The 144179-nt window shown below is 38.6% G+C and overlaps 1 protein-coding gene and 1 pseudogene across 3 annotated transcripts; one reads left to right on the top strand and one right to left on the bottom strand.

The window, feature by feature from the left end:
• The first annotated feature begins 3097 nt into the window (after nucleotides 1-3097).
• Flrt2 (fibronectin leucine rich transmembrane protein 2) lies at nucleotides 3098-101156 on the top strand. Of its 3 annotated transcripts, none has more exons than XM_004837098.3 (2): nucleotides 3098-5275; nucleotides 89185-101156. In XM_004837098.3, exon 2 carries the CDS (start codon nucleotides 89555-89557, stop codon nucleotides 91535-91537), a length of 1983 nt encoding a protein of 660 aa, XP_004837155.1. In that variant the 5' UTR covers nucleotides 3098-5275; nucleotides 89185-89554; the 3' UTR covers nucleotides 91538-101156. The 3 variants fall into 3 exon arrangements, with proteins under 3 accessions (XP_004837155.1, XP_021101118.1, XP_004837156.1); XM_021245459.2 differs by lacking the exon at nucleotides 3098-5275 and adding an exon at nucleotides 8421-8558; XM_004837099.4 differs by lacking the exon at nucleotides 3098-5275 and adding an exon at nucleotides 16164-81786.
• A 16562-nt stretch (nucleotides 101157-117718) lies between these two features.
• LOC101714093 (polyadenylate-binding protein-interacting protein 1 pseudogene) lies at nucleotides 117719-118289 on the bottom strand (annotated as a pseudogene).
• Between the last annotated feature and the right edge of the window lie 25890 nt (nucleotides 118290-144179).

Below are 144179 nucleotides of genomic sequence, written 5' to 3' on the forward strand. Positions count from 1 at the left end.
ACTAAGCCTTCTATACCTTTGAAACTTGGAGATGTTGTGTAGAAGAAAATTACCAGCAAAACAAGAAATAGCAACATAAGTAAAACCCTCCCCATGGAGAGGCTTAGGTTTACAGAGTAAAATATGTGTCACCTTCTGCAAAGCCCACTAATTGTATAAATAACAACAGTTCATTCTTATTTTGAGCCTTGAAACATCTCACTTCAGTTGATCTTTATATATCCACAATGGACAACAGCCTTAGTTTTACTTTGCTTATTGGACAGGACGAAAATGAGGCTGGGGACCATTAACCGTGGACATAAGATGATGGAAAGTTAAAGTAAGATCTTCCAAGTTCTGAGCTTTTTGTGACTGGACAAAGCTTGAGTGATGATAAAAGTCAGTCTTGAAAGCTGTCTCTGCCTTATTATGTGTGGTATAAGTTTATTTCTGGAGTATTTCAATATATGCAGGGAGATAATGCATACCATTTTTAATGCCAAAGCTTATTTACACATTCAATTAAAGTTGTTTTCTCAGACTAATATGTCACTTCTCTTCATGAGCATTAAACCTAGATACAGAAACTTGGTAACATTTTCTACAATGGCAGTATCTAAGATTGAGTAAGACCCTGGGTAGATCTTTCATCTCTTTTTACACTCTTTTTAAAAAGGCCTTTCCCTCAGTTATTCCTCCCAGTGTGGCTGGAGAATGTTTGCATCAAATTTTGCCAGCTTCCCTTTGGAACAGAGAGCAACTGCTTAACAAACGGCAGGTTTATGTAAGAGGAAATCTCCATGGTTTAAATGTGCTTTTGTTTCCTGTCAGTATGTACCTTCTGTTTTTGTTCACGCACAATCATCTTGTAACCTGTAGAAAGGCAAAGAAACCAAGGCCTGGGGAAATAGATATTCAAACAATTATGTACACACTGATTTTCCACTGATTTTCTTGGCCTAAAAGGCTTTCCATGAGACAGAAGATTCCAGGAGGTGAAGCTGCTGTATGCAGAAGACTGGATATAAAAATAATGTCACATAATATCTTGTAAAAATCAATACATTATTCAAAAAGCCTCATCGTCACTTGAATGAGGCCTTCTCACTAGAGCAAACCTGTTTCAGGCCACTGAATATTTTGCACATACAAACTGCATTTCTGTAATGAGCATATAATCATGTGTTTATGTGTCTCTGTTAGACTGTGAATTTTGAAAGAATCAAGACTAGATCTATTTATCAACAAGTGGCTATGTTTTATGTTTCTTATAGATGTTTTATGTGTTATTATAACATGATATTTCAAAATCAGAAGGGTATGCATTTCTGTCATAGGCTCACGTGGGTCAAGCTATACTCACAAAGAGAATGTCATGGATTTGGAGTATTTTCTACTCTTGAGAGAGAAAAAAAAAAAACGCCTCTCCAAAATGTACTAGCCATGGATTTCCTCACAGTGGTCCTCACCTTAGAGGAAAGCATGCATTTCTCTCAACTTGCCAGAGGAGCTTATTTGTAACAGTAACAAGTGTATTTTGAGCATCTAGCAGGTGAAAAGTTGCTGTATGGCATACTAGAAAACAGGAAAGGGAAATTTAATTAACTCTCTGAAACCCCAAGATCTTGTTGAGGCTAATAGAGAGCTAATATCACTGTAAAGGAGAATGAAATGAGCATCATACTAATGGGAAACTATGAAAAAGAGAACTAGAGAAGAAGGAACATTTCAAAAGAATTAACAGGATTTGGAGAATGATTGGGATTGGGAATCATAAAACACTGATTGGTTGAAAATGGCTGCAACATAAGTAGACAGACCACCGCTTTTCTAAGAAAATATTCCAGGCTTTTCTTCAATGCTGCATAGGAAGAATTCTCTGGGAGATTATTCCTGAGTCAATGTCATATTTGTGATGTTTCAGGTAACATTAATGTTTATTTTGCTCACTTTAAAATCCTAAATGCATGAAAGTGGACTGAGTTTAGTGACTCACTTTTAAAGAACAGAGTGTGAAAAGGGCAGATAACCTTATATGAGAGGAACCTAGTACAGAATATCTTAGGTGACGTTAACATAATCAATGTTACCTGACTGGAAATGATGAGTAAGACTTACTTTTGCTCTAAGACCCATAACTAGAGTCTGACCATGAGACAATATCAGACAAACCCAAACTGAGAGAAATGCTTCATCATTACTTTTCAAAACTTACAGTGTCATAAAAAAAATATAGGAAAATAACTGTCACAGAACACAGGAGAGGTGATGACTAAAGGCCTTATGATGGGTCCTGAAACAGGAAAGAGACATTAATGGAAAACACGATGAAATATGAAAAAGCTTATGAAAAGTTTGCAGTTAAGAGAAAGGAAGCAATGTTTGTTTCTTAATTTTGACAAACATTCCAAGCTAATACAAGATCATAATATTAGGGGAAGCTGACAAGGTTTAGATTGGTGTAATTTGCACATGTTTTGAAAGCTGAGACTATGCGATGTCATGAAAATATCATTAATAACAACAAGAAGTCAGATTTTTAAGGCACTTTCACCTATGCTGACTCACGATGGTACAATGTTATAAGGTCTGTTGCACCCGGATCTTTAAGTACGTTCATTTTGTAAATGAAGAAGCAATGGCTCTTAAGTGAACATAACCATCCTAACTATCACTGCTTTGACCTTAAACTATGGTCTTCTGAAGCAGATACTGTGTTAGTTTTACTTTCACCATGTATAGAAAGATAGGCCAATGTAGCTGTATGAGTAGATGAGGAAGGAGGGAACAATCACTAGGGAGAGGGTAAAGAAAGAGTCTGAAGGGTTTGCTTTCAGTTGAAATGAAAACTTCTCCAAGGACTGAAATCTTAAAGATAACTAAGGAGCAAACCTCCTTTTTTTCTCTTTTAATATTTCAGATTTGATTTTTGTTAATGCTCTGCCCTCTTCTTTACCCTTCTGTATTAGTGGCAGTTTCTCAATGAAAATAATCTAATTATCAATTTATGAGTGGGCAAAATTATTACACTTTGGAGTCCCTGAACAACGTTTCCTGCTCTTTTTTTCCCCTCACACCCCATCATCAGATTTCTAAACCTAACTCAGATGGGCCATGTGGATAAAAATTTTATTTCAAAGATTCCCTTCATACATTTGGTGTGTTTTTTCCTCAATTTTTTTGTCCCGATTACAGTACCTACCAATATATCCTTTAATACGGAGAATATATTCACAACAGAGTTTTCTTATAATTTAAAAACAGCAAGGATTGAAAATACAAATTCTAAACCTTTGCGACCATCCCCTCCCCCCTTCTGCGACTCACACCCCCCCCCCCGCCCCCAGGGGCATTAATCAGAAAGGGAAACCTGTACAGGTCCATGTTGCCCTGAAACAGAAATGTGTCCTTAAGGATGACATCATTAGACTGTCCTCTCAGATCCAGGTCTCAAAAAAGGAAACTCCTGCAGACACTAGGTACACTTACACAGGAAACAGATCCTTAAAGACAGGTAGAAGATCTGTCCTAAAATGTGATCTTCCCTTTTGATTGCCGAGCTTGAAGCACTATCCCTATGCTTTGCTGCCACCTTGGCAAACTGGAAGGATTTGCAACGGAATTCTTCACAGGGAGGGCTGAAGCAGCTCTCGCCGCCTGAGTGGGCTGCCAAGGCTGCCAGAGACATCTGAAGTGCCTGTAAGAGTCTCATTGCCCTGAGCATGTGGCACAGAAATTAGAACATCTATCGGGTGGAAAAGCACACTTTCTCTTTCTAAAACAACCAGTTTCAGCACGATTCACGTGTCATCCTCTGAAAACTTTCTACAGGCTTCTTCTTTAGTCCGGAAGGGAGACTGAAAAGGTATCTGGTTTTGCACTCTGAGAGATGTCCCGGCTCATTTGGGCTGGACAGTGACCTCAGAGGCGTTGTAGGGACACGTTTCTCTTTAAGTTTCCTTTCTTCCTCTTCCAGACGCCTTGCCTGCAACTCCAGTTAACTCCTTGGGAGTCCAGGACGCTTAGTCAATGCTGTTTTCTAAATGCATGGCAGATACATTCTTTGCTTTAACCTCTTTGAAAGGATTTGGGAAAATGTTGCCAATTAAAATCAGCCCCTAAAGCTGACCTGCCCTTTCAAGGTTGAACTCAGCTGTTCTGTTTTTGCACAGTCATTCTCGTTTGTGTTTCCGTTTTTACTAAAAGTGGCCTCTCTCCCCACCCAGTCATTCTCTCCCGGTTTCCCCATTCACACTCCTCCTCCCAATCTTCCGATGTCTCGGTCTCCACTATCTGACTGTGTCTTCCTTATTTGAGTTTGTGTAGTCTGTCTTACTCGTGCCCTGGCTGGGCAGGTGGGAGGCAGCTTTCCTGGTAGCTTCCTTTAAATCTAGCACGAGTGGGAGGTGCACTCCACAATTCGTCTCGCACACGCAATAGTAGTTAAACGCTAGAGCTGGAATCAGCTAAGAGGTCCAACCTTCAAAGCGCAGCAAGGGGAGGAAATAATCCAGGGGGCGGGGGATAGAGAAGGAAAGGAAGAAAGAAAAAAAACCAACTTTGCTGGCAACTTCAATAAATCCGGTAACTGGCGGCAAAAAATAGATTCCTAGGAGGGCTGGGTCTGGTCCGGATGAAACGCCGGGGCTCCTTCGCCTGCTCGAGTCTGGCGCAGGAAGCCCGCCACTGGCGTCTGGCCCCGCGAGTGCCCCAGACAGCTCCACGCCCACGCTGGAAACGCTCGCGAACAAAGCTCTGGCCCCTGGAGCCGCCCGCGGATTCCCAGTCGATTGGAGCTTCTGCGAGGAGTGCAGGGCGCACACAGGGTTAAGTTAGTTCCCTCCCTGGTAGGAGGGAGAGGAGGGGGAGGGGAAAGCAGCCTACGGTCTCGGGCTGGGCACCTTGTAGTTAGTTGTACGTGGGAAACCTGTCGCCTTCACTTGCGAGTTCGAGTTCGGTATCACCCATTGTCACCGCGGAGGAAGCAGCGCTCGGAGATAACATCATTGCTCGCGATCTCCGCGCCGAGGCACCGACTTGGCCGGGCTCGAGGGCACCTCCGGTACCAGCTCCAAGTGCCCAGCAGCGGCAAGGCGGCAGCTCCGCCCGGTCCACTGAGCCCCGGGACCGGGGTGGCAGTTCTCGACGATGGGCAGGAGGGACCTCGGCGGTGACCCCTAAAACAATACCATGCCCCGGGAGCCCCTCTGCTGCCGAGCCAGCTTCTTCCCTTTCCACCTCCCCGATCCTGTCGGATTCGGATGAGCCCAGTGCGAGGAGACGCGGCCGCCAGGTAAAGGGACTGGGGCGCCAGGTGAAGTTTCTAGAGCCCGGTCTAACTAGCCACCTCTTTGGGGGGATTGGTGCCCGTGGGGGTTGGTCACCCGAGGTGGGGGTGTTCTGGGCTTTGTCACTCACCCTCAAAGCAGAATGGGCTTCTTAGAGGCACCCTGACTTTAAGGCCATCTATCTGCAGGTCGAATCCACCTTCTTTAAGGAGTTTTGTAACTGAGCTCTGGGTCACCTCGCAAATCTGCCTACCCGCTACGTGCATCGATCCGGATCCGAATCGGGCTTTTCTAGATCCCCTAAGCTCCTAGGAGTCTAGCAGCTCATTTTCCCAGAATAAATCTCTGAACTTCCAAGAGTAACAACCTCCCTTCCTCATCTGCTTTTAATGCCTCCAGGGTTATCAAGCAGTTATATCGAAAGTCACCAGCCCGACCCTGCCCGCAACCCTGGATAGATTAGCGGCTGAAATGATGCAGTGGATGCTAATTCGTTTTCGGTCGAGTTGGGGGAGGGTGGTTCTTTTCCTCACCCCTGCTGGTCCTACCGGGCTGGGGGTCGCGGAGCTGGGCCCTCTCGCCTTCCTGGCCGGCGGGAGGGGGCGGCGAGGGCGCTTGGAGCTCGGGAGGCTGAACCCGAGTCTCGTTCCGCGTTCCCCGCGCCGCGAGCCTGGGACGCAGGGGTCGGGCGGGCGACGCCCCCCGGAGCCGAAGGTAGAGCGGCTGAAGCGAGGCCTAGCCAGCTCCCACGGTGTCCGTCCCGGATGGGGCTGTGGGCCTCCCCGAAAGATCCTTCCGCCCCGCTGACCAGTGCAGCTCGCCCTCGCGCAGGGCGCCGGCGTGATCGCTTCTCCTTCGTAATCAGACCCGAGATCAAGGTGCCAAGTTAAGAAGCCGGCACCAGCCAAGGAAAAGACACCACAGGGAGGAGGGTCGCTGGGGCGGGCTGGACCCACACTGGGCGCCTGGGAAGCTCGGGAGCAGATGGGGCTCCCGCCAGCGGCTGCTGCAGGCCGAGGCCGCCGCTGCCGTGGCCGTGGCCGTGGCCGTGGGCGCTTTGCTCCCGGAACCTCCCGGCAAGATGGCACTCACTGCTCCCCTCGGGTGAGCGCCCCCGCCGGGGCCTCCTCCCCTGGATATTTATTTTACATGACTTGGGGAGATGAGGGCTGCGCACACGTAAGGCAACGCGTTTTACAGTCGCCTTTGCATAACGCACTGGAAACTTCGGCAGGCCTTCATGAGTTGGAGGAGTGTACTGTATCCGAGTTGTGCACGTGTGAGCGCGTGTGTCAGCGCGCGTCTGGGTGGATCCATGCGTGGTTTGAGAGACGAATCGGGCGTTTCTCCAAGTCGTTTTAAATTGACGTAGGCGCTCGAATACATGAAAGCGCTGGAGACGACAGGGGTGCGCAGGAAATAAAAACAATCAGGGAAGCGGTGCCAAGTACTCAGGCTTTGAACTGAGGACCCGGTGTGCAGTCGCGCCAGGGACGCGTCCGGAAATCATCCTCAGCCGGTGGCAGGCACCGCCCCAGCCCGACTCTTCCACTCTGAGAGCGATCCCTAGGGTGTTGAGCCTGGGCTGCTTTCAAACTTGGGGTTGCGTAGCCACAGGGAGAGCGCGTCCAGCGCTAGACGCGGGCTCTTTCTCCCTCTTCTGTTCAGATTCAGCCTCTCAGGACTTGTTAAAACCTGACAGCGATTTACTGTAGGCTGGGCGCGCCGCGAGGAAGCGGGGAGCAAACCAGACCCTCTGCCCCCAAGAAAGAGACCCCCCCACACAAACACACCTCAGGTGTTCTTAGATTACTCCTTAACCTTTGCAAAGAGATTGCTAAACGGAAAGATCGGACTTCTTTAGCTGTCCAGCCTGTTTCCTCAATCTTTGGAGCAGAATTTTTGATTGTCCATTGCGACCTACAGGGACCTAAAACTCCGCTGCTCTTGGCAAGCAGTAGCCAGGGTGATACGAGAAAGTGGCGATGTTTAAAATTATCATGTCAAACTCCGGATTATATGCCTGATTAAAGTTTATTTAAGAAATAGGTCTGGGACGAGGGAACCCCCGAGGGCGGTGGGGGTGGGCCACATCACCAAGGTTGTCTGCTTTTGAAATCACGCCATTTTGGTTCAGAGCCTTGCTATATTTTTAACCTCTAATCTCACATTTCGATCATTTCTCAGAGTCTAAGCAATTGATCCTCCCGCCTGGCAGGACAGCGTTAAACAGACCCGGGGGAAATCGCCTCTCAGGGTTCAGAGGGTGGCGTCGGTCCTGAGGGCTGGGGCGGGTGCAGCGCGGAGAGACGGAGAGAGGCGGTGGCCGGGTCAAGGTGGCACCCGCAGGGGCAGCCCCAGGGCTCTGAAATTCTCTCCGGGGTGGACGGGGTTAAAAAGCCCAGTCTGACTTCGCCTCTTGGAAAGCTTAGGGTTGCAGCCGCTCCTCCCAAGCATTCTTTAAACCAGAAAAGTGGGAGGGACTCAGGGAGGGAGCAAGAAAAGGAGGGAGGGAGAGAAAGAAGGGAGCAAGACGAGGAGCGCGCCAGAGCGCGGGGACCGAGGGAGCGAGGGGCACGGGAGCCGCGGAGGCGAACCCGCGGCTTCAGCGCTGTAAACACCTCCCGGGGGTGTCGGGAGGGGTGGGGGCGGGGACCTCGGAGCCTACATTAGCCGGGCCGCGTCGGATCGAGGTAGCAGTGGGCTCGGAGCAGCCTCTAGACCCGGGCCGGGCGGCCGCAGCAGTTAGAGCAGCCCCGCGCCGCCCCCGCCGCCCCCCGGGCTCCGCCGGCCCGCGCCCCGGAGCCGGAGTAGCGCGCGCCTGGCTCTCCCGCCGACCCCGGGATCCTTAGTCTCTGGGAGTCCCGGCGCCGCCGAGGGGCCGCTCTCCACCGCCTTCCCCGCTCGCCCTACTTCTTTTGGGGTCCGGAGAGGGGGAGGCAGAGGAAGAGCGGAGGCGGGAGCGCTCGCGGTCGGAGCCGAGAAAAAGTGGCATGCCGGAGCCCCGGAGGCGGAGGTGGCTGAGCTCGGGGGAAGATGAAGCCTCGGCTCCGTAGGGGACGTAGGCGAGAGCGAGCCCGGGCGCCCACAGGCTTTGGGGAGGCGCGCGCCGCTCTACAGCTCCGGCCTCGGCTCCCCCGCGCCCTGACGCCGCGGGCGACCGGGCTTGGCTCCCCCAGCCGCCGCCGCCGCCACCCGGAGGAGAGCAAAAGTTTGGATCTGGGGGCGGGCGCCGCGCCGAGCGGGATTACCACCCGGGCTGCAAGGAGACCTCGACGGCCTTGGCAGGTAACGCGCGCCCGGAACCTTCTCCCCGCCCGCCCTCTGCGGGGCTCCTGCTGCCTCCGGGAGCCTCCCTTCGCCTGCCCTGACCGAGGGAAGCTCAGGTTCGGGATCCCGAGGATGGGTACCTAGCGCTGGCAAATCTGGAAAGACCTTAGGGGGCTCCGTGTCGCCAGCTGCGCGCGGAGGTGAATCCCGCACCGGAGCGGGTGAGAACGCTCGGCCCCAGCTGGTGCCCCACCTTGTTCGGCTCTTGGGAAATTTGGACTGTGAATCCAGGGGCTTTTGGTGTGCCACCAGGAGGGTAAATGATTGATGGATCTCACTCACCCCCACCGCCGCTCCATTTAGCTTAAAAAAAAAAATGATTTGAGTCTACTTACTCTCATTTGCCTGCTTCGTTTAGCTGGCTCGGGACAACAAATTTGAGAAGGAGTGTGAACATTGCAAACAAGGGGAATTTTTTTTTCCTTGTGACGTCTGGAGTCCTCTCTCCATTCACCTTCCAGCGTCATAAAATAGGAACTTCGGAAGTCAAATTTTCCTTGCGGGCTGAGATGAAACATGCTAGTCATTGGTGGTGTGAATTTGCAGCGATTATCTGTGTGTGTGTGTGTGTGTGTGTGTGTGTGTGTGTGTGTGTGTGTGTGTGAGGGCAGGGAGACGGTGTTGCAAGGGTATCCCCACCCCACCCTATCGCCGTGGTAGAGATGCCCTGCTATGCTGGGGAAAGTGAGTGAGTGGCCGCCTCCTTTGTGCATTGAGCCTTGGGGCACCACAGAGAAGACCCTCTGTTTCCCCGCAGCCTTCCTTAGGCTAAGGAAATAGCTGCTCCTCATTCCTAGAGTGAAAAGATTCTAACCCCAACTCCCCAGGGCCCCTTCAAGCCCCCGCAGAGTTTTGAGTTTCATCACAGCTGCTATCGTCTTTATTATTATGATCATTACTAATTCACCTGGAAACTCATCATGCCTTCTCCTATGAATGGAAAACAGTTTCCAAGAGCTTTTGATTAATTTTAATGGAGGGAATCTCTTTGTAAAGCTTACAGTAAGCTAATCAAGTAAGTGCAAGGCACAACTCCGTGTAAATGCTCGCGCAGGAGTGCAAGGTGCTGATTAGATTTCTTTACATGCTGCATTTGCTATGCAAAGCCTCTTCTAAATGGGAGCTATTGCTCCCCTTTCAGCTGGGAGGTTCTTTAATCACACAGGGTTTCAGGGAGCTTTGGAGCATGTCCACTGCTCACAGGCTTATTGCTAAATTTATTATGTCTAACTTCCCCCAGCCAAAAGCTAATATGAAGGCTAGCATCCATATCAGGACCCAGATTGTCTGTGGGCTTAACTCCTGTGACCTTATCAAATCTCCAATGAAAGGATCCCCAAAACATTTGAGGTAGATAGAATGCAGGCTGGCATTTGCCCTGGGATATATTTGGTTGTTGCAATAGGAATGTAAAATTTTAGGTCAGTATATGAAATGTTAGAACTGGATCATTATTACTCTTAAATCACTAAGCAACATATGCCAGATACATACGATCAGCAGGCCACCATATTAGAAGAAAATCAATCTTTAGATAATACCAGTAACAAGATAAGTTGCTTATTTCTACACAATGCTCTTGCTCCTGAAAGAACTTTCTTTTTCTCCCCTCCTCAAATCGAGAAACAGGAGAGGGTTAAACCATTTAAGAAATTTAAATAATCACAGATGACTCTCCAACACTGTATTGTCATGTTGAGTTGCAAATACCCATGACTGGAGGAGGTTGGAAGATGAGATTTCAAACATTATTCCGTGTTTCTGCCAGTGGGTACATGGAATTGTGAAAAGAATTGGACTAGCTGTACTGTAGCAGAACCTATTACAAGCCTAGCATGGAAGAAAGGCTAGTACGGTATTTTTTTTAACACTTCAGTAGTTTCACTGCAGATTTTGAAATTCCAGGGGATGCTTTTAACCAAAGAAAGTAGATTCCCAAATGTTGCCATACTGGGCTATCCTGGAGTCCCCAAGGCAGTCATGGCTTTTCCTGTATGCTAAGTTTCAGATGATGTGATCTTATAGGAGTTTGACTTTGACCAGCTGGATCTAATTTGAACCTTCTCTGATGCTCGGTTACATTTATATTCTGTCTTGCTGAAGAGTTTGATTTAGGATTTAGACATATCTCCCTAAAGCAATCTCATATTTTCTGAGTTTGAAGTTGTGATTTCAAGGGAGTCTCCAGTGTTGTCCAAGTATAGAAGCCTGGTTGTATAGAGACTCAATTCGAGCATGGCATTTAGTTTGACTCTTCAGATCTGTACTTTCCAAGGAAAATTGCTACTTCTGTGATCATCAGCAGTGTCTGAAGTTAAGAACAGCAGGGAGGGAACCTAGTGTCTTTTCAGTAAGCTTTCTGTTTAGAGGATTCAAGAAAGGTCAGGGTGATGGAATATTACTTCTATTCAGATCACACCTGTCTGCATAATCATCTTTTGGTATCTTCTTTAATTTTAAGTTCGTTTTTCACTACATTGCTTTCATAACTTGGTGGTTTCTGCCACAGTGATTCAAATTCAGTCCATTAGTGACCTCTATCTGTGAAAAGTGAATACTCTGTTTTTCTTCCTTCTCATCAGTCTGCAAACAATCTTGAGGGGAAAGCCCATCAGCTTCTTAGTTCTTTGTGAATATTTCAGTTTTTCTAATTTGATTTTTAATAATGAGTTCAGTACAGACAATATTATTTAATATCAGTAATAAAATGTGATGGGCTAATAAAGTCCACTAAGTGGTTTCACTATTTAGTATAGGCAATATGTTGAACATAAATAAAACACCAGAGCTGTCCACTGGCAGTAAAAGGGTTATATAGTTGGATAGACTATTGTTTTGAGACTCACAAAGCTGCTGAATATAAGTGAAATTTTATTGCCTCTAAGTGCTTACATAACAAGGGGAATTTGAGACTAGCTCAGAACATATATGTGGTAATTAGACTTCATAGTAGCTGCATGTATGTCTTTAAATTCAGCTCTGCTTCTGCTGTGAACTCATGGTAGAGATCAAGGACGAGGTGGGCGTGTGTAGGGCATTTGTAAACACATGGTCCTTTTTAAGGAGACTTGTAAAATCTGATTCCTTTGTTTTCTGAGTGTATTCAAATAGAAATTGCAATTTTAGTTGATTATTCTAAATGCTAAGTTTACTGAATTTTTTAGGTGGGTGGGTACCGTTATCTGACATTTTCCAGATGGTTTTTGATGTAGTGGTATTTGGGGATATGGAATTTTAAGGAGATTTTGGTTTTTTTTCCTTTGGGCAGATTTTAGGCAAAAAAATTTTTTAAAGACCAGTTTGTGTTATTATGGAGTTTACACAACCATTATAGTACCTCAGCCAACTTTCCTACGTTTTCTGTACTCCACATTTCTTTGCTTTTGTGAAACTGTATTTTCTTCTTAAAGTACGTGTGTCGAGTAGAAGTATCAGCATGTTGTTACTCGTTCCAGGAATAAGTGATCTCTAATGAAGTATCTGTTTATAGTAAAACACATGCATACACACCCCAAGAATCATTTTTCAGACAGAGATTCTTTTCAAGGTTTTAAGTATGTTCCTTTTTTAAGAGCTATGATGCAAATATTGTAATAAAAATATCCTGTGTTCTGATGAATACAGAGACCTAGTTCAGTGGCATAAAACAATAAAACACTGTATTAGCAAAATAATCAGTGGTATTTTGAGTACATGGTTAAAATCTGTTAGAAACTTCATGGCTTTTTTTTCCTCCTGGCAAATTTCGCATCTACCAGTTTTTTGCTTTTCTTTGATTCCTTCTGCTTGTGGCTCTTTGAAGTGATTCAAAATTAAACAGTAGCTACTTTTTAGGGAAATTCATCATCTTATGTCCAGGATTCCAGAAGAGTTAATGATGCAGAAAAAGTCCTGTAAAACATCTTTCTAAAAGAAGTCGTTCTCTTGCAGGCTTCTCGCTTGCTGGCCTCCTGTACCATTTGCAGTGAATTGGAACTCCGTTATTTATTTATTTTTCAAATACCACCTTTAACTTAATTTGATGTGGGATGTGTTTTTGCAAAAGCATGCAGTGCCATGTGTCCTGAGTTGCCCAAACAAAGCAGTGTGGTTGTTACCGATCTGTAATAAGGGAAGGTCAAAGAAAGTTATCCTCATATAATTTGAGATGTCAAAAGGCCACATTCATGATTCTCAAACACTGGTCAGTTATTCTGCTAATACTTACTAAGGATATACTTTTCCTGGTGGCTTAGTGGTTAAAGACCTCAGCCATTTTTGGAAGCATTCAAAAAATAAATCTCGGGGGCTGTTAACCATTAGGTGTTCATTAGAACTGACTGCGCCAGGATAGTTTTTCTTTCTTTTTTTTTCCCCCTCACTTTCCTCTCAGGTTGCTTTAAAGGAAATGTGCAAGAAAATTGGAAAAAAGACCTTTCCTCCATCTGCAGGTCATATTGTTATATTCCGTTCTCTTCATTAGAACTTTCAAGATAGACATGAAAGAATCTCCCATATATACCTTTGAAGAACCGGAAGGCTTTTGGTTCTAAACCCACTGAAAAATAGAAGATCTTCAAGTTCCTAGAGACAATTAGGCCTCAGAACACTGAAACCACCTTTAACAGGGACTAAAAGAACAACGGCTCCTAAAATGGGTTCATGAATGTACTGTTCATTGAAGTCCACAAGGGTCACGTGGCTGTGGCCGAATGGAAAACATTAGACACATATCAGTCCTGAAATAGGTTCACATGCTGGTGTCACTCTTAGTCCCAGCTGCCTATGGGTGTCACTGTCATGAGAATCCAGTTTTGAAACAGCTTCTGTGATAGATTTCTCCCTTATTCCTCCAGAATGTGGACTCAGGTACTTAGAAGAAGGAAATTATTCAGGGAATTGTAAAGCACATCACACATATGAGATAAAGAGCACATGAAAGATCAGGGGAATAATTTTAACCATCAATGGCCATAGAGGGCCCAGAGAGCTCTTTTTAGACTGATTTCAAAACAGATTCCTAGCCCCCTCCATATACACCAGCCCTTATATTTTTTTGGTTCTCCCATAAACAGTTTCATTTATTCTTCAGAACTGTCTCTGAAGTCGGAAGCCCTAACCACCTAGCTTCTGACTGGGAAACTGGAACAACAAAGAAGTGAAGAGCTATCTAAGACTGTATGAAATTCATGATGAACATTTATTTGACATTTTATTACACAGATGGAGAAATCTCCAGATACAGTTTAGAAGTTTCATGCTTTACAAACCCACCTCAAATGATCAGACCTAGGTGTTTTTATTAAGATAAAAAAAATTGCAATGATGGAAATAAGTAGTTTTCCAATAATAGAATTCACTATTTTGCCAGGATTGGCAAATTTGTCTGTTCTGAATAATTTTCTGATATTGCCATTTGGCCCCTTATCCATGATGGTTAAGTGGGAAGTAGAGGGAATATTTTTGAGAAAAGAAAAGAAAATCTGCATATTCATTTCAGCATAGTCCTTCCTGTATTTGACCTTGTATGAATTGCTTAATCTCCTGGAGGTTTAATTTCCTCTCTGCAGAGTTCAACAGAGTTGTTGAGAGGTCAAATAAGATTAATGTGTGTGAAAATGTCTCAATAACAATATCTTGTTATATCCTCAATAAAGAGGCCTTATTGAAATTGATTCATTTATCACTGTATGATGTCTCATGCTGCTATAGGCTAGTTTGTATTTTATATGATAACATACCTAGAGGACCCTGCCCTTTAGGAGCTTTTCTTCTCATAGATGGGTTTGATCCAAATTCTGATATACCTGTTGGCCCCTCATATAATTGTTTTGCATTAATCTAATGATAGCCGCTGTCCTTTATGACTGCTCTACTTTGATGCAAGTACTGTATCCTTTTCCAGCATAAAGGATAAATAGGGTGAGTTGAGTTCAAGGCCCCAACTATCCTCCCTTGAAGCTTTGCTTTGCTGATTGAAACTGGATTTGTTACAAATAGTTTCCACTGAGGATCTTTCTTGAAAGTAATTTCATCAGTGTTCCATGAAAGAGGTGGCTTCTGTTTTTGAAGGGCTGTAAACTTTAGCCAGCTACAGTACCTTTGGCAAAAATAGTAGTAACAGAAAATTTAATAATTTAAAAATTTTTGCTTTGCAAAATAAGCCAGACTGGTGCAAAAGGCCACCTTTTTAGTGTGTTGGCAGATCTAAGCTTACTACCAGTGAATATAAAGATTTGACTTATTAGGGTGCCAATATACACCGAAGGTAGTCTATTTTGATGGCACTCGTGTCACTAAACTCTAGTGGAAGGTTTTTTTGCAGTGTATTTCTGTCCATTTTGTTCAGTTGTATTTTTACAGTTGTTAGATGTTGGACACTTAATCTGAAGTGTTCCAAAAGTGATCGTGCTTATTTCATTTTGCTAATTTGTTTACATTTAGGCCTTTGTAAAGGTTAACTCTTGATTGTTTTATGTTGCTTAGTTGAAGGCTTCAAAAACACATGCAGGTGTGAAGTGTGTATCTGAAAACGTACGGACATGATTAGGTTGTGATTCTTGGTCAGAATGAATATTTCAATCACGATTTGAGGTACTAAATCTGTAGCTAAAAACATTCTCTTTCATTTCTGATTTGCTCTTTGTGAAAGTTATGAAACCTGCTTTTATTTTTTCAGGTGATTAATGTTTTTGTAGTCCATTGTAAAATACATAGCCATACAAATACATTTTAGAGTAAAAATTATTTTCATAGCTTGGCAAAATTAATCTGAGTATCTTTTGTTCTGGCATTGTTGAAATATGTAATACTATTTTAAGAAAGATAATATTTTCTGTTACTCTGAGGAGTTCTCATAAAATCAGAAGAATCTGTAGATATATGCAATGGGATTTAGAATGAGTTTGTGTCTATCATTGAAATTGCCCAAAGTTAAGATTTAGATACTGTGAAGAGGGAGGATTGTTTCCCCTAAAGCTAGGTGGAGCAAATCTAATTTAACCCCAATCTCTTCGACATAATAAAATAATGAGATAACCTGAATCATTTTAAATTGGAGATTAAGGAAACTTTAAATGAAGAAAAGCACAAAATGGAACCAGAAAATAGACATTTGTGTCATTGGCAGGGTCCTGATAAAGATCTTATGCCCTGTAGAAGCAGGAAGTATGTACCTGATGCTGAGGAAGCATCATTCATTAATTCATGAGATGATTTGTAGCACTTACCATGTAACAGGTGTAGACTCCAGGCTTGGGTGTGCAATGAAACCAAAGAGTGCAAACATAGGTAAGGTAGGGGCCTTTCCTCAAGGTTAACTGGCTAGCGAGGAGACAGAGGGAAACATGGGACTGTGTTGCATTTCGGTTTTGTACATGACTGAAAACAGTGCAGGCAACACTGTTAGGGTAAGTGTGCCTCCAGTGCATAGTATTAGTGAAAAGAACTCCATTTGGAGGGAGCTCGTCTAGGGTTCTATGTTGGCTCTGCCACTTACTCATTTTATAAATGAGACCAAAGTTTCAAATGTCTTTTAGTCTTGGTCTCCTCAACTCGAAAATGGAGAGGCCTAGGAGCGTAGCTTGTGGTGGAGCTCTTGCTTAGTATGAGCAGATCTTGGGTTCAATCCCCAGCACCACTAAAACAATACAAAAAGCAAAAAGAAGAGAGAAGAACGTAGAAAAGTATTTTCTACTTAGAAAGCTGTTTCTCCAATTAAGGTAACTATGTAAAATATCTATCAGCACAAAGTAGTGTCTTAATAAATGCTGACTGTGGGTCACTTTGTCCCCAAAACAACACCTATTCTGTTATGTCACCTTCATTGTCTACAAATATTTTTATCATTTTCTTGGAAACTAAAAGAAGGCTTTTCACTCATTGAACATGATATAGCCTGTTCCACAAAATGGTTTCATTGCTTATGGAAAACAGAGCATGAACAAGACAACCAAGGAAATAAGCATTTTATGTGGTGACAAAATGAACCTACAGCTAACTAGTGGTGTCTAATACGGGGTGATCCTCAGAGAGGAGATTCACGAAAGAGAAGAGGAAGGAAGTGAGAACCTCTTTCATGTAGGGGCACCAGAAATTGGGATTAGGTAGGTTCTGGCTAACTTGACTTTTTTTTTCTGCCTTGGAAGCATCCTCTTTCTTCATTGGAAGGTTGTCTTCTCCTGCCCTTGGTCACCAAAATGTACCCTTTCTCCAAGGACCAGTGTCCATGATTTGTGTGGAGTTCTGTGTCAACAGAAAGACTAAGCACAGTGAGCTATAGTTGTTATGTCTTTGCCAAGGTACAGAGATTTTTATCCAAGTGAATTTTAAACACTTGCTTCTCACAATTCACTTCATACATGACTCTTGGCAGTCGTGGAAATATTTTATTGTAGAAGATTAATACATAAATTATTGTTATGCTTCCTTAATGCTTATTCTGTCCTTACAGATTGATCATACCTTGCCTGTATAATAATAGGCATTAGAAGTGGAATGATGCTATTGGCTTATCAGTCCAGTGTGAAAATATTTCCTTCATAAGGTGAATTTCAGTTAAATTAAGTAAAGGAGCTTCTTCCTGATTCTGTAGCCAAAAGTTCTAAACAAATAAGCACTGGTCAAATGCAGTAGTAAAATATACAATTAATTTACCATTATTATCTTATCTATGCATTCTTTTCGGTAATTGAGATTTACTTAAAAAAAAATCTATGAATCTTGTAAATGTATTGAGGTAGGAAAGCTACATTTCACAAAATGTTAGGCATACTGTAGACCTCCAAGTTGGAAAACACAGTAGCTTTTCCCATTAAGATCACATAATATATAATGTGATATAAATACACATAATTAATCAAATTGGAGTAGCAAGAAGCAGGCACTGGAGTATACTTTATAAGCTGTTAACATCTTAGTAAGTAGCTTCTGAAACCCAACAGAAAACAGTAAGACCTTGTTTTGCTACTTTAGCAAATGTAAGAGAGATTAAAATTCTTTGGAAATGGTTTCTGAAAAATGTTTTTGTTTTTTACCCAAATAGGTAAGGAACAAGTCCACTAGTGCTGACAGCAATGGAATTTAAAACTCTGTTCTAATAATCCTAGTCTCTGAGGAATGCCAGGCAGACATCCCTTCAAGTCAAGAGCTTGAAACTGAGGACTCGGCAATAGTTGAGTCCCTGCCATTTGCCAGGGACCATGCTGTTTGCTCATAGGTGTTTGGGATACTTTTTCAAAGACCCCATCCCTGCACACAAAGAAGTCTAATGAGTTGGCTTATAGTTCCTCTTTCCCAAACTTGACTCATTTACTTGAATTAACTGGAGCAGCTGGTTAAACACACAGCTTTCTCAGCCCTAGCCCTGGACTTTCTGACTTATTAAGGCCTCAGTGGAGCCTGGGGCTGTGAATTCTTGAAAGCCCCAAAATTGGATATTATTGACTTGGATAAGTTTTGGAAAGTTTTTTTTTTTTTTTTTTGACCCAGAGATTTAGTTGTGTAATCGTCTAGTTGCAAATCAGTTGGGAATTTCTGAGAGTATTTTGTTAGTGTGTCTCACCACTTAGGAAATACTGTTCAGCTAAACTTCATTCTTCAGAAAAGAACCTGCAGAGAGGTCAGATACCAGGACTGGCTTCACTCTTGGGAACCAGAGTGGCCTGTGTTGACCCCTACCCTTGGGGTCCCCATCCATCATAATGTTTTTGGTGTTCACAGAGTTGATTTTATCAGAAAAAAAAAATACTCACATAGCATTATATTCTTTTGGTCCCTTACCTCTTTGAGTGTCCTGTCCCTCTGGATAAAGCATCTGAAAGCATTGTCATTTGAGATCCATGTGCATCTGGATCTCAAACCGTCACACACACCTTGTTCTCAATCATGTCTTCTGTGCAGGGGACCCATGTTCTACAGAAGGTTTGCAGAGCTCTGCTGATACTTAGCCTTTCCCTCACTCTTTACTCTTCACATGTCCTTTCTTCTCCTTTTGACGGACTTTTTTCTTTACGATGCACATGGATGCCACCTTCCTTCCCTTTTAAAAGCAGTCACTCCTTTCTCCTACAGTACTGTGTTTGAAGCTTTGTAGGACCCCTGTCTTTGTTGTATTATAATGTGTACTATAATGCGATGTCTGTCTCTGCCACCTGACTCTAGGAGCTTTGGCTCATTGTCTCCTTGGTGCTGGCAAAAGTGCCCATGTGCAACAGGTTCTGCGTAAATGTGGAAGCAAGAGTTTATCCTTGCACAAGCCTGCCCAGAAAGACACGATCTTTATAGTCTAGTGCTTCCAGAGAAGTGCTTCCCCATTCCCATAGGTGAGTTGCCCAATGGGAAGAAATTAAACCATCACCTTGCTGCCTCAACTCTAAGCAGGTTTGTCGGGCAAATGCTGGCTGGGTAACTCAACCCTGACCAGCTTTAGGCTCTGCACACCACACATGAGGTAATTCAGATGCCACACTGGACAGAACATTTACAGAACAATTTCACTTCATAGTAGGTCTGTCTTGGCACCAAATAAAGCTGCCAGCTAAGTAGATACTCACAAAGATGTGTTTTATTTCCCTATAGGATGAAACATTCAATGCACAGCGTTGACTTTGTGTATCTGTCTTGGCAGAATTTTAAAGGGAGCAAAGAATTTGTGAAAAGTTGTGCTTTTTCTCTCATTTTTATTTTTTGTTCTTTGCTTTTATTTATTTTTATCCTGGGTTTATTATTTCCTGATTTTTCCTCTGAGGAGCCATGGCCCTCCAGGGAGGAGAAGATTAGAGATCACAACTCCCTAGCTACTCTGTCTCCACAAGGCAGGATTCAATGAGATTGATTTGCACATGAAGTACAGCAAAGGGTATGCAAAGATTTTGATAAATTCTAAACTTACATGGTTTAATATGACTGAATCATTAATCATGATGGTCATACAGGTTGGCCTATAGGTCTTTCTTATTGACCAAAAGACAACTCTGACAACACTTTGCTGTTTGTACAGTGAATTATGAATTGATGGGTAGAGGTGACGTGCCTGAAAGTGGTGTGTTTGTAAGAGTGCCTTAAACATACTCCATCACTCCTTCCATTTTTCAGCACAGTTTTCGGTGGCTGAAAGAGCAGAAAAGGATGGGGTATATTCTGATATGATCCTTCCTTGGTCCCTGTTTCCTTCTGGCTGCTGATACATAGGCAGCACTTTTCCATTCCAGGGGGAAAGACGTGCTAATACCTGAGAGTGCCTCTCCTTACATATTGGGAATATACGTCACCCCAAATTTTTAAATGTTAATTTATGCAACTAAGTGCTATCCCAGTTCTTGAATCACCCCAAGTATTAACAAGGCCACATTCTTATCCAGAAGATCAATAATGATATTAACAGTGGTAATGGTTAATAATATTAGTGTTAATCAAAAATAGGTTTTCTTAGAGTGGAGCTTTTTATACATATTATCACATTTAAATTTTCACAAAATCCCTGTAAAGTAGATTCTGCTGATTAATGTTACTAACGGCTCCATTTTGCACACAGGGAAACTGAAATAGAGGGAGTTCCATAGTGTACTTTATAGTTATTGATAATTATCTTTATAGGATAAGTGTGCACCACATGACTTCCAGAATCAGTGCTAGAGTTTATTTATCTTTTACTTAAAAATCAAATCCAGAAGTAATGGCTCACTCTCCAGTATGAATGAAAAGCTGTTAACCAATGTTCTAGCTCATATACTGAACTGTTCTAATAAATAATTGTCTAATAGATAAGTGTCTAAGAAATCATGCTAGAGTCTTTGCCTTTTTGTGAGTGACTAAGATCCTTGAGCCCGTCAATGTACTTCTGTAAAATGGGAATAGTGAGAAAAATCACTAACTTGAAAATAAAGTGTGGCAACTTTTAGTACATTTTCAAGACTCGTGAAAGCCTCTAGAAAAAGCCCAGTGAATTAAGGACGATTCTTGTTGTAAGAGCACTTTCCATTCTTCTCCATTATCTTCTTACCAGAACTACTAATAAATAGTTGAATGGATTGATTTAAGATTCACCTTTTTTTCCCTGTGGAAGTGATAATGGACAGTGAAATGACCAGAGGTCAGATAATAGTGTAAAGTGTGTAGTCTCTGAGGAGACCTGGGAATAATGTAGAATTGACTATGTTATAAATAGGTCATATTTGCACCTTCTCTAAATCTATGTCATTGCTCAGGCAGTAGACGTTTTGGAGGTGAAAAAAATGATCCAGAAATGGGATGGGATAGGCTAGTTTTACATTGAAAATTTGAAAACAAGCATAGTATGAGCTTTCAAGTCTTCACCCTGTTAAACTTTTTAAAATAATCATTCCTTTTTTACTTTCTGCTGATGTATGCATCGATGCATGGACAAATGCAATATTTTTTTGAATTTCAGGATGGTCATTAACACTCTTCAGTTATTTTCCCATGTTCTTCATGCATAAATATCATTAATACTGCTGGAATTAAGTAGTCTATTCCTTCATTTATTCTTTTGTCACTGTATCCCCTCTGTCTGTCAAGAGGAAACTATAGATTGTTTCTGGGCTGGGTCGGTCCACATGGGCTCAATGGTAGAGTTGTTTCTGACAGCCTGTGATGCCCAAGTGTGGGAGCAGTTTGCAGAGTATTTTCCTAGCCAACCAGCTCCATGACCGAGGAAAGCACCAGCTCCCTTTGGTTCTCTGATAAATTCTGAGGTGTTTTTACTTAGGAGTGTGCCGCAGGTGGAACTACACATTTGCTACCTGAAGTTTGCAAGGGGAAATGTTCAGGCCATGTAAAAGAACCCTGACAAACCAATGTCACTCGCATTGGAAATGGCTGCCTGACTTGTCTGGACGTGGTACGTCTTTGAAAGGTCAGCCTGGGCTGCTGTCTCTCCACCCTCCCTACTGCACATGATGAGATCCCTGGAATTTTCTGGACATCAGTGTCAGTGCACTGTTGATTCAGCTAATCAATTCTCATTAAAGTTCAACCCATGCTTAACTCACGCTTCTCTACTAAACGAGATATGGTGCCCAGGACCACTGTTTTGAGACACGTTTATCACTCTGTTTCATTCTTCTTCATCTTTTCTATCACAAGTTTTATGCATTTTGAAAAGAAATTATGTCCTCCTTTCCCTCCTCACATTGCTTCTGCTTTTGGCTATTGTAGTTGAAGCCCACATATGTCTGCTTCCTTTCGTCTCTCGATCCCTGACCTGCACAACAGCAACATGACACTTTGCTGTCCTTGTGTCTGTAATATTACTCGCCATTATTATAGGGTGGTGTCTGAACCCCAGAGTCTAACACTCAAGTACCTCTTTCTGAAGTTTTCCTTAACTTTCCAAAGAAAGTTATTCTTCTCTTTCTGAAATAAATTTCGGGTTTGCCCTTACTTTTGTATTTATAGTAGGCTCGATTTAGCACATACTTAGTCTCCATGCTCTGTCAGCTCATTTCGGGGAAAAACCATGTCTAACAAATGAGCAGTTAGCCTGAACTCACATGTCTACCCACAACCTGCCTCCATGAAACTTACAAATAGTGCAGTATTGTGTCCATCCTTATGTACACTTATTCCCATCAGGTTTTAAATATTGAATAAATTAGTGTTTATGAAGTTGTACAAATAATTCTGATGTGTACAACTTTTTTTTAAATGATCTAATAAAAAAGGTTCCTTTGTTCTCTCCATGGAATATTTTTTCAAAGCAATGCGGTCTCTTGATTTCAAAACAGGAAGATAGAACATTCCAACTGCATCATGAGCCCTCTGTTTATATTTGTAAAACCTGTACTCTTTCCAAGCCTCTAGGCAAAAGCAAATAGAAATAATCAGAGGCATTAGAACTTGATTATATTGAATTGGATTCTTATAACCGAGGCTTGATAGCCAAAATTAGTGGTGTGGTAGTTTATTCTGAAAGAGATGCTTGTAATATTGCAAAACCAGAGACTCCAGCTCATTGTAATCTTTGAAGACATCTGGATGTTTTGAAAAGTACAATAATCACGTGCATTTTATTACCTGTAATAAAAAAGAAGCATTTATCAAGACATAGAGTGGGGGAGAGAAAAGGCTGAGGAGTTTGGATTTAGATGGACTGGACCAGCAAGAATTACTTGACCATGTTTCTTCACCTTGGGAACTGCTTTTGCAATTTTTAAGTAGAAATAAAAGTACTTGTAGGACCATGTACAGGTTATGTGATATCTGGTCCAAATCAAATTCCAGGGTGCTTTAGCTCCCTTCCTGTGTCATCCACCTTGAAACAATAGGAATGTTGTGGCTGATAAACAGCTATTTTCCCCTGCACAGATAAAACAGTTCTTTAAGACTGCTAACTGTTTACCTCAAAGGCTCTCTGTGGGACCACGTTGCATCTTGCTCAATTTCTTCATAACTATTTATTTCCACATCTAGAAGAGGATAAGAGATCTTGGAAGTAGTCACCACTCTGTCTCAATGAGGACATTCATTGTTGAAGAACCCTTAAATCACTCTCCTTCAGGGGAGGGCTATTATTTCCAGTCATTTCACCATCTCAAAAATAGTAGATACCAGGAATTATTAGAAAGGAATTACCCAAGCAAAGTGCTCTTAAAAATAACTACCTGTAGAGGAGTCAGGTTTATCAACGGGAGAAAAGAGAATTTTTCTACTAAATTTCATCTTGTCACTCTGAATGAGAAAATAACAATGTTCACGATGAATTCTGTGGGGATATGGCTATGAATGTTCCCACTAGGTGGAATTCTCAAGTAAGAGCTTCTAAGAATGAACATTTACTCTTACAGAACCCTAGGGAATGTCTGTTAGGAAACAGATAGAGAAAATGAGAGCCATTGCAAAGAAGGATACAGAAAGGCAAATCCATGTGAATAAATTCCATCCAGTTCACACTGTAGAAAATAGGATGCTATATGGGACAGTTTTCATTTTGTTTAGTATGAATTATCAATATAATCATAATTAGCAAACAAATATTTTTTTCTTTTTCTGCATAATATTAATACTACCCAAAACTATCCAAATCCTGCAATCAAGTAAAATTATATTTTTAAACTTTTTTTCTGTGTTTGGACAGAAGTCAGTGATTTTTTTTTAGCCTTTACCTAGATTCCAGTTTAATGTCTTATCAACAATCTGGAAATGCAATGTTAGAAGGTAAAGAATGATCTATAGAGCACATTTTTAAAAACCTTAAATTAGCACTAGAGCTTAAACTTCATTGTATTTTATTTTCCTTTGATATGGAAGGATCAATTTCCTACTATAATACACTTGGAAAATCTGAAAGAAGTTTCATGGGAAAATTCTAGCATGTCCTACATGAATGATCTTTAACAAGAATAATTATCCTGATGATTTAGCTTCTACAAGTATGCAAATGGCCTAGCCCCTTCCTTTTCCATAAGTGTATATTACTGTAGAATTAACAGAATTTCTATAAAAATGCTCAGGAAATAGATTTCTGAAAATTTAATATTCAGCTAATTATTAGGTGACAGAGAGACTTTAAAATAATGAACTTTAACGATACATGGCTAATTTCATGTAACTGGTCATGTGGATAGGATTCTGGTTCTATCTTTTCTCAGGACTCCTAACAAGATGATGAAAGGATCTAATCTTCAAATCCCATTTCCTTGTATCATTGAAATTTAAAAGTATCTTGCTGATAGTGGAGTGGTAGTTGATATCTGGGAAAGGTGGATAATGAGACTATTTTATCATTATTAGAAAGATAAAAGAGATTGTCTGGAAAGATTAGGAAATGAGGGGCAGGTGGAGGGCTAGAGAAAGGCCTGGGCTTGTTACAAATAGAAATAACTTAGTATTTCCTTTTCTGTCCACAGAACAGGCACTCCCTACTTTTCTCCAAGGGCAGTTTACTGAGAATTCATTAAAAAGTGAAATATTTTCTTTTTGCCTGTCACTCCAGGATTTAACTCTCGAAAGCCTAAATGACAGCAGTGGAGACTCCAGTGTCACCTCCATTGCACCTGTTTAATAGGAGAGGGGATGAAAGAGGCAGAACCTGTAGCCCTTGGCACTTCCAAGCGTGACTCTGTGAAGTCCCAGGCTCAGCCTTAAGTGGGCCTGGCTGAAACTCAGCTCTACCCTACTTGACTGTGAAACCGAATTATAAATTTTATCCAAGCCTTGTCAGTAAAATGAACATATTGATAGTTTGTAGAGTTCTTATAAAGACTGAAATAAGCTACAAAACCATTCTGCATGTCAGATCTTAGTATATTGGTTTTGGTATTACGTGTTAGGCTAATTACTATGGTATCCTGAGCTCTTTAGTAGAGGAATGGATGGATGCATGCCAGAGTGTGGGTGCATGGAGTTGGTGAATTTGCACAGGTGTTCTACCCTGATATGCTATAAAGATTGACCTTATTTAAGATTGAAATGCAGCCTCTTGACCTCTTAACGTCAAACTTAATTCAGTTATTTTTAGTGAGAAAGTGTAACTGTGCAGTGGAAACTACAAGGTAGGAATGATTTTTCATCATCATTTCTGTTTTTGTAATTCCTATTTTTTATTTCTGAAAGTTTTCATTTTTTTCTGTATTATTTTACTTTCTTATCCCCTTTACTAGGTAGGACCTGTGTCATTGTCCCTATTCCTGGATTCCCAGAGAGGGAAATGAAATGCTGAATGTCATGTCCCTTTCTGTTTTGTGTCATGATGTCCCAAGTAGAGATCCTCTCAACAGCTGATGCCGTGAATTGGATTATAAATGCAGAGCAAGATACTTAGAAGCTCACTAGTGTCGTGCACAGGCACGCTGATTTCTAGTGTGCAGCCTCTAAAAATATCTTTGACTTCTGTGAAATTACTCAATTTTGTGCCTCAGTTTCCTCATCTGTACAGTTCCAGGCAGTTCTAGTAATTCTCTAGTACTCAGAATCTAGGTCACAGCTTGGGTCTAGGGATTTCATTCTGGATTTAGTTTGCCTGTGATTATAACTGCCTTCCCTGCTTTGTAGCTTGGTCACACTGACAGAATACTAAGCCTATATAACCCTCTCCTCTGTCACCTCTGCTGTGAGGACATTAGTGATAAAACTGCCCTAAAGAGTTCTCCTGAGGGCTAAGTGCTCGATAAATAGTAGCAATTTTTCCTATATGGCTTATTCAAAAATATTTGAGGTAAGTGTCATTGAGATTTTTAGAAAGCTGTTGGCATTAACATGTTTCTGTATTATTTATCCAACAGCCTAAGTCATGCTCATCATAGCCCCCCCTCGCCAAAGGAGAGAGGTGTCATGGCTGCTCTTGGAATGTCCCACAGGCCTCCTCAAAGAGAAAAATAATTTCTCTAGGAGCTCAGGGATTGAGGATGGTAATGTTGAGGATTCTGTGTAGCTGGGGTTTTCAGGCGCAGGCAGGTAAGACTCAGAGACCTTGGGTTTATGGCAAGAATGGGAAGGCCGATCTTGGCACCTGTGATGTGAGGGAGCTCTTTCTGGAATCCTCCAGAGACGCTAAGCTGCTGTAACTAATGAGTCTTGTTGCTCATCTATCTGAGGCTTCTGCTGCTATATTAAGTCTCAGAAATTCACCAGCCTAATACCCAGGATCTGGTTTTAGAAGACTGCAGTAGTAATAGTCATTTTTCATGCAGTGCTCAGGGCAGGACTCCTACATTGAAATTAAAAATGGGAATTGTGTGAACTAAAGACATTCAGATCAAATAGGTAAAGTAAATAAGGCAGAGTGGAATAGACAGCAGTCACTTTCTACCTACTGGCTCCTTTCTTTTGACTCAGTAAATTTGTATGGGTACATGTGTTAGTCATGATTATGCAGTATACACTGGACTCTCCCCTGCAACATTGGGGTAGAGCAAAAAGTTTCAGTGAATACTGCAGTGATAAAGGTTTATTGTCCAAGAAAGCATGAGTGAGTATAGAACTCAATGATAAAATCTTAAAAGGCAAACAGGACATTTAGTAATGGCTAGCCTTTAAATGCTTGTCCACAGTGATCTGCATACATGCCCTTTCTCTCTGTGCTACTGGCATCATGATGTGACCTTGTTGAGACCCTTGAAGGCTACAGATGTCACACTCAAACTTTTATCTCTAGATCCAAGCAGTGATTGGGTCAGTAGTCGAGATTCAGCAGATATTTGTGGAAGGAAGGAAGGAGTTGGAAAGGGGGAAGGAGGGAGAAAAATATTGAAGAAGGAAAAAGGGATAATATTTGCCCTTACCTCTAATAGGTGATTATAAATAGATTGGTTTTTTTTTGTCTTTGTTTAGTAATGTGATCTTGGAGGAGGATAATTTTTTGAATGCTGTTAAAGACATAGCATTAACGGATATCTTTCATGGGACATTGAAACTCAACTCTGCATAGGTACTAGGTACAGTTATCCAAACTACTGTAGAAATAGAATAGATTATTATTATTTCATTAGCCTACAGAGCAAGGTTGATACTTGTCAAATGTGATTTTAAGGGTTTACATTAGAAAGAAAAATCTCATCCATAATACAAAGCTTCCCTCTTTATTCTCAAGGAGAAGAAAAGGAAAACCATTTTATTCTCTCTTGAAGAGATTACTAGGGGAGTTTATGAAACTGTACAGGACACCACATATATTTAGTGTAACAAGTTTCATAGGTGAGCCAGTAATCATCTGACACAGGTTCCAAGTGTCAGAAAGTTCTAAGTGCTAGATCAGTGATCTTCCTGAGGGAGCTAATAAACTGTCATCTTGCAAAATTCACTATAAAAGATCAACAGTTATCAGTGAGTCATCGTAGGCTACCAGATGGTCCTTACTATAGGATGGAAATATGTGTGTCATTTTCGTACATATTAGTATCTCTAAGAAACATAGCTTCTCTCTCCTTCCCATCCCTCCTCTCTCCCTTCCTACCTTTCTTCCAGCAGTACCACTGGCCTTCCAGACCCCTTCTGTGTGGTTTGTATAACCTATTTTGAATCCTCTGTTCCTTTCCTAAACTAAATCCTAATGTTCCAATTAAAGCTGGCTATAAATTCAATTCTCTAGATGAGGTTCAGGATGCCTCTTCTTTAAATTGTATTATTTCTACTTGATAGATTTAATTCAATGATCAATTTGTTTTGGTTTTTAATCTAATCCAAACAATGGCTACTTCTTTTTAACTATTCCTTTCATTCTTTTTTTTTTTTTTTTTTTTTACATTAGGCCTTTGCACTGGGCTACATCTCCAGCCACTGTCCCCCTTTTTCTTAGTTTTTATTTTGCTACAGAGCCTCACTAATTGTCTAAGTTGCCTAGTCTGGGTTAACCTTGCGATTCTCATGCTGTAGACTCCCAAGGTGCAGGGATTACAGGTGTGTACCACTGTGCCCTGCCGTTTTTTCCTTCCTGAATGTAAAAACAAAGATTTGCTATTGTGAATTTCAATAAACTTGGCCTCCTTAAGAGAGCAGTTCTTTTTTATTTTGTTTTGTTTTTTGTTTTTTGCTATTCTTAGTGTTTTTTATTATTAATTTTATTGGTACATTTTGGGTATACAATATAATGACATTCATCATTGGGAATTTGCACCTTTATATAATCAATCTTGGTTCTTATTTTTCCCCATTCCCCTGCCCTCCCTTCAAACCCTCCACCCCTCCCTATTTACACAGACTTTGTTTCCATTTTTTTTTAAATTTTCTCAAAGAGAGCAGTTCTTTATCACCCACTCCAGTCTTTCTACAAGGATTCTTTTCTCTGTGGCTGAAAGTGGTGTTTGCTGTCCTTCAGGGTCAGAGTGGCATGTCACATCCAGCCTCACATACCCTAACCCCTTTGCAGTCAGACACCACAGGATGCACTGATGTGGCCTAAAGACCTATAACATCACCTAATAATGCCTAATGGAGAGAGAATGATTCTGCTAATGTAACTTTGGACCATAGAGACTCGGTATGTGAGTTAGTATTTTGATTTTACTCTGTGTAAAATCTGTCTTTATTGGGAGGGAGAGAGGGAGTATCTAAGGTGGTAACATATTGAAAGTTAGTTTTTCATTTCAAATTCTCAGGATGTTCAGATCCTGACCTTGCGGCCAGAAGAGGTTAGCAATCCTAATAATTTTGCTCTTCATTCAGATATAAACTAGTCAGTATGTCAGTCTATGTCTAGATTCCTAGAAGGTAACAGATTAGCAACATTAACTGTTTTCCTCCACCTGACATCTAAAAATGAATCTGGTAAGGAGAGAAGAAAACAGGAAGAAAGCCAACTAGAAAAAATTCAAGAACAAAAGGATGAAGTAGGCAATAAGATGTATACACATTTCCATTTTCTAGCAATAAAATGCTAGTATAATATGAGTAGAATTAAAAAGTTTGCATTGAATTGGTAAATTGTATCTTGTGAATGTAGATTTTGTTTTACTCACATAAAACTTCACGGAATATACAAATTATTCTCTTAAAAATCAAAACAATAATAATCAGTATTGTATGGTCATTTAAAAATTATATGTCCTGGAGACAATGATGTGGAGTACATCTGCAATATTCACCATTCTGAGAGAAAACTCACTGGGTGGTTGAAAAATAAGCTTACAAGGGGCACGATTGTGACACAGTACTGCCATTGATGGGGCTTTTCCTTTAGATTGCTGGCTTGCCTTTTGACAAGCTCTAGCCTACATCCCAAATACCCTTTTTTCGTTCACACACAGTGGTGCTCTGTTAATTTCAAAATGTTAGTGTAGAATTCTGTTGCTAAAAATGCTTTAGTTTTAAAAATAGAGTCATCCCCTAAGCATGGTCTGGGGATGAGACGCAATTCTGGGGGAGAAGTCATGCGAAGCCTGTAACTTTGTATGTTCTCTGCACCTTCTAGTGCAGGGTGCACCCTGTGTAGTAGCAGCTGTAGCAATGGCTAAATTGTGTACGAGGCAAACTCAGTGAGTTCAAATCCCATCTCTTCCACGCACTGGATTATCTTGAACAATTTTCTCCCTGGGCCTTAGTTTTCTCATTTAAAACACAGAGATAGTAATAATATCTGCCTACTACAGTCATTGAGAGGATTAAATGAGTTTATACATAGATTGTGTCCAACATAGTGCCTGGTACATGATGTGTGGACAACAAACATTAGCTGTTGCTCTTGGTTATAAGCCATGCTTTCCTAGCACAATTTCCGTACTGTTTGTAATTGATCTGGTAAATGATATGAATAAAACACTCTTACTGAATACCCAAACCCTCTTACTGAAGTGGAAGCTTAAAACCATGGCCAATTTTCAGGGTTTTTTCTTAAAGCATTTTTTAATGAGGTAGCTATGTTACTAGTTTGCAAATTTCTTGAGAGGAAGGTTTATACCATATTCATCTTATAATACCTCTGAAGAACCTGACCGAGAATTGAAGTGATGAATAAATCTTGAATTATTTCTTCCTTCAGTTCACCTTGTGAATGTGAGGTATTATGTGGAGAGTACCTAATGATAAATTGGGTCATGATGTCCTTACACAGAACCAGATAGAGTATAAAAAACAAAACAACAAGAACTTCTAAGAATCCCTTTGCTAATATCGCATGTTCCTATTAGAAGGAAAATAGTGATTTTAAAAATAGCCAGGCTCAGAGCCTTGTCAGGAAATGAAGCCTGTAATGAACTTCTGTAGAACACACCTCCGAAGATCAGAACATACAGATCATGAAGTTTCTGTTCTGTTTTGTTCTTGGATTGTATGTTCCTCTGTGTGTGCATGCATGTGTGTGTGTGTGCGCGTATGTGTGTGGCTGTGTCTCTGTTTTCCATTGGGTTGTGTTGACATTTTTTGTTGATAATTTTATTTTGTAAGCAGAAAAAGAGGCAAGGTGCTTTTACTTACCTTCAGAGCTATATTTAAATCTCTCAGGGAATTTTTTTTTCACCCTGCACTATTTATCCTTATTTTCAAAGTAAATTTTAAAAATAAGTAAATACAAATAAACAGATTCAACAAGGAGGAGAGGGGAGGGAAGGATCAGGATCCTGGGAATGGGCAGATGCTTAGGTGATTTAAAATGAGAAGGAAAGCAAGGGCTGATGTTTCTGGAAAAATGTCAATATGTGTCATTAAATGAAATAGTGGTAAAATACAGACTGTCAGAAGCATTTTTCTTCTAGAGACAGAGGGAGAACTGAAATGCAGTTTCAAAGGAGAAGACTCAGTGTTTCTTCAATCATTTTCTATTTGAAGCTTTAATTACAGTACTCCTTGCTACCTAATGCTTTCAATTTAAAATCACATCACAAAAGAGAAGGAAGATGCAGTTGCTCCGATGAAGAGCAGCCATCCCAGCAGTACTGAGGAGTGTATTCACCGGGGAGTTCCTGCTACATGATTCCTTTCTTGATCAACATTTTGTTTTTGAAATGCTTTGTATCATGCACATCTAACAAAGTGTTTCTTAAGACTGATTGCTATGATATTGCTATTGCCAGAACAGATAATAACCTTTGGGAAATAATGTATTCTGAAATAAAGGAACTGGTTATTTGCATAGCTTTCTCTGAATTGGATAATGCATACAGGGTGGCTAGTGGCTTTCTAGAGATTTAGTGAGCATCCTCATATTTAAAATACATTTACAGAGATAGAATACACATAGAGCATGTATATACACTTGGAAATCTGCACATGCATGTACAAGTAAATCACAGACATACATAAGTCTCATAGTTATAGATGCAACATAATTTTTTTTTAGCCCTGTAAACACATATTCATGTGAGCGTGTGCTTGTGCTCAACGTTCAGGTAAAATGCAGCAGAGGACTCAGCCCCTTTTCTGTCTGTACTAGTCTGAAGGCACAAAGATTGCAGACTATGACAGTGGGCCTTATACACGACAGTGTGGAAGCAAAGCAGAAGTGAACTTTCCCCTGAGGGACCCGGGCTAGACACCAGAAGGTGCTGAACTTTGAGCTCATTCTTGATGAAGGAACAGGGATGAGCTAAACAGATAAGCAATAAAAAAAGGTACCCTGAGAGAGTAAGCAACCACTTAGGGGTTACATTTGCACTAAAAGGAATACTGATTCTTTGGTGTCCAAATAGTTCAAATGTTCTTTTCATGTGCTGAACTCTGGTGCACTCTTACTCAGGTCTGTGCTATTTCTTGCCCACCTTGAGCTCAGGCGAAGGTTGCACATGAGATCATCGACTCCCTTGTAGCATTAGCAGGGTTTTGTCAAGTGACGTTCCTGAGCCTGCCTGGCTCCCTCTCCCTTCTGATCACCTGTCTCAGGAAACCCAGACATTCTAAGGCAAAGTGTTGCTTTCTTTGCCACTCTGCAAGTTCCATCTGCCCTTTCTCCCCTGGGAATGTCAGCAAATCTCTTAATGCAGCTTCTTTATTTCTGAACTTCAGAATGTTTCTGCCAGGCATACCTTGGCTGTCCCACCTCTGGCTCTTCAAGGGAGGATGAATAGCGTTATTTATTTTTAAATTCTTGCATGTCTCCTCCCACGTGTAGATTTATACATTACCAGATAAAAGGTTTCCATATGTAAGAAAGTGTGAGCATATAATTAATTGAAACTAAGGCTATAATGAAGATAAATGAATATGAAACACATCTTAACATACCAGAATTAGGAATGATATCACACACACACACACACACAGAAAACCCCGACTCTTCATATGGTCATCACATATAGAATCCTTGCTGTGTGACCAGGAATTTGTAGCAGCTAAAGAAAGAAATAGTTGTTGGAAAGAAAAGAACTTGGAAGACGCTTTTGTTATCTGTGATGCTTTTGAGTTCTTGATGCTTGTGAGGAATTTAAAAAATATATATGAAGAATATTTCATTCTCTCCTTTTTCCTACAAATATATCTTCTTGACTAAGGAAAATCTGCAGAAGAGCAATTACTCTGTTACTTCAATCACTTTCCTAATTATAACGATAACCATGTCACATTATCATAATTCCCCAAACAAAATGCAAGCTCCAGATTGCACCAGTCTTTGGTAGTTTCACCTTGTTAACAGCTCAGTGTCAGTACATAAGACACTACATTTTTCCCTGTTACCTTTCTCTTGCAGAATGTACATTTCTTTGCCTCAGAAAATGATAACACATTCTGCACAATGTATTTGTGTTCCACCACCCCGTGATTTGAATACAGCTTTTTAGCATCTCCCCAGTTTCAGAAGCTCTCTCCTGAGCAGTGTGTAATTCTCCCTGGCTGTGTGATGGTAATGGGAGCTGTACACATAACTGGAGGGAGGAAAGCACAGCCCCTGATGAGAAAGGAGCTATTTATCAAGGTATCTTACAATCTCGGTTTATGTTGTTGTAAAATGTTACTGTGCATGTTCTGCGAGATTATATCCACTAGAAATGTGTCAGCCATTGTCAACATACTGTAAGGAATAAGGATGTGTATTATTCTAGGCAACTTAATTTTATTCGCATTTCTTTGTCCTCATTTTCAAAGAGACTATCAGGGACACTTGCTTTATGGTGCCATCTGTTAGATTATGAATTGTCCAGGATGAGCCCAGGAAATGTCCTAGAACACTCCCAGACCTCTGGCAGGTGGATGACAGAGCATCCTGATACATGGCTCCTGCTGGTGTGAACATTCTCTCTACATTACTACAAGCAGATGATATTGCTGACAACCAATAAAGTTACAGAAAGGCTCCCTATGATACAACGATAAAGTAGGAAAGACATAAAATAGAATCATACCAGCAGCCTTTCTAAATACAATGGCAGATTGTCTCTATTTTCAAATGTATCACATTGTAGCCTTGAAAATCATTTCATCTTATAGCCCCAGCTATTGTTAAAATTATGATTACTTTTCTATTCGTATCACACTATTTATATTTTGTTATTGTTGTTTAATTTTAGTATCCCAAAAGTGTCACCGCTTTCCATTCTCACATTCATAGGGCAATTTGATCACATCATTCTATTCTATCTTTAAGCTGTCTTACCATAAGAAAGCTTATGTTGAAGCTAGTTTTAGCGTAAGTTGGAAACTCATTTCTTCTATAGTGAATTTGACACCAATGCTAAATGTTAGTTTTCTGAAAATGTTTTCACTTTCAAGCTATGAGTACATCTTGGACTAAATGCAAATTATCTGGTGAAGTACACTGCTAGGCAGCTTCTGAACAAGAATAAGAGTCAGAATGTTCGTGGGAGGAAAGACATTGCTTGCTTCTGCAAGTTCTGTGAGCAGGTGTGTGATGTGAATCTGGTCAGTTTCTTGAGTCCATGTGAAGCACTCTCATTCTGAAAGGGATATTTTATTTCCATACAGACCTAGACATTTCTGAAATTTAAATGAAAACTAATTGCAATATGGTATAACAATCTTAAATATCCTTGGATCTTGGGTATGTCACAGTCAGTTGAGAGGACTCAAGTTTGTGTGCAGTCAACCACATTGGCCTGTGCGGACCTGCTACAGGTTGGTTGACTTACCAGAAATTCAATCCCCACTATATATTGGGTTAATGGTCCCAACTCATGGGTTTCTCTCAACATGAGATGATACAGATATTGGAAAGAGTGGATGGTTATATCATGTCAGTCATTTGGGGCTAGTTTCCAACCTTCTTTTATCTCACCAATTTTTCTTTTTTCCTTTTGAATCAAGCCTCAAGATCTGTGATTTATTTCATAATTCCCAAAAGACTATGATGGTCATGGGCATCCATCACTTCCTTGTACTTTTAAGACATTCTTCAGGTCACAGCAATTCAGTAACCAAGAGTGTTCTCATGTGATTGTGTCCTGTTCTTCAACATGAGATCTGTTGATGGCTAAATAGTTTAAACAACAAAGAACATAATGGTCAAAATGACCCAGGGGAAATGGTCCAATGAAATTAAGTAAAGGAAATTTTATACTGTGAGTAAAAATCAATGTGTTGTAACAGAACCCTGCAAGAAGAGGCAAAGCTCTCAAGTCCCAGAGAATCAAAGATGATTATGAAACAGGGTGGACCAGTTGCTGGGATTCTTGTTCCACTTTTCCAAGACTGCTACCACTCTATTAAATATAAAAATGAATACTAAGAAAATACAGTTTTTGAATCGTTTTTATTGTTACATAAATTTAGACATCAGAAGATTCTGTGGGACATTCACTGCTTAGAAGGAGCACACTATTTTTTGAGAATTAGGACTTCCTGAGCACTCCTACTTAACTCAATCTTAATCATTATAGAAGTTTAATGAAGTAAGAATGATCATAGTTATTGCCCCATCAAAAAGGGCCACCTAGTCAAGAAGTGGGGAGATTGGAATGAGATGAAGTGCATCTGACTTCACAGTCTATGCTATGTAAAAAATACCAAGTACACTGCATCTTTTCTTCTTTGGTGACTGTCATGATTCAGGTCTTCTGTTATCCCCAAAGCTTAGATTTTTCAGAAATAAAAACAAAGCACAGCAGATAGTGTAGATGTCTTTCACAAAATGTAAAATGTTATATCCATTGCCTCTTTGGTCCAGACTGTGGAAATGTCCGATATTTGTATATAACTCAGTACATAATGATTGATTATAAATCCCAGTGAAGATATTGGGAGATGGTGTTGCACGTTTTTGAAAGCCTGAGCCCCTTGTAAAAGGTTGTTCATCATTTGATACTTGAATGGTGGGCATTGGCCTCTTCCTATATAAGGTGACTTAACAAGAGACAGATAGTGAAGGCAGGTAGTTTTCTTCTACAGTGACACTGTAATGTTTTTTATGGCAGAGAAACCAAACTGGCACTTGGCCACTTGCTCTTCTCTGCCTATACATGTAGAGTATTTCAGCCAAATGTCATGCTTTTTGGCCAGTGACTATGTGTAACTTGACTGTGTGTTGCATGAATTGGCTTGAGTTGCCTATCAATTTAGAAGCTTTAGCAATCTTTAACCTGCAAGTCCAAATTCCCAAGCAATTTGGGAATATCAATAGGAACACTGGTTTCCCACATTTTGGTACATATTAATTATCTTAGTGAAATAAAGGATAATAAAAAAATTAGATAATCACTAGCAACTTGGTTTAGGAGTATATTTAGAAAATTTAAAAAATTAATCACTACATCACCATTGGATCAGTGAAGAACATTTCAAATGTATTTACGGAGGATCTATTTGAAGATAGTTTGATATTGGCTAAAATTTATAGTTTTCTGGTGTGGATCAGACTCTTAAATGACATTACAAGAAAGTATTTACAAGTAAGATTCTGTCATACCCATCATTTTATATCTTTTCTGTATCTCAATAATGCTACTACAGAAAAATGGTACCATACCTTTCATGATTGAAACAAATGATGTGTAACTTAATTCAGTAGTTCTTAAACTGTGCACCTCTGCATCCTGTCTGCAGATCAGTTGCTTCATGTATACCTCAAGGATTAAAGTAGTGCTCAATTCAAAAGCTTTTTATAGTTTTGAGAGATGATATCTGAAAGAGATTGAGAATTTGAAGAGTCTTATTCACATGTAAGTCCTAATATCGATAATCATTCTGATTTTTTGTGGTGGTTTCTATCTTAAGCCACACTTCATGGGGTTTATCTTGTCTTTATCTTAAGCTCATGTGGTAATATGCAATTTCAGCTCATTTCCATTTGATTCACTAAATTATTCTCTCCTATTTCCTGTACACCCATGAATTGGGTTCTTGTATGCTATCCTGGCTTTGCTGAAGAGCAAATAATTGAATCTTGTGACTCATTCAAGTCTGGGATTTTTAAATACTGCTTCTTCAATATAAAAGATAATTCCAACTGATTAATTAATGAGTCTCACCTACTTTACATGATATTAAAAAGAAAGCTACTAAAAATATACTGGTCGTTTCATAGTAAGAGGGAGATATTTGTCATGTGTCTATAGTTTTATTTCAGCTCTCTCTGACCGTTTCTATTATGGAAAGAAATGGGTAGCAGAGTTATGAACGATGCTAGTCTTAGGTACAGAATTGTAACCTGATATGTAGAATAGTCAATGTACATAGCCACAGGAATCTTAAAGTTTATTTTTGTTTTCAAATGAGAATTTCACTTTTGCTCCCATCATTCCTTCCAAGGAGATCTTAGGAAAGGCAATGAAATAGCTTACTTTAAAAAACTAGTTATAGTGTTTTTTGGTTTCTATTCAAATGAGTGTAATGAATGTCTTCTAGGCTCCAATGGCTTGCAGCCTGGAGTTGTTATTGTTTTTGCATAGAGTGATATTAATAACCTCAGTAAGTATGGACTCAGAAAAATAGCTTTGGTCATATATCACTAGTGGGCTATCACTTTTCCCATAAGATACCGTTCACATTCATTTTAAGTTAAAATATGGATGTGAGACAAGTAGATCCTGCAGTTGTTTTAATGGACTGAGTGTAGAAATAATAACCTTTAATAGTTATTCAGATTATTCTATACTGTCTGAGACCTCAACAATTTCTTAATCTTATTTGTAGAAATATTACCACCTTTTTAATACATGCAGAGTTAGTGTCCAACTTTATTTAACTTTTAAAATTTTAAATAATTTCAGGGACTAAGTCTAGGAAATTTATTTAGATGTATGTGCTTGAAAGTCTTTGTGCTCTAGTTATTGGTTTTAAAAATATAAGTTGCTAAAAAATATATATAAGTTGCTAACTTTAAAAGAAAAGTTGCTATTTCAGGTTGTCATGCTTCAAAGACACTTGAAAGTAGCATAAAAAACTCCTAGACTGAAAGAGCTGTTGCAAGCCATGAGGGAAAATGCGCTTGATGTGACACTGATGTATTCACACCAACTGAATCTATTGGGCCTTGGAATCTGTAATGGAGTTTATTACAAAATACCTACCATCAGGCCTATTTTAGGGGATAAAAATTATTTGTTAATCCTCTAGACCACAAATTTCATTGCTTTAGGAATCACTTCAGTAGATGGATATGCACAGTGCCCATTTTGTAGGGTTCCGCACCAATCATTAAAATAGGAAAGAGCAGTATATGTCATGTTAACAGATAAGTAAGTATAGGATAATGACAACATTTAAGGGAATTTGGAAATGCTGTTAGACCAGCAGCGCTTTCCTCACGAATTGACCTGATGACATACACATTAGAGACAGGAGAACAAAATAGATTTTACCTGGATAGAGATTCACTTTTTTTTTCTTTGCAGTATTCACTTTTATGACCGTAGTTGGCCTAGTTCTTTTTGGTTGGGGGCCTCAAAGAATTTGTGCAAGCCAACAAATAGTGGTGTGTAGATCTTAAGGGGGAACAAAGCCCAAATGTTGTGGCCTAAAGTACCCCAGTGAGCCATGAATGCATGGGTCAGGGAATGTGGTATTCACTGAATGTTTGTTGAATCTCACGTTAGCAATGTACAAGGTTTCACTGAGAAAAAAATGCAAGTGCAACAAATTATTATTCGCTTTAAAACCAATCAGGGATTATTCTCTGGTAATGAAAAAGCTTCATAAATGGAGAAAACCTCCCTGATTTTTCAGCTTGTAGCATAACATTGGGTAGATACTCTAGGCTAAACTTAAAGAATCAACCTTCAACAGCCTTGTGTGTGTGAGTGTGTGTGTGTTTGTGCACGTGTGCGCACGCACACATAAGCACGTGTGCTGTATGAGTAAGATGAATATTTCTGCTATCTTGGTGAAAGCATTTTTGGAAATGCAATATTTAGTATTGTTCAGTCTTGGATCCAAATGTGCGTGGTAGAGTATATAAGACTTTAAATTCCTGGCCTCCATGCAAGTGAAGAAAATGTCATCTGGTGGCTAAAAAATAGTCTCAGTGTTGGGTACTTTCAAATCTTTGGCATGAAAAAAAGGAACATACCCTTTCTCCATATCAGCTTCCTAGGAATGAAACAAGCATAAATATTTTTCATTTTGGTCGTTTGTGAATTAGTCATGATGAAAATCTAGTCCATTCCTGACAGATGAAGAATAATACAGTGCCGAACTCTCAAACAGTGTTAATATTTAGATTTTGATGAAAGACAAAACAGCGTCCATGGGTCATACAGAATTTTTCATGATTCAAATGTTGTTGAAATTTGGACAGAAGATGCATCTGTTAGAGCCTATGCCAATAAAGAGAGTATTGATGCTTGTACTCAGTGACAGTGCAAGCTTTTCAAAGGGGCTAAGGTAGGAGAAGGTACATATAAACACATTCATACATTGGAAGCATAAAAGTAGATTTGGCTTTTATGGAATTGCTTGAAACTATCCCAGTTCAGCTGTCACACTTGACGTGTCCCTTCAAAACCCTGCGGACACCTGGACAGGGCCTTTAACATTGTGAGGTCCCCATCTCTGTGGTGCCTGGACATAATAGCAGGACATTTGGAACCTCTGAGCTTCCTTCCATATGTTTCATTTGTTAGACCAAGATGGAGCTTTCTAGGAAGATACACTCTCCGAGTGTGGGTGCAATTTGTGTGTTTGCCCTGTGGCTGCATTACACTGGTGAAGCACATGGATTAAGGAGAAAGACTGCCTTGGCTCATATCTCAGCTTTGTTACTTATTTAGGAGTTCGGGCAAGTGACTTTGCACAATGCAGATGATTGTTACCTATGGCTGGCATTGTTGTGATGACCAAATAAGTTAATATTTTGTAAAAGGTGTGATACAGAATAGGACCTACCAGGCAGTAAGTGACTTATAAGTGATTGTTTCCCCATAGAGTGATTGTTTCCCCCAATCTCAATGGGGAAAGGGTGATTAACTTTTTCTGTAAACAGCTCAACTTGCTCTCCTCTCAGGGAGCCTGCGCTGAGAAGCCCTGTCCAGTACCCTAGTTGAGAGCCTGAGTACTGATTTGGAAGCTAGCCATTTCTGTTCTCCTTGAGGTAGGTACCTTGAAAATCTGCCTCCTTCCCTGTCTCATTAAAGCACAATAAACACAAGGTAGTAAAATAGGTCATAGACACTACTTCTATTCACAGTACCTTTCAGATCTGCAGAAGTGTGATTGGGGAAGGAACAAGAACCTTTGCTGTATGACATACAGTTTGCTTATAATTCTGCTGTCAGTGAGTCCCTCAGATTTTCACTTGGTGGTCACAGTATTTCTTCCCTGCTTGGGCAGTTGGAAAGCTTATAGTCAGAAGAATGAATTCTGAGATCATAAAGTTACATACTGCCCAAGGGACTTTGTATGAAGCATTAGTACCAGACAACAGTAATTTCTAGAGTGTTCATTGTTTTTGAATGAATTTAACTCTCTTATATATGTGTATAAGAATTAAAAATATGCTTTTATTCAAGAAATGTGAGCCAGCTAGACCAAATAAGAGATGGTTGATCTTCACAACCAATTTACCTGATTTTTTTGTCTTCTTTTCTTTGTGTCTATGAACTTTTCCAAGGACCAGTGTCCAGATCCTGCATCTTTCCCACAATTAATGAGAGCACCTCATCATGGAGCCCAATCTTGGCTCAACTGCTATCTTCTACAATTTGTGACATCTGTATCTTTGTCATTTATTACTTAAAATTTTTGGGGTGTAAACCCAAAGCTTCACTCATGCTCAGCATCCACTCTGCTACTGAGCCACAACCCCAGGGTGCATTTTCTTAACTATTGGAAATATAGTTTCACCATTTGCAAAGTGGCAAGGCCATTACTAACATCAGAGGTTGATGAACATGATACAGCTGGCCCTCTGTATACATGGATTCTGTATCTGTGGATTCAACCAACTGTAGATTAAACATATTGGAAAAAGAACTGTCTCTGTTAAGCATAGAGTGATGTTTTTCTTTTCATTTCCTAAACTACACAGTATTAGAACTCTTACATGGCATTTGCATTGTATTCAGTATTATAAGAAATTTAGAGATGATTTAAAGTGTGTGGGAGGATGAGCATAAATTGTTTGCAAACATTTCACCATTTTATATAAAGACTTGGGCTTCCATGGATTCTGATATTAGATTGTCCTGGAACTAATTTTTTGCATGTAGGAAAGAACAGCTATATTGTACAGTGTCTGGTATGTATTCACTCACCTCTCCCAGGCTCTGATTTGTCCCATCTCCCGTTTACCTTAAAATCGTTGTCTCTTAATGATTTGCAGGTCAATTGATTTTTCTTTTATTGTAAAAATCCTATTATGCTAACTGATCAGCCAAACATTTCATGATAGTAGTATTTATTCATTTGTTTCTTTAATTTGTATATATTTATGGGGTATATCGTGATCATTCAGTACATTTATACAATGTATGATAATCAAATCAGAGTAATAAACATTTCTGTCTCTTCAACCATTCATTATTTTTGTGTGTTGGGTACTTTATTGTACTCTTTATTTTTTTCCTAGCTATTTTGAAATGTCTCATAAGTTGTTTTACCCAGTACTTACTCTACTGTGCTCAAGAAGAACAAGTGATTCTTCCATTCTGTGGTTTTGATTCCCCTTGGTGAACTTCTTTCTGTTTCCTTTCCCCACCCTGTTTTTCCAGTCTCTAGTGACCACTGTTCCATTCCATTCTTCTACAAGAGAGACGAAGTAGTTTCCACACGTAACTGCGGACATGTGGTATTTGTCTTTCTCTGTCTTCTTAGCAAGTGTAACCTTCATGTGAAAAAAATAAACACTACATAGTAGTAGCTCTTCTAGGTATTGTGACAACCAGTGATGGGTGGGTAGGGGCTCTTTACCTGCTACTGGTGGTTACCACTTTGCCCTCTTCTTGGGCTTCTTGCAGAAAAGAAAGAGGAAAAGTGTCTGCCCCAAGCAGCTCTGTTATGACCCCACATTCTCAGTGCCTGCATAGTTATTGTCAAGGCTACTTCATCAATGCAAGTTTTCTTTCTCACCCTGACTTGGAGTGCAGGGCACAGTTGAGCTTCTCAGCTTCCTTCAGCTGACCAGGAAAGGCAGCAGGAGCAGCAAGGTGGGGAGAGTCCAATGTGAAGTCCTCTGTTCTAAGACTGCAATGCCAGGGCAGGGCAAGGACAGGAGGAAGAAGAAGTCATTTTGTGCAGCACATGCTGCCCACACTGAATGCATGCAGTTTGGCCCTTCCAGGTAAATGTTAGTAACAAGGACTCATTTGGAAACAGGCCTTTCCAAGGTTACTTCAAGAGTTCTAATCAAATCCAGTGGTTAGTCACAGTGAGGAGAATGTTTAAGAATTTCAGATGAGGTTTGTTTTGTCCCCTGAGAATTTTGGTACCCACAGGTTGTTTTGGTTTTATCAGAGTTACTAAAAATTACATTCATCTTGCTAAACAGTGATGAAACAGTGGCAGAACACCAATCACGAAGTAATGTTACTGAGGCATATTTTTCAGTACTTTTGCAGTGATTTTGTATTAGCAATAAATAGGTTCATCAGAGTTATCATAACCACGCTGTTTTCTCTTAAATGTTTTGGCTGAATTGAATTTTAGAATCATATTAATTGAATGTAACAGTGCATCTTAATGATATTTGCAAAATATTGCAGTGCCAGTTTTATGTATTACAGTACCCTTTAAACAGTCTGTTTCCAAATGGACATATTGTCTGTTCACTTTAGAGAAAAATCAAGAAGCAAAAATGACACGCTCTCATGACAAATAATTCTGTATTCCTACCATCCCCCTTCTCTTGCTTCTGTTAGTGACACTCATCACCCAAAAGGGTAGAGTTGTCATTTTGACACGTAAATTATGACTTGGCTCTTTCAAAGATGTTCTCTTGCTCCTTTGCCAAGTTTGTGTTGCGTACTAAAGACAAAAGACCTTGATTTTATAGGTTTAAAATTTCAAAGGCAGATTAAAAACTTTGTGAAGACATTGTAAATAACTCAAAAAATACATATGAAAATCGAACAGGTAATAATTCAGCTCTTTTTTGTTTTAGGCATTAGAATTCATCATTGTGCTTTCTTACATCAACCTGAACCCAATATCTGCAGCAGTTAAATAACTACACATCTAGAGATCAATTATTTTTTAAAACATTGCATTGATGTGCTTTAATTTTATACAGCTAATGAAGGAGCAAAAAGGGAAGTGCATGGTTTAAATAATTGTAGTTTTTTTCTTAAACTTTTGTTATTTTTTGAAAACAGCTTTAGTACCTTAATGTAATATTCTTTTAAAGTTTTTATGGCAATTTATACTAAGACAAGGGCCTAGACTTTAAAGCATCTGTTCCTTTTAGTGTCTGTAAGAACTATCTCATAGGAATGTGCCTGCTCATGGTTCTTAGTAGTATTGTGCTTAGGTAATGTAAAGTGAGAACAGGGACATCTTGAGGATGTGGAACCTATGCTTTTCTTCATTTCTTTTGCTAAAGGTGGAAACTATTTAAAATGGATATTCTTCACTTCAGCACAGAAGTAATGACATTACTATTGTGTTTCTCTTGAAGAGCATATCACTTTTAAGTGCACCATGGTGCTAACCTGGGGACTGCTTTATAGTTTTTATATTCTAGAATTTCTTCCAAAATTGAAATTATTACATTCTTATACATTGATTTCAGATAATTTATCATACTATTAACATAAAAATTCTCTGGAGTCAAGGGAATTTTGAATTATTAAGCAACCAAATAATATATATTATGACATTTCCTTTAACTATAAATATTTGACAATATAAAGAATCTAACCCCATGGATGGCGCAAACGGTACAGTCATAAGAAAGGAGAAATTGTTTGTCTAGTCTCCAGGCTTTTTCCTTCCACTGACATGCCCCAAAGCTGTTCTTATCCTTGATTTTAAAAAGTGAAATCAAATATAATTGTTCATCTGGTATTGAATATTGCCTTGAGTTTTTCATCAGGGTGGAGTGAGAGAAATTCCAACAGGTGGTCTGGTTGGGTCATCACAAGGGCACAGCCACAGAGCAGAGCAACTCTGCTTGTCTGACTTCTTGCACATTTGGTGTTTGAAGGACACACTTAGCACCTTCATTTCTTTTCAGGCTCCCACGGTGTGTTTTGCCAAGGCTTCCAGTGGCTCTGGGTTCCCACAGTAGTTCCCACATATGAACCATATGTCCAGAAAACCCTGGATTTTGCATTCCATGAAATAAAAGTGTATGTGTTTATGCTGTGAAGGGGTTGGGATAATGCTGGTTTCCCAGCGTTTTCATATATTCCACCTCTAGTCTTATCTATGCAACTCCAAATATTTTCAGGTTGAGGCTTGATAATGGCCATTGTTATTATTTGGCTATTTTATAGTGGTCAGATAATGAATAGACAATAAAAATAGAGAAGCCCAGACTTAAACCGCAGGAGTCTATCTCTTGTGCCTGGCATTCAAAGGTACAGAGGACATCAACAATTGGCTCTATATCTCTAAGTCATTGCTTAGTCGTGTGTTTTCTCATTTCTGTGCCTTTGCTTGTAGCAAAAGCCAAGGATTTCCTCTGCTCTGCTTATCTAAATTCTGCTCCTCTTTCAAGGCCAATCTCAAGTGGTTTATCTTCTATGAAGAATTCTCAGACTCTTTTAACTCATGGTAGTTCCCTTCTCTGAGCTCATAGTTTTTTCAACTATAATCACTTCTAACTACTTGTTAAGAACTGCCTTGTGTCCATTTCTGCCCTCTTTTCAAAGGTGTTATTTAACCAACATTTTCATTAATTTCTCAAACAAATACATGCTGTCTCCACAATCAACATGTGGAGGGCACAACAGTCTGTCTTAGAATTTTTTTGATTTGATTCATAATCAAATTCCACGTGTATGGCAGGGGTTGTTATTACTCATGTACCGAATAATTGACTTTAGGACAATTATATGCAGATGATAGGTGTTGATATTTTTTTTTTTACTCATTTATCCTGCATATAATGAGGCACAGTATAAATTTGTTCTTAAGTATTTGTAAAAATAGAATGATTGCCTGATGCTTTGTAGGCACAGAAATAGGTACCTTTGCTTTTTATTCTTCCTATTTGGTGAGCCATGTGCCATGGTGTAGGTAGGTAGTACTTTGCACATATTAATTTATTAACCCATCATAGATGACTAAGGACCCAGTGCCCTAGATCTATCTTATGTCCAGTCAAGGTATAACTTAAATTTTATCATAAGTTTGAATAGATTTCAAGATAGAGCTTTTTTGTTTTTTGTTTGTACCAGGGAGCGAACTCGGGACCTTGCACTTGTGAGGCAGGTGGCGGAACCACTGAGCTAAATCCCTGGCCCAAGATAGAGCTTGTTATCACTCACTGCTTTTGCCTATGTTGGTATTCTATTAGGTACATCCCCATGCTTCAATTTTAGCTTTCCAGTTCTCGGTCATCCTTATCACTAATTGACGTGGGTTTTGGATGGATATCTTTCTTTGACTGAGTCATCATTTTGGACATTTGGAACTAGTAGTTGGCAACCCAGAATTGTCAACTATGACCTCCAGGTAGTAAGTTCTCATCAATGTTAAATGGAAAAGTAGGTAATGAGTTATGTGTATTTTAAATGTCCTAAATGGGAAGAAAAGGAGATACTCCTTTCCCCACCTGACCATCCCTGCCACACACATCACACACACACACATGCACAGATGTACACCCACGCATATGAACACACACACAATACATGCCCTTGGAAGCAAAAAATAATTAAGCTTTATTTTCACTGAAGTGCAATTAGACTTTTCTTCATTCACTTTTAATGTTGTATTCGCATTTGCTGATAAAATTAAGAAGCAGTTTACATCTGTTGAGGTAATTCTTGATTCAGATGTGGATTTTTAAGTGCTATGTTGTGGTTGGATGGTTCCTTTGTCTTGAAGGAGTTAGCACTTTAGCTAAGCATGGAAAAATGTCTCAGCTCCTTCTGCTGGGTGTGTCAACTCTTTCAGCTGTTCAAGAAACAGGATGTAAGGGAGATAGTTTAGCAGTGACAGCATGAGCTGCGTTTTTGGATCAGATATCAGAGGTTCTATTCTTGTGACTCTGGATCGCTAATTTTGGATGAGGATAATCCCTACCTACACCACAGCACCATGTCCTCATCTGAGTAGTAAAGAAGTGACCCATGACAGTATTTTCTTCACCACCATTTGAGTGTACATTGTCTTCTTTTGTCATCCCTAAGTTGATACTATGTTAAAATTTAAGACTTTCTTCCTCTTCTTCGTTTTTTTTTTTTGTTGTTGTTTTTTTTTTGGTATTGGGGATCAAACTTGGGACCTGGTGCTTGTGAGGCAGGTGGCAGAACCACTGAGCTAAATCCCCGGCAAATTTAAGACTTTCTGAACTCTCTCAAAAGACGTAATGAAAAGATTTGAGCCATCAGTGATATCTGGCTTTTTGTGTCTTCTTCATTTTTTCATTAGTCTGGATTACATCAGCTGTTCTCATAGGATATGCATCAAGACTGTAAACTTGCTGTGCTTGGCCCATAGAAAAACTGACCTCTGGGTAAGGTCCTTTGAATTTGCCTTTTCAGAGTGCATCCCAGGAAATAAGGAACTATACTAGTAGATACGGAGCTGGGGCTGCCCCACTGACCAGCTCAAAAACAGTTCATTCAATCGTTGCTCATGTCTGCTTGTTCTGTTATTTGGGTGATAGATTTAATAAATACAAATACAGGATGCTCAATTATATTTGAATTTCTTTAAATGAAGATTTTTACCCCCTGTCCTTATGATTGAACCCTGGGCCCTATACATACTAAGCAAGCACCCTACCACTGGGCTACATTTTTTGCATACACATGTCCTATGAGATACTTGGATCTCACTTTATCTGCCCACCCTTTATGCTACAGAGCCAGAAAAATCTGAGTTCTTTCAAACCATTAATGAGGACAGCTCACAGGTTACAGAGTATCCTGAGACAAAGCAGGATTTGTAGAGGTTTTGCTACTGCCCATTAGCATGTGCCCTGAATCCTTTTGAGAGCCATTATGTTAGAAATTTGGGGATATCCTTCTCTTTCTGCTGCATTCTGCTAACAAAGCATTTACTTTTATTCCTTAAATAAATTGAAGATTTGGTTTTAGAATGCAAAGGAGTTTAGCCACACAGCTCCTATTAAGACATCACTTCATAAGGAAATTTGTTGCAGCTTTTCTCATGTGTTTACAACCACGTTCTCAAGACTACAAAACTTTATTCTGATGTGAAGCTTATGAAGACTATAAGACTTCTTTATTGGACAATTTCTTGTCTTCGCAGATACTTATGATTCCAAATGGAATATTTTCCACAGTAGTAGAGTTGCACCTCCTCAATCTTTTTTGGAAGAAATTTACTCAAGACTACAGCAGGCAAAGACATTGGCCATTGTTCAGGAGCAAACTAGGTCAGCACTAAGAACACAGGGATTCATTTCCGTTAAAATTGATCTCTCGGTACCACACACTTATTATAAACTCACCCAACACCAAAGGCTTGTGGTCATTAGAAAGCAGATATTTTCTCTTTGGCTCTTAGTTAGTAAGTTATCAACTCTGATTTTCTGCCATTTAGTAGGCCTACTTGTCTTGTGACTATGGTAGACAATAACACAGAGCCTGCAGTAGGTGGCTCTGATGGCCAAGGAAGGCTTTCATCTGTGTAGATCCAACCTTACCTTAGTCTGAGGTGGTTCAGTCACGAACTTGTCGCCAGGCTTTTAGCATGTCACTGAAATGGAGAAACTTCTACCCAGATCATCCCACAAACACTCTTCCATCTAAAACAGGCCCAGTGTTATTTTGAGTAAGAATATTGAATTTGTGATCTGGGTTCTGCTAGGTTCTTTGGGGTGGAGTGTGAATGGATGCAACAGGGGACTCTGACCCAGAGCCCCATACTTCACCTTCTCAAGCTACTGATAGCTTCATTAGTTCTTTTCCCTTTAAATTATTATTTTAGAACAAATGAAAAGGTTCTGCAGCTCAAAATACAGTCCCTAACTTTGCTTACCATTTTAATAAGTGTAAGGCAGCTTGGAACCAGGGAAATACAATTTTTTTCTGCTTTGCACCTGCAAAGCAGGCTGCCTAGAGGTGATGCTGCGGAAAGGGTAGCTAAGTAGAGTTGGGGGAGATGAAGCATTTGGATCCTCTTGGCCACAAACCAACGATTTTTACAGTAACTGTGCCTTTGATTGTACTTCTTCCCAGGGGGTGAATGGACAAATGAGTAAAGAACCTACTGCCGCAGTTTGAAACCTTTGCATGGTAGCTGCAGAGTGAAAGTGCTTTGGAGGGAGACAGGACCTACCTTTGTCACCTCTCAGCCACTTTATAGCCAGAGCACCATCGCTACAGGCCTTCACTTTGTGAATGTTAGTTGTGTGTCTGTAAAGTAACACTGATACTTACTAGGCTGGGCTATGAAGAAGAATAAAGCAAGTGGTGTATATTCAACGCCTAGCACAGTGCCCTGGAGGGCACAGCCTTGAAGGACTCCAGTCAACTTTGATTCCCTTTTACCTTTTTATGACTTCATTGGTGAGGGCATATTACGGAATTGGTAAGGATGTTTATTGATTGTCTCGTTAAGAGGTTATTCATGGATGTGTTTATTTATGTGCTGTGTTTCCTCTGATTAATGATCTCCCATTGAACTCACCATGACCTATAAGGAGGTAAGATGATCTTCGTTTATTCATAATCTGCGCTATATTTGAAATTCTGGCTGACAGAGACAGCCTCAGAAACTCATGACCAAGCCCTCAGTTAAAAGAATTTTATTTTCAGATTCAGTGCTATTTTAATTATGTTTTTCTTGTTGTTGTTGTTTTCCTTTCAGCATAGGAGCTGTACACTTTTTTATTCTTATAGTTGTCTCCTGATGTCTCAAAGTATTTGGCTGTTTCCCTTTATTTGGACATGGAAACAGAGGCATTTTAATTTGTCCAAAAGTATTTGCTGTCTCCCAACAGTAGACAGAGTGACTTATATTTATAAAATGCTAAAACATTACCATTGTTTTGTGTTTGGTGCTTGCAAACTCGGAACTTTAGGTATTCTGAAGAGCTTTCAGCATCTTCTCTTTCCCTTTGAAAAATAATTAGCATATTTCTGGCCTCTAGCATTCTTTCAAGGAAAGCCAAAGACAGTGTCTTTTAGTTTCTGAGAATTTAATTCCAAATGCAATCGCAGTACAAACTAGTTGTGCATTTTGGGGGTAGGTTAACAAGCTATTTGTCCTTTTTGTTTTTGTTTTCAAACTCATTTCAGATTTTCAGCTCTCTGTAGTAAAACTAATTGCTTGCTTGATGGTGCAAATATTTTATTGCATTGGAGAAAAGACCCGATAGATATGCCTTCAAAGTATGCCAGGTGTACCCACAAGAACACTGAGATACAGCAGTCAGAGGGGAGCTGAAATTTACACATCACACACACACACATATTTTGTCTTTCGGTTGAGAAAAAGTAGAAAGCCAGCTCTGTGTGTGCTTCTGATTTTAAATATTATTATTCCTCTAAATATAGTTCAGGACATTTGTCAGCGAACTGTGAATCTCTTGTTAAAAATAAAATTGAAATTCAAATCTCAAAATAAATCAAGAGCTATCTGTAATGCATTGCCACTTACATTTTGAGTTGCTGAATCTGGGGCCTGTGCAATTCTATTGTGGGTGATCTTTTTTAACTAATTATTTAAAGACTATCAAATGTTGTAAACCAAATGGCTACTTTTGCTGTTTCAGGAGAATGCTACAAAACTCAATTGATTTTTTAAGAATGTATTTTTATATTTTGTCAATACATATGTATAAAGTGGAGGAGAGGAAGTGAAATGATTCATTTACAATGACATATGAATCCATATTTCTCTCCCAGCAATGCTCTTACAAAACTCCTGTTGACAATGGAGTTGAATGCATCTATGAAGTGGAGAATTCTCTAAAAAGAGATGCATGGGTTTTTATTAATTCCCTCCAGCAACGCACCCCTTCTGTGTTTTGCTTTCTAGGCAATATCCTCTTTTAGTCTGTTTATTAGCCTTCAGGATCATGCCTTGCCTTCAGAATGTGTGTTTTGTGTTTTCCCTTCCCACATTGGCATTAGGACTAGCCTAAGAAGGTCAAGGATAGAATTTTGCCTTCATTCAGCAAATGGTCACCATTACCCTTAGAGAGTTGGTCAGCTTGTTAGTTGAACAGGAAAGGGCCAGATATTTTTAATGGTGCACTCGGAACCACCACTTTGTATCATTTCTGTGCAAAAGGACACTCTCAATTTGTTTCAAAAATACATTGTCACTTTTGTTTTGTTTTCATTACCCCCCCTTCTATGTGCAACCATTCAGAAAGGTGCTGAACATTGTACTGCAACAGTTTTTGTGACTTGTGCCAAAGGAAAAAATCACAGGCACTCCGTATTAACTAGGCAATGTAAAAGCATATTGAAAACATTAGTATGAGAAAAGAACATCTTTATAAGCCTGTAATCATTTTGAGCAGTAATGGCAGCAGTAACAGTGATAACCAACAGATGATAACTGAGAATGGATGCCAAAGTGAATGTCTTGAAGAAGTCAGATTGTAAATCAGTGGCAGAGTGGAGGGAAAGACACAGAGACCTAAATTCCAGGCAAAACCTTCAGTCTCTGACATGGACAAAGAAAACAGATGCCTTGGCAATGTGAGGTGAATAGGGGTTCAAATCTATTGTAAAGAACTTTCTGGTTATTTCATATGTTTACTTTCCATAGCTCAGTCTAGAGGGATTATTCTACAAAAGGAATATTGCTTAACATTATAGATAAGCATGAAGGCAGACAGCTCAACATGTTGGATAGTGAAATACTGCCACCTGGTTATGGAAGGGGAAAAATGAGTCCAGGTGACATAGGATGGAGGTACTTGTTCATCAAACTCAGACTGACACCCCCAAACCTGGAAATACCTACGCAGCAAAATCATACTCTTCCTGGTTGGAACATCATGCCCTTGACGCACCCTATGGTTCCTGATAGGAATCAGCTTTGGGAGGACACTTTGAAGTCTTCTTTTGAGACGACCGGCATCTGCAGTTGAGTCTGTTCTCCTCTCCCATCCTGCCCAGCCAATGAGGTCCTCCTTCCAGCCGGCCTTTCTAGGCCTGTGTGCCTCCTCCTTCCAGGTGCTGTTTGAAATCTGTGGGAGCTGGCCAGTGGCTGGTGGGAGTGAAAAATCAGAGGGGATGCATGAGGCTGAGCTCATTCCACACTGCTAGGTGGGATTATACGTTTCTGCTTCTCCCTTTCTTTCATACATTTATTTTTGCTTTGAAATATGTATCTTCTCTTGGCTAAAATAAAAAAGAATTGGCCTGGCTTCAAAGAACCCTCCATCACTAAGTTGTTTATACAGAGTTGACGATGACAAGCACCTGCCACCAATGTCACTGGTGCCAGGGTTTGGAATTTGGGCACTTACATACTTCATTTAGGCTTAGGGTATCCGGAGAATTACGAAGGGCTAAGGAATGTCAGAAAACTTACCAACGAGTCTTGATGCTCTCTCTTGTCATCTCATTCTCCAGCTACAAGGAACCAATTGCTTCCCCTCTCAGAACCCATTTTCCTTATCTGTAAAATGGGAAATAAAACTCAGCTCTTAGGGTTGGTTGAAAGTTCAGAAGATGTGGTATTCTTAAGCACTTTACATAGTTCTGGTTCATCTTAACTTCTTAATATCTTTTGTCCTTTATCATTATCAAGTCTGTATTTACAAGGCAGATTTTTTACTGAATATGAATTAAGGCTAAAGAGCAACAGTTGATAGGCTTTAAAAGCCACACCACCGAAGTAATTGTGAATACTGCTAGGTGAATATGAAAATAGTACTCAAGACCAGGAGAAAGATGGTCATCTCATATTTAGAGTATTGGGATTTTCTAAAATAAATGGCTACTAGAAGAGGATGCCCACATCATTTGTAGATTTGTCCTTGAGCGTGACCCAGCCTGGTTTGGGTTGTCTGTTTTGTTACTCAGATTTGCACCTTGTCTTTGTGTTTTTAGTTGTTTGGATTTCTCCCAAAGTATTTGTGGGTGAAATTCCTTTTCGACTCTGAGCTGCCTTTTTTGCATAAGCTTTGGAGTGGAATCGATAGAATGTCAAGATGCCAGGCACATTCAGCCTACTAGCAGGTGGATGTCTGCTGGACAAATCTGCCTGATTTGCCTGACAGTAGCAAATTTAGGGCAGAATTAGTGATCCAGAGATGGTATTGTTGATGTGGGATTCTGCACATTTCAGAAGTAATTTTGCTTTTCCCTTCTAGTGGAATTATGTTTGCACGAGAATATGTGTTCATGTATGTGTATAGATGTGCATGCATCTTTATTGTGATAACCCTTATCATTACATTGAGCCAACTTATTGTGAGAAAATTGTATTCATACATATTTAAAAGCCAATGTTCAAAGCTAAGAAAGCATGCAAAATTTTAGCAAATTACCAAAGTTGTTTGTTATATTCTATCAGGGCACATGCCTGTGATACAGAGGGCTCATGTTAAGACTAACTGGTGGCCCGAAAGCAGGTCTCTTGGGGTGGTAAGTAAAGGAAATGGCTTTAGAGCAAGATTCTACTCCATTTGAATCTTGCAGTTGTTCTTTAGAGTGTGCGGAAAGCCTCACTTCCTAAGTCCGTTTAAAGAGTAAATGAAGAGATGCAAATGAAGATGCCTGGTGTATATCGTAGGCACTCTGTAAATTGTGGCTTTCTAGGTAACCCATAGAGATAGAAGACCACAGTGATGATTTGGGTTTCTTCTGTGTTTACACATTCCCTGGCCTTATTTTTCTTACTCTCTTGTGACTGGCTTCCTCTTGTTTCAGCTTTTAATTACAAGTATATACTCATTTCTCTAACTCATACCTTCTAATTGTTGACCACAAATACCTTTTACTTGTGTTCCACCTCCCACAATGGGATGGTACTTAAATATCCTCATCTAGATTTGGGCAGAAGATGAAAAAATGGCAATAAGACTTATGCAAATCAGCACTCATTTCTTTGGAGATGGTCTGGAGGCTGCAGCAGGCACCACGTACTCTGGATTTTAGAACAGAGCGAGTGGTGCTCTGAATGACAAGCCTGGCTGACCAGGGTTCATTCCAGAGCGCCACTTAGCCCAGAGGAGACCCATGTGTCTGCTTCGTGGTCAAACAAAGGAAAAGAATAGCTTGCTGATAGCATGGGCGTCTCACTGAAACACTTCAGAAAACTCCTCCACCATGTCTCCTCCACTTCTTGAAAGGATATGGTGGTTATTCCCTTTCTGTAGGTTCACAGCCTTCATCTTCCTAGGCTTTCACTGTCACAAGTACAATAAAGTTAGTACCTGAGATGAAAGAGCACTATTTTTGTTGGGAAAGAAATTATAAATTCCCTGTATAAAATGGTGACCTGATATACCTTCTTATGAAGTTTGTTTTACAATATCAAGTTTTAAATTTATAGCAGTGGACTTTAGATAATAAAATTATTGACAAATTCTGAAAACAAGACAAAACAAAATGCTTGTTGATCTGTGGTGTTATGAGAAGGGTATCCCAAAGTTTCTTTCCCATATTTCATTTGAGTGAAAAATTATCTAATGTTTGGGGTCATTTTGCAGTGTCATTATTTCTTATCTTCTACCCTCAGATGGCAAATGTGAATTTATGGAATTTTATTTAGTATAGGGTACAGTCTTGGCTGTGCTTGACAGCTGCATGTGCAGCTGTGCATGTGCTTTGGTGATAAACTGCCTTTCTGTACAGCAAGGAGCCTGGAACAGCACCTCTAACAACCAGAGCTCCTTTCTTTGTAGTAAGCTACCACTCTGCAGTCTGTGTGACTTACGGAGTTAAGTGTCTGTGTAGGTTCTGGAATTTTGGTATTATTGTGTTCAATAGCCACTTGAGCATATGCAGTTTAGTCTTACGATTATATGATATGTATCTACATGAATGTGTGGGCAGATAAGGTATAGCTGTGGTTTCTTTCAATTTAGGAATCTCTATTGAAGTCACAGGAAGCTTGAGTTGGAGACCTGAGGAAAAAAGTAGAAGTTATTTGCTTTTGAACTCTCAGACATCTTTTTTAACCCCATTCATTGTTTTCATTTGTACTTCATGTTTGTTTAAGGAAGTATATATAATGAAGCGGTTAAGAAGTCTAGAATCGGGACGTTCTGAGTTCAAACTAAAGAGGCATAAATACAGATAAGTTTTGAGCTAGTCATGTGTCCATTGTTGGGTCAATTTTTAAAAGTGTGTCTTAGGAATAACTAGGGAGCCAACCTCAGAATGCTAGTGCTTAGGTTGAATAAGACATCTTAAGCTACCTACAAGTCAGGTACCTAGCACAGACTCAGCCATTCAATAAATGGTAGCTATTGCTATTGCTATAATCATTTCATGATCTGTGCAATGGGAATAATACTTAGTCCTGTCTTAAGTGGTCCTTACAGGGACACCATTAGTTATTGATGTACCGATATGCTCTGCAGGGAAATGCTAAGTAAATTCTGATTTTTTATTATTAACTCAAGAGGAAAGCACCTAATTTTGAGAACTATTAAGAACTGGCTATGAAAAAGAACATCATTTTATAGGGTCTTATGTATACTAGATATAGTTTAACGTTTGCCATATATTTCTATAATTTTCTGCCCCATCTTTCTATTCCAGCACTCTAGAGGTCAAAATTAAGCTATCGCTCTACTCTGTCCTTCCTCCCTGCCCTTATCTAAAATAGAAAGCTCTCTGAAAGGAAAGAACCTAGGGGAAATTCCCATGTGAGGAATGAAATTGTCCGTGTGAAGGGTTAGGGTTTTAGGAACTCTGCAGAGAATCACTGAAAGATAATCTACTGAAAATTACTGGCGAGAATCAACTCTCAAGGTTAAACTGCTTCTCCCAGGACTTCTAGATATATACCTAAGGGCCATGTATTTACTTATGGTGTCCACCTCATTTTTTTAAGCTGCATCATAATGCTTATAGAAGCACAGATAGGGAAGAACATATAAAACTTATAAATTTTCTTAAATCAGAAATTAAAGAAACTCAACTCCAGAATCCTTGCTGCTGGTAAAGTGGATCAGTGGGTTTTCTCTGAATCATAGCTACAAGGAGTTAATCCCTTGAACATCCGATGGGCCCTCTGTGCTTTGAACAGAATTGAAATGTGGCTTAACTCAATGAATTTTAGCAGCAAACACTCCTGTTTTGGCAACAGTTGCTTGAAGCCCCAAGTACTCCAAGAATCACACCTGGGAGAGATAGAAGCTCTCAACACATCCCAGGACTCCCTCCTCCTGGATAAAGTTAGAAACACAGCTCCTGGCCCCCTTTAAGAATATCCCTTCAAAGCACTGTGCAAGGAAGGAAATAGATCTCACTCAGTATAGTGCCTCATCCTGTGTGTTGACTCTCATGCTCTGAAGAGGGGGAAACAGGAATCTTGAGAATCAGGCAGCAGGAGCAGAACGTCTGCTAATCAGAAGTTAATCTTAAACTAATCAGAACCTGACGTTGGCTATACGGATGTCCTGGGAGTAGCTGGTGATTGGCTTTAGTTTTCATTATTGATGGACTACCATGGCACTGTGGATTGTCTTTATCCTTGCAGTAAGGTTTATTTATCTGTCACGGAATATGGGCTCCCACACACGCTCGCCAGTGAGGTTGAAGGCTCCAGAAGGAAGGCCCTACACGTAAATTACTGCTGTTTTAACCTCTCTAAGCACTGGCGAACTAGGGCTCCTTGCCTCCAACACTGAGTGTCAACTAGCGAGTTGATTAATGTTTGCACAGGGCTGAGAAATGGCTCTTCCAAATGGAATGTGCATGCACCAGGCTGCATATGCATGTACCACGTATCAGGACATGGCACACATTTCCTTGTTTACATTATTAGAAGAAGAAATCACGTGCAAAAATTGCTGAAAACTATAACTGAGGAAAAGGTGGGGCTAGTGAAAGCTGGGACAGGTCTTTCGAATTGTGCAATGTCTTTTCTGTGTTTCTGTGAAGCGGCAGGCATGGAGCGCCTGGCCTGGGAGACGTGAAACAGTCAGGCTGGAGGTGCTTCCTTAGTCCGCCTGCTTTCTCCCCTTCCTGTCTTCCAGGATCTGACAATATGCCCTCCAAAGCCCCAGGGCACAGATGTTCTTCTCTGGGCTACAGTACCCGCTTCTCTGCTCACATGCAGGCAGAGACTCGCTCAATATGCAGTGGCTGGCGGCTGCTGCAGACGCCCCCTCTTTCACACAGGCTCCTGAGTGTGCTCCGAGCCGCTTTCTGAGCCACACAGCACAGAGTCAGCGTGCAGGTCTGCAGCTGCATTCAGGTAAGAATGCTGGTGGTTCGGGTGCCTCTGGCCCCACCTTCTGCAGGCCTGGTGTGGGAGCTACAGGAGGCTTTTGTACTCGTGCTTTTCAAGGCAAATGAGGCAGCATCCAAAAGGCATATAGAGTGGGAGTACCTAGAGGGGTGGGGGAGGCAATGAATAAAGATATAAGACCACTACAAAGGCAAGCGACAGGGGAGGTCCTTGGTGGCACGGTAAGAGCATAAGGATATTTAACTTAGGAAGGAGAAATGTGATTGGCATTCCAGGCTGCTCCTCACTGGCTGTGGGACAAGGGCCCAGATTTCCTTCTTTGTAAAGTGGTGGGCCTAATAGCCACCTACTAGGTGAGCAGAGATTAAGGGAGGTAACGCCTGTCAAATCCTCTGTCATCAACACCCCACAAGCCCATCCCCTTGGAAACCCTCTCTCCTCAGGTGCAACTGAGTGCCATATCTAACTTCTGGGATGAAAAAGAACAACTGTTTGCTCAGTCATTTTATTTCCCTCACTGATTTCTTTCATGTTTGGTTTATTCCAAACCATCGTTTTCAGGCAGCATTTATATTGTACTATACACATCCTGCCTTCCCCACTCATAGGAAGCTATGTAGTATGCAGTTATAATGGAGACACTGAGATTATCTTTATTTCTCCAAGGTGAACCTTTTTTATTTCTGAGCACAAATGTAAAGGATATTTGTTGTGAATAATTGGGAAAATCCAAAGTCCAAGAGTCTAATCACCATTATAGTAGTATCAGCACACAGAAAGGATCATTGTGTGCGTTTACTGTGTATGTATATGAGTGTGGATGTCTGGAGGGTACTCTACTATGGAAAATATTTCTAATGCATTTTTAGGGTTCTTGACACTGCAAAACAATTTTTACAAAATGTGTAGAGGTGAATTTTGTTTTCTTCTTATTTAGCTAATTCTAAAGCACAAAAAATTTGGTAAGGAGAGAGACAAAGCTACAAAGGACTCTAGAATTTCTTCCCTGAACGTGCTGTAAAGTCAAAGTGAAGATCTGGGAAACCAAACAAGAGTGGCTGCATTTTCTTCTCCTGCTGTTCCTCAGGAGTAGCAGGGCTTCTGCCTTGTGGTGTCAATGACAAGGGTAGCAAATATTTTGTTATACAAGAGGTGATAGAAATATACGGTACAATGCACATTTAAATTAAAAGTACAGTGCTTGTTCAATAAATGACACATTTCCAAGAACAATGGGATAAGTGTGTTCCAAATGAGGGGAAGTATTTTGTATACTTTGAAGGAAGGTTAACTGGAAAGTGTTTTTTACTGTAATAAATTTGTAATTTCAACATTCACTTTATTTGACGATCAACCCTTTTTGATCAACTGTTTATGGCAAATTCTGTCAAATAAAGCGTTCTGATGTATCTTCATCCATCTTATTCACCGGAGCTTGGACCTGTGACTTCTAGTTCTCCCCTAAATTCAAAACAACCATGAAGGGTAAACATTTTGAATTGATTCAGGCATAGGCAACTACAACCACACAACTAAAGGCAATCACAAAAGCAGATTTCCCAAAGTGCTTCAGAAAATGGCAAGAATTGTGGGCAAAGTGAGGGGGAGTATTTTGCTGGGGATTAATGGCAATGTGTCTTAATGTAATATAATACATTTTTTAAAAAGCATTTGCTATATTTTCTGATCACATCTTCTCTTTAGCTCATTGGAATTGGTACTACTTGCATTTAACTAATGTATAAATATACTAATGTATTAAATATATACTTGTTTATGTATAAGTAATATATAACCAGTGCATGTATATAGTAAATATTCATATACCATATATACATATATACTATACATTCATATACCATAAATGCATAGATGCTATACAGTCATGTACCAAAAATGCATATATGCTATACATTCATACACCATATATACTATACATTCATATACCATATATACTATATATGCATATACTGTGTATTCATTTTGTAATATGTATAAATATGTGAATAGTTCCTGTAACAACTCTATGATACACAATTATTTATATGTATTTTCTAGCTGAGGAAATGAAGCTCAGAGAGATTAAATAGCTGCCCACAAGTCACACAGCTGGTAAACACTGGAATCAAGTTTCAGTCCCAAAGGACTGTAGAGCTGAATTTTTATCTGCTTTGATCACTGCATTGAAAATGGTGAGCAGAAATTACTGCTCAGTCACCCAGCATAAAGCTTCACATATGAAAGATGAACACATTCTGAACTCTACCATATAACATTGTGCTTATATTTAAAAATATCTTATTGAACACCTAAAAAATTTGTTAAGGGGATAAAGATGGTAAATGTGATTACTATAATACAATTTATAAAAAACAGAAAAAATGCTCCAAATTGAAGTTTCATAATCCTTTCATATACCAATTACACATAGTTTAGGAATTTAAAATGTAGCATTTATACATATATATTATGTAAAGTTATACAGGTACAATTTTTGCATATATAAAATGATTTTTTTTAAAAAAAGGTGTCTCTTTGTTCACCTCCTCTTTTTTTTAACAACTGAAGCTCTACCACCATTCAAGCAAATGCTCAAGGGCACCATCAAACTGGAATCAGTTTAGTAATGGTCCCGACATTTGTACAAAGAGGCCATGATATTTCTAAAAGGAAGAAGAAAGAAGTTCACATCCAAAAGGGTGAAAGAAGATAAGCTGGTTCTCATGGCTCTCGCTGAGGCAGGGAAATCCCCAAGGAGCTGGTGAGCATTAGAAACAGTGGGTTTTTTTCTGCATCTCTTTCAGTTGGTTTTGCTTTAAAGAACAGTACTCTTCAGTCTGGCTATAGGGAAATCTACACTATTTTATCTAATATAAAATTGATAGTTGACCCTTGCCGATATTTCAGACAAAAATGTCGTGATTGTCCTTAACATCAAAAGAAGAACCTCAGTTTTTGTTTCCAAAATATTTCAAAATATAAGTGTGTCTGCACGTGTACACACACACACACACACACACCACCTATACCCAAACATTCAGCATTCCAGAAAGTGGGCACAAGCAGATTTTAGCTTTAAAACTGTTTTGTCATCCAGTTTGTAGCTGGTGAAGGAGTGAAACAAGACAAAAATAAAAGCAGAGCTCGTCTTGGTGACTGTAATTGGCAGTGACAGCAGATCCCAATGTGCCCATGGTTTCATGGTGTTCCTGCAGAAGAGCTTCTTCAGCTTTCTGAGATCTTCCTGATTTGTTATGTTCGCTCATTTACTGTATAACCTTCTGCTTTCTGGTTTTCTTCACCATTTAAAGCAGAAAAAGCATATTAGATTCTTAGATAATTTAACAGGAACTTGCTCTCCAAGTTCAATGAATTGAAGGACTTGACCATGGAATTTTCTTTCTCCAAGTGAACCTTTTGCTGTTATTTGAACCCTACCACAAGCTCTGCAGACAAATGCATGCTGCCTCTTCAGATGTGGTCACAGTTGCCAGTTTAAAGCAACCAAATGAAAACCCTTAAGACTAAAAAAAAAAAAAAACACCCCCCCAAAAAAACTCAGCCTTGGAGTAAAACTATATTTCAAACACCATATTAACATGACAGTTATTTTAATACCATATTAAGCATAAGTTTCTCCTTCTTAATCTTCACTTTAGTAAGATATCTGGAACTCTGGCATGCAAATAATAAGAAAATGTTCTGAGGGCATTCTTTATATTTTAGCTTCCTTTCCAATTGATGGGATTAGATTAAAATATTCTAAAATGGATCAGTTAAGACTTTGAATACTGCATTTTATTTTCTTAATACAATTATAAACTTTAAGTTTGAGCATTTACTTTTATAGCTTCCTGGAGAATCTTTTTCACTCTTCATGTGTTAAGTGAAAGACTTATGGGTATTATTATTAAAATTAATATTAATAACTTTAAGTCAAGAGGTACTCCAATAACTGGATGAAGTGCTTTGTTCCAGTTATGTCTTATAATATCCCACTTGCTCTTCCAAGTAGGTTCTGCTGTTTTTATTTTAGTATTATACAGATAAGAAGCCTTGAACTTTCAGAAATTCAGTAACTTGGTCAAGGCCTGTATTGGTTAGGGTTTCTAGAGGAACAACATTGAACATTATATATAATTATTTATGCGAGGAGATTTATTAGGTCTACAAGATGAGAGGCAGAGAGTCCACAGTGCCTATGTGCAAGTTGAAGAGTCGAAGGATGCTGCTCAGTCCAAGAAGCTGAAAGTGGTAGAACAAGTCAAAGATACAGCACCAGGCCAAGACTGAAGGCACAGGAGCTCCATGGAGAGTGAATGGTGCAAGTTGGCATTGCAAGGCTGAAGAAATTGGAGTCTGACGTCCAAAAGCAGGACAGCAAAAGACATGGTTGTTTAAGCTGAACAAGAAATATAGTGAACTTGCTCTTCCTTCCCCTTTCATTGTACTGGGGCCATAGGCACATTGGATGGTGCTACCTACAATCCAGAGAAGTTCTTCCCTCCTCTTGTAGCTGGCTAGTATGCCAGTCATCTCTGGAAATACTCCACAGAAATACCCAAAAACATGCTTTACTAATTTGCTAGGTCTGGTCTGGTCTGTTTGGCCTAGCCTTGTCTTCTCTCTTTGTGTTATTGGAAACTGAACCCAAGACCGTTGCACTGAACTACACCCTAGCCCTTTTTGATTTTTGTATTTTGAGACAGGGTGATTGCTTTGTTGCCCAAGTTGGGCTGGGACCTGGGGACTTGTGATCCTCCTACCTCAGCCTCCTGGAATGCTGAGATGACAGGTGTATACCATCATCCCATCAAGTTGACCTAGCGTGATGAATGGCCAGAGTCCTGCCACTGACTCAGTTTCTTAGCTGCAGCACTAACAGCCTTGGAAGTCTGCATTGTGAGATTCTGTGCTGTGTTGGTAGACGATTTGGGATCCTGCACTGTCTCTGCCCAGTAAATGCCAGTCTCACTGCCAGTCTTGGCTAACAAAAATGTCTTCAACATGTCCCTTGATGTCTCCAACAGCTCTTTGGGGTGAGGAGATGGAGGTAAGATTGCCACCTTTGAGAACCAATGTACTAGGTACATGGCAGTGTCTGGGATTGCTTTCCTTCCTGATGTGCTGAGCCCCTCTGTGAGCAACCAGTATGCAGTGAGAGCCATTGGCTCTTTTCATCCCTTTCTTCTAAACATAAAGTTTTAGCACTTAAAGAGATGATCAATGTCCGTTTATTCATCTGGGTGATTGGCTAAGTGCATTGAAAAAAATCTTCCTTTTCTTTTAGTGGGTGTACTCAATTCAAACTGCGTGTTGTCTGCACACTGACAAGTACGAAGCATTCACACGGGGTCACATAAAGAGGTATATAGGAAGCAGCTTTTAATCGCCCACTTCTCTTCCCTGGCTGAATGTGTGCTTGGGGAATGTGGTAGTCATCTGTTCACTGAGTCAGATTCTTAATTACTACTGCCTCTGAATTGCTGAGTGGCCTGGAGCAAGTCACTGAGTCATTTGTCTTTCTCTCTTCCCTCTAGAGGAAGTAAGAGCTGTCCTCCAATTATAACACCTCCTACCTTTGAGCTTGTAGGGCAGTGTGATATTAAGTGCAAAACACTTTGAAAGGAATGCTAAGATATCCAATTCATTGAAAAGTAAATGCCATTTTTGAGAAGGAAAGCATTGTTCATTCAGATTAATTTTTGAGATAAAATAGCCCATTTGTCAGCAATCAATTTTAGAATATAATGAGAAGAAAACCAAAAGGTAGCAACAAAAGGCTGTCCCAAGTCACCTTCAGATTAGTTTCCATTTTCTCTGGGATAAACACTTTCTCAAGCCTTAGAGTCACTGAGGATTGGGTAAATACAAAGCCATTTTAGGAAAACTGAATGTAAGCACATGTCAGTGGTGACTGGACACGGGTAACACCCGTTAATCTCACAGGAGCTGAGGGTACATCTTGCTCTTTTGCAGAGTAGGAATGTTGGAAGTGCTTTCTCCTGTGAGAATTTATTCTCCTCAGTAGACAGTCTACAGTGGAAAAGGACTGGCTTCCGAAGATCTGAAGATACCCAGGCAGAGCCCAGACTGCATCTGGGCCTTGCCCCTTATGGGAGGAATTCCAGAGCAGGTTCTTAGTATGCACTTGAAACCTATCTTAAGTGAGTTCTTGGATCATGGAGTATCCCACTACCTCAAGCTTGAAAAATAGCTATCAAGTTGTTCTTGCCAATTAGTACATAACATTATCTGAGAACAAAACAAATCTTCATATATCTAGGATTACAGTCATCTAAATGTTTCTTCTTAATTGCTCTTGATTTATTGAATGACAGGTATACATGGCTACCTAATTTATAAATGAGATGAAGTTATTGCCGTATAAATATTTCATTAACTAAGCCCTGAATCTTACGGATGTGAAGGATAAAAAAGCATTATGCTTACATAAAATGCCATGTAATTTTAATATACGTTTATCATTGTTTTAAACACATTTAACTGTCAAGAAATGAAAAACTCACTCAACTGAATTGAAACAACAAAGTAAATTAAAACTTGATTTTAAAAGTGTCCAATTAAATTTTTATTTTTACATGGTAGTCGATTTCACTGTGCCTCCTAAAATAGGTCATTAAAATAGACATGACATGAAGAATAAATTTTCTAAGATGATTTTCAGAAATAAGCAGCATTGTTACTTCCTAATGATCATTCATTTATTTTGTGATGGCAGACAATTAAAATAGAAAAGGTAGAAAGTGATACTAGAGAAGGAAGGATAGATCTCCTCCTTTTTCTGTCATGCCCTGAAAATCACATCCCATTTTCTTTCCCAGTCTGGTAGCAATTTGTTTGGAAATTGGGGGGTATAGAGGAAATGGAGACTTCTGTACATAGTAAATGAAGACCTTCCTTGACCAGACGAGTTGAAGATGGAACTTTGTGTTTGATGATGAAAATGAATGAACTCTAAGAATAAATAGGGTCTGGCGTGTGCAAGGAGGCATAGATGCTTACCTGCTCCAGTCAAAGTTGGAACCGCTTGAATTCTGTACCTGTTCATGCTAATTTTCTGGAGGATTCACAGGTAGAAAGCTTGTCAACTCCAGGAGCACACAGTTTTCTTTGAGGGCATTCCACAACATTTTCAGATCACATCAATATTTTTATAATCTTTTCAAATCAGTGGGTGAATGAGAAATACAAAGAATACAATTGCATCTGTCTTCATCTGTATCCCAAATCTTAATTCACATCTGAATATAGCGAACATTTTCTTTTCTTCTTGGGTTAAGTGCCACTAGGTTATTCTGTGTTTCTTTTAGAACACTAAGATTAACTATAGAAAAGAAAAAAAAAAATGTTTGACTAGATGCTATATCTTATCCCTAGATCTTGCATTTTTCAGCATAAATGGGTTTTAAAGGGTTTATCAGTGGGTTTTATGGCTTTTCTTAGAAATATTGGAATTTTCTACATTTCCTCTGCATCCAATAACACATTGATTTTGAGATTTTGTTAAGCAACCACTACTTCTTGCACAAAATGTTCAAACTCTTCGCCATACCTCATCTGTTAGCGACATGGCTATAATTAATTTAAGGCTTGCCGTACTTTTCCACTTGTACCATTGAAACTTTGTTAGTTTGATAAGACTGAAAAACCTGTCAAGCCGAAATCAGTGTCCAGGTAGGACTTTAAATATGCCATGTACTTTCTGAGAATAAGAACCAAGGAGAACTGTTAGATATTTGTTGTCTACTTGGGAACTAATGTAGAAAATTTTATAGCTTCTGGACTCTGTCATTGCTGACCATTAAATAGAGCTTTTGGCTTTTAGCACTATTTTAATGACTCTTAGTTCTTTGCTTTTGTTTTTTTCCCTCTCTATTTTTCTTCTTTCTTTCCTTGAAAAAATTTTATACTTGGCCCTGAGCATTAAAGCTTCTGATTTTTACAAGTTTTTCTTTTAAAATTGCTAGTTATCTCTTACCTTGTGGATTCCATTGTTTTTATGCTTGTTTGGAGTATCCAGGTCCAAGTACTTGTTAATAATTTGCTTTCATAACATTGTTAATGATATTAAGTGTACACTAAGTATGTAATATTTAAATATTACTTAATATTATAGTAATAACAACTTCTGAGGGCGATGAGCATAATGAGCTTTTATCTAAGCTAAAATTTATATTTTCAGCAGTCATGAATTCTGTAAGTTTACTTAGATTGTGATCTTCTGGACATATTAATAAACTGGCTTTGGACTTAAGCCCCTCAGTCTGGTTTCTACAGAAAATTCAAAGGAAAATTATTAGACCCAGTTAATTCACCAGTCATGTGAGAAGAGGAATGGTCTTTGACATGCACTCAGAATAAGGGTCTTCTTGGGGTGGAGAACATGGCGCCAGGCTGATGGGGAGGAGCCTACTACTGTGGAGCTGGTCTTGTAGGCACAAAGGCATGGGTGCCCTGCCAAAACTCTATCCCCACTGCCTGTTGCCCATCACTATAATTTTCTTCTTGGGATTCCCTGTGGCTCTTCTCCAGATAAGGATGCATCACAAGTTATTCATGGTGATTCCAAGAGTTCTCTAATACTAATGAACACTTAAAATGGGACGATGTCTGCTAACTTTGAACCCAGGAAAGCTGTCTGCATTAAGCAGAGGAGGAAACAACTTAGCTGATGCAAGGTGAGGGCCACAAAAAAAATATATAGGCAGAGAGATTCCGCTGTGACACATGCTATGCTAGGGGCAGGGGCAGGACTTTGACCTTCGGGAGTGTTTCAGATCTGTAAGAGGAAGCAGCTCTGAGTTGGAAATGTGTGTCCACCTCCCTTAAGCCTCCAAGTCTGGGCTCAGATGTTCCAGATGAGGCTCAGTTTGACCAGAATACGCTGTGGAGCCCTTCTCTACACACCTTCAGTCCCTCTCACTTCATAAAGTTCTTCAGAAAGCTGTGAGAACTTTCTCCCTGAGCTGCGGAGCAAGCAGCCCCTTTACATTTGTTTCAGTCTTACTCATTTTTAGTGGATAAATGTGCAAGGCGGTAGTGTTGGTGCTTTTGAATCTGGGTTCTTCTCCCATTTGTTTCCCTATAATATTGATAAGAACTGAAATTCTTTTTCTTTTCTTTTTGGTAGAAGTGGGGCTGGAGCTGAGGGTTACACTACAACTAAGCCACATCCAGAGTCTTTTTATTTTTAATTGCCCAGGCTGGCTTGAAACATAAAAAAGATTTGGATGTTCAGTTGACAGCCAAGAGGTGATCCTCTTCTCTGGTCCGTTGCTTGGAGTGCAGCCCTACAAGTCCGTAGGTGCAGGTTTGCTGATCTTCAAGATTCCTGGAGTCGGGATTGGGCTCAGTTTTGAAAAGCTTGTGGCTGCACTTCTCAGGAAATTATAGCTCATTTTGTGACTGTCCAGGAAAAGGCTTTTAAAATCCCGGTGCCCAAAAAACAAATAGTTTCTCCCTGCACAAGGTGGCAGGGGTTATCCCACCCAGGGGCCAGGAAGTGGCTTCCTTTGAGCCACGCTCCTGTTTATTTTCAACCCTTCTTATCTCTTCCAGATCTGGAGACTGACATAGAAACTGTACCTGCAGATTTAGGTAGGATCAGTGAAACATCCGCCAGCCTTATCCTCAAAGAATCTTACAGTGAACCAAGCACTTCTGCAAACATTAGCACAGTTGGACCTTTGCTTTGGATGTACTTTTGTCCCCTTTTTGAGAAGTGATACCGTATCTTTTTCGCCCTCTGTCATGTTATGCCTTTTAGAATCATGGCGCACACCAGAGATTAGATAACAGAAGATGAACTAGTTGTGGAGTGATTGGTTTTTGTTTGTTTTTCAATGTGGAAAAGGATTTTAATATAAAAAATGTGTTTTCTGTATTTGTTCAATAAACAAAAGAATTTCTGATTTAACCCATCATTTTTTCTAGACTTTTTTTTTGTCTTGTAACATTTCCACAGTTTAAACTCTGACTATCACTGGTACTTTAGAGAATTCCAGTGTTTCATAGGCAAGCAGTTAGTTACCTTGTAACTGCATGGGTCAGAAGACTGTGACTCATTATGTGATGTGTTGACTTTAAATTGATTTTAAGCACACTTTAAATGGTAATGAGAATGGTGAGCTGGGAGATAACTTTAAAGATTTGATTCTCAGAAAGCAAGCAAACATTTAAAAAAATGATAGAATTCCATGATAGTGAAAGTCAAGGTAAAATCAGGATAGTGAATAGCAGAAATTATTTTTCCTTATTTTTTCACTGTACCTTTATTATATTTTATTGTGTTGATATGAAAAATAACGAGGAAAGCCAGTATTTGCTATCCAACTATGGATCAAATTAAATGTGACAAAATGAATTGTTCCAGTGTGTGACTACTTCGTTGCTCTCAAACTCAGAATCATTCTTTCAAGCAAAATTTAAAATTAAAATATAATAAGGAAAATGAAGGTCAAGGAGCAGAAAAATGAGAATTTGTCCAAGCATGAGAGAAAGGCAAAGAGAAATATTAACCATTTAGGCGTGAGTTACATTTGTACATATGTATGCACACATGAACATTAACTGTTTAGGCATGAGTTACATTTGTACATGTGTATATACCAAATATTAACTGTTTAGACATGAGTTACATTTGTATAAATGTGTGGTAAATTCCAGACTTATGAGCATTGGAGTTGGGAACTTTCACTAATAAGAACAGACCTCGAATTATGAACACTTGCAGATGTGAACAAATCATGGAAGTAGTTTACTTGTCTGCTGGCCATTGTCACCATTGTGCTGCTGTGTGCTTACTGCACAGTGTGATAGTGTACAGCAGTACAGTGCTCAATCAGAGGCCAGCATGTCCAGAGGCAAGAGGAAAAGCAGTGGTGATGTGGAGGGGATGGCTAGAAAAAGCAGAGCAATAGCCATGAAAACAAAAGTGAAAATAATCGAGATTGGACTGAAATGAAAAAGTGGTAGACATCACTTGTTCTCATTACATGAGTCCTTGAACCATTGGCAGAATTCTAAGGAAAAAGGACATGGTCACGTGAACTCTCCTGTGCCAATGAAGTGACTTTGTCGGACCCGTGAATGAATCTGACTTATGAACGTTCTCCGCAATGGAACTTGTTCTTAAGTCGAGGACTTGCTGTATACACACGTGAACTGGGAGAAAATACATGAATTAGTATGGTGAGAATGTAGCAAGCCAGGTGGACATGACCGCAATGATCTTGGTTGTAACCACTGTTTTGCTTACATGGTGACCCCGGCACCTGTCTGAAAGCCAATAAGACACTCAGGAGAGCATTTGGATCCAGTCACCGACACTCAGTTTCCCCCCTGACATTTGGATGTAGTGGTTTATGAGAAAGCCCAGATACCCTTCATCTGGCCACAGCTCACCTACAAACCACTTCTGGCCTTGGGATGCCGATGCCGGAAACCACCTGTGTTGCTGTCTCCCAGGGCACATTCTGACCTCAATCAAGTCTGTGATAAGCGACACTTTGTGCTACTCTGGATCTTTCTGCCTCTTCCTTGAGTCTCACAACACTTCCCACCTTTGTTGCCTGGTTCTTGTCCCCCAGGACTGAGTTTTTCAAAAACAAACCCATTTTGAGGTACTCAATTTCTTCATGAGGAAAGATATATTCTAAGTTCATTTTCTTTATTTGTTTTACTAGATTTTGCTATTGCCATTCCCAACTAAACAACAAATGTCTCTGAACTTATTTTCTTAAACAGCACTGTTTTCTTAGTTAAAAGCTTGCTGCTTGAATTAATAAAATGTAGTCAACTTTAAGATCTTTATTGGATTTAAACAACTTGGGAGAAATCCAGTTTTTTGTGCAAAATCTTTATACTCCTCTCCCGTTCAATTATTTCTAGTTGTGTAGAAATCTAATGGCATTGGTGAATTATGCAGCAACGTGTAGCTTAAAACTATATGCTGGTGAATGTTAACAGGTAGGACTGCAGAGATGACATATTCTGGTGGTAATTTTTGCACCAGGAAAACTGATTTATTACTGTTCATGAACATAATTGTCGGCAGTTGAGACTCAACTGAATTGATCTCAAGTTTGAACTCTCTTTTCTGGCTTGTCTGCTTGTTACTATTTTACGTCAGTCAGTAGTTTCATTCAAAACTGTTAAAATAGTCACTTCATAGAGACATAGCCTAAGTCTAATGTTGAAAATAATGATTACCTTTTATTGAGCACTTATTCCATTCAGGCCATTTACTGAGTAACAGCTTTGCATAAATGCCCTCATTTAATCTTTTACAACAGCGTTGTAAGGAAATTTTGCATTAGAGAAGTGAAATGACTTGCTAAATATTTGCCCATAGCTCATTCGTGGCCTCAAAAGTGTTTGGACCTACAAGTGTGTCTGAGTGCATTTCATTCACTCTGAAAGAAAACAGGTTTTGTAACTGAATAAGAGAATTATACTGGAATCTTAAACTTTCTTAAATTTTCAAGTAATTTTTGGTTGCAGTGTACAAATGATACCAGATACAGGAAGCATATTCAGGAAATTAAGCCTTTCTGTCATTTTAACGAATGTCATATGTCTTGGCCATTCATCATAGGCTGTGGCTTTTGATGAGGACATTTGCAGAGTCTGAGAAGTTCTCCAGGTCATAGAGCTACTTCTCAGTTGAACCCATGGTGCATTGAGCTATGCATCACTGCGATGTGTGAAAGTCTCAAGGTGAAAGAGACCTTGACTATAAAAACCCCTTTCTTTCTAATATGGTTTCAATACTGAAGCCCAGAGAAACTAAGTGATCACATATCTAGTGTTTTGGGGCTCTAGAATCCAAGATTCAACTTTTTCTACTATTCATGTTGAATGATAAGTTTAATGATAAACCACATACTCTACAGCTGTGCATTAGGATGAAGTTAGAAAACCAGGACTTTTTTTGTATTAGGGTGATGCTATAGTTTGGATCTGAAATGTCTCTCAGAAGTCTTATGTATTCAGAGATGGAGATTTAGGATGTAGATTAGATCATGGGAATGATACACTCATGAGTTTATGGCTGAATGTGCTGTTGGGTAGTGGGATGCTGGTGGAAGAAGCAGGTCAATTCTTGTTCCCAGCTCTTACCTTCTCTCTACCTTGAAGCAAGTAGCTTTCCTCCACCTTGCCCTTCTACTTTGCCATTTCTAACTTGGAGTTAGGCAAGCATGGAGTGAATCCTCTGAAAACTGAGCCAAAAAAATCCCCACTCCTTTAAGTTTTGAGTGTTGGGTATTTTGTCCCATCAATGAGAAAGTGTTTAATGTAGGTGCCAAGTGCAAACAGCTTTTGCCTCTTTGAAGCACTCATGATTCAGTAGGTTAAAAGTATTTTTCCAGGGTCAGAAATGGTCATGTTTTGGCTGTTTCTTTGTTAGGCCCTTTCAGGAATAGTTTTCAAAAGGACCACGGAACAGGAAGTTACTGAAGACACAACATGTTGCGATTCCTAATTCTGAAAGTTACCCTGGTAGGCAGATATTATTATTCCCACCTATTGATTGGAAACTATGACTCAGTGAGTTTAAAGGGCTTCTCAGTATCACATAGGTACTTTTTAGAATATTCAGGAATTGAACAGTGGTTTCTCTGACTGTAAAGCTTGGATGTTTTCTTCCAAACACATTGCACTGAGTTACAAAACGTTATCTTGGTCTAGCAGGACCACACATAACTAAGCAAACTTGTTAAGTTGTACTTTAGCCATTCAGGTCAGTCTTTCCTTTCTTACTTTCCCTTCTCCCTCTCTCTGTCTTTTTCTTTAGCTGAATAATGAATTCTTACATTTATTTTACAGATAAGGGATCCAGGTCATGAGAACATTAGTATGACCTCAGTTATACAACAAAGAACTGTTAGATCCAACCCAAGATATAAATCCAAGATGCATATAAAAAGATAGGCTATACGTAGTTGTGGAAAAGTAATGGAGGACACAATATTTTCAATATGATTTATACTAGCAAATCATTGAGGGTTGTTAGATAGATTAGAGACCAGGTTCTCTATGGCAGATGTACCATGGCTCACTTACAGGGTGGCAGTAACTATCTGAAGGGAAAGCAGAGGAGAGATGCTGCATACGAGAGATGGTGTATAGGAGAATTGGTCTCAGGAGGGATTCACCTGGTTGATGAGTTAACGGGAAGATGGAAGCAGGGATGGCTTTTGAATATGGGTAACAGAAAGGATGTCAATGCCACTGGTCAAAATGGAGGTGGTAGAAGAAAAGCCCGAGAGGTTTGAAGTTCAAGGGAGATATACAGCTGTCAGTGTTCATGGGCTTGGAGATGTAAGACTGCTTTTCTGATTGAATGTTATAATTGGATTAAATATGTGGGGTCCAGCTTTATAAGATTACAGCAGCATCACTTAATCATGTATTAAAAGGGGCTTGGTAGTAAAACTAGAAGATCGTGCATATTGAAGGGTTGGGAAGTAGGTGTGATCAGAGAGGTAAAGTGAATATTGGAAGAGGATATCAGAGAAGCTGTTGAAGGGAGAGTTTAAGGAAGAGTTAGGCGCATTAGTCCTCACAGAGAAGTCAATTGGAGGAAGACAGAAAGAGACCATAGGATTTTGTACTATGAAATCATATTGTGGACTTCTTAGCGAGTAGTTTCAATCATATTTCAGGGTAGTGTAAACTGGATTATATAGAGCCAAAGAATAAGAAACAGACATTATAATTGACATGTAAGTCAAAAAGGAGGAGTGGAGTGGGAGCTGGGTGAATTTTCAGTGCTGGCAAAGGTTTTAGAATAGTGAACACGTCGTCATCATTATCATCAGAGCAGAGCTAGTGTGGGACCCAGTCATTGACCTTTGCGTAGTCCTCCTGCACATAGTATTTTACCCACTCTAAATGTTTAGTGGATGTCTGCTTAGTGAGTCATTTAGCTTTTATGGAGCCAGAAAGATGGTTACTATTCTTACTTTGCATTTGAAAAATAATGTTGAGTCATAGAGACTAAGAAACAAATGGAACCCATACCTTAGAGTAGGCAGGAGGGTGGGAGGGGGGTAGGATGAGGACCACAAGGTTAAGGGCAGGAAGGACTTCCGGCTAATGAGAGGCAAGGACTAAGGCAAGGGAAGCCAGTGGTGATGCAGGAGCAGAAGTGCAAGAGGTGAGAGAGGTCCGCAATGAGTCAGAAGGGGGGTGCAGCGTGGAAGAGACCCAGCAACACAATGTGGCTTTGAGCAGGTAGCCAAGGGCCGTCCACACTCATCAGGGACAAGCTGAACTCACTGTGGACTCACACCACTGATGAACCTATTTGTCAACGTTGCTTACAAGCCCCTTTGAACTTTAAATGACACCGTATGATCCTCATAAAGAGGTTCTGGCATACAGCCAGACATCCGTGACTAGAATTATGCCCAACATCCCCAATTCCCTAGGGAAACCACAGACCTCTAGATAATGGAAGACAGCAGGCTAATCCACAGCTGTTGAATGGCAAGCTGCTGTGGATTAACGGCCTGGGGAGAAAAACCTCTAAAACCCTCCCAGCCCAAAGGAAAGAGTACAACCTTGGAGTCCCAACACTGGATTTTGAACCCTAGCTGTCTGTTATCTAGACAAGTGTTGGTATTCCCTGAGCATCGGTTTTGTTATTGACAAAGTATAACTAACCAGTGACGGCTCCAGATCTTGTCAGGTATCAGTGGGCTGTGTCAAGAGAATATTTTGCAAATGATAAATTCCATGCAAATATTAGTTCTCTAGTAACTACCTTTGTTGTTGTTGGTAAAGCCACAGAAACGTGGATAGCTAAAAAAGGATACTAGAAGAAAGATTGTCCTCGGGCTGGCATGCAGTACTCAGAAATGGGAGATTTTTCTTTAAAGTCACCATGGAAGATTTTGAATGCCAGGTTCTACAAATGGTGTTTCTGGAGGTCAGATAGAAGGGATCATCGTCTAGAACAAACTGTGCCTCTCAATATAGAGGAAGAGCCCATTTCATAATAGTTACTTTTTAAAACCATATCCAAACATATGAATACTGTTTCTTAGTACTTATTTAAATAAAGGATAATGAAGTGCCTATTCTGATGTATCATGACAATAAACATATTTGCGTATATATTTGTACATAACCTCTATAAATGTGTATATGAGTATGGATGAATTTTGCAAAAAGTACATATAGACCTTTTTGCTGTTTCTCAACAAAAGTAGCGTTTCGAATTGTGATAAATTTATTCCAGTTTCTCAAGGTAGCCATCTTGCTAAAAAAAAAAAATAACCTTCGAATAGTCTTAATGCTGTGATTAGAATTACCCTTGCAGAAGAATTCAGGTATATGACTAGCTTCTCCCTGCTCAGCTTTTGGTTTGGAAGGTGAGATGGCACTTCTGATTTCATGAAAGCACCCTGTAGCTCAGAGAACAAATTGGAAAAATCAGGATTGATTACAGTCTATGCTCTCTTTGTCTTCGTCAGGGTTTGTTCAAAGCCAAGTTGGAGTTTTCAGAGCAACCATAGTTTAATGGAACTCCAAGCTCCAAGTACTTGGAATTATGATTTAGCAAAAATCCACTTATTATAAAGAGTGTAATGAAAAGGGCATGATTTTGCTTTAGCAACGTACCTTCACATCTGTGACTTTTTGCCCCGCTACCTGAATGGATCTGCAACTTACTAGAATGTCACAAATCGATAGTGTATCCTTTCATGCACATGGATTCTATGTGAAACCTCTCATTTCTTTTAGAAATGAAATTAATACCATTTGAAAAGTACATTGAGGAGGAATCTGCCATAACCCCAGATGAATGATCCTCTCTATTCTAAGGTTGTTTTACTTGGGGAGTAGGGATCCATAGATAATTTTCTTCCTTATCACTCAGTACAGAGTGGAAAGTGCAAGTGAAGCTCCTCTCCAAAGCAACATTGTCTCCAGGTCTTTCAGATTTCCCCAATCAAATAGCAACTCTCTTTGTTGTGTGCCTGGACATAATTTTCTTGATACGTCTATTTATGGCATTTATGATCTCCTGCCTTCAATTATTCATTGATTCTTCATCTTTGTCTTCCTTGCTCCTGAGTACAGATCGGGACTTGAACTGATTTATATCTGAATTTTCTGAAGGTTCTCAGTAGGAGCTCTCCACTTAGTATGAGCTCATTTAGTAACTACAGCAGTTGTTCCACTGAAGTAAATGGCAGAGCAGAGTATGTAGAGGCTCCTTTGTCTCTATGGGGCAAAGGAAATGTGATCTTATAGTCATTGATTTTGAAGACAAAAAAAAATTAAAGACTCTTGCATCATATACTTTGTAGAATAATGGTATTGACTGAATAACTGATAACCACAATACCATCACGTAGAGAATGGCTCTGTCTTATCCACTGACTAGTGAAGCTCTCTAATGAGGACAAGTTATGAAAACATGAGTAATTTCTGATTGAAGATGATATATCCTCTCTTCAGTCTTTCCCTTTTTGTCCCATCCTGGGACCTGGGAAGAGAGTTATGAATGGGTTAGAGGTCAGAGATTACATTTGTAAGTATTTCTGAGTAACAAAAAGTAACTTTTCTTTGTGTCTTGATGGGGCCATTTTCACTTTGTTAAACTGCATTCCTTTCACGGAAGCCCACATCTATTTCATTGTTCATCTATTTCTATTCTAAGGAATCTATTTTGATGAACTGAAAAACTTTAAGAAGCTATCCTTCCTAAATTAATCCTATCCTGTCTTACTACTTTTAAAATAATGTTTTTGATCTTTTGAGGGTGTGATGGGTTGAAAAATTGTCACATATTTTGAAATTGGAAAGGAGCTTAAATATAATTGAGTCCACGAGTGACATGGTGCAGGGGGAAATTAAATGACATGTCTGTAAAATCATGCATGATGTCCTAACTCCCAAATCTTTCTTATGTCCTATTTGCTGTGTTTTCCATATGTTTATATGTTTTCTGGTAATTTTCTCTACTGTCAATTTTATTTGCCTAACTGGATTAAACTTTTCAAAGACCCTTGAAACTTCTTAGAAATATGTCCTTGACTTTTTACCACCTAACTCATATATTGAACATTATTCACAGTAGAACACACTTTAACGGTAAATGGTTGCTGTGGGCAACGTTTGTTTCTCCAAATTAGTGTGGGTGAAGGAATAGAGAAATCATTGGAAAACTCCACCAAGAAAGAAAAAAAAACGATCAGCAGCAAGATACATAAGCCTAGGGATTGTTTTTAAAACCAAGATTTTTTTCATTTGGTGTTGTTGTTCTTATTGTGTTTGAAATTGGACTAATGGTAGAGGCAATAAAAGGATGCAGATAAACTAAATTGCTCTAAATGGCTGCAGTTCAGAGCAGTGCCAAAGAAATACTTTCAAAGAGGGCATAGAAAATGAGAGGAAAAATAGTCTTTCCCACTGTGTGTGTGCAAAGGACTGAAACAGAGCGGGTGGAATAGGAAGGAAAATGGAAGCACAACAGTGTCCAGTCCACCCCAGCCTGATCTGGCTGGCGATCTCATTAGTGCTGCTGTTACTCCCAGAATTATCACAGGTCACAGAAAGAGGCCACAAAGAATTCATAGCCCTTTTGGGGCCTAACTGGAGTGCACTTGATAAATAATTCAGGTTGTCGGATGTGTCTGGGTGTGGTTAACTTCACCTGAGCTTTTTCATCTTTTCTGTTAATATTATCCCACACTTTTTCTTTCTTTCTTTTTTTTTTTTATCTGATTCAGTTAAAAATCACCACCAGGCCCCACACACTGTCTTTAGTCAAGCAAAAACCTGTACGTCAACCTAGAATTTTGTTTCCCTCTCAGCTACACTTTCTTTTGATACCTCACAAGATAGTTGGAGATTGGGCGCCTATTTTCTGTAAATAATGGTAGCTGTCTCAATGTGATGGTGCTTGCTGCTTCTGCTTGAGCTTTTGCCTCAGTAAGTCACCAATTTTCCAGGACTTAGGGCTGAAAGAACCATGACTGTGCATTTAAACATTTCTGGATTGAACTCACTGTTGAATATCAGGGAGTTAATTTGGCCAAATTAAGAAATCATAAAAATATTAAATTATAGCTTGCACACAAAGTATATTTAATTGCACATTAATTTGCTATTTTTTTGAAGTATAACCCGGGGTTTGGTCTGCATATGGAACCACTGATTAAATTAGCATTGTTTTCTTTTCTAAAATGTGTCAATTCTGGTTATCAATTCTTTTTTCTCATATTGGAACGCAAGATTTTCAAAATTCTGCCCACTCTACCCCCTTCCAACATCATGTGCCAGCAGCTGTAACTGACTTGCCTTTAATGGGCTTTTCTGAACCATTCAACCGGGCTTTCATCAATGAGTAGCTCCCTTTTGGCCCTCTATTTTATTTCTTGGGAAAATTTTTGTTTATCTTATATGAGTGTTATAAAAAATATACCAGTGGCATCATATGGTTTGGGACACTCCATACACACAGAGGTCAACAGCCAGGCTCATGTGGGAGCTGCCGGAAGAGTCTCTCAGCACTGCCAGTACCCAGCATGTCATTGTCAGCATAGTCCACCAAGGGGATGAGAGGGTCATATTTCCTGGTGGAATATTGGTAGGATCTACCATTTTCTGTGTAATCTTAGGAAAGTTACTTAGACACATGATACTTCAGTTTCTTCATTACTAAAATGGCAATATAATAATATATATCTCATGGGATTGCCAAGAGAATTGAATGAGTTGGCTGATCTCAGAATCATGGTATGGGGCATTCTTATGGCACTTGTCAGGACTGAGCTATTGTTATTTTTATGCAGGCTTGGTAGTCTGTGGCTTTGTCTCAAACTTTTCAGTATTGCTTCCCAAGGGGGTAGCTTATAAGTTCTTCAGTTTATGTTTATGTATTATAGAAGGACACATGGTAAGTCTAAGATTTTTGTCTCCTTTCTCCAAGAATAGATTTTCATCCCTTTGTGGACAACCTTGCCCTCACCAAGAACGTATGCTCTGTTGCACCTTAGGTGACTGTACCTTCCCCAAGTCAAGCATTAGGAGTTGGCTCTTTATCATGTGGGACAGAGCAAATTTTGGCCTGAGGATCATGCTTCCTCTTTCTAGGCCTGTTTTCCTCCAGAGAAAGACACTTAGATCTACAAATTATTGATGCAAAGAGGACAGCAAAGGATTGAACCACATCAGTGATTTTTGGGGGGTCTGAGAAAGCAATTAGAGGTATGTGATACTACTTATCTAAATGACCACTTAGCAGCAGTTTTCATTTTCATTAATGGATTGTCATGGAGAATATTAAGCCTTTATTCACTAGCCTGAAAAATAGAGGGTAGATGGATTCTTGGAACTTCTAAAGCTAGGGCCACAGCACCTGGGAAAAGAAAGTGTTCAGGCCAAGAACAAGAAATTCCCTTGGGAGGGCTGGAAACTGAAATTAGGTTCAAAGTGGAAGTCTAGTCAGAAGACTTGGCATCAGTTTGCAAACAAGTTTGCTTTGTAATCCAGCTACGAGTGTTGGATGTAATGAGCAGTTTCTTACTCACCTATTATTAGGATTAGTTGCAGCATGCCTTTCTTAATGTATGATGCAGTTTATGTACCTCTCACTGTACTATGAAGTTAAGTGTTAGCTTAAATTGTCATAAGAAAATATCGCAGACTGAGTGACTTGGACAAAAGAGATTTATTTTTTCACAATCCTCGAGACTAGAGGTGCAAAGGAAAGGTGTGGACAGGATTGGCTTCTTCTCTGATTTTTCTCTGGATTGTAGATAGCTGACTTCTCTCCCATGTCTTCACATGGTCTTTCCACTGTTTACATATATGTCATGATCTCTTCTTATATTGGACATATTGGATCTGAACCACACTGATAAAATCATTTTAACTTTATTATCTCTTAAAAACTCCATCTCCAAATATAATCTCCTTCTAAGGTTTAGGAGGGTAGCATGTCAACAAATGAATTTTGTGGACTCATTTCAGTTCATAACAGGCCACTACCTGTCATGTAGCAGTTATTTGAAAAATTATTATTAAATACATGAATGGATGATACATTTTTATTTAATTTTGGTAAGTCCGGAGTTAGCAAGTCTAGACACTTGTGAGTTGTTTGATAATATTTCCTGAATTTAAGTTTGGCTTTAGAATTCTCAAATTCTAGTGTATCGGTATGAAAAGCAGCAGCGTGGGGAGCTCACAGTTCTTCCCTTACGCTGGGGGTTCCATCGTGAGCCCCATGGCCTTTCCGTTCATTCCCCATTATGCATTCCCTCTCCTGAATTCCAACAAGCCTAGAGGTGCTGTGACCTCTGAAGGGCAGATGTAGTGGAGACATCTACCCAGGTCCTAGGAGAATATTTGGGGCAGGAAATTCTGTTTTCTGTGGATTCAGTGAAGCTGGAAGTGGCAGTAGAGGCTTTGGATGGTCACACCCTTGACCCTGCACACTTTGCCTGATAAGTAGAGATGTCTGAGGGTAGACTGGTTAGTTCCAGCTTTTTTTTTTTTTTTTTTTAGATGACTTCTGTGCTCTGAACTCCAGAGGAAAGGTCATGAACATTAGAGAGCCAGAACATTCTGAGAAAATACCAGGGACAAAGCCACTCCCAAAAGTAGTTATGGTGGTGGTTGTATCACTGAGGATTTGCTTCTGGAAGTCTTATCCCAAAATAACTATGATTCCTGTACCTTTGAGGCTCCCAAAGACCAAGTAAGACCTCAGGTAGAATCAAAGCAAGAGTGGGCTTCTGCATCCCTTGAAGGAGGCACGGCCTCACTTGCAGTAGCCTTCTCTTAAGGTGAGATAGAGCAGCCACTCAGTAAAGATGCAGCCCAGGACAACTTTACGAAACATTTCAAACCACGGATTGTACAACTTTGGAACTCATCAGCAGAGTCACTCCACAGTGCTTTTTCAAACGCATGGTTGTTTGCCAGGCTATGCATAGAACTTCAGAAGGAGATAAAAGGTCAGTGCTTTTACTTACTACATAGAATAATTTATAGGTAGAGACCAATTTACTTGCTAATGCACAGTGGGTGGTCTGTGCCTTCTCCAGTGCAGGGGACACTTTGTTAACCAGGGTGGCAGGCTTCAGTGCTCTGGATAGAAGGGAAAAGACCCTTTTAATTAATTATGTGGTTGTCGTTACCCAGCATGGAAGCCTCACTTTGTCATCAAAGTCCTTGTTTACACAAAGCTGTATTTCTTTATTTATTATTTATACTTCATCTAGTTCCAAGAATAATTTGAGACAGCAGAAAAATAAAAAGGTCTGCGGTGTTTGCGAGACTCTGAGACAGGACACTGGAGTATTTTGACAGAAGTTTAAAGTTGCTTTTCCTCTCCAAGCTTTTCCTAGTAAAATTTCCTGTTCTACTTGATAATTACTTCTTTTCTGGAGGCACTGCTTTTAGTTCTTTGGTGCACAGATCTGAGCAGTGATCTTAATCTTCTCTCACCATACCCTCCCTGCTGGTGTATATTTACTTGCAGGCTTTCATTGCAGTAAGAATAAAGTCCAAAAGGCTTTCCAAAGCTGTGCAAGGCTCTACCTGTCCTAGTCCATAGAACCTAGGACGTCTTCCTGCTCTCTTCTTTCCTCCATTTCCAGTCACATTGTTTTTACAGTTCCTAAAGATGGCCAGGTTCTCCCTTCCTTGTTCCTCTCTGCCTGCTCTTAATTAGGCCCACTATGCTATTTACCTCTCTCCCCCATGCACTGACCTCTCTCATCCTGGGTACCCTCCATAACATCTCAACCAATGGGGGGTCCCATTCTGCAAACCACCATTCATGATTACCTTAGTTAAACCTGCTCTTACCCATCTGGACCTACCCTTTATCATAGTTTATTTTCTTCATGATTTTGCCCACAATGCTATTGTCCCAGGTGTCAAGTCTGTAGCTTCTGATTTTTGTTTCCTTGCTTTCTAAACACTTTTGAAGCCTAGCTCCTCCTGACTATGAGGACTTCATTTCTTTTGTCCCTCTTTGCATCACATAGTAGCCACTCAAGAACCAGTGAAGGAAGGAAGGGGAGCTCCCAGCTTTAAGAAGAGTTTTGATATATTTTACTTGATTTGGAATGCAAGCCAGAAACATTGGCATTTCTAGAGAGGGTGTTATTAGAGTCTAAATTTTTTTGTTTGGGTTTTGGTTTTTTTTGGTACAGGGGATCGAACTCGGGTCCTTGTGCTTGAGCAGCAGGCGGCGAAACCACTGAGCTAAATCCCCGGCTAGAGTCTAAATTAATTGGTTAATAACTGCAGGATCATATAAACATTAGGAAACTGGTAAAGAGAGGGGAAAGGGAGGTTCACTGGGAAAGGACAAGACCTGAGGTTGTTGGCTGCTTCTAGGTTTTTCTCCCGCGCAGTGGTTGGTCTCAGAGACAGGCTCATAATTGAATTCAGTACTTGGTAGGGCAAACCTTGTAGGCCACTTAGACCACTTCCCAGGACCCAGGCCTGCATTTCAGCCCAGCTTGAGAGTGTAGCTGTCAGAGAAATGAGTAACCCAGCCTCATTCCTTGCATATGACGACCTCATCATCACTAGGTGTTTTGTATATAATTTACCATCTCAGACCTCATTTATACTTGAGTTTTATTTTTATTGAGCAGGGAGGATCACAACTGTATTCTATCGAAATATAAAGTGGTTAAAAAGGATGAAGTATGAATCAAAGCTGTCTTCTCTTGTGTATTGTTTTTTTTGGGGGGGTGTGTGTTTGTGTGAGTGTGTGTGTGTCTGTGTGTGTGTTACTGAAACCACCCTTCAGCAGTGTCACTTTCCCTCTGGTGACAGTTACAGGCACAGGGGCCTAGGGTAACAGGGACTAAGTCAAAATGTACCTTACTTTCTTTACATAAGAAAAAGAAAGAAGAGCTATTGTGTTTTTATTCTTTTTCTTTTGGTCGCTATTTCTCCCTGACAGAGAATTCAATAATTGAAGTTGATTGGCAGCATATACTTAAAAGTACACAAGTCTTTTGCATTTAGGGTAAAGTTTGAAAGCTGCAGCGTCCATCAATGAAAGCAGGGCTCTGATTGTGTATAAGCTATAAAGGAATCTGCTTCCGTGTTTAAATTCCCTGGTGTTTCAGGAACATACCTCAAAAGGTATTCAAATGAGAAAGGCCATCACTATAGTTATTTTACAGGGGGATTTAAAAACCTTCCCTGTGTTTTTTATACTTTCCTTTGAGTCATTCCTTTCGTGCTTTGTGCAGCTCTCCTGGATATAAAACCGGTGCAGCTCATCTGGGGTTTTATTTTAAGCTTTGGAAATGATTTGATCTTAACCCATATCTTGTCATGTTCTGGGGGAGCAAACGTCCTTGAGAGAATGAGAGGGTCAAGGATAAGAAATAATCATCTTCCTCCTGTTTCTTTTCTCTTCTCATTTCCCACATCCAGGAATAGGCAGTCCCCTTAACATAGCCTGACACCTCAGCATGACAGGTGTTCTGAAGATGAGAACACATTGTAAAAGCTTATTTATTCAGGGAGGAAATTTCAAACCATTTACATTCAGAGCCATCCTTCTGATACCAAAATAAGCTTAAGCAATGAATTTTTTATTTTTAGACTCAGAACCAGATAATTCACCTGGAAATATACACTCTGTAATTTCATTTCATGGGCTTAGTCAATATTGCAGACTTGGAATCTGCATTTTCCTTGGGAAGGAGACAGAAGATTTTCCGTAACACTATGTATATTACATATGTGGTGCAGTGTTTTGGTGGGGAAGTAGGCCATGTTTATATTTTTGGATTCAGTTTATTTTTTTCCTAAGCTTTTTTATAGCTTTCAGAGATACTGGTCTATTTTATAGTTTTTCTAACAGTATGGGATGGTAAAATGGTATGCAAGTAAAGCTTAGTTAAACTGTGACAGTGAATTTATGTGGATATTTGGATGTTATTGATATTATGTGAGCATATATACATATATTGTGTGGTAGAGCACAAAATCCTGATTTTAGCTCACAACCGTCCTAGAACTGAAGCATTAAGTATTGGCAATCATCTTATCAAACCTGCTTTGTGATAATGCTTCATAGCAACACCATTTCTTGAATACTGTATGTAAATAAAAGCACAGGATTTCACTTTATTTTATAAAGCAGTATAGTGCTGTGGAACTGCAATTATTTTCTAATTACGTGCTCTGTGACTTTACTAAGATCATCTAATTTCTTTATGTTCAAGGACTATCTATCTCTCACTCAGTCTATGTAGGTTTCAAGAGCTTAAATCTCTTGAAAGCTGTTCTGAAATAGCATTCAGTGATTTCTTGTGGGACTTCACACTGAAGATGTTGAAGAGTTTCCACAGACTGCCTCTTCAAACAAAGTAATCATCTGTAGGTTCTTTCTTTGATTCCTTCATTTATTCTACCAATGGTTTTTGAATGCATGCCACATGCTCTTGTGGGCTTTGGGGAAATAACCAAGAGCAAAAGCTGACCAGCCCCTGCCTGTGAGGAGCTTTTCAGGGAGGTGGAACAGGTTAAGGAACAAGGCTCTTCAGCCTATGCCCGCTTTGGTTCCCAGCCCCATCACACACTGATGGAACTAGTAACTGTGTCCACATAGTTTCAGGGTTGATGCATGGGAAGAAGTATTTGTATATCACCAAAGAAAAGGATGAGTATTAAGGAATGAAAGATGAAGTAAATTGGATGAATTCAAGAGGAGCAGGTCTACCTAATTAGGAAAAATGCTTCCTTGTGCACGAGAGTTTACTGTTGTTTAAAGCTAATAGGAATCATTAGTGATAAGAATATGTGTTTTTCAGACATAGGTTACCATACAAATGACTTACCGTCCTACAAAAACTTTGAGAGATTAATATTAAATTATTTTCCCTCTTTTTCATGTATTTTATGGGGTACATGGGGCCGAAGTCATGTTCCAGAAGCAATACTAGTAAGTGATAATTCTGTTCAGAGTTCATCTGTTTGTTGTTCACCATACCTCCTCAGTCTCTCCTAAATCAATTTACTTTGTGTTTAGCTGGTACTTTTAGGCACTTTACAATTTACCCAAATCTTTCCACCAATTCTGTAAACGCAGCTAATAATTACCTCCTTGAGATGAAGAGAGTGAGGTTTAGAGAGGTAGAGTCAGTTGCCATCATCCTGCTATTAGTGAAAGGATGAGCTGAGATCAGTACTAAATTCTGACAGGCTCCAGAAGGTTTGCTTTTCCCACAACACCAAAGCAAGGGAACAGGACTGACGATGCAGAAGACAAAGAGGCCAGTTGCCTAGATGCCCTGAAAATAGCTCCAGAGAGGGCGTGGCCAGATAAACAGATGGTAAAGGGCCCCGTCATCAGATCCTCCTGGGGAAGATCGCCAGGATGTGCATGCCCAGCCTCTAACAGACCTGCTGTACCAGAATCTGCAGAGGTGGGACCAGGAAGTCTTCATTTTATGTCACCTTCCCCTCCTGTTTTTGATGATCCTCAGGGTCAGGTGACCATTGTATCAAATGATGGCAGAGAATCCTTCCCAAAATAAGACTTTAAAAAATTGGTTATTTTTCTATGAAACATGATGCTATTTGAAATCCATTTAATCAAATTAGTATTATGAATGAATCGAGCTACTACCCTTTGAAGCGGCTTGATACCTACACACCTGCGAGCTATGGGAGGTCAGCCTGCTTTGGACCATGTCCTTTTGAATTCTGTTAATACTCTCTCACTTTATTGTTTTCCCTCCAAAATCCTGCTTTACTAATTTCTGTTCACAACCGGGAGCCAACTCCCAGCACAGGGGCTCTCTGGGATTGGTTTCTAGGCATCAAGACAACTGGTCGTTCCACTTTCTAGATAAGGTACGTGTGGGCGGTGGCTGACATGGGAAGAAGCTACAGTCTTGCAGTCCCAGGTCTAAAGGTACATGGTGCAATCAGTGGGTGCTCTCTAGTGGATGGAGAGAGGTGTGTTGGCATAGTGAGTGTCCCCAGTGTTTATGCATTTGAGTTTTTAGCAGTGGTTGCTTGCTCTAAACTTACCTCTCTTTGAACCAGTTGGAAACCATGTGAGAACAGTTCTTCAAATGTGTGACAGTATTTTGTGCTTTGTTAACACAGCTTTTTTTGGTTTGATCTTAATGTTTTCAATTCTAGACTGACTGGAGCCAGGAAATTGTCAACAGTTTAAATAAAGTATTTCCTTTCTTCCCATCTCTCCTTTTCTCCTTCTCTCTCACTTTCCTTCTTTCCTTCTCTTTGCCTTACCAAAGAAAAATATTTGTCTACTGAGAAACTTCAACAGGCTTGGTCAAGTTGAATGATATGGAGAAAATGGTTTCAGGTTGGGGGTGGCTGCTCTTCTGTCCCTCCAAATTCCTTTCCTAATCCCCAGATCATGGCCAACAAAATACAAAACGCCCTGTTTGTCATACGAACAGTATTTATAACCTGTCCTCAGGAATGTGGAACTGTGCAGGCGATCTATAAATTGTTTTCCTGTTTCCAGATTATACCAGACATTCATAGTGCAGCATGGCATATGGATTCTGCACCTGCTGGGGACTGATTTGAGCACTAATTGCTGAACTCCAGAAACTCTAAGTTGGACAGGATCCTGGAAAACTTTTCTAGGCGAATCCTAGAAAGGAATTAGCTTTTCATTTGTTTGCTTTCAGTTTAGCTTTCTCATTTGTACCACTTCATGCACCGTGCTGTCTTGTCACAATCTCACCAGTGGTGAAACCATTAAGATTTTATTAGGTTTGTCCTAGAGTCATTATAGTATGTGATTGGCAATGCTTATTGACAGTTCTTATTTTCTGTACTATGATTTTTATAGCCTGGGTTTATTAAGCAGTCCTGGAATACTAGGCTTCTGGAATTAATTAAGAAAAAAAAAACCCTTGTTAGGCAGCGCTAGGAGAGAAACACTTTGCAGAAAGCGTTTTCATGATTTATGTACTTTAAGGCTTGATTCCTATGAAAAGATTTAAAGTAAAATAGCTTGAGATACTTCTGCTGTTACTATCATCTTTAATACACAAGCAGATCCCAAGGTTCTGGCTGTGCTCAGAGTCCTTGTTAAGGCTTTTGAAACTCTTACTTCCAATGAAAATTTCTGGTTTTACCCAGAATTTACCCTGTATACTTTCTAGCTTCCTGGACAGGAAAAGTATTCAATAAAATATTCAAACAAATAAGCAAAACGGTCAAAAATGTTTGCTCTCCATATTTCAAATTTACCTTATAAAACAACTTTATCCCCAAATTTAGAGACCTATAAATGAAGTGCCTAATAATCTTGAAATATGGAATGATTACCTTCTAGAAGCAAAATACTCAATGAGAAGCAAACAGGGGAAAGTGCTCTTCAGTTGAAGTTTTGTTCCTTCTCTGTGATGAGTTTCATCACTTTTTTTCGGTTTCAGTTTTTGTTTTTTACTAGTTCATGTTTGTGTTACATAATGATTATATATGCCTTGTGGGAAGTTGTTACACGTACATAGCACATCTTAATTAGTTTTTCCATCCTTTCCCCTCCTCTCTCTCCCTCCCTTCTTCTGTAATTGTCTTCCCATTTGAACAAATTTATCTCCCTACTTCTTACCTTTTATTTTGTTTTTTACATTTTGGAATTCTCCTATAAGAGAAGCCATTGGTATTTAAACTTGTGTGTCTGTTTTACTTCATTTAAGATTATGGTTATTCATTTTCCTACAAATTACTAAAGTTCATCCTTCTTTGAGGCAGGGTAGTATTCCACTGTGTGTGAATCCCACAATTTTTATTTATTTATTCATCTGTTGATGGACATATAGGCCACTTGCAAGATTTATCTATTATGAATTGTGCTGCTATAAATATGCATATTCATAGATCACTATAATATGATGTTTTTAACTCTTTTGCAAAGATATCTAGGATGGGAATATCTAGGTGAAATGAAATTTCTAGTTTTAGTTTTTTGAGGACTCTCCATACTGATCTCCATAGTGGTTGCACCAGTTTACATTCCTACCAACAATGCAGGAGGGTTCCCCCAACCACAGCCTTGCCAGCAATTGTTATTATTTGATTTCTTAATGATAGCCACTCTTTCTGGAATGAGATGGAAACTCAATGTTGTTCTAGTTTATACCTCTGTGATGGCCAGAGATTTTGAACATTTTTGCATGTATTTATTGGCCATTTATACTTCTTCTGAGAACTATTTATTTCAGTTATCCATCTTTTGACTGGGTCTTTTTGAGTTTCATCTCTTGATTCAAATTACAAGTTCTTGGATTCATATGCAGAACTCCCTGGGTCTCTGGTTTGGGGCTTCTTTCTCCCGGAGCATATTTGTATTTTTGTTTTTGTTTATCCCTTAGTGCCCCATGGGCTAGGTTAGAGCCCTTTACACTGTACTCTAATCAACTACTTACTCATTTCTCTCTCCTTTAAAACTTTAAGCCTTGTGAGGCAAAAAAAAAAAAAAAATCACATCTATTCAGTATACAGCTGTGTCCTCCTTCTAGTGTCCCCCAATATGTTTGGAGAAATGAGTGAAAGTCGTGTTACATTTTCATGCTTTTTTTGGGGGGGGGTTGTTCTTTTCAAGGAACATTTTTAGGTCATGTTTATTAGAAACTTAGCTTTACTTTTCTCTAAAAATTAGTAGTAGTAATTTCAGCCTTCCTGGGCATTTGGAAGATGACATAAGTCAGTGGTTCTCTACTGGGAGTGATTTTTTTTCTCCCCGGAGGACATAGATGTGGCCCTGTCCGAAGATAGCTTTGGGTGCACATCGCAGCTCCGCCACATGGAGGTGCTGTGGAGAGTGAGACGCCCTGTGGAGGGCAAAGGTACCTAGAACCTGGCCGACCAATTATTTGACCTCACCTCTTTGGGTGCCATTAAAACTAACAGTTACACAGAGAGTGAAGGTTTATGACTGTTATATTCTCGCCACATTTAAACACTGCATAAGCTTTTCACAAGTATGATTTAATTGCCTCAACAATACTGTGAGTTAAGAACTATTTTCTTTTCAGATGAGGAAACCAAGACATGAAAGCATCCATTCTTTCTACCTAGGAACTTGCTTCTCCTGGGCAGCTTTTCCCTCTTCCCCTAGGAGACTGTCTTTGTTGTATGCTTCTCTCAGACTTCAAAGATTCCTGGGGAATTCTGTACTTAGAAACATATTTTGTTCCTTTACTTTCCCACCTCTTTTGGAGACTAAATGTTCTCTTTTTTTTACAATATACACTACAGTTACATTCATCATTGGGAACTTGTACCTTTACATGATGCATCTTGGTTCTTATTTTTTCCCCATTTCCCTGCCCTCTCTTCACCCCCTCCACCACTCCTTATTTGCAAAGACTTTGTTTCTGTTTTGTCCTTTTCTCATATTTTTTTCCTTTCCCTATCCTACCCACTCCCCCTACCCCTTTAGACCTTTTCTTCCTATTTCACATTATCAATTATACATTTTGATCCTTGTCTACACTTGCAGTTTCTCACACCAGAGACAATTCGGTATTTACATATATGTGTCCTATTTATTTTACTTAAGAGAATGCCCTCAATGTGCATCCATGCTATAAATGTCTCTAGTTTCTTGTTCTTTATGGCTGAGTAGTACTCCATTTTAGAAAAAAACCCACATTTTCTTTATCCAGTCTCCAGTTGATGGGCAGTTGGGCTGTTTCCAAGTTTTAGCTATTGCAAACTGTGCCACTATGAACATGGGTGAGCATATATCACCATGGTATGATTTTTTAAATTCTTTTGGGAAGATACCCAGCAAGAAGGTGGGCTACTCTGACTATAAATAAGTCTTTAGGTTTCTGCTAGAAATTAGTGGTTATCATTGAAATAACTATCATTTCTTTTTTTTAAATTCTTTTATTGGTACATGTTAGGTATACAACACAATTACATTTCTCATTGGGAACTTGTACCTTTACATGATGCATCTTAGTTCTTATTTTGTCCTCATTCCTAGCCCTCCCTTCACCTGAAATAAATATCATTTCATAAGCCATATGCCATAGACAGCCATTGCAGTGCTCCATATAGAAAAATAATTTACATGGAAAATGACATTGCAGACTGTCTGCTGGAACAAAAGGGATTAGTATTTCTTCTGCCTTTTCTCTTAAGAATCATAGGACATGTTCTTTTGTTTATTTTTCATTTAGCAAATTAAAACAGGAGTGATTAAGGCCATCACCATATTTACGACAATGTTTTTCCAATATTAATGTGTTCAGCCAAGACTCTTGCTAATAAGTAGATTCTGGGCCTATGGTTTTGCCTTCCCACCACCTTCTCGGATAAGGCTCAGGCTACTGAATCAAAGACCACACTCAAGCAGCAAGTCAGCAGAAATCACTAAAATGTCCCCAGACCTGAGCCAAAGATAGCATCAGGCTGATGGCATTAACCTCGCTTTTCCTGTGAGCCTTTCCTTGTATAAATTGTCCTTTAAGACTATAGAGAGATCTCTTCTCCAGAGAATGACTCATTTCCCATCATAAAGTACGTATCTGTGCCAGGCCTGGTGGTGCACGCCTGTACTCCCAGCACTTGGGAGGCTGAGACAGGAGGATCGCTGCAAGTTCCAGGCCAGCCTGGGCTGCATGGTGAAACCCTGTCTCATATAAAAGAAAAATACATATTTCCAAGCTTTTTTACTGCCTTATTGTAAAGAAAGCACTATGTTCCTTTGTTTTTGTCTGAAACATGATTCCCCTCTGATTGAAAGGTTTCCGAAGAATAAAAAGCAAAATGAATTTTATCATTGCTGGTTACCAAAAACATTTTAAAATGGTCTACAGTCATTTAAATTATAGAACAAATTTATGTTATCCTTTCACTTAAAGAACATTTACAGTGCTTGTTTTTTCTTTTTTAGTTATATTTCTAAAGATAGCTAAGGGAACAATTTCAAGTATACCCGCTGTGATTTTAGTATAAGTTGTTTCGATCTCTGTGTGTTGGTGAAAATTAAGGGACTTGCAGAGTGCCATGTCCCATCATGTTAACATATTTTGTAGGGAAATCAAATCTGGCACCTTTCAATTATCTTCTTTACCTCTCTAATCTAAAAACAAATGGAACACATTCTGGAGCAAGAAGGCATGATTGCTGTTCGAAGACTGCCTTTCCTTTTTACAAATTGCCTTCTATCGTTTAAAAATTTGCTAAAAGTCCCCATATGAAAGCAAGAAAGCACTCACTGACAGGAAGGCTGTTGTATTAAAAAATAATTCATTCTCAATCATGAGCTTGGCAGCTCCTCAAGAGATCCCAATAGCATAGTTCATCTGTACCTGGAGCCCCCAAAGGAGGAGATACGTGGCCCTGTGCCACGGACTGGGGTTTGGTCAGTTTCCTTGGGAATTCAGAGTACGCTATCTTGGTCAAAGACAAAGAGCGAGGCAAGACAGGACAAGAGAACTCCTTTCTCTACCTTTACACCTGCTTCTGTGCATTTTATTTTTACTACTTCATCCTAGTGTCAGAAGAAAAGGATAAATGATTTTTAATTGATATGGAAAATGCTCAAGCTGTTAGGGACCCAAAAGACAGATAAATCATGATTCTACTTTGGCAATGTTTCATAGAAAATAGGAGAAGTAAATAAAGTTATGAATACATCTACGAGATGATATATGTAATTTTTATCTTTATTCTCTAAAATTCTCTAAAAAACCCAATTAAGCATCAGAATTTTAAAATACATGTTAAGAAGAGTTGGAAGCTCATAAAGCTACAGTTTTCTTACCTCACTGTATCTGAAGAATCATATGTAATAAATGTCTTTGGACATGTCCTGCATTTGAAAGAATTTCTTAACAAGGATCCATTTCAAAAATGAATTAGTCCACAGTTTGTAACTTTAAGATACATAACTCTATAAAAGGGCTTCGCATTTTCCTTTAAACTTTCTAGTTGCTCAGTCCTCAGCTTTATCTTGAACAATACTGTGACCACTTGGATTTGTAAGTGCTCACCGTTCACTTTCCAGGGGATTCAGCAGTGTCTCTGTTGTAATTCTCTATCTGGATATGCAAATAGCTATTAAGAGAGAGTACTGATTAGGATGTAAAATTTACAATATGATTATTGACAATGTGATGTAAAATATCATTTCCTTTTGACAACATTGAAAGCATTCATCTCTTGAATACATTTTCAACTAAATTTCTGTTATTGAGACAACCAGTCGATGCTAACCCATCTCCCCATACTTATTCTCAATCACATTGCTTTTCAAAGGCTTATATTTATATCAGTGCTTCTTCTCCGAGTACTCTTAATGGACTTTTCTCTTTCTTTTTTCCTACAACAGGTTGCAGATTGCGCTTCACCAAGAAATCCGTAGCCTGACCCTGAAAAGAGCGGAGCTCTGTCCAGCTGACTTGGGCAAGTATTGTCCTTGCTGCTAATTTGCCACCACCTGTTGGCTGTGTGGAAAACGTTCCTTACTGTATTGTTTTGCACACGGAGAACAGCGATCAAGAGGGCAACAGAGGCTGATGAGAGCAGAGACTTCAGGAAGATCGTTTTCCCATCCTCCCTCAGGACGTTCTCTCTAGCCGGAGTTCTGGACTGTGGCAGAACCCTACGCAGTTTGGTTTAACTGCCTGTTTTTTGTTGTTTTTTTTTAAATTTCTTTTTCTTTTCCCCACCACATTGTATTTTATTTCTGTATTTCAGAAATGGGCCTACAGACCACAAAGTGGCCCAGCCATGGGGCTTTTTTCTTGAAATCTTGGCTTCTCATTTGCCTGGGGCTCTATTCAGAAGTGTCCAAACTCCTGGCCTGCCCTAGCGTGTGCCGCTGTGACAGGAACTTTGTCTACTGTAACGAGAGAAGCTTGACCTCAGTGCCTCTTGGGATCCCGGAGGGCGTAACCGTACTCTACCTCCACAACAACCAAATTAATAATGCCGGATTTCCTGCGGAGCTGCACAGCGTCCAGTCCGTGCACACGGTCTTCCTTTATGGCAACCAGCTGGACGAATTCCCCATGAACCTTCCCAAGAACGTCAGAGTCCTCCATCTGCAGGAAAACAACATTCAGACCATTTCCCGAGCTGCACTTGCCCAGCTCCTGAAGCTTGAAGAGCTACATCTGGATGACAATTCTATCTCCACAGTAGGGGTGGAAGACGGGGCCTTCCGGGAAGCTGTAAGTCTCAAATTGTTGTTTCTGTCCAAGAACCACCTGAGCAGTGTGCCTGTCGGGCTTCCTGTGGACTTACAGGAACTCAGAGTGGATGAAAACCGAATTGCTGTCATATCAGACATGGCCTTTCAGAACCTCACAAGCTTGGAGCGCCTGATTGTGGACGGGAACCTCCTGACCAACAAGGGCATTGCTGAAGGAACCTTCAGCCATCTCACCAAGCTGAAGGAATTTTCAATAGTCCGAAACTCGCTCTCCCACCCTCCTCCTGATCTTCCAGGTACGAATCTGATCAGGCTCTGTTTGCAGGACAACCAGATAAACCACATCCCTTTGACGGCCTTCTCAAACCTCCGTAAGCTGGAACGGCTGGATATATCCAACAACCAGCTGCGAATGTTGACTCAAGGGGTCTTCGATAACCTCTCCAACCTGAAGCAGCTCACTGCTCGGAATAACCCTTGGTTTTGTGACTGCAGTATTAAATGGGTCACAGAATGGCTCAAGTACATCCCTTCATCTCTCAATGTGCGGGGTTTCATGTGCCAAGGTCCTGAACAAGTCAGGGGGATGGCTGTCAGGGAGTTGAATATGAACCTTCTGTCATGTCCCACCACAACCCCGGGCCTGCCTCTCCTCACCCCGGCCCCGAGTACGATTTCCCCAATGACTCAGCCTCCTACGCTCTCTGTTCCAACCCAGAGCAGAAGCTACACGCCTCCAGCTCCTACCACGTCCAGACTCCCCACCATTCCTGACTGGGATGGCAGAGAAAGAGTGACTCCGCCCATTTCTGAACGGATCCAGCTCTCAATCCACTTTGTGAATGACACTTCCATTCAAGTCAGCTGGCTCTCTCTCTTTACTGTGATGGCGTACAAACTCACATGGGTGAAAATGGGCCACAGTCTGGTAGGGGGGATCGTTCAGGAACGCATTGTCAGTGGTGAGAAGCAACACCTGAGCCTGTTTAATTTAGAGCCCAAATCCACCTATCGGATTTGTTTAGTGCCACTGGATGCTTTTAACTACCGTGCCATGGAAGACACCATCTGTTCTGAGGCCACCACCCACGCCTCCTATTTGAACAATGGCAGCAACACTGCTTCTAGCCATGAGCAGACGACGTCCCACAGCATGGGCTCCCCTTTTCTGCTGGCGGGCTTGATTGGGGGCGCGGTGATCTTTGTGCTCGTGGTCTTGCTCAGCATCTTTTGCTGGCACATGCACAAAAAGGGGCGCTACACCTCCCAGAAGTGGAAATACAATCGGGGCAGGCGGAAAGATGACTATTGTGAAGCAGGTACCAAGAAGGACAACTCCATCCTGGAGATGACAGAAACAAGTTTTCAGATTGTCTCCTTAAATAACGATCAGCTCCTTAAAGGAGATTTCAGACTGCAGCCCATTTACACCCCGAATGGGGGCATTAATTACACAGACTGCCATATTCCCAACAACATGCGATACTGCAACAGCAGCGTGCCAGACCTGGAGCACTGCCATACGTAACAGCCAGACCCCCAGCGTCAGCAAGGCAGACCACCGAACTCTCGGGAACGCGCATGTGTGTGCACACAAAGACACGCGAATTACATTTGATAAATGTTACACAGATGCATTTGTGCATTTGAATACTCTGTAATTTATACGGTGTACTATATAATGGGATTTAAAAAAGTGCTATCTTTTCTATTTCAAGTTAATTACAAACAGTTTTGTAACTCTTTGCTTTTTAAATCTTAAAAAAAATAGTTGCTGAAGTACTGTACAGGGTTGTACAATGCGAACCCAACGCCAAGGCAAAAGAATGAGTGATTCTTCCTTATGATGCACATTAACCACTTTGCTGTTGGCACTGTCAGAATAAATTTCCTTTCTTAGAGCTGAGGATCAGGTGAAAGGGCAGAATCAGATGGACTTGTTAGGGTAAGAATAATATGGGTAAAGCAAAAAAAAAAAAAAAAAATGGCCCAGATATTTTCATGCTATTTCTATACCTCCTGGTCTGGAGGACAAGTAAAAAAACCTGCATAATATAAGAAGGAAGGTAGTTACCTTGGTTTGATCCAGTGTAGGAAATGCAGAGAACGTAAAGAGGAGATGCGTTCCCGTGAGATAAATTAAACCAAGTTGACAGATTCAGGAAAATCAAGAGGAGATTTGCAAAGATCTTAAAACCCAGGAGTTGGCTTTCTGATTGGGAACTTAAAATCACTCTTCATGCTTCTCTGGTCCTGTGTGGTAACAAAGCTAGAGACTTGAATATGATTTCAGTCATCTTCAGGGACAAGTATGAACAGTCCTAGCAAGAAAACTCCCTAAAAACATGTCACTATTTAAATCATATTCCAGGTTGAATCACGTTCAACAGATATATATTCTAGAATACTTTTTTTAGAAGAGGATAATAAAATAATTGGAAGAATTATATTGAATGGAATTATTTTTGATAATGAGAATTATTTGGGTAGTTTCATTGAGGCTATATCAACATGATATTTAGATCAACAAAAGCAACAGCATTTGGAAAGTATTAAAATGACTTGTTAGTTAAAAAATTATAGATAGAACTCCTGATGAGTGGTTCTGTTATACTGTGTCTACGGACTTCATTAGTATCATGTTGAAATAGCTTGGCTTAGTACCTGTATCCCTTCCCAAATTCTTGTCTTCCAATCATCTTGCGTATATTTTTGTAATTAAGTTGTTTATGCCACCTTCGCTTTTTCCTCCTCTGCTCAATATTTCAAAAATATTATGGATACCAGTTTGGGTTGCGCAAAATATTCATATATACTTTGACATTTTAAAATGCATACTCATTTTCACTGCTGATGAGGATACAGCAAAGATAGATAAGAGAATGCGTATTTTTAAAAGCAATACCAGGTTTTTACCTTGGGTTGACTTTTGACTCTAATCCACATTTGAATCCATTTGTTCTTTTTCGATCATGGATGTTGCTCTACTTTGGATTTTATTACAGATTCTTACATTAGCAGGACCACTGATAAAAAGAAGTCAAAGCATTAAGGCTTCCCCTAATTTTGCCAGAGCAGGGCTGAAAACAGAGGGCATAGAAAAGAGAGGGATGTTTGTGTTTAATACTAAGTATTTTCGAAGTAATGCTCATCCTCAAAAAGCGTATGTGATTTACTCTAATCCTTGCCATCCCTTAGATGTAGAAGGGCTATAGATCACAGACATTATTTTAAAAAACACACCCTTGGAAAATTCTTTTCAAAATTACATTTAGAAATTTCACTCTATGTTCCCCATTTCATTTACAACTGGCCATTATATTAGTGACTCATGAAGTAAACGCCACAAGCATTTTGCTTTCTCTTTTTAAGCAAAATAAAACTGTGATATGTCTTCTTTGTAAAAGTTTAGGTATAAAATGCTATGCAAGTTTTTCTTTATAATAAGAGCTTTATTTTCTTTAATAATATACCCCAACTTATATGTTTTAATCTCCTTCATCCCTCAGAGTAAGCAGAAAATATAACTGAAACTATAATGTTGTAGACACAAGAATTGAAACTGCAGTCAGCAGAGCTGAACTTAGCTCTGAATTAATTTAAATTAATTCCAAAGTGACTCTGGTTTCCATTTTAGTCTGTTAGCTAGAGGGTTTGGGCTATTGTTGTTTTAAAGCTAGGTCCACACAGGCAAAGAATAAGACAATCTGCAGGGACGGTCAATGTAGCAGAAAGCCATCGAAAGTCAGGACAGTGACATGGGCTTTGTGTCCTTAGATGGATAATTCCTTTCCACTGTCCTCTTCCCCTTGGCTGTGTACATAAAACTGTGTCCAAATGTGGTACTTTGACTTTTGAGGGTTTTAATTTCTGTTAGGCACAAATTAATCATTCTCATATATTTGTATTGTATGTTTAACTCCTGGTGGGATTATCAGCTGTTGAAAGTTCTTTGCTTTGGACCAGGAAAAACAAGAATGGAGAGTTTGCTATAATATTTTGTTAGATTTGCAGAATTATTTGGGGTTCGAGTGGTACTGTGGAGATCCAGTCATGTGAAATGGTTAGAATGGCCTGTAAGATTTTCTCTCCTCACAGGTATTCCTCAAAAGAGGGAACCTAGTTACACCCTTTATTTTCATCTTTTGTGCAGCATGACCTAGATTGCTACAATTAAAATAGGAGCTCTGTTTGTAATGACATACCTGGGGCTCTCACCTACACCTGCATAGAAAGCACATCGTGGAATCTGTAATGTCACATGTATCTCATTAAAATTGCTGAACAGCCCTCCCTTGTGGATTATGCCTTGGCTGGCATTTTAAATCATGAGAATGTGTTTTGCAGATACATCCGATCTGTATTTGGGCTTCTCTTGCTGTCATCATTATGTGCTTTGACCTGATTAGTCAAGAGTTAAAGTTGAAATTGCAAGACAAGGTCATAGGACAAAGCCATGTTCACTGGCTTATAAAGAACCTGCTGCTATCTGACCAATTGAGATACTCTTGACTTTTGTCAGTGTATAGGCAACATTCCAAAGGCAAAAGGCATAGCCACAGTCACACAGATATTATAGGGAGTTACTCTTATCCAGGATAATCACTAATACCCTCTTGTCTGGGGAGGTGTGTGTGATCATGGAGACATCAAATGCATGGCCAACACATCGCACATCACCGGGAAAATGACAGGCAGAGATGGGAAGATGTTCCTCTGACTGTGTTCTGTGTGCACAAAGTGGGAAACAGTCTCCCTTGTGAGCTATAATGGAATTTCTAATTATCCAGATGTTTATTGACATGATATTAGACATTTTCCCCCGAGGTTACAATAGAAAGTGTAATGTGATCAGTCTGGTAAAAGGTCATAATGAAATAACTAATATTACAATTCCATGTTCTACACTAGTATGAATCACAGTGGTCTTAGTCATTTCGCATAGTCAGGACTTCCTTCTCCGTTAGGGAAGATGAGAGCAAAGCCTCCAATGGAAACACAAGGCACCTTTGTCTCTGCAGGGAGCAGGTGCTGCACTGACCAGCGAACCTCAGCTGCAGTGTCCAGAGCAGCTTTGACAGTGAAGTGGTTAATTATCTTTGATGTCTTTGTTTATGGCATTTTCCTCTAACCTATAACAAGAAGACATTACATTTTACTTTACAACATGAAAATAACCCATTTGCTCATAACTTTCCTTTCCAGCATAGGAAAGCAAAGGATAAAAGTGTGTCCGGTAGGGAACATGATACAGTCACAAAACACAATTCCCAGTTCTTGGTCTTTTCAAATCTCACCTGATACTTGTTTTTATGTTAAAATACTGATGATAGGAAGCTCTAGCTTATATCCTTTTCCAGTATCTTCAAAAGGTTTGAAAGACAATTGTTGGCAGTGGGGATGCTTTTCACTGATGGTGGGGGGAGAGTTTTATATGTATACAATACTGACAATATTGTTAACAAACCAGATTCTTTTTCTGTAGTTTTTGTTTTCATAGCTGCACACTCACTAGAAGAGCACAAAGTAAGGCCATTAAAATAGGCATTTTAATTAGTACAAATCAGCCACATGTGTGCACACAAATATACCTAAGGGCATTTGCAAAAGTGTCCATGGATGTAAGATTTGTTAGCAATTAAGGCAAGGTGAGGCATCGCCACTGCATGTCGCCCCCAGGACCAATGTTATATTCACTGCAAGTTAATCTTGATGATTCGTTATTGTTTGAACCATATGTTGATTTGCTTCTGGTTTGTGTTTAGTGTGTTCTGACAAGGGACTGCAAGGGGCTGAAAGATTCTGCATCACACATCCTCTGAGACCTACCATGTTGCACACTTTGTTAACTAAAAACTTCACTCTACACTATACAGTACCTTGTTGATATATTCAGTAAAGGCTTATTTTAAAAGAAAACCACACTGTGTTTACATGAGTAAGTTCATTGGGATACATGTTAATGAGAAAGAGAAATCAGGAATGCTTCCTGATGAAGCCCGATGGGAGGAACAAAAGAGGTAACAGGACTTTCATATTCTCCTACCATGGAAATAACTTCTGTTTCTTAAGGCCACTTAGTTCTTTTGGTGTGAGGGATTTATGTGAAAATCCTCATGTTGTTTTATGTTTCCCAACTAAATTTTGTATTCCTATAAATACTATTTACATATACACACATACACCGGGCATATCATTTTATTTGTGAAAACTGTATGGTTTAGGATGTAGATAATAGCAGTGTAGTTATCCAGTTTCAAGAGTCCTTTCCTCTATGACATAGTATACACTGTTGGTTTTCAATGTCAATTTTTCAAAGAATTCTCATGATTACTTTCTGCTTTAGAATTGCTCATAACTCATCTACCCATACTTTCAATGGACCCTCATGAAGACACATCTATTCATATGCTCAAGTGCAATTTTGGATTAGTGTCATAGGGTTTTCCAGAACCTCCTTCTCTAACCCTTCTTGGCCATTTCATCATTACTGTACTTAACAGGTATAAAACTAACATTTCAGGTCATTAGTACTACTTATTTGTAGGACCTCTGTTGGAAAATGAACTAGGAAAGACAGTGTTAATAGATGATTCTGATTACATTGGGGAGATTTTAAGTAAAATAATGTCATTATTCTTTTATGTTTTGTTGCCAAGCTTAATGACCTTAATCTATGGGGACCAAACCCTTAGCCAAGGAATATCATTCATTCAAAACAGTTTATTAAGGTCTTCCTCCTCTGTTCCAGGCTGTGTAAGATCAGAGGCCTCACCAAAAAATAAAATGCAGTCTGAGTCAAATAAATCAGGCACCTCTGGTACAATACTACTACTTGTTCATCCTATGTATCACTTCTCATCTACTGTCTACCTTACTATGTTAGCTTCTGTTACAGATTCAGAGAAACATAGGACTCTGCCATTAGGGAACACACAGATCTCGTAATGAATACTTTTGCTTATGCATTCTGGTGTCAGAGCCTATATAATCATTCTTTTAATAGGCTATCCAAGGAAACAGAAGATGTGCCTACTATTGGTGTATGTATCTTAAAAGATGAAGTTGGGGTTTTAAAATTTGTTTTTCGGTGTTACTAGGGACTGGATCCAGGGCCTTCATGATGAGGTGCAATCCCAACCCTTTTTCATTTTTCATTTTTGAGACAGGGTCATACATAGCCACTAAGTTTCTCAGTTTAGGCTCAAACTTGTGATCCTTCTGCCTCAGCCACCAAGAATGCAGGAATTACAAGTTTGCATCACCAAGATCAATTATCATCGTGCTTTTTAAAATAGATAATGCAAAATGACAGTACACTGACAAAATCAGAACTCAGTTTCAGTTAAATATTCAAATTTACATTGATTTAAAACTTAGGAATTGTGTCTGGTGCCTACACATACAACCTCTTTAATTACCATTAAGCACCAGAATTGAAATCAATTAAAAATAATAATAATGGCACCCGCCAATTATTGAATATATATTTATTTATATGTATATCTGTATCCCCAAGACTTATGTAAGGTATTGTAAATCCTTTATCTTTTCAGATTTTAAAACTCACTTTCAAGGGAAGTCATGATTGGTCTACAGTCACAGATTCTGTAATTGGCAGAGTCAGGAATTAACCCCAACCATGACCCCATGGGCTTTCAGCAGTTTTCCAGGCTCTTAATAAATTAACTAGCCTTCAAAATGACTGGCCTTCAAAAATATTATTTTGTCCACATTTAAAGATTTTTGATGATGGAAATATTGGATGCAGATATTAATTATGATTATGGAAAAATCAAGGAGATATTTTAAAAGCCTCAAAATAATTTATCTGTAACTTTTAAAGTCCTTGGTCACCCGTTGATATTTTTATAGAAGTTTTGTTTTTGTAATTATTTGATAGTTGCACACTTAACTGATTTAAAAGTTTGAGATGGAATCAAAATATGCCTCCTCCACAGGGAGAGCTAGGAGAAATATTAAGAGGACCTGAGTTGGACTATTTTTAGTAATGAATTTGTTACATACTTGAAGGGTTGTTCAAAGCATTCTGTAGATCCCACTGAAGATGCAACTGTGTCAGAATCAGTTAGGGCATTAGCACCTGGCTTCAGAACGTACATATTTTCTCCAGCATAAATAAAGACTTTGTACTTTAGGAGATATCAGAGGAGCTTTATTGTCACAAATTATACCAAAAATTAAGGACACAGTATATTTAGTGGCATATTTCAAACCAGATGTCATTTTAACACATTTATCAACTCCTGATCCCATTTGTTGATTTTCTTGGTATAAAGAATAAATGGAAATTTCGGTATTCCTTGTGGGGGATCTTATGATTTCAGTGGCTTAGATGTCTCCATATTGAGTCGGTTTTTTCCTTATCAAATATAACAATGTGGTGGCTCAGAATCTGTTAAAATGCCCAGTTTGAATAGTAGGGGCCCTTGGTTTTGTTTTCATGCATCCGGTATTTACTGAGGATTGATAAGTTGAGGCGCTGAATAAGCTTTCCAGTAGAGTTAATAATCTTAACATCTTCACAATCTTTCCTGGAAGCTCCTCATATTCAACACATGGCCCAGGCTTCTTCCCCTGCCTCCTTACTTTGTTCAGGCACTCAGATGTTTTAAGATTAAATAATCCACCAAGGATTCTGCCAGTTCCAGCACTTGCCTGGGTCTCTCCAGGGGGTTTTCTCCTTTCAGTTCCCTGATTTCAACTTCATCATTACCTTTCTTTTAGCCTTTCCTCACTTCACCCTTTCCTACACTTGGAAGGAGAAAGGAGAATTTTTAAAGAATGAGGATAATACTGTCTTACTTTCAAAATGTTCATTACCATTACATGCAAGGTAGAATCTAAATGTCTTTTGTGACATTTTTGGATCTTCCTGCATACGTTGCTCCCTGGCATTCTGTCCTGTATTATTTCTACATGCATTATTTCTCTAGATTAGACATATTTAACATGAACACACAGTTTATCCCCCCGAGATGCCAAATGCTGTTTTCTGTTAAAGTATTTTATTCTTCAACATTCTCCTTTTCCTGGGGTCATGATTATCCTTTCCTAAGATATCAGTCAAATATGACCCTTGGAAAACTGCTTGAATCACACCTGCCAATTATCTGACACCCCCATGCAGTTAACATGACTTCAAAATCTCTTATTTTTAGCATCTATATGTTTTAATTTCCATGATTCTCTCTCATGCTTGTAGTCAGGACACAAGGAGACCATTTTCTCAGTTTTTACAGCTGAATGTTGAATTCAGTGCCTACCACCTGCCTAGCTCAGGGACCAGCCACCTCTTTAGTGTCTTATGGAAAAATGGCTTTTTAAAAAAGTCTTAGAGCTAGGGAAATCCAAAGTATATGGAATTAGCTTTGTTCAAACACCCCAGTGTTCACGGTACAAGAAGAAGTAAAACATGTACATTTCTAAAAAAAATAGTCTGTTGGCTACTCGTTATAATTTTTTACAGAAATATTGTTTTGTGATTATTTGGTGGTCACGTGTTTATCTGATTTGCAAGGTTTAGGTGGAATCTGGATGGTCTACACCTACAGAGTGAGCTGAGTGAATGACTGAAATGACTTGAAGAACTTCCATTTCTCTGTTACAGGCAACCTCAAAAATCTGAGCCAACATACAACACAGCATAGAAAGAGATTTTTTTACAAAACCACCTTGCAAGAAAGTCACCACATGAAAAGTCCATGGGTAGACATAAAGTCAAACATTTTGACAGTTTGTTAGTCAAAATGAATTCTTCACAAGTAAAAAACAAAAGTAGATTTTATTTCCATCAGAAAAATCAGAAGAGAAAGTCATTATTCACTGTCACAGCCTACATAAAAATACAGCATGTATCATTTAGAAGTTCACGTTGTGTTATCTTGACTATTGCTGTGGAAATGAATAGTCATTCTTAAAAATAATGTACCCCAAAAGAAGAAGGCAACGGAGAGCGGTGGATATTAAAACTCAGAGTTAAAATCAGGGCAACTTATTTTACAAGTCTACACTCCACCATTGATTGGCGAATTGATTGGCGAACTTTCACCTATAGTCATCAGTTTCCTTTTCTCTAAATGGCTACAGTGATGTATAACATATACAGTGGTTGTCAGATTTAAAGCCATGTAAAATATTTGACATAGTGTCTTTACTGAACAAGCACTGAATAAATGACATTCAATGCCTTGTATTTTTCATGCAAATGTGATTAACAAAGGGGTCACATATTGCACTTACAATGAAAAAAGTTCTCAAATGTTAAGATCTAGGGATTATTGACTTAAAAATCATTAGCTCCAAACATCCTGTATTACTGAACACAACCTTTATCAATGAACGTCTGGAAAGGAGCTTCCCATTTCCCCTATTGTGTGTTTTATGTTTTGGTTTCTTTTACATTTTGGAAGAACTGGGGAAAGTAAAGGGCCATACCATAACATAAAAAAAATAGAATGCTTGGAAACACTGAACAGAAGTATTGAACAGAAAGAGAACACATTGCTGTGTAATGGAGTTTATTTTCTTTCTAGTCTGCAAAGCACATGTAGGTGCAGCTATTGTTGAAAACCAATTCGAGATGATGTGAGAATCTAAAGGCCCAGAGAATAGGTGCTGAAAAGACAATAAAAAATTGAAACATTTTAAAAGCTGAGGTAACAAATTCGTTTCCAAAAATATATCATTATATGCTTTTAAAAAAATCCGTGATGCTAATGATCAAATTCAGGATGAACTATATCTCCAGTCCCCCATACTTTTGAATGATGTGTTCTTAGTTTACTATACTATACCACCAAGCTTGGTATGTAGGTCTAACATGGATTGCAGATATTGGGAATGATTGCCCCCAAAAGGAAGAACATTTTCATGACTCTACAATGCAGATACTCTAAACTACCACCTGTGACACAGTTACATTTTTGCAGTCAACACGGTTCTTAATTTTGTAATCCTGTTGTAATTAAGAAGCATACATCCTCTTCTGCTGGGTCATGTTGATTTTGCTTTCTGTACACTTTCTGTTTGTAGAAGTTAAAATAGTTTCAAAGGAGCACAATATGGTCTATATTAGTATTTTTTTCATTTTTCCTGTCTTTCTCCTCAATAAAGAAAGTCAGATATTTGGATGCCTAGATAAAAGCATTTTCTCTTCTACTTCTTATTTGCATGCTTTGATTGAATTCAGGACACTTATTTGTTATTATGTATGGATAACTGTATTCTGTGATATATAGACTATCTCTATTCTATTTGGACCAGTGACTGTATTTTTAGGATCAGCCCTACCTTGTGGTATTGTAAAATGTTTTACATTTTGGCCCTCATTAATTGGAATATGGTATGGTTCACTAGTGTGTCCAAAGGAAGGGGAGCAAGCAAGTTAATTGCTTTGTAATGGAAGCCAATCCTGTCCCATAGAGAGCAGCAGGGTCCACATGGCCATAGCCAATTGTATGGGAAGCTGAATTACTCCAACATGACCTCATTAACTCTCATAGCAAGGCTGTGTAGAGCAAGGTTGAAATCACTGTTCCAAATCATATCAATCTTGAGTTTTGAGCATATTTATGCTTTACTTTTCTCTTGTCTATGATGACCAGCAATATCCACCTCAATGATAAAAACTCAGCACAAAACCTGGGGCATAGCAAGTGCTTAATAAGTCTCAGTGACTTTGTGAAAATATACGGAATTGGTGGAAAGTTAGACCACTTAGCTCAGTTCTCCTTGCATCTTACATAAGATCATTTATATTTCATGCTTGTTGCTTCTTGCATAGGCGCATAGGAGGTGGGTTGGTCTCCTAAGTTCTTTTGAATTTTAAACTCTGTTTTGTACTTATTAATTTTCTATGAAATTTACATTTTGTCATTGGAGCTGATTTATATCCTGCTCTCTTGTAAAATTCAAGATAGGTATGTTCAAACTCAGTTTCATGGATTTCATTATAAAGACCAACATGTTTCACATTAGGCATTGCAACCTTAAAATAGCTATGTTAGGAAAACAAGGGGCATAGTCATAAAACGCATGAATTGCAAACACCTGTGACTTTGTATCTATGTTATATTATTTGATGTACCTAAGCCTCAATTTTCACATGTGTGAAATGAGGTACTAATACTTCTGAGAATTTAATGAAATTGTTTATGTCAAATCTTTAGGGACTACAATCTATTGAAACCCACAATGGCTGAAAATTTGCAAATGAATAGAAAGAATAGCAAATAGAAAAAAACCTCATTGTTACTAATTCTAATGCCTTCCCCTCAAAACAGGAAAATGAAAGCTATATTACTAGTCATTTATAAAACAATTTAATTCATAAAATTTATCACATAGATTTCCCGACAATAAATTGTATAAAGCAAAATTATTTCTTAAAATATTGAATATATCTTTTGCCTTTTTTATGTACTAGCTATTAAACTTTAAATAGTCAATAGAAAAGAATCAGGAAAATATCCAGGAAAATATTACATTGTAAATGCAGTGTATTTTGGATGAGGCAGAAAATTTTAACCCTGTCACTTCTTTCATTCAATCTTGAAAAAATGCACAGTTATGATCTTAAAAACATTGGAAGATGTTTTTAGAATAACTAGATAATTCTTCTTTCCAGTACTTTTAATACCAATTTAAAAACCAATGCCTAACAAATAACAATAGGATATTAATTTCAAAATATTTAAACTTTAAAATAGTTGTCAAAGAATACCTGCTAATAAACTCTATCTTATTTTTAATCACAGTGTGCACCTGAATATAATAATGAAATATTGTTTAAAGATGTCTCCATAATGCAGGCTCTCCAATGATTTATAATGGTCTAATGATTGATATTTTGAATTAATGCCATTTAATTTTGTAATTAGAAAGTGATCCTTGGGACTCAAACTGAGGTATCATTATCTTTGACAAAATATTATTTATGTTTCTCCTGCATTAGCTCATTGTAGTGAAATTTTTAAAAGTTAATTAAATGTATAAAGGAAATTTAATACAGTGTAACCAAAGTAGCAAAATAATTACTTTTAAGAATTTAAATAATTATTATGCTACCTCTATAAAGGACCAAAACAGCACTTTGAAAGAATTTAACAAAGTAGGTATGATAAAGGTACTTAATGATATTTTTATTGTAAACATTAAAATCCTATCTGGTGGTTTAGGAACATCAGAAATATTGTTCAGCTGCAGGAAAACCAAAAGTGAAGTCACCTAGGGGTGGGGGGAGAAGCACATTCTCATTAATCTTGATTAATTTTTCTTCGATAAATTCAAAATTTCAAAAAAATAATTTTTGGAAATAACTTATTTTAATAAATATTCCTGTTACTGATGGAACAATTACTGTAAATAAAGCCTATTTTAAAAAGCTCATGTAGCCTGCAAAGTAAGCAAGAAACTGGCAAAAGAAAGAGAAAAATTTTGAAAGACATAAATAAAATATTTATACAAAGTTACTTACATTTTAGCCAGCAAAATAAAACAACAGACACAAGTGAAACACAAAAACATACATTTTACAAAAAAGGGATCAAAGTGCAGGCAAGTTAACTGTGACATGTCATACAGTTTTAAGGAAAAAAAAGCAATATTTTGTGGACACATGAATAAACATACTTTAAACATACAAATCACTTGTGACATGAGTGTAAATTTAAATAATCCTTAAATAAGCCTAATGCAGAATTTATAAACAATCACTTGTAAATCAAGAAGCTATCAAAAGCATTAGTAAGTAGTTTAAAATATTAGCCCTCTTAAGTACTAGAAAGTTGGACTGCTGTTATTGAAAGTTATTCAGGATTCATGATGACATCTGATATAGTGGAAATAACATTGGCTTTGGAGTTCAAACATGGACATGTTCACTGACCAGCTGTTTTTCCTATCCAGTAACTTCACCCCTTTATAGATTGGTTTCGTATGTTTAAAGCCTTATAATAAAAACACCTACTATAATGTTGGTGTGAGAATTCATTTATACTTACTAACATAGCACCCAACATATAGCAGTCTCTTAGCTCTAGTAACTCCATTCAGCTATCTTTGGTATTCTGTCACTCTAGATAGAATCAGGCTCTTATCTGTGCTTCTGTAATGAGAATAAACATCTCAGTCTGCTCTTCCGTGACCTCAGAGAAAGGGGGTTGACTTTTCATATAATCAGGAGTGACATGGCTCTGAGTGTGGATCTGTCATTCCTGCTGCACCTTGTGTGCTCATCTACTACTTGATGGGAAGTAAGATTTAAAACATAGTAGATTCCTTTTGAGCTTCTATGGATGTCTTGGAAGAGCTGGTGTCTCAAACATTTGTGTAAATTTTTCACGTGTCATCTACCAATACTAACAACAGAGCTTACTATATGATTACATATAATGGTGTCATTTAGAAGGACCTTGGATGCTCTCTTGTCTTTAATCTTTGCTGCACCATCCTCCATTCTGTTTTTCCTCTTTCCTTTGCTTCAAGATATCATCATCAAAATGCATGCATGTTATATAGAGTTAAAAGAATTGAACTGTGTCTTAGCCATTGTCATGGGAGCTGAGACTATGTGGCCAATCCATTTATAACAATTACCAGTAAAGGATGGGATAAAAGACAATTGGGTATGAATAAAGAAGAAATGGAAGAGTGTGGAGCAAAGTTTACTTGGGCAGTTACCAAGTGGGATCTGGAATTTAGGCGAACCATCAAGGGAAGCAAACTTTGCCTGGTGTTTGACGTTCCCAGAACTACTCTATCACTACTGGCACAAAGCTTCCTGCCATCAGCCCTCTAGGATATTTTCTAGGTTGAAGAGAGAGTATTTCAGTGAGGTTCTGTCATCTTTCTAGAATACCTTTATTAGATGACTGAAAGATATGGTGGTAGGAAGACCTTGACATCCTTCTCCAACTCAGATGAGCCCCAAAGGGTCTGTCTATTTTCCAAATGGGCCACAAGCTCATCTGAGGCTTCCTTGAAATACCATCATGGCTTTATTTCTCCTACCTAGTCCTGCTTCTTTCCAGTTTCTGGCTTCCGGCTTCTTCCTAGTCCTGCCTTTTACAGGTGTTCCTTCCAAAAGCCTTCCTCAAGAAACCTCTCACATGCTAGTCTTTGTCTTAAATCTGCTTCTCTGAAAACCCTAATTGCCACAGATCACTCTACTCCTTCCTTGAGCTGAATTAAATTTCACCAGAGATAGATCTCAGTTACGTGAGGGTGTTCAGATCGAGCCCCAAGGACTCCCTTATTTATTGAACAAAGTGAAGTAAAGTTGACATTATGTTATAAACTCTGACTACTCTTCTGTTATGGATTTGAATGATGCACATGAACATAGAGGAGGCCCAGGTTTTGCTGCATGTTTGTAGCAAAACTATCAGGGTTGCTCACTATCACGTCATTTGCACTACATCCTGGTGGTTGTCAAGTTTCCAAGAAAATAACCCAAAATATATGATAAAAGTAAAAGCTTACAGCATAAAGTGAGAAAACTCATACAATAATTAGCTAACACTCACTTCTTTGAGTGAAGGAAAGCAAAACCCCTTTTTTTAACTTTACAGGAAAATAAAGTCTCTAAGAAAATGGCAATCAAGGTGACTGGTGTGTTAGAACAAGTGTCTGCGGCTGACGGATTAAAAAGAAAAAGAGACTAAACTAAAATGAAGAAAGATTCCAGGGCAGGGAGTCTGTATTCTGTAACAATTTTCTTTCATGATCCAATCACCTTAATATATCTGCAGGATCCCACAGGTCTTTCTCAGTCATTGGCTGGAAACTGAAGAAATGGCAACTTTCACTCCCCGTTGCCCTATTTCTTTTTTATTCCAGCTACAAATACTCCTTAACATTTCAGTTAATCATATGGCAAGTGTTTATGAACATGTCTTTTTGTTAAGTTGACAAAATCTTGACAAGAGTAAAAAGAGCTGAATTATCTTTCTGAAGTGGTTTATGGTTTTAAAATAAGCAGCTTTTCTTTGAAGTAGTTTAACAGCATGGGGAAAAGAGGATGAGCATTAGGGACCATTTCACCTTCAAGACCCAAATTTACTTTCTATAATGCAGGTAGAAGGGGATCTCTCAGTAATTCTAAGGTTTCTCTTCCTACTTATTTTTAATCAGCCCCCAAGATAGTATCAAGGAATTATTTATCTCAGTTCTCTTGGTTAGCTACAGAATTTTCTCCTATGATTTTGGCTAGGATTAGTATGTATGATAGTAGAATTTATTTGTTATAGTGTCTTTTGCTACCATCAAATGCATTACTTACTTTGCTGAAGGAAAAATCAGAGCCCATAGAAGCATTGGCTAAGATCTTACAGTAAGTCACGAAGTGAGCTTTATACACAGTGCTTAGCATTTCAAATCAGATTGTTTTCCTCACTGCACCATTCTGCTTCACTAGTAGAATTTCTGAGAGTAGCTGTCTTTATCTAAATACCTAACTAGTATAGCCTCTTCTGTAACCTTATGGTGGGCTCTTCTGCAGATACAATAAAGGAACACTTTATCCCCAAAATGATATTTTATCAGGATAGTAAGGCACTCAATAGAGTCATGAAACTTCCAATTTGTTGACGACAATTAGAATCATGCAATTGCTAGTTTTTTTTAATGAAAGTAATTGTGTGTGTGTGTGTGTGTGTGTGAAATCAACTGGATAATTCTGGAAATTGCTCTTCAGCACTAGGGAAGCCTCCATTAATCTGGCCTTTGCTTTCTTGTTTTATATCTCTTTTTAAAAATTAATTTTATTGGTATATTTTAGGTATACAATATAACCAAGGGAGATTAGGTAAAGATGCAAATTTCCAATGATGAATGTCATTATATTGCTAGTTTTTATTATGGATCATAAACAAACTTCTCTTGAGAGGTGAAGTTTAGTTACAAAAATGTATGTAATAACTATTAGATATTCTGAGATAATTTTTTAAATTGTTTAATCACTAGGAAAGACACTGAGATCTTTTGTTTAGAAGCAAATTAGGAGGGAAAAATAATTTAGCAATACTAACGACTGATTCCTCTCATCAAAGTCTCTGGCATTATAAAACCACTGTTGCCATAACTTTCCTAGTTTTCTATAAATACCCCTTGTAAATATTACCATGATTCTATGTGCTAGATTTGTACTGGTCCAGCTCAGTCTTCTCTGTTGGAGCCCATAATCATAGGCAGAGATTTAAGCTCTCTACTAGAAAATAGGAAACTGCTCAAATTTCCTAGCAAACACATCATTAGACTCTATCTCCTATTCTCTCACAAAGAGCTTAGGTTACCTGGTGTAAACCAACATTTCTAAGTGCAGATCCTCCTGTGGCTTTTTCGGTGTACAGCTGATTTATCAACATGACAATCTTGATCTCCTTCATTGTAGCAGCCACTCAAACTTGGGCAACGTACTTACACTGTAGTCATAATTCCCTCATAGCTTTGAGGCAAGTCCTAAATGAGTTTAAGTGCACAAAAAACATGTACTACATCTCATGCACTTCCTCAAAATGTGGGTGGCAATTTTTCTAATACCTCCCACAAAGTATGTAGTATGTGACATATTTCTGCTAAAACCCACTAAAGTGAAATCTAACAATAGAGAAGGTTATTTAACAGCTAATAGCCTCCCAAGATTAAAAAAAAAGAAAATGTGCTATTTAATGATAGTTGACAACCGTGAGAGTCAACGTTTTAGGCAAAGCCTTGGATGATTGGTATTCATTTTTTTCCAATTCCTTTTACATGTATTTCTGTCCAGAAAGATGATCTATATTTGCCAGATTCCTTGACATTTTGGGTTCTATGTGTGAATTAGGCTTTGCCAATTATAGAGGCATGAGACATTTCCACAGCAGAGATGAGGCGAAGGCTCTCTTCCTGTTACTGTTTGGACTTGAGTGCAAAAGACAGGTGTGGAACCAGGATCAGTGTTCCAGTGCCTGAGGTCAAGACATAGTAACAAGAGAGACCTAACTTCCAGGTAAGAAGTACTGTTGGAGGTCCTTGGATGCCACAGTTTAAGAAGTAGCCATTGGTTTCTATTCCCTCCTTCCACGACTTTCACTGATTTTGTATAAACATAATTCTTTTGTACTTGAAATAAGTGGGGTAATTTCTGTTTTCTACATCTGACCTTGCTGGATGAAGTATTTGATGCTATACTGAGCATCAAGAGTGTGGTAGGAGGAAAATGGCTAATCCATTTCCTAAGAGTGGATAATTGCTCATCATAACTTTATGAATAAAACAGATATTTGGCTAATTTTAGTTGTACTCAAACTGTAAAAATGAAGAAAAGACACAGATTGGCAAATTTAAGCCAGGCTAGTTATTACAATGAAGCATCAAAGCCACTTTATGGCATTTTCAGACTTAAAGTGTAGGAGTGAATTCTTCTATGATATCTTAATTTGACTTACTTCTTTGGCTCAGAAAGGAATTGGCTATGTCTTGGAGAACAAGCAGATCACTGTAAGCTTACTCATGTGGTACTACAGTTGGTAATTTTGTGGAAGATATTACTTTTCTGAAATAAAATCAGTTGTGCTCTAGCATCTCTCATGCAACTGTCAACCTAGAATTTTTTTTTCTTTTTATCTCAGTAAGCAAAGAATGCTAACATAGTTTGCTTTCACCTTCAGCACAATTTCTCACAGTGATGTGGTCCGTTTTCTATTGCCATAACAAAATAAATGAGACTAAGTAATTTATAAAGAATAAATGTTTATATGATGGTTATGACATTCGGAAAGCCAAAGAACATGGTGCTGGCATCTTCTTGGTGTCTATCTGGTGAGGGCCTTCTTGCTGCATGATAACACAGCTGAGTGTATCACATAGGCAGTAAGAGCAAACATGGTAGTTCAGGTCTTTCTTCCTTTTTCTATAAAGTCAGTAAAAGCATAATGGAGACCCCACTCTCAGAACCTCATCTAACATAAATTACTTTGCAAAGAGCCCCCCTCCAAATATACAATATCATTCACATATGAGTTTGGGGACTGAGTTTCTAATCCAAATTTTGGGGGACATTATCAAACCATAGCACCCTGGAATATCATCAATTGCCCCCTGGATCCTTGATGGTTTCATTTACCAGTTCTCATTATACACAGGTCTATTTTTTAATAGCACCATTTGATTGAAACTGGAGTACTGGGAGTAAAAGTTATCCTAGACTGCATAGTAATTCACATGGACTCAAAAAGGCAGGAGAAATTTCTCACGAAAATTCAGGGAACTGCCATCTTTTGCAAATTTATGATAGCTCAATGGAGCACATCTGGATAGTGTCTTCCAAGAAATAGGCCCAGGTCTTGGTAGGCTTCCTGGATATTTGAAAGTAACATATTCCACTTTTAGTTCTGCTGTTAGTACTTTTACCAAGTAATCTCTAAGGCTATGAGCTTTGAATTTGATACAAAAGAAAATTAGAGTTTTTAGCTCATCCATGCTGTGGTCCAAGCTGCTCTCTTTCCCATTTGGTCATAGTGATTCAGCAGATTCAGTGATGCTTAAAGGGTTTGAGGGAGATGTTCATGCAGTTTGGAAAATCTTGCAAATCTGAGAAGATATTAATAGTAAAGACCTCTAGGATTTTGAAGCAAAATCATGCCTTCTTTAAATTATTACTCTCCTCTTCAGAAACAGAACCTGCACTGTTAATAGATCCTTGGAGAGACAAAACTCTTGACCATTGGGTCCAGAGTAGTCATGCAACCATTATCATCATCTTTTTTCATCAACCAACCATAAAGTCGAGCTTGGGAGGCAGAACCCCTACATCAAGTGGAAATTACATATGTTAGATTGGTTGAAAGCTCAAGTTTATTGTTTGAGCAAGTGTTTACCCTCCCAATGGACTTTATCTTCCTGTTGTTACTTATTGAATTTTTATCTAATTATTACAAATACTATAGTGCAGGGGAATTTTCTAAGTGGATAGATCTTTGGTATATATGTTTATTTATTTTGCTTCAAAATACAAGTTTATCTAAATACAGCTTGGAAGATTGCTTATAAAGGACACTTAGGGAAGAGGTGAAGACTGTTCATCACTGGAAGACACTATAAGAATATTCACACCCATGCGATTTCTCTTCCCAAGATAGTCCTAGCTGATCAATTTCTCAGTGATGAGGTAGATAAGATGGTCTTTTTCACCTTCCACCATGCCCCACCTCCCTGCTTTCTCAATTAATTCAGGATTAGAGAGCTCATGATGCCAGAGACATAAGTTAAAATCGATTCAGCTTATTTGGTAAAGTCAGTACTGAGCACTGCAGCTGCCAAACCCAAGAGAATACTGATATTCAGATAGTATAGCATTCACTTGTGGAATGGAGCAATTTGTATGATAGCAAGTAATAACACTGGACTATTTCTGTTAGGGAAAGGGAAACTATTTATTGTAATAGACAATTGTTCTGTGTGTGGATTTGTCTTTATTGTGACTCTGCTTCTGCATTTGTTCACTTACTTAAGAGAGGAGATGGACACAGTGACTCTCATTTTGATCAGGAAGGTTCCCCACAGACCCTTGTATTACAGGCTTGGTTCCCACCTTTGTACTATTGCAAAGTGGTTGAAACTTTAAGAGGTGAGGCCTACTAGGAAGATTTAGGACTCTGGAGGCATCAAACTAGAGACTCAAACAGTGTGAGTCTCTAGGTCCTTTGTCTTTTGCTGTCTGACCATGAAATCAGTGACTGCTCCACTATGCACTCACAGACATGGTGTGCGGCCTGCCTCACCACAAGGCAAAAAGTAACAATGACCAACCCATCGCAGATTGAATCTGCCAATAAAACTTTCTTCTTTAAAAGTTTATTGTCTCATTTCTTTTCTTTGTAGTAATACAGAACTGACTAACACAGAGACTCACACAGCATTGTCTTTGAACAGTGGATTCATTTATGGAATGAAGATTAATAAAATGGATTCTTGCCAGTCAGGTACATGGTGTTGCTATGTACCACAAGTTTCTGAAAGCAACTGGCCTTTTAATGGAGTATAATGAACTAACATAGCCTCAGTTGTAGAACTGCTTCCATGAAGATCTCATTGGAGTTGAGGATGCTGGCCTTAAGAATTTGATATATGAACTGAATTAGTGGCCAACACATGATATTTTTTCCATTATTGTTAAATGGCATTTGGGGAATTACCTTTAAGCAATCCCAGAAGCCACTGAATATAGAGGCTCCAGACCAAATTAAGATGTTCAAATCATATGGATTACTGAATCAATTTAAAAGAAATAACAATTAAGAGGACAGCAATATAGCAGATTTTACACTGTTGTTAGAAGAGGGTTAAAGGAATCTTCAGAATATTTGTAGGTTCTGACCCTTGACTGTATCAGATTTCCCACCTAATGCCATGGTAATAGGGCAATAGATGAGGCTGCAGAAGGGCCCTAACAGATGGAAGTCGCCTAAAGCCAGCACTGTTCTAGGGGTGCACAGGAACAATTACACCCACACTTGACCGAGCTGTAGCTTTCCAATTACCAGATGAACAAGGATGGGACTTACTTGCTTTTTTTAGAGACAGTGCATACAAGTTCAGGAGGAGTGTCACTAATGTGTGATTGATCTTTACAACCACATACGTCTTTAGTACCTCATATATTTTATGTTATAATGTTTAAAGAGTACTAGGCAACTCATGTATACTTAAATTACGAATGTTAGGCATCTCTTGTTCTTTTTTTCAATCTATTTTCAGCATGCACAATACATACTTATTTTATATATGCTTAATATGTCTCATAGGTTACTGGTTACTTAACACATTTTTGAGTTTTGTCTTGTTTTCTGCAGCAGAGCCGAATGCAGTCGAACAATGTAGTGTATACAAATCATGCCAAGCTATGTACTTTGGAAACCCTGCATGTGGGACTGTGAGAGGCAAACTCTTTTATTATCCAGGAACAACCACAATGCTTAGATTTTCATGTACTTGATTTTGAGGTGTGATGACTTAGGGGCCTTCGTAAACAAAGGAAGATTATCCCCTCCCAAATAGGTCACTGTAATGATTCTTTTGAATTCTAAAATTACCACTGGATAATTTATTTTCTCTGTGCCACTGGACCTATAGTCATAGAAGTTCCCTGCATTAATTGGCATGATTGAGCCTGATTACTTAGGAGAATACAGTTATTTATTCACAGACAATGTGATGTATGTGAGCAACCCACAGGGATTTTCCTGGAGCTGAGTATTTCTGTGAATTTTCTTGGTCAAAAAATAACACAGAAAACTATAATAACCTGGAACAGGTAGAATCACTGAGAGTAAAGATCTCTCAAGAAGAAGTTTGGCTCACATTGCAGGAACTATGGTACAGAACTATAACCAGTCACCATGCTGACATACATCAAAAGTGACATGGATTGGGAAGAGGGTGAAAGGTGTCATAAAGAGAATTATGATTTTGGAATCCATTGTAGAATAGGTCATTGGTAACTTCGATTTTTCTTCCTTGTTTTGTTATACATGAACCTACTTTTCTTTTGATCTCTTTCCATTTTTCTTCAATATTGTGTGTGTGCGTGTGTGTGTTACTGTGGATTGAACCCAGAGCCTTCACACTGAACTACATTCCCAGTCTTTTTTACTTTTAATTTTGAGATAGGATTTTACTAATTTGCTAAGTTGCCTAGGATGGGTTTAAACATGCCATCCTCCTTCCTCAGTCTCCCAGAGTAATGGGATAACAGATGCTTTGGACCATGCCCATTTCCTATAATTTTTTTCTTTTTATTAATCGCAACGAGTTTGTAATTTGGTCCTTAAGACAGAAGTGACTTACTGGCTTTGCCCAAAACATTGTCTCTTCTTTGAAGTTATGGACAAAAACCTCTAAATTGACAAATAATAGTGATGTAAAGGTCATTGCATTTTATGATAAAAAAGACACGGAAAATATAACAAGTATCAGAATCAAAGGCTTCATCTTACAATCATGTGTCTAAAGCTAGTATGACAAAAACAATGTTCTAGTTTTGACTCTGAGTTTTTTGTTTGTTAGAATCAATCTGGCATCATCCTTGCACATTATTCAAAAATTTAATCCAATATACTCTGTGCCACTAAAAATAAATGTGGTGAAGGAGTTCATTTTGTACAGTTTTGAATTAAGGCCTGCCTGAAGACACACATATCTATCTTGGTTCCCCTGGTTTTTCAAATTATTAAAGCTCATGAACCAAAAGACCAATGGATGCAAATAGGAGATATACCATCTGCAACAGATTTGTTATCTGCTTGAGGCAAGTTCTTTCAGTGAGCTATTAAATCATCAAAATTTAGGTCAAGTGATTTCTACTCAAGTAAATTGTTACTTAGAATAAATACATCAGAGCTTTCCAGAGGAAACTGTAGAATAGAACACGAATAATTTTATAAATTCCAACATTCTTAAATCATTTCTAAAATGTGCACTTTTACATTTATGACTCTTCATCCAGGCTATGGGGTAATCCAAAACTGCACTGAGGTACTGAGCATTCTGACAGGGACTATGTCAACATGTCCCGGAGACAGGGGATTTCTATTGACTTCAGTAGTAAAGCATTGCCTATGGACAAAACATTATGCATAGGTGCTGAGTTCAATGGAAGTGGTAAGTCATGAACTAGAAAGTCAACTTCTGTGCCTGCTCACATGTTTTAAAATCATTTAATTAAAATGTATTTAGGTGTTCTTATGTGCCACGCATTGTGTTAAATCCCAATCTTAACAAATCCATGTATCTTCTAATTTAATGAGAGAAGGAAAGTTAACACATCATTATAGAGAGAAATGATCAGTTAAACATGGAATCCTTGGTGCTTTTTGTGGGCAGGTAGGAGTGCAGATAGAACAGCATATCTATCTAGTTTGAGGAATAAAGCCCTTTCTCAATATTGTCAAGCAAAGAGGGAACATGTTTTTAATGTGTTCTTGTGCCATGTATGAGAGTTGCCTTAGCAGGTGTATTTAGGGTTTGAATTGCTAGATTGAACTTTCAGTTTTCATTGTTAGCTTTACCAGATTTGCCCAAGTTGTTCTCTAAAAAGCATTAATTTTATCACCACCAATATATGAAAGTCCGCTTTTACCTAGTTTTGCTATTTCCTACTGCAAAACATTTAAATGTTTATTTATCTACGTGATGGAAATGGAGTCTCATTAATTTGTATTTCCCCAATTCCTGATGTGTTTAAGGTTATTTTTATTTAGTAGCTGTTCGTGATTTTGTTTGTTTTGTATTGGTTCAAGTTCTGTGTATATCCTGCATAATAAGAGTCAGTCTTTTATATTCTGTAAATATATTTTTGTTTTTCTTAATATAAAGCTATAAATTTCCCTCTAATTATTAATTTAGCTGTCTCCATCAACATCTTCAGTATTTTAAAATTAATATAAAGCTCTGAAATTTTCTAAGATGATGATCTTTGATCCGTAAATTAAGAGAATTTTTTTGTTAGAAAGATATCTCTTATTATTTATTTCTAATTTATTTCCACTTAAGACAAAGGTTATGGGCTGGAAAAGAGGAATTGTTTGTTTTTTGTTTTAACTGGGTTTATGGCTTAGTATTTTGGTCAATTGCTTGAGAATAGTGACTTTTGTAAATATTTGTCTACAGAATTCTATAGAATTCAATTAGATTAAGCTACTATTCCCTCATTCTGTTCCTTCTCATTTTTTCTCTTTTTCCTCTGTTCATATTGGGATAATGTATTAAGTAATTGTGTGTGTCAGTTTCTGTCATTCATGTCTTATATTTCAATTCTATGTTATTAACAGGGTAGATTTTAGAATCAGTATATATTTTGGTTGGATATTCCTTGATAATTAAGTTGTGATTCACTGTGACCTCAGAAAGATATTTTGTTTATTAATTTAAACTACTTTTTTATTGATGTAGTTGTATATAGATTTACTTTAATGAATATTTTCTTGTTAATAACATCCTCTTATTGTTAGCCTTTCTTTGTATTTATGCTTAAACTGCATTTCTTGTCAGGAATTCTTTTTCCCTTTCAATTTATTTGGAAGGTACATGGTCTATTTCTAATCTTGTTAGTGGTTTCCTGAAAATTTGCATGCGTATCTCACTTAAAATCTAAAATTAATCAACACTTTCTCATTTTTCTTGAATAAAAAGTACTTCAAACACATTATTGATGATCACCACCTGCCTATTACATATGCTTTTCTGCCAGGGCTAGGAGTTACTGGATACTGCATTTTAAAAGCTTTTCAATATTATGTATAGGATTCAAAATACACTAAAGGAATGATGTAAAACAGATAATTCTCATTAAATCAGCTGTTTATAAGAAAAATAAAGAACAAAAAACAAATATTCCTTAGACATGAGATAAAACAAAATATTACCAAAATTATTCATGTTTGATATTAAAGTCTTTCATAAACATTTTATTTAAAATCAATTAGAATTCCATTTTAATGGAATTGGCCAAGATAATGTTTTAATCATTTGAATTGATATATTATTTGGAAAATCTTTTAAATAATACTATCAGATGCTCTGATATGTTGTAGTTCTTAAGTAATACCTATTTGGAGGAACAAATTTTTAATTATTTAGGGAAAGATTTCTACTTCTTGGCATGCAGCCTTTTCACTGAGGAATATCCAAGACAAGTTTTCCTTTAAAAGCAATTTACATTTTTCCACCTTGAAGTATGATTTCCTTTTTTTGTAGCTACTGGAAATTTTTTCTTAAGATGTTTTTAATCTGATTAAAGAAAAAGCCACTTTTATTCTTAGACCAAAAGTTTCCTATATGGAATATTATAAATCTTTACACAATTGAAGAATTATTTTATTTTTATTAATGTGCAATTAAATAAAATCTTCACCTATTATTGAGCCAATTGAAGCTGTTAGCCACTTTCCTGTTGCCTATATTATATTAATTAATCTACTCAAAATAATTATGTAACTTAACTAATGAGGATAAAATATTTTCACCAATCTATACAAATCTGTAAATTGCCAGTGACTTGACATTTAAAATTATTTTCAGCAGTTTCTGATTTGCAGGTTAGAGATTTGTAGTCCTTCTTACCAAAAGAAAGGAGATATTAAAGTATTATTTGGCCTTTAATCAATGTAATAACACCTGAAAATCACTTATCTCTGAAAATGTGGAACTTTAAGCCCTTTGACTGTTTTCTGTGTGGGGAATGTCATAGTCCTTGCTATGAATCAAAGTTGTCTTTAACCACATGAAAACAATTAAGGGGAGGTCAAGGTATTGATTCAAGCCCCCTGATATACAGGGTCCTTACTGCTAGAAAAAAGACAACAAATGAGTTCCAGATATTTATAGTTAAGTCACTGGAACTCAGAACACATTTAAAAAAATATTTTCAACTCATGTTCCACTTGAGGGTGTGGCATGGATAGGTGAGAAGTAGTTCTACATTTACAAATGGAATGTTTTAAGCACAGTAGGCAACCTTATGAACAAAGTTTTGCTAAGGAACAGATGTAACTTGGAAAGGTGCCAGTTTGGTCATGCTACATGACAAATCTTCCAGGAACATCAATGGAGTGCCATTTGGCTAGTCATGCTTGGGTGAAGAATATTCGAAGGTTCTATACCAAGTCATTGAGGATACTCCATTAAGTCATTTAAGCCTAACTTCCTAGCAAGTGACTTCTAGAATCTCAATTTCAGAGTATCCTTTGGAGATTTAAGGAAAGCTTCTAGCAAAGCTACAAACAGTTCATCTAGGATACCTATTAGTATTCTCCAGACTGACACTCGAACTTGCTGCCTCTTCCTGGAAGCACATGAAAGAAACTCAGATCCAAGAATGCTGTGTTCCCTTCACCAAAGCTACCCTGAGTTACAGAGATGTGGACTTATATTAAGAGCCCAGCTATACAGTGCCTTTGATTGAGTTACTTAACCTCTGTACTTTTTGCAACTCCATTCCTGGCCTGCTATGCGGGCAAGTTTTAAAAATATATTTATGTGTATGACTCCATCTCTGTGTGTTCCTATTAGACACAGTGGGTGGAGCTGAGGAGCAAGCTTTCTAAAAAAATATCGAGCGAACCATAGATAAATGACTGTTTTCCTTTTAAATTCAAGTGCAAAAACTGCACCTTTAATTATCATTCCTTTCTTTTTTTTTTTACTTTCAACATTTTATTTATTTCAGAACTGATTTTATTATAGCCAAAACAGTGGCATTAACTGTACATAATAAACTGTTATGTATATATTTTTAAGTTGTAGGGAATAAAGTTTATTTTGGTAGATAGCATTAAAATTAAAATTGCACATATTAGTAATATAACTCAGCATCCTTTATTCAGTATAAGCATAACACATGTTCTTGCTTTTCTGTGTTGTCATCATATCTAAATTATTTTATAAAATGGATATGCTGAAACTTAACTGTACTGTTTTGGCTCATGCTCAGATTCACAACAAAACTCTTGATAAGTTTCTCCAACCCCTGGGTCCATCTCATCATCAGTTTCATCCAACTATGTATTACTGGGCCCTGATCCATTCCACTTTCTTCATAATCTGGGAAATGCGTCCCTTGATATTTCAAATAACCCTTGATATTTCTCTTGGTAATGTGGATCAGTTGCACTGAAAGGAGCAGCATCAGATGTATAAAATGTTGGTTCATTCATAAAGTAGCTAGCATCATTTCCAGGTGTGGCTCCTCTGTGGATTGAAATTGCAATTCATGCAGAAAAACTCGAAGAACATATCCCAGCAAGAGTACAACTGCATGAAATATTTTTCCAGTCACTTCATCCCCTAGTGCAGCTTTATCTTTAACTTTATATTCAGTCCCACATCTTTGAAGTAGCACTTGGCAGAAGCTGCCACTCTTGCGGGCTTATTGTCAGATGATTGAACAGCTCATTACACAGGCAAGCTCCCGGGTAAGAGAAATTTGGGGTAAATGCGGCTTGCTGGTAGATGAGTTACGCAGATTCTTTTAAAGCTTCATTTGTGGTAACCCAGCCAGTCAGGGTCTTCCCAAACTGTTCAATTTCAGTTTCATATTTGCCAGTTTGCTTTGTGAGATGATTCGAAAGCTCCTGAACATAGTCTGACAAAGTGAGAACACCCTCAGAATCATCCTCATGAGATTCTGTACAAGCAGAATAACTAGGAGAAAATTCAAGGTCAATGGCTGACAGCTTAGACATTAACATAGGGCCCACAATCATCTGGCACTTACCTATTGCTGACTGGCCTTCTACTGGAGGATTTTGGCCTCTTGTGTTCCAAGGGAAAGCCCGACCTACCCAGTAGTTCTGCAGAGAGACTTGGGAGACTGAAGGTGGATGCCCAGAAGCTGCAAAACACAGGGGAAGGGGCATTGAGCTGCCCGAAGAGGTCACCTATGGGCAGGTGTACTCCACCCAACTCCTGCAGAGCCCTAGGCACTATGGGCCGGAAGAACCTCTTTCAACTGCTCCGTTAGCTGTGGGACAGGGGAGTCTTAATTATCATGCTTGACACTATGATTATATGTTCCAAGATGCAGCCTCAAGTGCTCTGTCAAGACAATGTTACTTTGCAGTAATTGAGTTAGTCTCATTTATTGTCTTGTTTTCCAAAGTTGTCAGACAAGAAACTGAATGATTTCTTTCAGTGTAAGGAAAATTAAGATAAAAATTCTAAAAGATAATACCTACACATTTATATCTGTGCCACACTTGTCCTGTTACGTTCCTGGTGAAATGACTGCAGTGCTTTTTTGTTTATAATCTTTCTGTGAAGAATAGCACAGATTTAGGATAGCTATGAAAATGCCATGGTACTAATTTGTAAATAACTTAATATATGTAATAATTGTCATATATGTGTACTATTGAAACCTCCCGCCAAAAGCCACATAAAATAAAAAATAAACATTATTCATATTCTCAACAGCCAGAGGTAATTTCCTCATTTTCATATCTATGTGTGTATTTTTTCAAAAAGTAAAGCTGACACAATATATTTAAACATGTTTGCATCCTATTTGAGCTATTTATAAAATATACATTTCAAACAAGAGATTCCACTTTAGTGATGTCCCACATTTATTTAATCAGCGGACCAGTGGGACATATTTAGATGATTTCTTTCAGGGATTATATACAAGACAGTGTGCACACATTTTGCTGGTACTCATACATTTCAAATAATTACAATACTGGGCAAGTGAATGTGTGTATTTTAAAGCCTCTTTCATATTATCAAAATCTTTCAACAAATGTTGCACTAAATTACCTATTTACCTGCAGTGAATAGAAACCCCAATTCTACTGTATCTTCAACAACACACTGTTAATTTAATAAGGTAAGAGATGCTGCTGATGTCTCCTTGGTAAAATCATAAAACAGACCTCAACCAGATGTTGAAATAACACCTGGCTATTAACAACAGTTAAGCAAACTGAAGCAGCGTCTTTAAACTCAATCCTGAAACCTCTTCCTCAACATTTGAAAAGCTTTAGGCAACAGAAGAGAAAGAATGCATTAATTTGAACCTAGGGGTCCATATGCTGTCTGCAAATCAAGCCCATTAGCTTTGCTTACCTTATGGTTTGGCTATCATGTGGAAACCATCTTGACTGCCAAGGAGAGATAAAAATATACATTAAAAATACATTGTGCCTTATCTCAACGAAGCAGGTGAAGGGGCTTTCATTCTCTGAGCAGACTGATTGCACCTTTCTGTCACATGTGTTTAACGGGGACTCTACACCAACGCTAGCAATATGCAATCTGAGCTCTTGTGTCATGTCTGCCATCTGCTTGGGCTAAATGGCACTGGCCTAGCCCTTGCTTCTTCCCTGCCCCTGAAACTTGACTATTAGATTTTAATTACATGGCTATATGATTAAATCAAAGAGATGGAAAGGTTAAAGCTAATGTCCCCAGAGGTGAAGCAGGCTCAAAGGCTTTGGAAACAGCTGGCACTGAGGAAGCAAGCTCCCTCCTGGCATGTCAGAGAAGGAGGGAGGGAGAGAGGGAGAAAAGGAGAGAGAGAATAAATATGAATATGAACTCCTCTAGGGTGATGCTCTTTTAGTTTTATTTGATAAAGTTGTGATTGAAAAAGAATTTTAAGTTCTGGTCTAGAAAATACATTTAAAAGCGTTTCTAAAAGCCAAAATGCAAAAAACAAACAAACAAACAAACTAAAACTTGTTTCCTCTGATTTTGGCTTCGACATTTTTTGGTCTTTCAGTAATCTTGAGAGCCTGGGAAGTGTGGACACATTTTCTGCAAATTAAAGAATTAAAGAGGCAAAGAAGAATGTGGGACACAGTTTCCATAGGTACACTGTCTCTTTTTCACCTCCAATAAATTAATATTGCACAAATGTTGGCATCAAGATAAATACTTCCTGGTGGACTTTGACTTTGAGAGTGAAATTCAGCATTGTTGTAAGATGTGTGAAAAATCTGTGAACGAGGAGAGATAACAGTGGCAAACAACCTCTTTAACATTACTGTGTGGTGTGGCACAGAAAAAAACAAAGTAATTGAGTCCAGACCCAAGAGGCTGGAATTTGTATTAGTGAAAAAACCATGGATCTATCACTTAGTGGTGTGGGCCAATTACTTGATCTTTCCTTGACTCAATTTTCTCATCTGTGAAATAGACTACTAATGACATCTGTCAACTAGAATTATTAGTTAGTTTGATCTGGCTAGTTACTGACAGACATTTAGAATGGGGCTTATGAAGGGATAAGATTTTACTCTTATTAGACTAGATGAAGGGAACCTGATGTTTGTTCCTTTATTTTATGGGGGGTCTATTTGCTTTTTAGTTTTTTCCATGTAGTTACAATTTAATCTTTTCCTAGAGATCCATGTAATACTATCTTGGCTCTTTTACAAATTCTTCTCTACATGCACAGAGCCTGCTGTGAGAATTTGAGCAGTCAAATAGATTTATGGCTGCATCACGTGATCTCCTGGTCACGATGGAATTTTCAGCATCATTTAGGTGATGAAAAATATTTTGGCCAGGAAGAGAGTCTTAGACAAGGAGTTTGTGCTACTCAGAGTCCTTTCAAGCTTATCCCTAATTCCACCCTGTACTTCCATCAATTTAGCTTTCTTGGATTCTGTCACTGTGAACCATTCTTGGTGCTTCTTACTTTTGTTTACAAAAAGCTTATTCACAAAGCATAAGGCAGTTTTCCGTTTGCACCTGGGAGCAATATCTGTGCCAAAGCAACTCTTCCATGCAAAGACAGGAGGAGGACATCTGACATGCAAATCAACTCTTGCTTGAGACCAGTACAGGATGAGACAGTCATTGCAGGCATGGATGAGAATTTCCCAATATTAAGCATGATGAACATTGCAAAAATCAAAGTCCATTTGCTAATTTATTCTATATCTTGCTCTGCTCATGATAATAAGGTCTGCCTTATTTCCAGATCTAGAAAAGGGACATGCCTAGTTTGAAACCAGCCCTTTGCAGTCAAAGGCACCATTCTTGACCATGCTACTGTATTACACATTACAGCACAATTAAATATCATGGTAACAAATACACCAATATTTATGTTTATCTTTTTGGGTACTGATCTCTTCTAAAGCAACAAATAGTGAATTACTTGTACTCTCACATCAAAAACAGTAAAAGGAATGTGATATTACCTTTGCTTTGTAAATGCAGAAACTGAGGCTTAGAGATCTAACAAGGCCAGATTCAGACTCAAGCTTTGGGATGCAAAGCCCTTCTTATTTGATTGATTGATTCATTGATTGACTAATTTTGCAGTACTGCAGATTGAACATATGGCATTCATCTGACCAGAGCTACATCCCCAGACTTTTTGACAAAAATAATTTTTTGAAACAAGTTCTCACTAAGTCACTAAGTTACCAGGGAGGATTTGAATTTGTGATCTTCCTGCTTTAGACTCCTACAGAGTTGAAATCGAAGAAAGAAACGGTGAGGACCCCCGCACAGATAACTCTTTAACACAAAGACAGGAGCAAAGAGTGGCTTTTAATGATGCCAGTGGCTCAGTGAGTGACTCCTGTCAGTCTCAAGAGCCCCAAATAGAAGTTTGTGCTTCCTCACATACATCTTTTTATATCCAGGAAGCTTAATACCATTGGAGTTTCCTAGGAATATAGCAAGCAGGATTTACACAAAGCAGAGCAGTGGAGAGGGGGAGAGCAAAGAGTTCTGGCAGGACGTTCTGAGTGCGTTATGTTCCTTTGGTGACAGATTACAGAAGTTGTCATGGACACTCAGGTACATTCTACAAAGAGCATAGTTACCTAGTTAATCCATAGTTGCTGAATGACTCAATTAACTCGTAGTTGTCCAATTCTAAATGGAGGGGTGGTCTCCTCTCTTAGGAATTACAGGTGTGTGACTTTCTGCTGTTCCACATTGTTTTTAACCGCGTCGTGTTCAGGTATATGATGAGATTATGCTTCCAACAGTCTAAGGTTTAGGAGAAAAATGAACCAGTGCATATGTAAAAGATGAAGAATCAATATAAAATACAAAATCATAGAGTGTTTGAGTGTGACCATCAAGAAACCTGAGCCGCAGATTCTGATCTGCCATAACTCATACTATTAACTTTGATAAACCAGTTAAGGCATTATAAAACAAAGGAAATCAACATGATTCTCATACATCCCTCCAGACAAGCATTCTGAAAATAACTATCAAATTATTGCTGTAGATCAGACTATGGGAATCAAATGCAGAGAGGATTCCTTTGAAAAAAATATGAATGATATACTCATTAGTTTTCTTTCATTTTTATATCTCATTCTGCAATAGGTGGCTTTTATCCCCCCCCCACCACCACGCATCATAGAACTGCATCGACAGTGCTCTCCAATGACTACTTTATTTAGTTTTGCTATTAGATCAAAGGAAGGATCCATTTTTATTCCATGAAATTTTACTCTGAGAATTTGAAGAAATCTATGGAAACTTTTCCTGGAAAATTACACTAATGCATAAAGACCTCTCTAAATATGACTCAGGTCACATACTCCATGGAGTTCAAGAATAATGGAACAGATTAAATCCTCAGAGTTTGACAATTTGAGGGATTTTTATAAACATGAACTATTAAAGGTTGGAGATAAGTCAGATAGTGAGTGATTATAGGAGAAGTAATTTGCAACAATGATGTATGATAGGTTTATGTGGTTTCTTTTTGAAAATACAACTATCCAAACATCATTAATCCTAGAAAACAATAGAAATAATCTTATATTACAAATTAGGCTAATAAACTACAAAAATAGAAAATAGACTTACATTGTAAAATCACATGACTAACTTTTTTCTATTTTTTCCTTGTATTTCCTCCAGAATAAAACCATGGGCAGAGGGAATAGTAGCATATGAGACCTAAATGTGTGACAATTTTTTAAAAAGTACATATGCAGAATTTCCTTTTCTTTCACATTGTGTTTTAATAATAACACTGCTACGACCCAATGAAGAGCATCTTGAAACCTGTTTTGTCTTGAATTTCCTACCTCTGTACATCAATGACTTTGTGGCAAAATAGGAGAGCAGAGAATTAAGTGGCATCTTGCTCTGTGAGTAGGAGAAAAAGAAAATGAGATAAGCAAACTGATAAGTAACTTGGTGACAAGTATATGTGACTACTGTTGCCTTCTTCCTCCTCAAATCAGAAGTGACATTCTCTTGTAGGGTTTGTTTTTTCTTTTTTCTTTTACTGTTTTGTGATCAGTCCTAGTGATTGGCAGTATCAATTGGACTCCTTCGAACATTGTTCTAATCATTGAATGAATAAGGCCTCTGGTCAAGTTGCTTATGACTCTGGACTTCATTTTCTGATCATTTTCAAGTTTGTTGGTAGGTTTAAAAAGTTTGTAAAAGTCTCATTATAATTCCTAGCATATATCAGGTCCTCAAAAGTGATCGTTTTCATCATGGCAATGTACCAACACATTTTAGGAAAATCTCTAGGTGTGTTCAACCAATGTTATGTGAAACTTACATTTATATGGTTGGTGCCTTTTGAGTCAATGTGGACGTATCTTAGTATTTAAATTCTGGAGAGAGAGAGAGAGAGAGAGAGAGAGAAAGAGATTGGGCATTGACCTGAGGGACTTTACACTGCTTATGCATCCTCAAACCTTTTAATTATTTTATTTTTAATTTTAATTTTTAATGTTTTTGAGATAGTGCCTCTCTAATTCCCTGAGTTGGCCAAGCTATTTCAAATTTTCTATGCTCTTGCCACAACTTCTTGTTGTGCAGGCTTTAAAGCTCTGAGGGTATGTGTCACCATGCCCAACTCCAAGGTTTTTGTTTTTGTTTGTTTTAATCACATGTGTTATGATTGTGCAGTGAAACAAAATCAATAGAACATATATATATATATATATATGATAAATTTGGTATATATATACCTTGTATTATTTACTTATATATATAATTTGTATGATTTATACTAGTCATCTACTTTATATTATTTATCTGTACATAATGTGTATTTATATACAACATACATTACAGCCACTTGATATAAGGAGTTGACTTACATAATTATGAAGGCTGAACCATCGCTGCATCTGCAGTCAGGAACCTGGAGGCCCAGGAGAGACAGTGGTGTATGTTCCAGTACAAAGCTCCACTGTCGGATGGCCCAAGAAGTCCTGATATTTCCGTTTAAGTCTAAAACTCAGAAAAGACTACTGGCTCAGCTCAAGCAGTCTCACAGTAGTAGTTTTCTCTTTTATTTAGCCTTTTTGTTTTATGTAGGTCATCAATTGATTGGATGAGATCTACCCACCCTAGGGAAGGAAATATGCTTTACCAATGTATTAATTCAAACATTAATCTCATCAAGGAACACATTCTCAGAATACTATTTGACCAAATATCTGAGTATCTGGTGGTCCAGTCAAGGTCACCCATAAAACAAGACATTTTATGATAGAATTGTGGATCCTCAGAATTTGGGAAAGACAGAATGTGACTTTGTGTGAATCAAGCATCATTTGTGACTTATTGTTAAGTCTGGGGAGAAACAAAGCAGAGGGTTGGAGATGACAGTCACTGAATTTAGGAAAACCAAATTGATAAGAAGGACTCTTTAATTGTGAGGTCAGACACAGCCTACCAGCCATGTCTTAAACCCAATCACTGTAGCCCAGGGTCAGATTCCTTGTCTAACCCATCCCAGGTACGTCAGTAAGAACTCACTCGAAATTTTGCTTTACCTTTCTTGGATAGGGATAGTGGAAAGGATCAAGGCCTTGGCAAAGAGTGGAACTTGGAAGTGAAGGCTGTGATGTCCCAAGCCAGAAGACTGATTCTGCTAGGTTTTCCCTACACTTACCAAGGAATGTATCACCATTATTCTCAGATATAATTTACACACTTCTTCATCGTGCTTATTCTCCAACTTTGCCTATAACAGATCTTAAGAGGTGTGCCCCAGTCCTTTTGAAATCTGGCTATTCTCATGAAAACAGAGCATGGTCCCTTGGTTTCCACAAGCCAGCCAATTCTTAGTATGCTTTCTGAGCATGACAGGAAACAGATGTTAGCATCTAGTATGATGTTTCTCTTTGTTTAATTTGTAAAACTGACTACTGGAGCAATCCCATAAAATTTACTTGAAGGGGTTATCAAATTGTAATAAATTTAATTTGAAAGAGCTTTGAATGTAGTTTAATGAGAACCCTTCATGTGATAGGTTTTTGTAGTCTATTTCCCATCACCAGTAATATCCAATAAGCTCCCTGCCCTCTCTCATTTCCTTGTAGAGCCTTTATGTAGACACGTCAAGATTTTTCTTTTTCTTTTTTTTTCTTGGCAGTAGGGAAAGTCATATATCAAGAGGACCAAGGTTTCAGCATTAGTTTGTCATCTCTTGATAGTATTGTGTCTCATTTTTAAAAGAGAAAATTATACTGGAGCCCATAGGCCATAGAAATGTCAAAACTATTAAAGAATTTGAGTCTTTAGATAGTTTGGAAAAGCTCTCTGAAAATCCCATGGATGTCACAAAAAAGCAGAAGAGGAAGACAGAGAAAAAGAAAAAGTAATAGAAGTATTCATTTCCCATAAACTGATGTAGCAATCAGCTTTGCAATTACCAAGATCCATTTCACTGGACTTTATAACTGGGAATGAAATGAGTGAGGAATGAGAATCTCTACTGAAGGCTCAGGTCCCCACCCACCATGTTATCATCACATTCCACCAATTTCAACATTCACTCGCCAGCTTTGTAATTTGCAGCTTATTTTCACACAGCTCGCCAAGCGGTTCACATTCATTTACATTATTGCTGTTTAACATGCAGACAAAAAAAATGGTTTAAGATCTGATGGGCTCGGCACTTTTTTTGTCTAGTTGAGTTTGTTTTGCTGTGGAAAACAAATGTCTCTGGAGCTCCGTTTAATTCAGCATGTCAAACTGCTTCCTTTAAAGGCGATTTGGACATGCTTTACATATATGATAGATGAAAGAGACCACAAGCCTGAACAGAGGGGGAAATGATGCCTAAATGAAGACCTGAGAAAGCACAACAGCATTGCTTATCAGCTTGAGTGATATTCCACTGGGGTTAAATGGACATCAGGGTTCCTGCACTGGAAGAAACAGACAAAGGGCAGAAGGCATGTCAATTTATAAACTGAAAAAGACTTTTCTCATTGCTTCTCTCTTTTTTTAAAAATTGATTTTCATTATAACTTGCTAGTGATAAACTTACTCTTTGTCTAGGAGACTAAACATTCAGATTTTCTAGAGGCCTCTGGTTCTTTGGACAACCATTGTTTCTATATTCTTGTTTCTGGACCCTTACCAGGTGTGCATGTTATTTCTCCATTCTTTGGGTTGCCTTGTGAACTCCCCAGAATGTATTGTGGTGCATTCTTATTTGTAAATTTTGAGGAAGTTCAGTTTCTCTTTCTTACATTTTTGCTGTTCCTTTGTAGGAACACCATGAGCAGCAGGTCAAACAAAGACATCAAGACATTTAATAAAGGTTCTTGGACAATGGAAGCTGCAAAGAATTGAAAGAATGTTATTTCATATTAAAGTAATAGGAATACAGGTTGACAGTTTCTCCTTGGCAGTTCTGAAATCTAAAAAAGGTATAGAAATGGAAATCTTTTGTATTTATGTTGAGAGTAAAGCCTACTCTAAGTCATCATGAAGGTACACAGACTGTTGTTTTTTTTTTCCTTAGTGAAAATATGTGCCTCTTTCGGTACAGAAATATTGACTGTGCTTGATGATAAGTTGCTATCCCAAACTACTGAGCCTGTAATTGGCATACATGTACTGAATGACTGCTTTTCTTTTTGGCACTGGAAATGGAACTCAGAGCCATGAAACTACCATGGAACTTCACTCCAGCCCTTAGAATTAATTTTTCTTAAATCTAAATACCCTGAAATTTGAAGACACAGAGATTCTGAAAGGGATCATGAATCAGAAATGACAATAGCAGCTAACAATGGTGTAGTGCCATTTTAATTCTTAAAGTACTTTTCTATGTGTTATCTCACTTGAGCCTCACTGAGGATTTTTATAATGGGTTGGGGATAATTCCTATTTTACCAGTAAGACTGACTTTTCCAAATATTAAATCTCAAAAGTGAGAGATTAGATCCCATGACTTTTGACTCTAAATCCCAGTGGATAGTACAGTTCCTTTGCTACACACACAAAAGATTTACTCAGCAAGTAAACCCTTATGCCACATTTAAGCAAAATCCTATTTATGTGATACTAGAAAAACCAGGCAACTAAGGGCTGTGTGTGTGTTTGTGTGTGTGTGTGTGTGTGTGTTTGTATGAGAGAGAGAGAGAGAGAGAGAGAGAGAGATTCCCACAGATGTATAATCAATTTGCATAGAAAGCTGCTTTCTCTGTCATTTGATGTGGATACAAGATTGTTGTACATAAAGAATGTAATATTTATATGTTGTACTTACCTATGTCACCTGATTCCTACTCACACCCTAGCTTTTAAAAAAAGACATTTTTACCATTGAGGTTAGGTGTATCAGTTACCAGCTAAAATATTTTTTTTAGGAAATAATTCTGTAAAGCCAGATTCCTGAAACTAATCATATCATATTAATGTGGGGTAGGTTAAGTAACATTTAAGAAACTTCCTAAGTAATGTTAGTTATGTGGGGTCAAGATAGTAACCCTTACAAAGAAAAACAAACTTTTTTTCTGCCATGTGTCTTGTGACTCTACTATTTGTAGAAGCTCCCCCCTACTTTCAATAGATTCATTTCTTTGCTCCTTTGGGCTCCTGAGCAGAACAGGAAGCCTCTTAAGACACACAAGATAGATTTCCAGAACTCCCTGGTGTTTCTATATCTCCTATTTTGGCTGGAGGAAATTACCCAGTACAATTTGCAATATCAGATGCCAATGTAAAGAAAGGCAAAATGTCAGGGATGGGAAAGCAGAATGATGAGGGATACATGTGATTGCTCAAAGCGAGACCGGCAATGATCCAATTAATCTTTCATTTTTACAGGCACTGGTTTCTGAGAGAAACAACAGGGACACAAATAGAAGAGGTGTGCTTTGAGCAATTCATGGAACAAAGCTTCCCCACATCAACCCAGATGGAGTAGAACTGTATGGTCCTGATAATACCAGAATCTAAAGGACACAGGGGTCTAAATAGTGTCTCAGAGATCTCATTAGCAGAGTAAGATTGAGCATTTCTGAAATCTCTATGGAGAACATCATTGTTGGGGACCATCGAAGTGCCTGGAGCTTTTGTTTTTAAACTAATAAACTTTGCTTTAGGTTATGGGAAATAAGAATAACTTGTGGGAACATATTTTCTATCATGGCTGTTGATTAATTCTGTTGGTACATACAAGTTGAATATTTCACTTGTATTTAGTTGTCCTGTCTCCTCAGTTAGTGCTAACCTTTGACTTCTTCATCATTTATGACTTCATCCTATTGAGGAAGCCTGGACAGTTACTATATAAAATGCGCTTATTTTATGATTGTCTAATATTTCCTCATCATTAAATTCTGGTTTGTATTTTTGACAATTGGACCACAGCAGTGTTATGTCTTTCTCAGTATGTAATATGAGAAAAATACATGAGGTGTTGTCTCGTAATCTGTCTTGTTAATTTTGATCACCTTTGGGCCTGATTATAAAAAAATCCAGGTTTGTGATAACTTTCCTATAACTAGATTGGCTTTGGTTCCTAACTTTACATTAAAATTTTACGTTGAGGAATGTTGATGGTTGAGATAACAGTGTATAAATTTTGGTTTCAACAGGCACTATTATTATCTTTTGCATTCCATGGGTTAGTTTCTGGGAATCAAGTCATGGTTATGATTTTTTTCCTAAGTTTTCTGAATTTAGGGAAGTTTAGTCTCCTGAGTTTCTTTCCTTCCATTGCAATTCTATAATTGTTGTGCTAGTAAGAGTCTAGCAGTTTGAACTTCTGCTTCTATGATTCTAAATTGAGTTGATGCAGTTTTTTAGTAAGACTGTATGACCACTCTGTCCACTATGTAATTAAAAGTAAAGTCTAATGTTGCTATTTTATAACCCAAGTGCAGAATATTATCAGTAAGTCAGAAAGTATTACAAAAAATTCTACGCGTGAAGAGAACTAATCTAGTATGTGTTTGGATCTTTGAAGTGAGCTTATCTGTAATTTCTCCATTTTGGAAGTGGTTCCTGTGAAGTCAGAGGAGGGAAGCTTCACTTTTAGCTGTTCTAGTTTTCAGGTGATTTAGCTGGGAGAGTCTACTTCAGCACCCGCATACATGGAAGAGTGCCTGCCACTCATTCCCAAGGTCCAGTCTAGGGTAAAGGAACAGATGAAGTTGCTGCATCTCTCAACAGACTGATATCTGCATGACAAAATGGGAGAAGTTGAGTCTAAAATGAACCCTCTGGAGGTGTCAGCTATTTTCAAGGTTCACTTTTAGACTTTGTCAGTGTCAGTATTTTATCTCAGTATCAAAAGTGAGTACTCATTTGACTACATACATTCAGAACTACTCTATATTCCATCTTCCTTGAAAATATCATTCAGTTATTAACCTGTCATTTGAAAGTGATGCCATAGAATTAAATTCATGAGCTGTTTTCTGTGCTGTATTTGCTAAGACATTTTAAAATGACAAAACATCCTCTGTAGCTATTTAATACTTCCAAAAAGCAGTCTTTTTTTTTGATATTTTATAATTAACAATTGGAATGTTTAAACCATGGAATTTAGCAGTTCTATTAAAACGTAACACCTTCTAAATCTGATTTCCATTTGAAAAACCAGAAGATTATTTAACCCTTATTATAACTGCCTTTTGCTTAAAAGATCATATCAAGTGTCAAAGACAAGTAAATAGATCAGATGAAAAGAATTTCTGTGACTGGCTGCTTGGGTTTATTCTGTGTAAAATGCTCCTTCTTATTTAAATTGGACAAATGGCAGGGTTTCCTGGCTAATGAGACTGTTTGGACTAGTGGTTTGGAAGTGTCACCTCCACTCTTTATCAGGTAATCATAATTAGGGTGAATGAACCAACCAGGGAAGTGGAGAACAAGTCAAAAAGTGTACTTAATGGAAACAGAAAGACCTCCAACAAACAGACCACCAGAGCACAATCAGGAGGAAACAACTGTAGTTCAAAAACACAGCCAGGAAAAAGCCACTGGGCACCAAAGATGTGACTGCTGAATTATAGTTCATAGCAAGTTTGAACTCAGACTGTCTGGATTTTCTAACCAGTTCTGTCTTAATTATCTGCAATCTTTAACCAGATCCCCTAAACACTAACATTTTTCTTTCTCTTTTTCTGCCAATTAAAACAGTCCATGATCAATTTGAATCGCATTTATCCCTATTCTTTTCTCGTTGCCACTTTCTGCTCCCACTTTAGAATTCTTTCAACAATATTTGAATTTCTGTGTCTTTAGGACAAAAAGAACCTGGTGAATACTCTTTACAGTACCACAATAGGTACACTGTAGAGTGCATAGCCAACTCATATTACTGCTAGAGGCCTTTGTACATCTCTGTTTCTATAGTTTTGATATGTTAAATGTCTTTTTCTTTGAAGATAATTCTTGTGGAACATTTCCAGGCCAAGTCAAACAAAGATCTGAAAATCAGATTAAAAGCAAGAACATTATGGTTACTATTGATATTGGCAAGGTCAAAGCCAGGTTTAATTTCAAAATGGTGGAAGGACAGAGATGAGGTAAATATGTCATTCCTTTGAATGTGCTTTGGAAATAGACTTTAGGCTTCTGATGATTCAAGAGAATTCACAGTTGTAAACAGATTTAGTCATTTGGATGACAAGTGGATATTCTCAGCTCTCATTACCTAGAGATTCTAATTCAATGAATCAAGAGTTGAGGTACAAAGATGTGGATGTTTCAAAGACCCAGATTAGTTCTTGCCCGAATTTACATCATACAGAATGCCTTTGAGAAACATGGTTTTAATGCAGAATGGAGCTGTTTTTGTGACAAGGGATATAAACTCATCTCAAATTTATTTAAACAAAAGGAGACTGGAATGTATTTCTTCAAGGAATTGAAATATCTGAAAGCAGGTATATATATATACATATATATATATTCTTTTCTTTTCTTTTATTAGTACATTTTAGGTATACAGTATAATGACATTGATCATTCATCATATTTACATAATCTCTCTTTGTTCTTATTTTTCTCCCTTCCCTTGCCCTCCCTTCAACCCCTCCATCCCTCCCTATTTGCAAACACTTTGTTTCCATTTTTTCACTTTCTCATATTAACTCAGTTCCCTTCTTTCCTTTCCCCCACCCCTCACACTTCCCCTTCCCCTTTGCCCCTTTTCTTCCTGTTTCACATTATCTATTATACCTTTTAGTCCTTATTTACACTTTTAGTTTCTCACACTAGAGAAACTATTTGGTATTTACATGAGTGTCCTGTTTATTTCACTTAAGAGTATTGCCTCAATGTGCATCCATTTAGCTATAAATGTCACTAATTTCTCATGTTTATGGCTGAGTAGCACTCCATTTTATAAAAAATATCCCACATTTTCTTTATCCAGTCTCCAGTTGATGGGAAAATGGTCTGTTTCCAAGTTTTAGCTATTACAAATTGTGCTACTATGAACATGGGTGCACATATATCACAGTGGTATGATTCTTTTAATTCTTTGCGGAAGATACCCAGCAGGGGAATAGCTGGGTCAAATGGGACATCCAGTCCTAGTTCTTTGAGGTATCTCCTTATTGATTTCCAAACTGGTTGCACCAGTCTACACTCCCACTAGCAGTGGAGCAGAGTTCCTCTTTCCCCACCAGCATTTGCTATTGGTTGATTTCATGATAGCAGCCATTCTTTCTGGAGTGAGGTGGAATCTCAGTGTTGTTTTCATTTGCATCTCTAGAATGACCAGTGATGATGAACACTTGTTCAAATATTCATTTGCTATTTCTACTTCTTTGTCTCAGAAATATCTGTTCATTTCAGACGCCCATTTCTGGATTGGGTCTTTAAATTTGGGAGGTCTGATCTTTTTAAGTTCTTTACAGATTCGAGATAGTAGTCCTTTGTCTGAGGAAAAGCAGGTGAAGATTTTTTTTTTAAATTGTGGATTGTCTCTTCACACTGTTGGTGGTTTCTCTTTCTGTGCAGAAGCTTTTTAATAAGAAGAGATCCCACTTGTTGATTGTGCTAGTTCACGGGCAGCTGAGGTTTTGTTCATAAAATCTTTTCCTACACCAATGTCTTCAACAGTTCTACCTAACCTCTGTTACAGTGTTTTTATTTTAATATTAAGATCCTTAATCCATTTTGATTTTAGTTTAGTGCAAGGTGAGAGATATAGGCCTAGTTTTAATCTTTGGCAAGTTGGAACCCAATTTTTCCAGCACCATTTATTAAAGAGCCTATCTTTCCTCCAGTGAGGGTGTTTGGCCTCTTTATCGAAGATGAGATGACTGAGTGTATCTGGAGTTGTTTCAGCATCTTCTAATCTGTTCCACTGGTCCTCAGGTCTGTTTTTTTCCAGCACCATGCTGTTTTTATCACAGTAGCTTTGTACTATAGTTTCAAGTTGGAGATTGTGATACCCTCTGCCATGTCACTGTTACCTAGAATTGTTTTTGCTATTCTAGGTCTCTTCTTGTTCCAAATGAATTTTTGGATTGTTTTCTCAAGGTCCATGAAGTATGCTGCTGGGATTTCAATTGGAATTGCATTAAATCTATATAGCAGTTTTGGAAGTATGGCCATTTTCACTATATTAATCCTTCCTACCCAGGAGCAGGGGATGTCTGTCCATTTTCTGATATCATCTTCAATCTCTCTTTTCAGAATGCTATAGTTTTCAGAGAAGAGGTCTTTGATTTCTTTCATTAGGTTGACTCCTAGGTGTTTCAGTTTTTTGGATGCTATTGTGAAAGGAATTGTTTGCCCAATTTCTATCTCAGTGAGTCTATTGCTCATGTAGAGGAAAGCTATTGTTTTTTCTGTCTTGACCTTGTATCCAGCTACTCTACTGAATTTGGCTACTTAGTCTAGAAGACTTTTGGAGGTGTTCTTTGGGTCTTCTATATACTGTATCATGTCATCTACAAATAATGACAATCTGACTTCTTCATTTCCTATCTTTATTCATTTTATTTCTTTCTCTTGTCTAATTTCTGTGGCTAATGTATCCAAAACTGTATTGAACAGGAGTGATGATAGTGGACATCATTGTCTTCTTCCTGATTTTATTGTGAAGTATTTCAGTTTTTGACCATTTAGTATGATATTGGCTTTTGGTTTTTCATAGATGGTTTTTTATCAGATTGAGGGAGAGACTGTCTATTCCAATTTTTTGTAGGGTTTTTATCATAAATGCATGTTGGATTTTGTCGAATGCTTTTTCTGCATCTATGGAGATAATCTTATAGTTTTTGTCCTTGGCTCTATTGATATAGTGTAGTATATTTATTGATTTGCATATGTTGAACCATCCCTATATCCCTGGGATGAATCCCACTTGGTCAGGGTGTATGATCTTCTTGATGATCTTCTGCATTCTATTTGCCAGTATCTTAGTAAGGATTTTTACATCTGTGTTCATCAGTGAGATTGGTCTGTAGTTTTGTTTTTCGGTTGAGTCTTTCTCTACTTTGGGAATCAAGGTGATGCTTGCTTCCAGGAACGAATTCAGGAGCATCACTTCCCTTTCAATTTCATTGAAGAGTTTGAACAGTAGTGGCAGCAATTCCTCTCTAAATGTCTTGCAGAATTCAGCAGTGAAGCCATCAGGACCTGGGCTTTTCTTAGTTGGTATGTTTTTAATTACGTTTTCAATTTCATTGGTTGATATTAGGTTGTTTAGAATTTTTAGTTCTTCATTCAACTTTGGTAATTCATATGTATCTAGGAATCTGTCCATTTCTTCTGTGTTGTCCATCTTATTGGCATATAGGTTCTGGAAGTAGGTATTCATGATCCTCTGGATGTCTGCTGCCTCTGTTGTATTTTCACCTTTTTCATTCCTAATTGCATGGATTTGGGCTTTTCTTTCCTTTTCTGATAAGGTTGGCTAAGGGTTTCTCAATTTCATTTGTTCTTTCAAAGAACCAAGTGTTGGCTTCATTAATTTTTGTATCGTTCTCTTAGTCTTCATTTAATTGATTTCTGCTCTGATCTTTATAATTTCCTCCGTTGTATGAGCTTTGGGATTGTCCTGCTCTTCTTTTTCTAGAAGCTTGAGGTTCAGCATCAGGTTGTTTAATTGGCCTCACTCTGTTTTCCTAATATGAATATTCACTGCTATGAATTTCCCTCATAAGACTGCTTTCATTGTGTCCCATAGATTCTGATATGTTATATTGTCATTGTCATTTAATTTTAGGAACTGTCTGATTTCTTCTTTAATTTCCTCTGTGACCATTGTTTATTCAGAAGTGTGTTGTTCATTTTCCACATGTTTATATAATTTTTGTGGTTTCTTTTGCTATTGATCTTCAATTTAACCACACTATGGTCTGATAATACACAGGGGATAACTTCAATTCCTTTGCACTTTCTTAAGCACGTTCTATGTGTGAGTATGTGGTCTATTTTGGAGAATGACCCATGTGCAGCTGAGAAGAATGTGCATTCTGATTTTGTTGGGTGGAACACTCTGTAAACAGCTGTTAAGTTCATTGGTTCAAGCGTTCAGTTGAGTTCTAGTATTTATAATACTTATTTTTTGTCTAGTTGATCTATCTATTTGTGACAGTGAGGTATTGAGGTCCCCCACTGCTATTGTATAAGTGCATATATGACTTTTCATGTCCATTAGTATTTGTTTTATATAGTTGGGTGCACTAGTTTGGTGGATAGATAGTTTGGTGCATAGATATTTATGATTGTCATCTCTTCCTCTTGGATTGTTCCCTTGACAAGGATGTATTGTCCTTCTTTGTCTCTTTTAATCAGTGTTGGTTTGAAATCTACTTGATCTGCAAAAAGGATAGCTACTCCTGCTTATTTTTGTGTTCCCATCTCATGGGGTATTGTTTTCCACCCTTTAACCTTCAATCTATGAGTTTCTTTTTGAATTAAGTGTGTTTCTTGTATGCAGCATATTGTTGGATTTCCTTCTTGACTCATTGTCTCAGTCTATTTCTTTTGATTAGTGAATTGAGACCATTTACATTGATGGTTATAACTGAAACATATCGACTTATCATTGTCATGACTTTTTCTTTGTGTTGGATTCTCCCTCTGTACATTTAATTTATTGTCACGCCCAATGGATTCATTCTGCTGTGCTTCCTGGGGTTGTGATCCTCATTGTCTGTTCCTAAGATATTATCTAAAATTTTTTGGAGTGCTGGTTTGGTATTCCTGAAGTTTCTAAGGTGCTCTTTTTCATGAAAGTATCTCATTTCTCCATCCATTTTGAAAGATAGTTTTGCAGGGCACATCAATCTGGGTTGGAGGCTGTTTTCCTTTAGGGCTTGGAATACTTCACTCCAAGCTCTTCTTGCCTTGAGTGTTTGCATTGAGAAGTCTGCTGTGCTTCTGATGGGCTTTCCTTTGTCTGTGATTTGTTTTTTTCCTCTAACTGCTTGTAGAACTTTGTTGTTGTGTTGGGTTTCTGGGATCTTAACAATTATATGCCCGTGTGTAGATTTTTCTTTTTTGATCAAGGGTATTTGGAGTCCTATATGACTCACTTATCTGTATGTCAAGTTCTTTTCCCCTGCTTGGGAAGTTTTCTGCCATTACTTCTGTGAAAAGATTTTTATATCATCTGCACTCTCTTCTGTTTCTTCGCTGACTCCACTCAGTATTATGTTATTCTTCTTTGCATCATCTAGCAGCTGCTAAATTGATTTCTCGTGGTCCCTTACGATTTTGAAGCATTTTTTTCTTTTCCTCGTCACTAATTGCAACCTTATCTTCTATATCTGAATTCTGTCCTCACATTGGCTCATTCTGCTGTGTAGTCTTTCAACGGAGTTTTTAATCTCCCAGAAATCTGTTTGTATCTGTTTTATGGATTCCATTTGTTTCCTATGTTGGGATTCCATCATGTTCCTCAGCTCCTCTACTTTTTTATCTGTCTCCTCTCTACATTTATTAATCATGTCTTGCACTATGGGCACAATCTCTGCTGTTATTTATTTGAGAAATTATTTCTGATTTCCTCTTTTCCAGATTCTCTTTTGTTGCCAGTTCAGTGAGTCCAGCTGGTTGAGTATCAGAGTGTTCCATGTCCTTTCCCATTTGGTTTCTGTAGGTGATCTGGAAGTCAGGTTTTGAAACTTGTTTACTTGTCTTTTCATTTTAATCAGGGGGTGGGGGTGTTGTTGGTGCCTGCAAGGCTCACCTCCTCTGTGCTGGGAGCCATGGAATGGTGACCTGGAAGTGCCTTCCTCTGGGCTGGGAGCAGTGGAAGGGAGACCTGGAAGCCCGGACCTCTGGCCTGGGAGCAGTGGAATGGCAGCCCAGAAGCCCCTTCCTCTGGGCTGGAAGCATTCCAAAAGCAGATATTTAAGGTTAAGGTGAAGCTGGATCCAGGTGCTGAAACAAAGTTATCTGGTCTTCTGGGATACTTTTGTACTCATTGGCTTTATATTCAGGAAGGCTTCAAATGGAAATGGTATTGATATGGCACTAGCACATATGGCTTAGTGTATACTAGCCTAGAAATTACCCAACTTGTTTCTCCTGATTTAATTGTACTGAATCAATTTTTTAGTTAATGAAATTAATTTATCAAATAGATTTGGTCCACCAGAATAAGCACAGCAGCCAGGATGATGAAACATGTTTACTGGCTACCATTGAGTGGATCTCGGTGTAGAGTTTTTGCACACACACACACACAAAAAGTGCACTGAAAATGTGTGAGGTTGGAAGGTGGAATTAGATTTCCAAAGGGAAACATGGATTCCATTCCTAGAAGGGGAAATCAATTGTAAGAAAGAATAAGCAGTATGTATCTATTCCACATTGTAGTCAGATAAAACAAGCAGACTTCAGGACCTGAGGTCAATGAATATAGGCAACAGCTACCAACTTAGTAAAGGAGAACAATGTTATGAAGTGATGACTCCTTATACTAGAACAAGAATATGTTCTCTTTCCATGTAATTTGTAATCTCTTCTTTGAATGAAGAAAGAGCAGATTCTGTTAAACTGACTTTGACATGACTTTTTAACAGCAAATACAATTTTACTTCATGGAGGGGTTTGGAAACATGGATGTAAAACCCTTAATACAAGGACTTTAATTATAGGATGTTAATGAATTTAGTTCACAGAAATTAACTCCTTAAATTGCTTAAACTGATTTACTAGAAAGTTTCAAAGGATTATATTATTTCTTGGTTTCAAAAAAAATGTAAGTTCAATATTGAGCCTAGAGAAACCAGGAAAGGCTACATCTATGAGATTGGGATAAACAAAAATGAGTAAGATACATTATAATTAAAAACTGGTTATATTGGGTCCGAGATTTAGGTCCTGCCTGTCTCCCAAGCATAAGATCCTGAGTTCAATCTCCAGTACCAGAAAAAAAAAATCTAAAGAAGTGGTTATACATTATTTGTCTATTAGCTTCCAGGTAGGGGACATGGGACAATGACATTCAACACAAGTAACACACTATATATATATATAATTTTATTGTAAAAATATATAACAAAATTTATCATTTTAGTCCTTTTAAATGTGGTTCATTGGCATATAATATATCAATATTGTTCTACAACTGTTACTGCATCTATCTTTACTACATTTCTGTCATTCCAACCTGAAACACTGCACCTGTTAGATAATAAATCCTGATTGCTCCTTGGTAACTACTCCTTAATTTTCTCTTTATGAATTTCTTATTTTTGGTACATCATATGTATTAAATCATACAGTACTTGTCCTTTACTCTGGCTTACTTCATTCAGCATTATTTTGTCTTATTTTAGATGTGTCAGAATTTTATTCTTCTTCAAGACTAAAATATTTTATTGTGTGTATACTATATTCTTTATCCATTAATTCTTTGACAGATATTTAGGTCTTATCCCTCTTTTGCTATTGAGAATAATGTGTCTAGGAACATGGTTTTACAAGGCATTACATGTTTTTGATAAAAAAAATAGAGTGTAAAAATCCATGGTTTTATTTGATAAGTATCTGACTTTGTATTTTTGATAGATTATAACTGTTGTTGACTGCTATAAAAATCTTGTAGCTTATAAAACATTTCTATTTCAAAACAAGTGAGATCAATATTGGTAAACTTTTAAAGGCATGAATTTTGGAAGTTACAGACTCTGAATAAGCATAAATAGCCTTTTAAATGGCAGCTGTGGAAATGACACCATGATATGTGTAATATATCAGTGTTTGCAGTGTGTGATGCCACCTATGGCACTAAAAATGTAGGTTGTACTGGGACAGATACTTTTTTTTTCCGTGGTTATATACATATATGGTGTGTGCATGAAGAAAGCATGTGACAAAGCCCTCTACATAGGAAGCAAGCTTAAAATGTTTTGCCACAAAATAATAAATCTAACCTCTATACTAAAGCAAAGAATAGATACTATAAGTATTAACGAGATGCTGCAAAAATTATGAAGGCAGTTTATGAATAACTGTATTCAGACTTACATAAGCAGGAGATAAACGCAATGCTAGAAAAACGTTGAGTCAATTAAGGTCTTATGGAATCAATACAGAATCAACAGAGTAAGAAAGCACAATATGTTGGTAAGATAATCAATGTTATATTTGTTACATACATATGTATATAAAAGACACATAAAAAGGAAAAATTGGACTGGAGTTTTAGCTGACTTGAAGGAGGTGCGATAAAATTTTCCTCATTGTTTTCAGTGCTGATGTCACCTTCACTTCCAGCCAGAATTAATATAAAGGGAATGAAGTGATTTTCACATCGAGCCCTTTCAGCAGTTTGCCTAGTTTTCTTGCTCTCAAATCCCACAAACACTCAACAACATGTTAGCACTGCACTTGTCAGAACTGTGGGAAAAGTAAGTTGATCTTAGCAGCATATTACTACCATTGTTTTCTATTAAAACTTTGTATTTGACAACTGAACTTCAGGGATGATTTCAAAACTCAGCACAGGGCACTCTGCTCCATGGGTCAGCCAAGCAGTGTGAAGCTCCTTGGCAACATCCCATTTCCTGCCTATGCCATGGTGGGGTCCCAGGAGCGGCTTGGAGCCCCGCACCCATGTGGCACTCTACTTAGCCTCGCAGGTGTGTGAGGCCCAGTTCCATCCCCCCTCTCCCTCCAGCTCTTCTGCTACCGGGTCCCACACTACAAAGGCATAGGGGATTATACTTCACATAGTTAAATGTGATAGATTAATAACTACTACAAATTGTCATTTTCTAAGATGCGCTTGATGCTATGATATTGCTGATTGTATCATTTGGTCTAACATGTTGTGATTGATCTAATCAGTTTTCCTTCCTGGTATAAGGAAAATAAAATAGTCTCAGAGTCATTAGAGCCTCAAAACCTAAACACAAGCCATATCTGGAAGACATCTCTGAAAAGCAATCATTCCACAAGAGTTTTAAACACAAGCAACAAAGATACCTGCATTAAGCAATTTTGAAATAGCAACCCAAGAATTGAACCAAGAACAGTACCAAAAAAAAAAAAATGAGAAGACATTTAAGCAGGGAACAAATGGAGGCTTCCACACAACAAAAAGGAAATTCTGAGGGAAAAGAGGTGGAAAAGTCTGGTAATCAACTACCTGGACACCCTGAACTGATAGCACAGGAAGTAACAAGGCAGATGCATGAGACTCCAGAAAAATTCAAAGCAGAAATAATCTCCCAAATAAATACAGAGATGGAGAGTAGAGTGAAAGACATGATTAGAGGCTCTAGAGCAGAAAAAAAAGTAAGAAAATAAATGAGAACAGAAACATGCTGGAAGCCATGAATGCCCAGCATGAGAAAGAAATGGAAAGCATGATCACCCAACATAAGAAAGAAATGGAATCCATGAAACAGATTCAAACAGATATTCAGGAGATTAAAAGCTCCATTGAAAGCATGCAGAGCAGACTAAGAGAATCTGAAGACAGAATATCAGATATAGAAGACAGGATTGCAGTTAAGGACTATGAAAACAGAGATTTCTTAAAGATAATAAGGGACCATGAGAAATCAATTCAACAGCTGCTAGGTGATGCAAAGAAGAATAACATATGATTGATAGGAGTCCACGGAAAAACAGGAGAAAGTACAATAGACATAAAAAATCTGTTCACAGAAGTAATAGAAGAAAACTTTCCAGACAGAGGTAGAGAATTGGACGTACATATAAATGAGGCCTATAGAACTCCAACTAGCCATGACCAAAACAAATCTACACCTAGACATATAATACTCAAGATCGCAGAAACCCAACAGAAGAACAAAATTCTACAGGTAGTTAGAGAAAAGAAAGAAATCACCTACAAAGGAAAGTCCATCAGAATCACTGCAGATTTCTCAATACAAACTCTCAAGTCAAGGAGAGCATGGAGTGAAGTATTTCAAGCTCTAAAAGCAAATAACTTCCAACCTAGACTGTTGTATCCAGAAAAATTATCTTTCAAAATCGAGGGGGAAATTAGATAGTTTCACAAAAAAGAACACCTGAGAAATTTCATGAACACCAAATCATTACTCCAAACAATTTTATGCAATATCCTAGAAAAAGACAATGAAGATCACAACTCCATGAGGGCCAACAGAGAAAAGCCACCAGGCAAGGTAAGACACTAAAGGGAAAGGAGGAACAAATAAGAAATAAAAGAGCCACCTTACCAAGGTCCCCAGTCACGCAGAAGATGCCTAATCAGCCCGCTGCAGACAGGCAGGTCTGCCCACACCCTACCGAGGGCCCCAGTCGCGTGGAACACAGGCTGAATCAGCCTGCTGCAGACAGGCAAGTCAGTGCACGCCCTACCGAGGTCCTGAGTCATGTGGAAGACACTGAATCACCAGGCTGCAGACAGGCAGCCACCTGATTCCACACTACAAAGATGCAGAGGACACCAGACCACCAGACCAAGGTACTGAGTCTCACTGTTCCCGGCCCAGAGGTAGGGGCTTTGGAGCCATCATCCTACTACTCCTGGTCCAGAGGAAGGGGCTTCCCTGTCACCATCCCTCCCGCTGCTCCCAGCCCAGAGGAAAGGGCTTTTGGACGACCTTCTGTCCCACTGCTCCTAGCCCAGAGGAAGGGATTTCTGGGCCACCATCCTTCCCACCATTCCCGGCCCAGAGGGAGGGGCTTATGAGCCACCATCCCACTGCTCCTGGTCCAGAGGAAGGGGTTTCCTGGCCACCATCCCTCTGGCTGCTCCCAGCCCACAGGAAAGGACTTTTGGGTCACCATCCCTAAGGCTGCTCCCGGCCCCTGTCCCACCTCACCCAGCTCAGAGGAGATAATCCATGCAGACGCTAAGAGGCCCCACCCCAGTCCAAATGAGAAAACACATAAATAAGTCTCAAAACCAGACTTCCAGATCACCTACAGCAGCCCCAAAGGGAAATGAGATGGAACACTCTGATACTCAACAACCTAGGCCCACTGAACTGGCAACAAAAGGGGATCTGGAAAAAATGAAATCAGAAATAATTTCTCAGATAACAGGAGAAATTGTGCCCCTAGTGCAAGATATGATTAATAAATCTAGAGAGGAGCTGAGGAACATGATGGAATCCCAATATAAGAAACAAATGGAATCTATGAAACAGATGCAAACAGATTTCCAGGACATGAAAAACTCCATTGAAAGTCTACACAGCAGAATGAGCCAATGTGAGGACAGAATTTCAGATATAGAAGAGAAGATTGCAATTAGTGACCAGGAAAAGAAAAATTGCTTCAAAATTATAAGGGAACATGAGAAATCAATTCAGCAGCTGCTAGATGATGCAAAGAAGAATAACATAAGACTGATTGGAGTCAATGAAGAAACAGGAGAGAGTGGAGATGACATAAAAAAATCTCTTCACAGAAATAATGGCAAAAAACTTCCCAAGCAGGGGAAAAGAGCTTGACATACAGATAAGTGAGGCATATAGGACTCCAAATAGCCTTGATCAAAAAAAAATCTACACATAGGCATATAATTGTTAAGATTCCAGAAACTCAACAGAAGAACAAAGTTTTCCAAACAGTCAGAGAAAAGAAACAAATCACATACAAAGGAAAACCCATCAGAATCACATCAGACTTCTCAACACAAACCATCAAGGCAAGAAGAGCTTGGAGTGGTGTATTTCAAGCCCTAAAAGAAAACAGCCTCCAACCCAGATTGATGTACCCTGCAAAACTATCTTTCAAAATGCATGGAGAAATGAGATACTTTCATGACAAAGAGCACCTTAGGAAGTTCGTGAATACCAAACCAGCACTCCAAAGAATTTTACACAATATCCTAGGAACAGACATTGAGGATCACAACCCCAGGAAGCAAAGCAGAATGAACCCATCTGGCATGACAAGAAATTCAATGTAAAGGGGGAGAACCCAACAAAAAGAAAAAGTCATGGTAATGACAAGTCAATATGTTTCAGTTATAACCATCAATGTTAATGGTCTCAATTCACCAATCAAAAGAAATAGACTGGCAGAATGGTTCAAGAAGCAAAATCCAACAATATGCTGCATGCAAGAAACACACTTAATTCAAAAGGAAACTCATAGACTGAAAGTTAAAGGGTGGAAAACAATACTCCATGTGACAGGAACCCGAAAAAAAGTGGGAGTAGCTATCCTCTTAGCAGATCAAGTAGATTTCAAACCAACACTGATTAAGAGAGATGAAGAAGGACACTACATCCTTCTAAAGGGAAGAATCCAAGAGGAAGAGATGACAATCATAAATATCTGTGCACCAAACACTAGCATGCCCAACTATATAAAACAAATACTAATGGACATGAAAAGTCATATATGCACTAATACAATTGTAGTGGGGTACCTCAACACCCCACTGTCACAAATAGATCAACTAGACAAAAAATAAGTAATGAAATACTAGAACTCAAACTCTTGAACAAATGAACTTAACAGATGTTTACAGAGTCTTTCGCCCCACAAAATCAGAATACACATTCTTCTCAGCTGCACATGGGTCATTCTCCAAAATAGACCACATACTCACACATAGAACATGTTTAAGTAAGTGCAAAGAAATTGAAGTTATCCCCTGTATATTATTGGACCATAGTGCGATGAAATTGGAGATCCATAGTAAAACAAACTTGAAAAATTTCATAAATATGTGGAAATTGAACAACACACTTCTGAATAACCAATGGGTCACAGAGGAAGTTAAAGAAGAAATCAGACAGTTCCTTCAATTAAATGACAATGACAATACAACATATTGGAATCTATGGGACACAATGAAAGCAGTCTTATGAGGGAAATTCATAGCAGTGAATATGCATATGAGGAAAACAGAACGAGCCCAATTAAACAACCTGATGCTGAACCTCAAGCTTCTAGAAAAAGAAGATCAGGACAGCCACAAAGCTCATACAAGGGAGGAAATTATAAAGATCAGAGGAGAAATCAATGCAATGGAG

Source organism: Heterocephalus glaber, unplaced genomic scaffold (assembly GCF_053883595.1).
Source record: "Heterocephalus glaber isolate CG9 unplaced genomic scaffold, H.glaber_assembly_v1.0 deba00001608, whole genome shotgun sequence".
NCBI lineage: Eukaryota > Metazoa > Chordata > Mammalia > Rodentia > Bathyergidae > Heterocephalus > Heterocephalus glaber.

Excerpts from the sequence above, each read along its gene's own strand:
- Flrt2 (XM_004837098.3), top strand. The coding sequence starts at position 89,555 with ATGGGCCTACAGACCACAAAGTGGCCCAGCCATGGGGCTTTTTTCTTG.